Below are 144,179 nucleotides of genomic sequence, written 5' to 3'. Positions count from 1 at the left end.
GTCTAGTATTTGCTCTCATCAGACTCATACTTTCGCACCCTTCACATACTCGTTGACCAGATCCTGGGTTATTTTCTGGTTTGGATCACATAGTAATATGGTACCACACTGAAACAGACGATTAAACCAGGTTTCGGTCAATATTTTTGAAGATAACGCATGTTAGGTCTAGATTAGGCCTGGGATTTTCACTCATCAGACTCATACTTTCGCATTCTTCACATACTCGTTGAACAGATCCTGGGTTATTTTCTGGTTTGGATCACATAGTAATGTGGTACCACACTGAAACAGTCGATTATACCAGGTTTCGATCAATATTTTTGAGGATAACGCATGTTAGGTCTAGGTTAGGCCTGGGATTTTCACTCATCAGGCTCATACTTTCGCATTCTTCGCATACTTGTTGTACGGATCCTGGGTTTTTTCTGGTTTGGATCACGTAGTAATGTGGGACCACACTGAAACAGTCAATTAAACCAGGTTTCGATCAATATTTTTGAGAATAATACATGTTAGGTCTAGGTTAGGTCTGGGATTTGCTCTCATCAGGCTCATTCTTTCGCATATTTCTCATACTTGATGGCTAGATGCTGGGCTTTTTCTGGATTGCATCACGTAGTAATGAAGTACAACACAGAAACAGTCAATTAAACCTGGTTTCCATCAATATCTTAGAGGACAACGCAAGTTAGGTCTGGGATAGGTCTGGGATTTGCCCTCATCAGGCTCATACTTTCGCGTTTTTCACATACCTGTTGAACAGATCCTGGGTTTTTCCTGGTTTGGATCACGTAGTAGTGTGGTACCACACTGAAACAGTCCATTAAACCTAGTTTGGATCAATATCATAGAGGATAACGCATGTTAGGTCTAGGTTAGGTCGGGGATTTTCACTCATCAGACACATACTTTCGCATTCTTCACATACTTGTCGTACGGATCCCGGGTTTTTTCTGGTTTGGATCACGTAGTAATGTGGGACCACACTGAAACAGTCAATTAAACCTGGTTTCGATCAATATTTTTGAGAATTAGACATGTTAGGTATAGGTTAGGTCTTGGATTTGCTCTCATCAGGCTCATTCTTTCGCATATTTCTCATACTTGATGGCTAGATGCTGGGCTTTTTCTGGATTGCATCACGTAGTAATGAAGTACAACACAGAAACAGTCAATTAAACCTGATTTCCATCAATGTCTTAGAGGACAACGCAAGTAAGGTCTGGGATAGGTCTGGGATTTGCCCTCATCAGGCTCATACTTTCGCGTTTTTCACATACATGTTGAACAGATCCTGGGTTTTTTCTGGTTTGGATCACGTAGTAGTGTGGTACCACACTGAAACAGTCCATTAAACCTGGTTTGGATCAATATTTTAGAGGATAACGCATGTTAGGTCTAGGTTAGTTCGGGGATTTTCACTCATCAGACTCATACTTTCGCATTCTTCACATACTTGTTGAACGGATCCTGGGTTTTTTCTGGTTTGGATCACGTAGTAGTGTGGTACCACACTGAAACAGTCCATTAAACCTGGTTTGGATCAATATTTTAGAGGATAACGCATGTTAGGTCTAGGTTAGGTCTGGGATTTTCACTCATCAGACTCATACTTTCGCATTCTTCACATACTTGTTGTACGGATCCTGGGTTTTTTCTGGTTTGGATCACGTAGTAATGTGGTACCACACTGAAACAGTCGATTAAACCTGGTTTCGATCAATATTTTAGAGGATAACGCATGTTAGGTCTAGGTTAGTTCGGGGATTTTCACTCATCAGACTCATACTTTCGCATTCTTCACATACTTGTTGAACGGATCCTGGGTTTTTTCTGGTTTGGAACACGTAGTAATGTGGTACCACACTGAAACAGTCGATTAAACCTGGTTTCGATCAATATTTTAGAGGATAACGCATGTTAGGTCTAGGTTAGCCCTGGGATTTTCACTCATCAGACTCATACTTTTGCGTTTTTCACATACTTGTTGAACAGATCCTGGGTTTTTTCTGGTTTGGATCACGTAGTAGTGTGGTACCACACTGAAACAGTCCATTAAACCTGGTTTGGATCAATATTTTAGAGGATAACGCATGTTAGGTCTAGGTTAGGTCTGGGATTTTCACTCATCAGACTCATACTTTCGCATTCTTCACATACTTGTTGAACAGATACTGGGTTTTTTCTGGTTTGGATCACGTAGTAGTGTGGTACCACACGGAAACAGTCCATTAAACCTGGTTGCGATCAATATTTTAGAGGATAACGCATGTTAGGTCTGGGTTAGGTCTAGTATTTGCCCTCATCAGGCTCATTCTTTCGCATATTTCTCAAACTTGATGGCTAGATCCTGGGCTTTTTCTGGATTGCATCACGTAGTAATGTGGTACCACACTGAAACATTCAATTAAACCTGGTCTTGATAAATATTTTAGAAGATAACGCATGTTAGGTCTGGGTTAGGTCTAGGATTTGCCCTCATCAGGCTCATACTTTCGCATATTTCTCATACTTCATGGCTAGATCCTGGGCTATTTCTGGATTGGATCTCGTAGTAAAGTGGTACCACACTGAAACATTCAATGGAACCTGGTCTGGATAAATATTTTAGAGGATAACGCATGTTAGGTCTGGGTTAGGTCTAGGAATTGCCCTCATCAGGCTTATTCTTTCGCATATGTCTCATACATGATGGCTAGATCCTGGGCTTTTTCTTGATCGCATCACGTAGTAATGAAGTACAACACTGAAACAGTCACTTAAACCTGGTTTCCATCAATATCTTAGAGGACAACGCAAGTTAGGTCTGGGATAGGACTGAAATTTGCCCTCATCAGGCTCATACTTTCGCGTTTTTCACATACTTGTTGAACAGATCCTGGGTTTTTTCTGGTTTGGATCACGTAGTAGTGTGGTACCACACTGAAACAGTCCATTAAACCTGGTTGCGGTCAATATTTTAGAGGATAACGCATGTTAGGTCTGGGTTAGCTCTAGGACTTGCCCTCATCAGGCTCATTCTTTCGCATATTTCTCAAACTTCATGGCTAGATCCTGGGCTTTTTCTGGATTGCATCACGTAGTAATGTGGTACCACACTGAAACATTCAATTAAACCTGGTCTTGATAAATATTTTAGAGGATAACGCATGTTAGGTCTGGGTTAGGTCTAGTATTTGCTCTCATCAGACTCATACTTTCGCACCCTTCACATACTCGTTGACCAGATCCTGGGTTATTTTCTGGTTTGGATCACATAGTAATATGGTACCACACTGAAACAGTCGATTAAACCAGGTTTCGGTCAATATTTTTGAAGATAACGCATGTTAGGTCTAGATTAGGCCTGGGATTTTCACTCACCAAACTCATACTTTCGCATTCTTCACATACTCGTTGAACAGATCCTGGGTTATTTTCTGGTTTGGATCACATAGTAATGTGGTACCACACTGAAACAGTCGATTATACCAGGTTTCGATCAATATTTTTGAGGATAACGCATGTTAGGTCTAGGTTAGGCCTGGGATTTTCACTCATCAGGCTCATACTTTCGCATTCTTCGCATACTTGTTGTACGGATCCTGGGTTTATTCTGGTTTGGATCACGTAGTAATGTGGGACCACACTGAAACAGTCAATTAAACCAGGTTTCGATCAATATTTTTGAGAATAATACATGTTAGGTCTAGGTTAGGTCTGGGATTTGCTCTCATCAGGCTCATTCTTTCGCATATTTCTCATACTTGATGGCTAGATGCTGGGCTTTTTCTGGATTGCATCACGCAGTAATGAAGTACAACACAGAAACAGTCAATTAAACCTGGTTTCCATCAATATCTTAGAGGACAACGCAAGTTAGGTCTGGGATAGGTCTGGGATTTGCCCTCATCAGGCTCATACTTTCGCGTTTTTCACATACATGTTGAACAGATCCTGGGTTTTTTCTGGTTTGGATCACGTAGTAGTGTGGTACCACACTGAAACAGTCCATTAAACCTGGTTTGGATCAATATTTTAGAGGATAACGCATGTTAGGTCTAGGTTAGGTCTGGGATTTTCACTCATCAGACTCATACTTTCGCATTCTTCACATACTTGTTATACGGATCCTGGGTTTTTTCTGGTTTGGATCACGTAGTAATGTGGTACCACACTGAAACAGTCGATTAAACCTGGTTTCGATCAATATTTTAGAGGATAACGCATGTTAGGTCTAGGTTAGTTCGGGGATTTTCACTCATCAGACTCATACTTTCGCATTCTTCACATACTTGTTGAACGGATCCTGGGTTTTTTCTGGTTTGGATCACGTAGTAATGTGGTACCACACTGAAGCAGTCGATTAAACCTGGTTTCGATCAATATTTTAGAGGATAACGCATGTTAGGTCTAGGTTAGCCCTGGGATTTTCACTCATCAGACTCATACTTTTGCGTTTTTCACATACTTGTTGAACAGATCCTGGGTTTTTTCTGGTTTGGATCACGTAGTAGTGTGGTACCACACTGAAACAGTCCATTAAACCTGGTTTGGATCAATATTTTAGAGGATAACGCATGTTAGGCCTAGGTTAGGTCTGGGATTTTCACTCATCAGACTCATACTTTCGCATTCTTCACATACTTGTTGAACAGATCCTGGGTTTTTTCTGGTTTGGATCACGTAGTAGTGTGGTACCACACGGAAACAGTCCATTAAACCTGGTTGCGATCAATATTTTAGATGATAACGCATGTTAGGTCTGGGTTAGGTCTAGTATTTGCCCTCATCAGGCTCATTCTTTCGCATATTTCTCAAACTTGATGGCTAGATCCTGGGCTTTTTCTGGATTGCATCACGTAGTAATGTGGTACCACACTGAAACATTCAATTAAACCTGGTCTTGATAAATATTTTAGAAGATAACGCATGTTAGGTCTGGGTTAGGTCTAGGATTTGCACTCATCAGGCTCATACTTTCGCATATTTCTCATACTTCATGGCTAGATCCTGGGCTATTTCTGGATTGGATCTCGGAGTAAAGTGGTACCACACTGAAACATTCAATGGAACCTGGTCTGGATAAATATTTTAGAGGATAACGCATGTTAGGTCTGGGTTAGGTCTAGGAATTGCCCTCATCAGGCTTATTCTTTCGCATATGTCTCATACATGATGGCTAGATCCTGGGCTTTTTCTTGATCGCATCACGTAGTAATGAAGTACAACACTGAAACAGTCACTTAAACCTGGTTTCCATCAATATCTTAGAGGACAACGCAAGTTAGGTCTGGGATAGGACTGAAATTTGCCCTCATCAGGCTCATACTTTCGCGTTTTTCACATACTTGTTGAACAGATCCTGGGTTTTTTCTGGTTTGGATCACGTAATAGTGTGGTACCACACTGAAACAGTCCATTAAACCTGGTTGCGGTCAATATTTTAGAGGATAACGCATGTTAGGTCTGGGTTAGCTCTAGGACTTGCCCTCATCAGGCTCATTCTTTCGCATATTTCTCAAACTTCATGGCTAGATCCTGGGCTTTTTCTGGATTGCATCACGTAGTAATGTGGTACCACACTGAAACATTCAATTAAACCTGGTCTTGATAAATATTTTAGAGGATAACGCATGTTAGGTCTGGGTTAGGTCTAGTATTTGCTCTCATCAGACTCATACTTTCGCACCCTTCACATACTCGTTGACCAGATCCTGGGTTATTTTCTGGTTTGGATCACATAGTAATATGGTACCACACTGAAACAGTCGATTAAACCAGGTTTCGGTCAATATTTTTGAAGATAACGCATGATAGGTCTAGATTAGGCCTGGGATTTTCACTCACCAGACTCATACTTTCGCATTCTTCACATACTCGTTGAACAGATCCTGGGTTATTTTCTGGTTTGGATCACATAGTAATGTGGTACCACACTGAAACAGTCGATTATACCAGGTTTCGATCAATATTTTAGAGGATAACGCATGTTAGGTCTAGGTTAGGTCTGGGATTTTCACTCATCAGACACATACTTTCGCATTCTTCACATACTTGTTGAACGGATCCTGGGTTTTTTCTGGTTTGGATCACGTAGTAATGTGGTACCACACTGAAACAGTCGATTAAACCTGGTTTCGATCAATATTTTAGAGGATAACGCATGTTAGGTCTAGGTTTGCCCTGGGATTTTCACTCATCAGACTCATACTTTTGCGTTTTTCACATACTTGTTGAACAGATCCTGGGTTTTTTCTGGTTTGGATCACGTAGTAGTGTGGTACCACACTGAAACAGTCCATTAAACCTGGTTTGGATCAATATTTTAGAGGATAACGCATGTTAGGTCTAGGTTAGGTCTGGGATTTTCACTCATCAGACTCATACTTTCGCATTCTTCACATACTTGTTGCACGGATCCTGGGTTTTTTCTGGTTTGGATCACGTAGTAATGTGGGACCACACTGAAACAGTCAATTAAACCTGGTTTCGATCAATATTTTTGAGAATAATACATGTTAGGTCTAGGTTAGGTCTGGGATTTGCTCTCATCAGGCTCATTCTTTCGCATATTTCTCATACTTGATGGCTAGATGCTGGGCTTTTTCTGGATGGTATCACGTAGTAATGAAGTACAACACAGAAACAGTCAATTAAACCTGGTTTCCATCAATATCTTAGAGGACAACGCAAGTCAGGTCTGGGATAGGTCTGGGATTTGCCCTCATCAGGCTCCTACTTTCGCGTTTTTCACATACATGTTGAACAGATCCTGGGTTTTTTCTGGTGTGGATCACGTAGTAGTATGTTACCACACTGAAACAGTCCATTAAACCTGGTTTGGATCAATATTTTAGAGGATAACGCATGTTAGGTCTAGGTTAGGTCTGGGATTTGCTCTCATCAGGCTCATTCTTTCGCATATTTCTCATACTTGATGGCTAGATGCTGGGCTTTTTCTGGATGGTATCACGTAGTAATGAAGTACAACACAGAAACAGTCAATTAAACCTGGTTTCCATCAATATCTTAGAGGACAACGCACATCAGGTCTGGGATAGGTCTGGGATTTGCCCTCATCAGGCTCATACTTTCGCGTTTTTCACATACATGTTGAACAGATCCTGGGTTTTTTCTGATTTGGATCACGTAGTAGTATGGAACCACACTGAAACAGTCCATTAAACCTGGTTTGGATCAATATCTTAGAGGATAACGCATGTTAGGTCTGGGTTAGGTCTGGGATTTTCACTCATCAGACTCATACTTTCGCATTCTTCACATACTTGTTGAACGGATCCTGGGTTTTTTCTGGTTTGGATCACGTAGTAGTGTGGTACCGCACTGAAACAGTCCATTAAACCTGGTTTGGATCAATATTTTAGAGGATAACGCATGTTAGGTCTAGGTTAGTTCGGGGATTTTCACTCATCAGACTCATACTTTCGCATTCTTCACATACTTGTTGACCGGATCCTGGGTTTTTTCTGGTTTGGATCACGTAGTAATGTGGTACCACACTGAAGCAGTCGATTAAACCTGGTTTCGATCAATATTTTAGAGGATAACGCATGTTAGGTCTAGGTTAGCCCTGGGATTTTCACTCATCAGACTCATACTTTTGCGTTTTTCACATACTTGTTGAACAGATCCTGGGTTTTTTCTGGTTTTGATCACGTAGTAGTGTGGTACCACACTGAAACAGTCCATTAAACCTGGTTTGGATCAATATTTTAGAGGATAACGCATGTTAGGTCTAGGTTAGGTCTGGGATTTTCACTCATCAGACTCATACTTTCGCATTCTTCACATACTTGTTGTACGGATCCTGGGTTTTTTCTGGTTTGGATCACGTAGTAATGTGGGACCACACTGAAACAGTCCATTAAACCTGGTTTGGATCAATATTTTAGAGGATAACGCATGTTAGGTCTAGGTTAGGTCTGGGATTTTCACTCATCAGACTCATACTTTCGCATTCTTCACATACTTGTTGAACGGATCCTGGGTTTTTTCTGGTTTGGATCACGTAGTAGTGTGGTACCACACTGAAACAGTCCATTAAACCTGGTTTGGATCAATATTTTAGAGGATAACGCATGTTAGGTCTAGGTTAGTTCGGGGATTTTCACTCATCAGACTCATACTTTCGCATTCTTCACATACTTGTTGACCGGATCCTGGGTTTTTTCTGGTTTGGATCACGTAGTAATGTGGTACCACACTGAAGCAGTCGATTAAACCTGGTTTCGATCAATATTTTAGAGGATAACTCATGTTAGGTCTAGGTTAGCCCTGGGATTTTCACTCATCAGACTCATACTTTTGCGTTTTTCACATACTTGTTGAACAGATCCTGGGTTTTTTCTGGTTTGGTTCACGTAGTAGTGTGGTACCACACTGAAACAGTCCATTAAACCTGGTTTGGATCAATATTTTAGAGGATAACGCATGTTAGGTCTAGGTTAGGTCTGGGATTTTCACTCATCAGACTCATACTTTTGCATTCTTCACATACATGTTGAACAGATCCTGGGTTTTTTCTGGTTTGGATCACGTAGTAGTATGGTACCACACTGAAACAGTCCATTAAACCTGGTTGGATCAATATTTTAGAGGATAACGCATGTTAGGTCTAGGTTAGGTCTGGGATTTTCACTCATCAGACTCATACTTTCGCATTCTTCACATACTTGTTGAACGGATCCTGGGTTTTTTCTGGTTTGGATCACGTAGTAGTGTGGTACCACACTGAAACAGTCCATTAAACCTGGTTTGGATCAATATTTTAGAGGATAACGCATGTTAGGTCTAGGTTAGTTCGGGGATTTTCACTCATCAGACTCATACTTTCGCATTCTTCACATACTTGTTGACCGGATCCTGGGTTTTTTCTGGTTTGGATCACGTAGTAATGTGGTACCACACTGAAGCAGTCGATTAAACCTGGTTTCGATCAATATTTTAGAGGTTAACTCATGTTAGGTCTAGGTTAGCCCTGGGATTTTCACTCATCAGACTCATACTTTTGCGTTTTTCACATACTTGTTGAACAGATCCTGGGTTTTTTCTGGTTTGGATCACGTAGTAGTGTGGTACCACACTGAAACAGTCCATTAAACCTGGTTTGGATCAATATTTTAGAGGATAACGCATGTTAGGTCTAGGTTAGCCCTGGGATTTTCACTCATCAGACTCATACTTTTGCGTTTTTCACATACTTGTTGAACAGATCCTGGGTTTTTTCTGGTTTGGATCACGTAGTAGTGTGGTACCACACTGAAACAGTCCATTAAACCTGGTTTGGATCAATATTTTAGAGGATAACGCATGTTAGGTCTAGGTTAGGTCTGGGATTTTCACTCATCAGACTCATACTTTCGCATTCTTCACATACTTGTTGAACGGATCCTGGGTTTTTTCTGGTTTGGATCACGTAGTAATGTGGTACCACACTGAAACAGTCGATTAAACCTGGTTTCGATCAATATTTTAGAGGATAACGCATGTTAGGTCTAGGTAAGTTCGGGGATTTTCACTCATCAGACTCATACTTTCGCATTCTTCACATACTTGTTGAACGGATCCTGGGTTTTTTCTGGTTTGGATCACGTAGTAATGTGGTACCACACTGAAACAGTCGATTGAACCTGGTTTCGATCAATATTTTAGAGGATAACGCATGTTAGGTCTAGGTTTGCCCTGGGATTTTCACTCATCAGACTCATACTTTTGCGTTTTTCACATACTTGTTGAACAGATCCTGGGTTTTTTCTGGTTTGGATCACGTAGTAGTGTGGTACCACACTGAAACAGTCCATTAAACCTGGTTTGGATCAATATTTTAGAGGATAACGCATGTTAGGTCTAGGTTAGGTCTGGGATTTTCACTCATCAGACTCATACTTTCGCATTCTTCACATACTTGTTGTACGGATCCTGGGTTTTTTCTGGTTTGGATCACGTAGTAATGTGGGACCACACTGAAACAGTCAATTAAACCTGGTTTCGATCAATATTTTTGAGAATAATACATGTTAGGTCTAGGTTAGGTCTGGGATTTGCTCTCATCAGGCTCATTCTTTCGCATATTTCTCATACTTGATGGCTAGATGCTGGGCTTTTTCTGGATGGTATCACGTAGTAATGAAGTACAACACAGAAACAGTCAATTAAACCTGGTTTCCATCAATATCTTAGAGGACAACGCAAGTCAGGTCTGGGATAGGTCTGGGATTTGCCCTCATCAGGCTCCTACTTTCGCGTTTTTCACATACAAGTTGAACAGATCCCGGGTTTTTTCTGGTGTGGATCACGTAGTAGTATGTTACCACACTGAAACAGTCCATTAAACCTGGTTTGGATCAATATTTTAGAGGATAACGCATGTTAGGTCTAGGTTAGGTCTGGGATTTGCTCTCATCAGGCTCATTCTTTCGCATATTTCTCATACTTGATGGCTAGATGCTGGGCTTTTTCTGGATGGTATCACGTAGTAATGAAGTACAACACAGAAACAGTCAATTAAACCTGGTTTCCATCAATATCTTAGAGGACAACGCACATCAGGTCTGGGATAGGTCTGGGATTTGCCCTCATCAGGCTCATACTTTCGCGTTTTTCACATACATGTTGAACAGATCCTGGGTTTTTTCTGATTTGGATCACGTAGTAGTATGGTACCACACTGAAACAGTCCATTAAACCTGGTTTGGATCAATATTTTAGAGGATAACGCATGTTAGGTCTAGGTTAGGTCTGGGATTTTCACTCATCAGACTCATACTTTCGCATTCTTCACATACTTGTTGAACGGATCCTGGGTTTTTTCTGGTTTGGATCACGTAGTAGTGTGGTACCACACTGAAACAGTCCATTAAACCTGGTTTGGATCAATATTTTAGAGGATAACGCATGTTAGGTCTAGGTTAGGTCTGGGATTTTCACTCATCAGACTCATACTTTCGCATTCTTCACATACTTGTTGTACGGATCCTGGGTTTTTTCTGGTTTGGATCACGTAGTAATGTGGGACCACACTGAAACAGTCAATTAAACCTGGTTTCGATCAATATTTTTGAGAATAATACATGTTAGGTCTAGGTTAGGTCTGGGATTTGCTCTCATCAGGCTCATTCTTTCGCATATTTCTCATACTTGATGGCTAGATGCTGGGCTTTTTCTGGATGGTATCACGTAGTAATGAAGTACAACACAGAAACAGTCAATTAAACCTGGTTTCCATCAATATCTTAGAGGACAACGCAAGTCAGGTCTGGGATAGGTCTGGGATTTGCCCTCATCAGGCTCCTACTTTCGCGTTTTTCACATACATGTTGAACAGATCCTGGGTTTTTTCTGGTGTGGATCACGTAGTAGTATGGAACCACACTGAAACAGTCCATTAAACCTGGTTTGGATCAATATTTTAGAGGATAACGCATGTTAGGTCTAGGTTAGGTCTGGGATTTGCTCTCATCAGGCTCATTCTTTCGCATATTTCTCATACCTGATGGCTAGATGCTGGGCTTTTTCTGGATGGTATCACGTAGTAATGAAGTACAACACAGAAACAGTCAATTAAACCTGGTTTCCATCAATATCTTAGAGGACAACGCACATCAGGTCTGGGATAGGTCTGGGATTTGCCCTCATCAGGCTCATACTTTCGCGTTTTTCACATACATGTTGAACAGATCCTGGGTTTTTTCTGGTTTAGATCACGTAGTAGTATGGTACCACACTGAAACAGTCCATTAAACCTGGTTTGGATCAATATTTTAGAGGATAACGCATGTTAGGTCTAGGTTAGGTCTGGGATTTTCACTCATCAGACTCATACTTTCGCATTCTTCACATACTTGTTGAACGGATCATGTGCTTTTTCTGGTTTTGATCACGTAGTAATGTGGGACCACACTGAAACAATCAATTAAACCTGGTCTTGATAAATATTTTAGAGGATAATGCATGTTAGGTCTGGGATAGGTCGGGGATTTGCCCTCATCAGACTCATACTTTCGCACACTTCACATACTCGTTGATCAGATCCTGGGTTTTTTCTGGTTTAGATCACGTAGTAATGTGGAACTACACTGAAACAATCAATTAAACCTGGTCTTGATAAATATTTTAGAGGATAACGCATGTTAGGTCTGGGTTAGGTCTAGGATTTGCCCTTGTCAGGTTCATACTTCCGCATATTTCTCATTCTTCATGGCTAGATCCTGGGCTATTTCTGGATTAGATCACGTAGTAATGTGGTACCACACTGAAACAGTCAATTAAACCTGGTTTCCATCAAACTCTTAGAGGACAACGCAAGTTAGGTCTGGGATAGGTCTTGGATTTGCCCTCATCAGGCTCATACTTTCGCGTTTTTCACATACTTTTTGAACAGATCCTGGGTTATTTTCTGGTTTGGATCACGTAGTAGTGTGGTACCACACTGAAACAGTCCATTAAACCTGGTTTGGATCAATATTTTAGAGGATAACGCATGTTAGGTCTAGGTTAGGTCTGGGAATTTCACTCATCAGACTCATACTTTCGCACACTTCACATACTCGTTGAACAGATTCTAGGTTATTTTCTGGTTTGGATCACATAGTAATGTGGTACCACACTGAAACAGTCGATTATACCAGGTTTCGATCAATATTTTTGAGGATAACGCATGTTAGGTCTAGGTTAGGCCTGGGATTTTCACTCATCAGGCTCATACTTTCGCATTGTTCGCATACTTGTTGTACGGATCCTGGGTTTTTTCTGGTTTGGATCACGTAGTAATGTGGGACCACACTGAAACAGTCAATTAAACCAGGTTTCGATCAATATTTTTGAGAATAATACATGTTAGGTCTAGGTTAGGTCTGGGATTTGCTCTCATCAGGCTCATTCTTTCGCATATTTCTCATACTTGATGGCTAGATGCTGGGCTTTTTCTGGTTTGGATCACGTAGTAATGTGGTACCACGCTGAAACAGTCGATTAGACCCGGTTTCGATCAATATTTTAGAGGATAACGCTAGTTAAGTCTGGGATAGGTCTGGAATTTGACCTCATCAGACTCATACTTTCGCGTTTTTCACATACATGTTGAACAGATCCTGGGTTTTTTCTGGTTTGGTTCACGTAGTAGTATGGTACCACACTGAAACAGTCCATTAAACCTGGTTTGGATCAATATTTTAGAGGATAACGCATGTTAGGTCTAGGTTAGGTCTGGGATTTTCACTCATCAGACTCATACTTTCGCATTCTTCACATACTTGTTGAACGGATCCTGGGTTTTTTCTGGTTTGGATCACGTAGTAATGTGGTACCACACTGAAACAGTCGATTAAACCTGGTTTCGATCAATATTTTAGAGGATAACGCATGTTAGGTCTAGGTTAGTTCGGGGATTTTCACTCATCAGACTCATACTTTCGCATTCTTCACATACTTGTTGAACGGATCCTGGGTTTTTTCTGGTTTGGATCACGTAGTAATGTGGTACCACACTGAAACAGTCGATTAAACCTGGTTTCGATCAATATTTTAGAGGATAACGCATGTTAGGTCTAGGTTAGCCCTGGGATTTTCGCTCATCAGACTCATACTTTTGCGTTTTTCACATACTTGTTGAACAGATCCTGGGTTTTTTCTGGTTTGGATCACGTAGTAGTGTGGTACCACACTGAAACAGTCCATTAAACCTGGTTTGGATCAATATTTTAGAGGATAACGCATGTTAGGTCTAGGTTAGGTCTGGGATTTTCACTCATCAGACTCATACTTTCGCATTCTTCACATACTTGTTGTACGGATCCTGGGTTTTTTCTGGTTTGGATCACGTAGTAATGTGGGACCACATTGAAACAGTCAATTAAACCTGGTTTCGATCAATATTTTTGAGAATAATACATGTTAGGTCTAGGTTAGGTCTGGGATTTGCTCTCATCAGGCTCATTCTTTCGCATATTTCTCATACTTGATGGCTAGATGCTGGGCTTTTTCTGGATGGTATCACGTAGTAATGAAGTACAACACAGAAACAGTCAATTAAACCTGGTTTCCATCAATATCTTAGAGGACAACGCAAGTCAGGTCTGGGATAGGTCTGGGATTTGCCCTCATCAGGCTCCTACTTTCGCGTTTTTCACATACATGTTGAACAGATCCTGGGTTTTTTCTGGTGTGGATCACGTAGTAGTATGTTACCACACTGAAACAGTCCATTAAACCTGGTTTGGATCAATATTTTAGAGGATAACGCATGTTAGGTCTAGGTTAGGTCTGGGATTTGCTCTCATCAGGCTCATTCTTTCGCATATTTCTCATACTTGATGGCTAGATGCTGGGCTTTTTCTGGATGGTATCACGTAGTAATGAAGTACAACACAGAAACAGTCAATTAAACCTGGTTTCCATCAATATCTTAGAGGACAACGCACATCAGGTCTGGGATAGGTCTGGGATTTGCCCTCATCAGGCTCATACTTTCGCGTTTTTCACATACATGTTGAACAGATCCTGGGTTTTTTCTGATTTGGATCACGTAGTAGTATGGTACCACACTGAAACAGTCCATTAAACCTGGTTTGGATCAATATTTTAGAGGATAACGCATGTTAGGTCTAGGTTAGGTCTGGGATTTTCACTCATCAGACTCATACTTTCGCATTCTTCACATACTTGTTGAACGGATCCTGGGTTTTTTCTGGTTTGGATCACGTAGTAGTGTGGTACCACACTGAAACAGTCCATTAAACCTGGTTTGGATCAATATTTTAGAGGATAACGCATGTTAGGTCTAGGTTAGTTCGGGGATTTTCACTCATCAGACTCATACTTTCGCATTCTTCACATACTTGTTGACCGGATCCTGGGTTTTTTCTGGTTTGGATCACGTAGTAATGTGGTACCACACTGAAGCAGTCGATTAAACCTGGTTTCGATCAATATTTTAGAGGATAACTCATGTTAGGTCTAGGTTAGCCCTGGGATTTTCACTCATCAGACTCATACTTTTGCGTTTTTCACATACTTGTTGAACAGATCCTGGGTTTTTTCTGGTTTGGATCACGTAGTAGTGTGGTACCACACTGAAACAGTCCATTAAACCTGGTTTGGATCAATATTTTAGAGGATAACGCATGTTAGGTCTAGGTTAGGTCTGGGATTTTCACTCATCAGACTCATACTTTCGCATTCTTCACATACTTGTTGTACGGATCCTGGGTTTTTTCTGGTTTGGATCACGTAGTAATGTGGGACCACACTGAAACAGTCAATTAAACCTGGTTTCGATCAATATTTTTGAGAATAATACATGTTAGGTCTAGGTTAGGTCTGGGATTTGCTCTCATCAGGCTCATTCTTTCGCATATTTCTCATACTTGATGGCTAGATGCTGGGCTTTTTCTGGATGGTATCACGTAGTAATGAAGTACAACACAGAGACAGTCAATTAAACCTGGTTTCCATCAATATCTTAGAGGACAACGCATGTCAGGTCTGGGATAGGTCTGGGATTTGCCCTCATCAGGCTCCTACTTTTGCGTTTTTCACATACTTGTTGAACAGATCCTGGGTTTTTTCTGGTTTGGATCACGTAGTAGTGTGGTACCACACTGAAACAGTCCATTAAACCTGGTTTGGATCAATATTTTAGAGGATAACGCATGTTAGGTCTAGGTTAGGTCTGGGATTTTCACTCATCAGACTCATAATTTCGCACACTTCACATACTCCTTGTACAGATCCTGGGTTATTTTCTGGTTTGGATCACATAGTAATGTGGTACCACACTGAAACAGTCGATTAAACCAGGTTTCGATCAATATTTTACAGAATAATTCATGTTAGGTCTAGGTTAGGTCAAGGATTTGCTCCCATCAGGTTCATTCTTTCGCATATTTCTCATACTTGATGGCTAGATCCTGGACTTTTTCTGGATTGCATCACGTAGTAATGAAGTACAACACTGAAACAGTCAATTAAACCTGGTTTCGATCAATATTTTAGAGAATAATTCATGTTAGGTCTAAATTAGGTCTGGGATTTGCTCTCATCAGGCTCATTCTTTCGCATATTTCTCATACTTGATGGCTAGATCCGGGGCTTTTTCTGGATTGCATGACGTAGTAATGAAGTACAACTCTGAAACTGTCAATTAAACCTGGTTTCCATCAATATTTTAGAGAATAACGCATGTTAGGTCTGGATTGGGTCTAGGGTTTGCCCTCATCAGGCTCATATTTTCGCATATTTCTCATACTTCATGGCTAGATCCTGGGCTATTTCTGGATTGGATCACGTAGTAATGTGGTACCACACTGAAACAGTCAATGAAACCTACTTTTGATCAATATTTTAGAGAATAATTCATGTTAGGTCTAGGTTAGGTCAGGGATTTGCTCTCATCAGGCTCATTCTTTCGCATATTTCTCATACTTGATGGCTAGATCCTGGGCTTTTTCTGGATTGCATAATAATTCATGTTAGGTCTAGGTTAGGTCTGGGATTTGCTCTCATCAGGCTCATATTTTCGCATATTTCTCATACTTCATGGCTAGATCCTGGGCTATTTCTGGATTGGATCACGTAGTAATGAAGTACAACACTGAAACAGTCAATTAAACCTGGTTTCGATCAATATTTTAGAGAATAATTCATGTTAGGTCTAGGTTAGGTCTGGGATTTGCTCTCATCAGGCTCATTCTTTCGCATATTTCTCATACTTGATGGCTAGATCCTGGGCTTTTTCTGGATTGCATCACGTAGTAATAAAGTACAACACTGAAACAGTCAATTAAACCTGGTTTCGATCAATATTTTAGAGAATAATTCATGTTAGGTCTGGGTTAGGTCTAGGATTTGCCCTCATCAGGCTCATTCTTTCGCATATTTCTCATACTTGATGGCTAGATCCTGGGCTGTTTCTGGATTGCATCACTTAGTAATGAAGTGCAACACTGAAACAGTCAATTAAACCTGTTTTCGATCAATATTTTAGAGGATAACGGAAGTTAGGTCTGGGATAGGTCTAGGATTTGCCCTCATCAGGCTCTTACTTTCGCATATTTCTCATACTTCATGGCTAGCTCCTGTGCTATTTCTGGATTGGATCACGTAGTAAAGTGGTACCACACTGAAACATTCAATGAAACCTGGTCTGGATAAATATCTTAGAGGATAACGCATGTTAGGTCAAGGTTAGGTCTAAGATTTGCCCTCATCAGGCTCACAGTTTCGCGTTTTTCACATACTTGTTGAACAGATCCTGGGTTTTTTCTGGTTTGGATCACGAAGTAGTGTGGTACCACACTGAAACAGTCCATTAAACCTGGTTTCGCTCAATATTTTAGAGGATAACGCATGTTAGGTCTAGGTTAGGTCTGGGATTTGCTCTCATCAGGCTCATTCTTTCGCATATTTCCCATACTTGATGGCTAGATCCTGGGCTTTTTCTGGATTGCATCACGTAATAATGTAGTACCACACTGAAACAGTCAATGAAACCTGGTTTCCATCAATATTTTAGAGGACAACGCAAGTTAGGCCTAGGTAAGGCCTGAGATTTGCTCTCATCAGGGTCATACTTTCGCAGTTTTAACATACATGTTGACCTGATCGACGGTTTTTTCTGCTTTGGATCACGTAGTAAGGTGGTACCACACTGAAACAGTCCATTAAACCTGGTTTGGATCAATATTTTTGAGGATAACGCATGTTAGGTCTAGGTTAGGCCGGGGATTTTCACTCATCAGGCTCTTACTTTCGCATATTTCTCATACTTCATGGCTAGATCCTGGGCTGTTTCTGCATTCTATCACATAGTAATGTGGTACCACGCTGAAGCAGTCGATTAAACCTGGTTTCGATCAATATTTTAGAGGATAACGCAAGTTAAGTCTGGGATAGGTCTGGGATTTGATCTCATCAGACTCATACTTTCGCGTTTTTCACATACTTTTTGAACAGATCCGGGGTTTTTTCTGGTTTGGATCACGTAGTAGTGTGGTACCACACTGAAACAGTCAATTAAACCTGGTTTTGATCAATATTTTAGAGAATAATTCATGTTAGGTCTAGGTTAGGTCTGGGACTTGCTCTCATCAGGCTCATTATTTCGCATATTTCTCATACTTGATGGCTAGATGCTGGGCTTTTTCAGGATTGCATCACGTAGTAATGAAGTACAACACTGAAACAGTCAATTAAACCTGGTTTCCATCAATATCTTAGAGGACAACGCAAGTTAGGTCTGGGATAGGTCTGGGATTTGCCCTCATCAGGCTCAAACGTTCCGCGTTTTTCACATACTTGTTGAACAGATCCTGGGTTTTTTCTGGTTTGGATCACGTAGTAGTGTGGGACCACACTGAAACAATCAATTAAACCTGGTCTTGATAAATATTTTAGAGGATAACGCATGTTAGGTCTGGGATAGGTCTGGGATTTGCCCTCATCAGACTCATACTTTCGCACACTTCACATACTCGTTGAACAGATCCTGGGTTATTTTCTGGTTTGGATCACATAGTAATGTGGTACCACACTGAAACAGTCGATTAAACCAGGTTTCGATCAATATTTTTGAGGATAACGCTTGTTAGGTCTTGGTTAGGTCTGGGATTTTCACTCATCAGACTCATACTTTCGCATTCTTCACATACTTGTTGAACGGATCATGTGCTTTTTCTGGTTTGGATCACGTAGTAATGTGGGACCACACTGAAACAATCAATTAAACCTGGTCTTGATAAATGTTTTAGAGGATAATGCATGTTAGGTCTGGGATAGGTCGGGGATTTGCCCTCATCAGACTCATACTTTCGCACACTTCACATACTCGTTGATCAGATCCTGGGTTTTTTCTGGTTTGGATCACGTAGTAATGTGGAACTACACTGAAACAATCAATTAAACCTGGTCTTGATAAATATTTTAGAGGATAACGCATGTTAGGTCTGGGTTAGGTCTAGGATTTGCCCTTGTCAGGTTCATACTTCCGCATATTTCTCATACTTCATGGCTAGATCCTGGGCTATTTCTGGATTAGATCACGTAGTAATGTGGTACCACACTGAAACAGTCAATTAAACCTGGTTTCCATCAAACTCTTAGAGGACAACGCAAGTTAGGTCTGGGATAGGTCTTGGATTTGCCCTCATCAGACTCATACTTTCGCGTTTTTCACATACTTTTTGAACAGATCCTGGGTTATTTTCTGGTTTGGATCACGTAGTAGTGTGGTACCACACTGAAACAGTCCATTAAACCTGGTTTGGATCAATATTTTAGAGGATAACGCATGTTAGGTCTAGGTTAGGTCTGGGAATTTCACTCATCAGACTCATACTTTCGCACACTTCACATACTCGTTGAACAGATTCTAGGTTATTTTCTGGTTTGGATCACATAGTAATGTGGTACCACACTGAAACAGTCGATTATACCAGGTTTCGATCAATATTTTTGAGGATAACGCATGTTAGGTCTAGGTTAGGCCTGGGATTTTCACTCATCAGGCTCATACTTTCGCATTGTTCGCATACTTGTTGTACGGATCCTGGGTTTTTTCTGGTTTGGATCACGTAGTAATGTGGGACCACACTGAAACAGTCAATTAAACCAGGTTTCGATCAATATTTTTGAGAATAATACATGTTAGGTCTAGGTGTAGGTCTGGGATTTGCTCTCATCAGGCACATTCTTTCGCATATTTCTCATACTTGATGGCTAGATGCTGGGCTTTTTCTGGTTTGGATCACGTAGTAATGTGGTACCACGCTGAAACAGTCGATTAGACCCGGTTTCGATCAATATTTTAGAGGATAACGCAAGTTAAGTCTGGGATAGGTCTGGAATTTGACCTCATCAGACTCATACTTTCGCGTTTTTCACATACTTGTTGAACAGATCCTGGGTTTTTTCTGGTTTGGATCACGTAGTAGTGTGGTACCACACTGAAACAGTCCATTAAACCTGGTCTTGATAAATATTTTAGAGGATAACGCATGTTAGGTCTGGGTTAGGTCTAGGATTTGCTCTCATCAGACTCATACTTTCGCATTCTTCACATACTTGTTGAACGGAGCCTGGGTTTTTTCTGGTTTGCATCACGTAGTAATGTGGTACCACACTGAAACAGTTAATTAAATCTGGTTTCGATCAATATTTTAGAGGATAACCCATCTTAGGTCTGGGTTAGGTCTAGGATTTGCTCTCGTCAGGCTCATACTTTCGCATATTTCTGATACTTCATGGCTAGATCCTGGGCTATTTCTGGATTGGATCACGTAGTAATGTGGTACCACACTGAAACATTCAATTAAACCTGGTCTTGATAAATATTTTAGAGGATGACGCATGTTAGGTTTGGGTTAGGTCTAGGATTTGCCCTCATCAGGCTCATACTTTCGCATATTTCTCATACTTCATGGCTAGATCCTGGGCTGTTTCTGGTTTTGATCACATATTAATGTGGTACCACACTGAAACAGTCGATTAAACCAGGTTTCGATCAATATTTTTGAGGGTAACGCATGTTAGGTCTAGGTTAGGCCTGGGATTTTCACTCATCAGACTCATACTTTCGCATTCTTCACATGCTTGTTGAACGGATCCTGGGTTTTTTCTGGTTTGGATCACGTAGTAATGTGGGACCACACTGAGACAGTCAATTAAACCTGGTTTCGATCAGTATTTTAGAGACTAATTCATGTTAGGTCTAGGTTAGGTCTGGTATTTGCTCTTTTCAGGCTCATTGTTTCGCATATTTCTCATACTTGATGGCTAGATCCTGGGCTTTTTCTGGATTGCATAACGTAGTAATGAAGAACAACACTGAAACAGTCAATTAAACCTGGTTTCCATCAATATTTTAGAGGACAACGCATATTAGGTGTAGGTTAGGCCTGGGATTTGCCCTCATCAGGGTCATACTTTCGCAGTTTTAACATACATGTTGGCCTGATCAAGGGTTTTTCCAGCTTTGGATCACGTAGTAAAGTGGTGCCACTCTGAAACAGTCCATTAAACCTGGTTTCGATCAATATTTTAGAGGATAACGCAAGTTAGGTCTGGGATAGGTCTGGGATTTGACCTCGTCAGACTCATACTTTCGCACCCTTCACATACTCGTTGAACAGATCCCGGGTTATTTTCTGGTTTGGATCACATAGTAATGTGGTACCACACTGAAACATTCAATTAAACCTGGTCTTGATAAATATTTTAGAGGATAACGCATGTTAGGTTTGGGTTAGGTCTAGGATTTGCCCTCATCTGGCTCATACTTTTGCATATTTCTCATACTTCATGGCTGGATCCTGGGCTGTTCCTGGATTGTATCACGTAGTAATGTGGTACCACGCTGAAACAGTCGATTAAACCTGGTTTCGATCAATATTTTAGAGGATAACGCAAGTTAAGTCTGGGATAGGTCTGGGATTTGATCTCATCAGACTCATACTTTCGCGTTTTTCACATACTTGTTGAACAGATCCTGGGTTTTTTCTGGTTTGGATCACGTAGTAATGTGGGACCACACTGAAACAGTCAATTAAATCTGGTTTCGATCAATATTTTAGAGAATAATTCATGTTAGGTCTAGGTTAGGCCTAGGATTTTCACTCATCAGACTCATACTTTCGCATTCTTCACATACTTGTTGAACGGATCCTGGGTTTTTTCTGGTTTGGATCTCGTAGTAATGTGGGACCACACTGAAACATTCAATGAAACCTGGTCTGGATAAATATTTTAGAGGATAACGCATCTTAGGTCTGGGTTAGGTCTAAGATTTGCCCTCATCAGGCTCACAGTTTCGCGTTTTTCACATACTTGTTGAACAGATCCTGGGTTTTTTCTGGTTTGGGTCACGTAGTAATGTGGTACCACGCTGAAACAGTCAATTAAAACTGGTTTCGATCAATATTTTAGAGGATACCGCAAGTTAGGTCTGGGATAGGGCTGGGATTCGCCCTAATCAGGCTCATACTTTCGCGTCCTTCACATACTTGTTGAACTGATCCTGGATTTTTCCGGTTTGGATCACGTAGTAATGTGGTACCACACTGAAACAATCAATTAAACCTGGTCTTGATTAATATTTTAGAGGATAACGCATGTTATGTCTGGGTTAGGTCTAGGATTTGCCCTCATCAGGCTCATACTTTCGCATATTTCTCATACTTCATGGCTAGATCCTGGGCTGGTTCTGGATTGTATCACGTAGTAATGTGGTACCACGCTGAGACAGTCAACTAAACCTGGTTTCGATCAATATTTTGGAGGATAACGCAAGTTAGGTCTGGGGTAGGTCTAGGATTTGCCCTCATCAGGCTCTTACTTTCGCATATTTCTCATACTTCATGGCTAGATCCTGGGTTTTTTTCTGGTTTGGATCACGTAGTAATGTGCTACCACACTGAAACAGTCGATTAAACCTGGTTTCGTTCAATATTTTTGAGGATAACGCATGTTTGGTCTGGGATAGGTCTGGGATTTGCCCTCACCAGGCTCATACTTTCCCAGTTTTAACATGCATGTTGACCTGATCGAGGGTTTTTTCTGCTTTGGATCACGTAGTAAAGTGGTACCACATTATAACAGTCAACTAAACCTGGTTTCGATCAATATTTTAGAGGATATCGCAAGTTAGGTCTGGGATAGGTCTGAAATTTGCCCTCATCAGACTCATACTTTCGCACACTTGACATAATCGTTGATCAGATCCTGGGTTTTTTGCTGGTTTGGATCACGTAGTAATGTGGTACCACACCGAAACAGTCGATTAAACCAGGTTTCGATCAATATTATAGAGAATAATTCATGTTAGGTCAAGGTTAGGTCTAGGATTTGCTCTCGTCAGGCTCATACTTTCGCATGTTTCTCATACTTCAAGGCTAGATCCTGGGCTATTTCTGGATTGGACCACGTAGTAATGTGGTACCACACTGAAACAGTCAATGAAACCTGGTTTCGATCAATATTTTAGAGGATAACGCAAGTTAGGTCTGGGATAGGTCTGGGATTTGACCTCATCGGACTCATACTTTCGCACCCTTCACATACTCGTTGAACAGATCCTGGGTTATTTTCTGGTTTGGATCACATAGTAATGTGGTACCACACTGAAACAGTCGATTAAACCAGGTGTCGATCAATATTTTTGAGGATAACGCATGTTAGGTCTAGGTTAGGCCTGGGATTTTCACTCATCAGACTGATACTTTCGCGTTTTTCACATACTTTTTGAACAGATCCTGGGTTATTTTCTGGTTTGGATCACGTAGTAGTGTGGTACCACACTGAAACTGTCCATTAAACCTGGTTTGGATCAATATTTTAGAGGATAACGCATGTTAGGTCTAGGTAAGGTCTGGGATTTTCACTCATCAGACTCATACTTTCGCATTCTTCACATACTTGTTGAACGGATCCTGGGTTTTTTCTGGTTTGGATCACTTAGTAATGTGGTACCACACTGAAACAGCCGATTACACCAGGTTTCGATCAATATTTTTGAGGATAACGCATGTTAGGTCTAGGTTAGGCCTGGGATTTTCACTCATCAGACTCATACTTTCGCAGACTTCACATACTTGTTGAATGGTTTTGGGGGTTTTTTCTGGTTTGGATCACGTAGTAATGTGGGACCACACTGAAACAATCAATTAAACCTGGTCTTGATAAATATTTTAGAGGATAACGCATGTTAGGTCTGGGTTAGGTCTAGGATTTGCCCTCGTCAGGCTCATACTTTCGCATATTTCTCATACTTCATGGCTAGATCCTGAGCTATTTCTGGATTGGATCACGTAGTAATGAAGTACAACACTGAAACAGTCAATTAAACCTGGTTTCGACCAGTATTTTAGAGGATAACGCATGTTAGGTCTAGGTTAGCCCTGGGATTTTCACTCATCAGACGCATACTTTCGCATTCTTCTCATACTTGTTGAACTAAACCTGGGTTTTTTAAGGTTTGGATCACGTAGTAATGTGGTACCACACTGAAACAGTCCATTAAACCTTGTTTCGATCAATATTTTAGAGGATAACGCAAGTTAAGTCTGGTATTGGTCTGGGATTTGACCTCATCAGACTCATACTTTCGCACACTTCACATACTCGTTGAACAGATCTTGGGTTATTTTCTGGTTTGGATCACATAGTACTGTGGTACCACACTGAAACAGTCGATTAACCCAGGTTTCGATCAATATTTTTGAGGATAACGCATGTTAGGTCTAGGTTAGGCCTGGGATTTTCACTCATCAGACTCATACTATCGCATTCTTCACATACTTGTTGAACGGATCCTGGGTTTTTTCTGATTTGGATCACGTAGTAGAGTGGTACCACAATAAAACAGTCAATTAAACCTGGTTTCGATCAATATTTTAGAGGATATCGCAAGTTAGGTCTGGGATAGATCTGGGATTTGCCCTCATCAGGTTCATACTTTCGCGTTTTTCACATACTTGTTGAACAGATCCTGGGTTTTTTCTGGTTTGGATCACGTAGTAGTGTGGTACCACACTGAAACAGTCAATTAAACCTGGTTTTGATCAATATTTTAGAGAATAACGCATGTTAGGTCTGGGATAGGTCTGGGATTTGCCCTCATCAGACTCATACTTTCGCACACTTCACATACTCGTTGAACAGATCCTGGGTTATTTTCTGGTTTGGATCACATAGTAATGTGGTACCACACTGAAACAGTCGATTAAACCAGGTTTCGATCAATATTTTTGAGGATAACGCATGTTAGGTCTTGGTTAGGTCTGGGATTTTCACTCATCAGACTCATACTTTCGCATTCTTCACATACTTGTTGAACGGATCATGTGCTTTTTCTGGTTTGGATCACGTAGTAATGTGGGACCACACTGAAACAATCAATTAAACCTGGTCTTGATAAATATTTTAGAGGATAATGCATGTTAGGTCTGGGATAGGTCGGGGATTTGCCCTCATCAGACTCATACTTTCGCACACTTCACATACTCGTTGATCAGATCCTGGGTTTTTTCTGGTTTGGATCACGTAGTAATGTGGAACTACACTGAAACAATCAATTAAACCTGGTCTTGATAAATATTTTAGAGGATAACGCATGTTAGGTCTGGGTTAGGTCTAGGATTTGCCCTTGTCAGGTTCATACTTCCGCATATTTCTCATACTTCATGGCTAGATCCTGGGCTATTTCTGGATTAGATCACGTAGTAATGTGGTACCACACTGAAACAGTCAATTAAACCTGGTTTCCATCAAACTCTTAGAGGACAACGCAAGTTAGGTCTGGGATAGGTCTTGGATTTGCCCTCATCAGGCTCATACTTTCGCGTTTTTCACATACTTTTTGAACAGATCCTGGGTTATTTTCTGGTTTGGATCACGTAGTAGTGTGGTACCACACTGAAACAGTCCATTAAACCTGGTTTGGATCAATATTTTAGAGGATAACGCATGTTAGGTCTAGGTTAGGTCTGGGAATTTCACTCATCAGACTCATACTTTCGCACACTTCACATACTCGTTGAACAGATCCTAGGTTATTTTCTGGTTTGGATCACATAGTAATGTGGTACCACACTGAAACAGTCGATTATACCAGGTTTCGATCAATATTTTTGAGGATAACGCATGTTAGGTCTAGGTTAGGCCTGGGATTTTCACTCATCAGGCTCATACTTTCGCATTGTTCGCATACTTGTTGTACGGATCCTGGGTTTTTTCTGGTTTGGATCACGTAGTAATGTGGGACCACACTGAAACAGTCAATTAAACCAGGTTTCGATCAATATTTTTGAGAATAATACATGTTAGGTCTAGGTTAGGTCTGGGATTTGCTCTCATCAGGCTCATTCTTTCGCATATTTCTCATACTTGATGGCTAGATGCTGGGCTTTTTCTGGTTTGGATCACGTAGTAATGTGGTACCACGCTGAAACAGTCGATTAGACCCGGTTTCGATCAATATTTTAGAGGATAACGCAAGTTAAGTCTGGGATAGGTCTGGAATTTGACCTCATCAGACTCATACTTTCGCGTTTTTCACATACTTGTTGAACAGATCCTGGGTTTTTTCTGGTTTGGATCACGTAGTAGTGTGGTACCACACTGAAACAGTCCATTAAACCTGGTTGCGATCAATATTTTTGAGGATAACGCATGTTAGGTCTGGGTTAGCTCTAGGATTTGCCCTCATCAGGCTCATTCTTTCGCATATTTCTCAAACTTCATGGCTAGATCCTGGGCTTTTTCTGGATTACATCACGTAGTAATGCGGTACCACACTGAAACATTCAATTAAACCTGGTCTTGATAAATATTTTAGAGGATAACGCATGTTAGGTCTGGGTTAGGTCTAGGATTTGCTCTCATCAGACTCATACTTTCGCATTCTTCACATACTTGTTGAACGGAGCCTGGGTTTTTTCTGGTTTGCATCACGTAGTAATGTGGTACCACACTGAAGCAGTCAATTAAATCTGGTTTCGATCAATATTTTAGAGGATAACCCATCTTAGGTCTGGGTTAGGTCTAGGATTTGCTCTCGTCAGGCTCATACTTTCGCATATTTCTGATACTTCATGGCTAGATCCTGGGCTATTTCTGGATTGGATCACGTAGCAATGTGGTACCACACTGAAACATTCAATTAAACCTGGTCTTGATAAATATTTTAGAGGATAACGCATGTTAGGTTTGAGTTAGGTCTAGGATTTGCCCTCATCAGGCTCATACTTTCGCATATTTCTCATACTTCATGGCTAGATCCTGGGCTGTTTCTGGTTTTGATCACATAGTAATGTGGTACCACACTGAAACAGTCGATTAAACCAGGTTTCGATCAATATTTTAGAGGATAACGCAAGTTAGGTCTGGGATAGGTCTGGGATTTGACCTCGTCAGACTCATACTTTCGCACCCTTCACATACTCGTTGACAGATCCTGGGTTTTTTCTGGTTTGGATCACGTAGTAATGTGGGACCACACTGAGACAGTCAATTAAACCTGGTTTCGATCAGTATTTTAGAGACTAATTCATGTTAGGTCTAGGTTAGGTCTGGTATTTGCTCTTTTCAGGCTCATACTTTCGCATATTTCTCATACTTCATGGCTAGATCCTGGGCTGTTCCTGGATTGTATCACGTAGTAATGTGGTACCACGCTGAAACAGTCGATTAAACCTGGTTTCGATCAATATTTTAGAGGATAACGCAAGTTAAGTCTGGGATAGGTCTGGGATTTGATCTCATCAGACTCATACTTTCGCGTTTTTCACATACTTGTTGAACAGATCCTGGGTTTTTTCTGGTTTGGATCACGTAGTAGTGTGGTACCACACTGAAACAGTCCATTAAACCTGGTTGCGATCAATATTTTAGGGTTAGGTCTAGGATTTGCCCCCTTCAAGCTTATTCTTTTGCATATTTCTCAAACTTGATGGCTAGATCCTGGGCTTTTTCTGGATTGCATCACGTAGTAATGTGGTACCACACTGAAACATTCAATTAAACCTGGTCTTGATAAATATTTTAGAGGATAACGCATGTTAGGTCTAGGTTAGGTCTGGGATTTTCACTCATCAGACTCATACTTTCGCATTCTTCACATACTTGTTGAACGGACCCTGGGTTTTTTCTGGTTTGGATCACGTAGTAATGTGGTACCACACTGAAACAGTCAATGAAACCTGGTTTCGATCAATATTTTAGAGGATAACGCATGTTAGGTCTAGGTAAGGTCTGGGATTTTCACTCATCAGACTCATACTTTCGCATTCTTCTCATACTTGTTGAACTAAACCTGGGTTTTTTCAGGTTTGGATCACGTAGTAATGTGGTACCACACTGAAACAGTCCATTAAACTTTGTTTCGATCAATATTTTAGAGGATAACGCAAGTTAAGTCTGGTATTGGTCTGGGATTTGACCTCATCAGACTCATACTTTCGCACACTTCACATACTCGTTGAACAGATCTTGGGTTATTTTCTGGTTTGGATCACATAGTAATGTGGTACCACACTGAAACAGTCGATTAACCCAGGTTTCGATCAATATTTTTGAGGATAACGCATGTTAGGTCTAGGTTAGGCCTGGGATTTTCACTCATCAGACTCATACTATCGCATTCTTCACATACTTGTTGAACGGATCCTGGGTTTTTTCTGATTTGGATCACGTAGTAGAGTGGAACCACAATAAAACAGTCAATTAAACCTGGTTTCGATCAATATTTTAGAGGATATCGCAAGTTAGGTCTGGGATAGATATGGGATTTGCCCTCATCAGGTTCATACTTTCGCGTTTTTCACATACTTGTTGAACAGATCCTGGGTTTTTTCTGGTTTGGATCCCGTAGTGGTGTGGTACCACGCTGAAACAGTCCATTAAACCTGGTTTCGCTCAATATTTTAGAGGATAACGCATGTTAGGTCTAGGTCAGGCCTGGGATTTTCACTCATCAGACTCATACTTTCGCATTCTTCACATACTTGTTGAACAGATCCTGGGTTTTTTCTGGTTTGGATCACGTAGTAATGTGGGTCCACACTGAGACAATCAATTAAACCTGGTTTCGATCAATATTTTAGAGAATAATTCATGTTAGGTCTAGGTTAGGTCTGGGATTTGCTCTCATCAGGCTCATTCTTTCGCATACTTCTCAGATTTGATGGCTAGATCCTGGGCTTTTTCTGGATTGCATCACGTAGTAATGAAGTACGACACTGAAACATTCAATTAAACCTGGTTTCCATCAATATCTTAGAGGACAACGCAAGTTAGGTCTGGCATAGGTCTGGGATTCGCCCTCATCAGGCTCATACTTTGGCGTTTTTCACATAGTTGTTGAACAGATCCTGGGTTTTTTCTGGTTTGTATCACGTAGTAGTGTGGTACCACACTGAAACAGTCAATTAAACCTGGTTTCCATCAATATTTTAGAGGATAACGCAAGTTAGGTCTGGCATTGGCCTGGGATTCGCCCTCATCAGGCTCATACTTTCGCGTTTTTCACATACTTGTTGAACAGATCCCTGGTTGTTTCTGGTTTGTATCACGTAGTAGTGCGGTACCACACTGAAACAGTCCATTAAACCTGCTTTGGATCAATATTTTAGAGGATAACGCATGTTAGGTCTAGGTTAGCCCTGGGATTTTCACTCATCTGACTCATACTTTCGCATTCTTCTCATACTTGTTGAACTTGTCCTGGGTTTTTTCTGGTTTGGATCACGTAGTAATGTGGTACCACACTGAAACAATCGACTAAACCTGGTTTCGATCAATATCTTAGAGGATAACGCAAGTTAAGTCTGGGATTGGTCTGGGATTTGACCTCATCATACTCATACTTTCGCACACTTCACATACTCGTTGAACAGATCCTGGGTTATTTTCAGGTTCGGATCACATAGTAATGTGGTACTACACTGAAACAGTCGATTAAACCAGGTTTCGATCAATATTTTTGAGGATAACGCATGTTAGGTTTGGGTTAGGTCTAGGATTTGCCCTCAGCAGGCTCATACTTTCGCATATTTCTCATACTTCAGGGCTAGATCCTGGGCTGTTTCTGGTTTGTATCACGTAGTAATGTGGTACCACACTGAAACAGTCAATTAAACCTGGTTTGCATCAATAGTTTAGAGGATAACGCAAGTTAGGTCTGGGATAGGTCTGGGATTTGCCCTCATCAGGCTCATACTTTCGCGTTTTTCACATACTTCTTGAACAGATCCTGGGTTTTTTCTGGTTTGGATCACGTAGTAGTGTGGTACCACACTGAAACAGTCCATTAAACCTGGTATGGATCAATATTTTGGAGGATAACGCATGTTAGGTCTAGGTTAGGTCTGGGATTTTCACTAATCAGACTCATACTTTCGCATTCTTCACATACTTGTTGAACGGATCCTGGGTTTTGTCTGGTTTGGATCACTTAGTAATGTGGTACCACACTGAAACAGTCGATTAAACCAGGTTTCGATCAATATTTTTGAGGATAACGCAAGTTAGGTCTGGGATAGGTCTGGGATTTGCCCTCATCAGGCTCATACTTTCGCGTTTTTCACATACTTGTTGAACAGATCCTGGGATTTTTCTGGTTTGGGTCACGTAGTAGTGTGGTACCACACTGAAACAGTCGATTAAACCTGGTTTCGATCAATATTTTTGAGGATAACGCATGTTAGGTCTAGGTTAGGTCTAGGATTTGCCCTCATCAGGCTCATTCTTTCGCATACTTGACATACTTGTTGATCAGATCCTGGGTTTTTTTCTGGTTTGGATCACGTAGTAATGTGGTACCACACTGAAACAGTCGATTAAACCTGGTTTCGATCAATATTTTAGAGGATAACGCATGTTAGGTCTGGGATAGGTCTGGGATTAGCCCTCATCAGACTCATACTTTCGCACACTTCACATACTCGTTGATCAGATCCTGGGTTTTTTTCTGCTTTGGATCACGTAGTAATGTGGTACCACACTGAAACAGTCGATTAAACCTGGTTTCGATCAATATTATTCAGGATAACGCATGTTTAGGTCTAGGTTAGGCCTGGGATTTTCACTCATCAGACTCATACTATCGCATTCTTCACATACTTGTTGAACGGATCCTGGGTTTTTTCTCGTTTAGATCACGTAGTAATGTGGGACCACACTGAAACAGTCAATTACACCTGGTTTCGATCAATATTATAGAGAATAATTCATGTGAGGTCTAGGTTAGGTCTGGGATTTACTCTCATCAGGCTCATTCTTTCGCATATTACTCATACTTGACGGCTAGATCCTGGGATTTTTCTGGATTGGATCACGTAGTAATGTGGGACCACACTGAAACAATCAATTAAACCTGGTCTTGATAAATATTTTAGAGGATAACGCATGTTAGGTCTGGGTTAGGTCTAGGTTTGCCCTCGTCAGGCTCATACTTTCGCATATTTCCCATACTTCATGGCTAGATCCTGAGCTATTTCTGGATTGGATCACGTAGTAATGAAGTACAACACTGAAACAGTCAATTAAACCTTGTTTCGATCAATATTTTAGAGGATAACGCAAGTTAAGTCTGGTATTGGTCTGGGATTTGACCTCATCAGACTCATACTTTCGCACACTTCACATACTCGTTGAACAGATCCTGGGTTTTTTCTGGTTTGTATCACGTAGTAGTGTGGTACCACACTGAAACAGTCGATTAAACCTGGTTTCGATCAATATTTTTGAGGATAACGCATGTTAGGTCCGGGTTAGGTCTAGGATTTGCCCTCATCAGGCTCATTCTTTCGCATACTTGACATACTTGTTGATCAGATCCTGGGTTTTTTTCTGGTTTGGATCACGTAGTAATGTGGTACCACACTGAAACAGTCGATTAAACCTGGTTTCGATCAATATTTTAGAGGATAACGCATGTTAGGTCTGGGATAGGTCTGGGATTAGCCCACATCAGACTCATACTTTCGCATTCTTCACATACTTGTTGAATGGTTTTGGGGGTTTTTTCTGGTTTGGATCACGTAGTAATGTGGGACCACACTGAAACAATCAATTAAACCTGGTCTTGATAAATATTTTAGAGGATAACGCATGTTAGGTCTGGGTTAGGTCTAGGATTTGCCCTCGTCAGGCTCATACTTTCGCATATTTCTCATACTTCATGGCTAGATCCTGAGCTATTTCTGGATTGGATCACGTAGTAATGAAGTACAACACTGAAACAGTCAATTAAACCTGGTTTCGACCAGTATTTTAGAGGATAACGCATGTTAGGTCTAGGTTAGCCCTGGGATTTTCACTCATCAGACTCATACTTTCGCATTCTTCTCATACTTGTTGAACTAAACCTGGGTTTTTTCAGGTTTGGATCACGTAGTAAAGTGGTACCACACTGAAACAGTCCATTAAACCTTGTTTCGATCAATATTTTAGAGGATAACGCAAGTTAAGTCTGGTATTGGTCTGGGATTTGACCTCATCAAACACATACTTTCGCACACTTCACATACTCGTTGAACAGATCTTGGGTTATTTCCTGGTTTGGATCACATAGTAATGTGGTACCACACTGAAACAGTCGATTAAACCAGGTTTCGATCAATATTTTTGGGGATAACGCATGTTAGGTCTAGGTTAGGCCTGGGATTTTCACTCATCAGGCTCATACTTTCGCATTCTTCACATACTTGTTGAACGGATCCTGGGTTTTTTCTGGTTTGGATCACGTAGTAATGTGGGACCACACTCAAACAGTCAATTAAACCTGGTTTCTACCAATATTTTAGAGAATAATTCATGTTAGGTCTAGGTTAGGTCTGGGATTTGCTCTCATCAGGCTCATTCTTTCGCATATTTCTCATACTTGATGGCTAGATCCTGGGCTTTTTTTGGAGTGCATCACGTAGTAATGAAGTACAACACTGAAACAGTCAATTAAACCTGGTTTCCATCAATATTTTAGAGGACAACGCAAGTTAGGTCTGGGATAGGTCTGGGTTATTCCCTCATCAGGTTCATACTTTCGCGTTTTTCACATACTTGTTGAACAGATCCTGGGTTTTTTCTGGTTTGGATCCCGTAGTAGTGTGGTACCACACTGAAACAGTCCATTAAACCTGGTTTCGCTCAATATTTTAGAGGATAACGCATGTTAGGTCTAGGTCAGGCCTGGGATTTCCACTCATCAGACTCATACTTTCGCATTCTTCACATACTTGTTGAACGGATCCTGGGTTTTTTCTGGTTTGGATCACGTAGTAATGTGGGTCCACACTGAGACAATCAATTAAACCTGGTTTCGATCAATATTTTAGAGAATAATTCATGTTAGGTCTAGGTTAGGTCTGGGATTTGCTCTCATCAGGCTCTTTCTTTCGCATATTTCTCATATTTGATGGCTAGATCCTGGGCTTTTTCTGGATTGCATCACGTAGTAATGAAGTACGACACTGATGCAGTCAATTAAACCTGGTTTCCATCAATATCTTAGAGGACAACGCAAGTTAGGTCTGGCATAGGTCTGGGATTCGCCCTCATCAGGCTCCTGCTTTGGCGTTTTTCACATACTTGTTGAACAGATCCTGGGTTTTTTCTGGTTTGTATCACGTAGTAGTGTGGTACCACACTGAAACAGTCAATTAAACCTGGTTTCCATCAATATTTTAGAGGATAACGCAAGTTAGGTCTGGCATTGGTCTGGGATTCGCCCTCATCAGGCTCATACTTTCGCGTTTTTCAGATACTTGTTGAACAGATCCTTGGTTTTTTCTGGTTTGTATCACGTAGTAGTGTGGTACCACACTGAAACAGTCCATTAAACCTGGTTTGGATCAATATTTTAGAGGATAACGCATGTTAGGTCTAGGTTAGCCCTGGGATTTTCACTCATCGGACTCATACTTTCTCATTCTTCTCATACTTGTTGAAGTGGACCTGGGTTTTTTCTGGTTTGGATCACGTAGTAATGTGGTACCACACTGAAACAATCGACTAAACCTGGTGTCGATCAATATCTTAGAGGATAACGCAAGTTAAGTCTGGGATTGGTCTGGGATTTGACCTCATCATACTCATACTTTCGCACACTTCACATACTCGTTGAACAGATCCTGGGTTATTTTCAGGTTTGGATCACATAGTAATGTGGAACCACACTGAAACAGTCGATTAAACCAGGTTTCGATCAATATTTTTGAGGATAACGCATGTTAGGTATGGGTTAGGTCTAGGATTTGCCCTCAGCAGGCTCATACTTTCGCATATTTCTCATACTTCAGGGCTAGATCCTGGGCCGTTTCTGGTTTGTATCACGTAGTAATGTGGTACCACACTGAAACAGTCAATTAAACCTGGTTTGGATCAATAGTTTAGAGGATAACGCAAGTTAGGTCTGGGATAGGTCTGGGATTTGCCCTCATCAGGCTCATACTTTCGCGTTTTTCACATACTTGTTGAACAGATCCTGGGTTTTTTCTGGTTTGGATCACGTAGTAGTGTGGTACCACACTGAAACAGTCCATTAAACCTGGTTTGGATCAATATTTTGGAGGATAACGCATGTTAGGTCTAGGTTAGGTCTGGAATTTTCACTCATCAGACTCATACTTTCGCATTCTTCACATACTTGTTAAACGGATCCTGGGTTTTTTCTGGTTTGGATCACGTAGTAATGTGGGTCCACACTGAGACAATCAATTAAACCTGGTTTCGATCAATATTTTAGAGAATAATTCATGTTAGGTCTAGGTTAGGTCTGGGATTTGCTCTCATCAGGCTCATTCTTTCGCATATTTCTCATATTTGATGGCTAGATCATGGGCTTTTTCTGGATTGCATCACGTAGTAATGAAGTACGACACTGAAACAGTCAATTAAACCTGGTTTCCATCAATATCTTAGAGGACAACGCAAGTTAGGTCTGGCATAGGTCTGGGATTCGCCCTCATCAGGCTCATACTTTGGCGTTTTTCACATACTTGTTGAACAGATCCTGGGTTTTTTCTGGTTTGTATCACGTAGTAGTGTGGTACCACACTGAAACAGTCAATTAAACCTGGTTTCCATCAATATTTTAGAGGATAACGCAAGTTAGGTCTGGCATTGGCCTGGGATTCGCCCTCATCAGGCTCATACTTTCGCGTTTTTCACATACTTGTTGAACAGATCCCTGGTTGTTTCTGGTTTGTATCACGTAGTAGTGCGGTACCACACTGAAACAGTCCATTAAACCTGCTTTGGATCAATATTTTAGAGGATAACGCATGTTAGGTCTAGGTTAGCCCTGGGATTTTCACTCATCTGACTCATACTTTCGCATTCTTCTCATACTTGTTGAACTTGTCCTGGGTTTTTTCTGGTTTGGATCACGTAGTAATGTGGTACCACACTGAAACAATCGACTAAACCTGGTTTCGATCAATATCTTAGAGGATAACGCAAGTTAAGTCTGGGATTGGTCTGGGATTTGACCTCATCATACTCATACTTTCGCACACTTCACATACTCGTTGAACAGATCCTGGGTTATTTTCAGGTTCGGATCACATAGTAATGTGGTACTACACTGAAACAGTCGATTAAACCAGGTTTCGATCAATATTTTTGAGGATAACGCATGTTAGGTTTGGGTTAGGTCTAGGATTTGCCCTCAGCAGGCTCATACTTTCGCATATTTCTCATACTTCAGGGCTAGATCCTGGGCTGTTTCTGGTTTGTATCACGTAGTAATGTGGTACCACACTGAAACAGTCAATTAAACCTGGTTTGCATCAATAGTTTAGAGGATAACGCAAGTTAGGTCTGGGATAGGTCTGGGATTTGCCCTCATCAGGCTCATACTTTCGCGTTTTTCACATACTTCTTGAACAGATCCTGGGTTTTTTCTGGTTTGGATCACGTAGTAGTGTGGTACCACACTGAAACAGTCCATTAAACCTGGTATGGATCAATATTTTGGAGGATAACGCATGTTAGGTCTAGGTTAGGTCTGGGATTTTCACTAATCAGACTCATACTTTCGCATTCTTCACATACTTGTTGAACGGATCCTGGGTTTTGTCTGGTTTGGATCACTTAGTAATGTGGTACCACACTGAAACAGTCGATTAAACCAGGTTTCGATCAATATTTTTGAGGATAACGCAAGTTAGGTCTGGGATAGGTCTGGGATTTGCCCTCATCAGGCTCATACTTTCGCGTTTTTCACATACTTGTTGAACAGATCCTGGGATTTTTCTGGTTTGGGTCACGTAGTAGTGTGGTACCACACTGAAACAGTCGATTAAACCTGGTTTCGATCAATATTTTTGAGGATAACGCATGTTAGGTCTAGGTTAGGTCTAGGATTTGCCCTCATCAGGCTCATTCTTTCGCATACTTGACATACTTGTTGATCAGATCCTGGGTTTTTTTCTGGTTTGGATCACGTAGTAATGTGGTACCACACTGAAACAGTCGATTAAACCTGGTTTCGATCAATATTTTAGAGGATAACGCATGTTAGGTCTGGGATAGGTCTGGGATTAGCCCTCATCAGACTCATACTTTCGCACACTTCACATACTCGTTGATCAGATCCTGGGTTTTTTTCTGCTTTGGATCACGTAGTAATGTGGTACCACACTGAAACAGTCGATTAAACCTGGTTTCGATCAATATTATTCAGGATAACGCATGTTTAGGTCTAGGTTAGGCCTGGGATTTTCACTCATCAGACTCATACTATCGCATTCTTCACATACTTGTTGAACGGATCCTGGGTTTTTTCTCGTTTAGATCACGTAGTAATGTGGGACCACACTGAAACAGTCAATTACACCTGGTTTCGATCAATATTATAGAGAATAATTCATGTGAGGTCTAGGTTAGGTCTGGGATTTACTCTCATCAGGCTCATTCTTTCGCATATTACTCATACTTGACGGCTAGATCCTGGGATTTTTCTGGATTGGATCACGTAGTAATGTGGGACCACACTGAAACAATCAATTAAACCTGGTCTTGATAAATATTTTAGAGGATAACGCATGTTAGGTCTGGGTTAGGTCTAGGTTTGCCCTCGTCAGGCTCATACTTTCGCATATTTCCCATACTTCATGGCTAGATCCTGAGCTATTTCTGGATTGGATCACGTAGTAATGAAGTACAACACTGAAACAGTCAATTAAACCTTGTTTCGATCAATATTTTAGAGGATAACGCAAGTTAAGTCTGGTATTGGTCTGGGATTTGACCTCATCAGACTCATACTTTCGCACACTTCACATACTCGTTGAACAGATCCTGGGTTTTTTCTGGTTTGTATCACGTAGTAGTGTGGTACCACACTGAAACAGTCGATTAAACCTGGTTTCGATCAATATTTTTGAGGATAACGCATGTTAGGTCCGGGTTAGGTCTAGGATTTGCCCTCATCAGGCTCATTCTTTCGCATACTTGACATACTTGTTGATCAGATCCTGGGTTTTTTTCTGGTTTGGATCACGTAGTAATGTGGTACCACACTGAAACAGTCGATTAAACCTGGTTTCGATCAATATTTTAGAGGATAACGCATGTTAGGTCTGGGATAGGTCTGGGATTAGCCCACATCAGACTCATACTTTCGCATTCTTCACATACTTGTTGAATGGTTTTGGGGGTTTTTTCTGGTTTGGATCACGTAGTAATGTGGGACCACACTGAAACAATCAATTAAACCTGGTCTTGATAAATATTTTAGAGGATAACGCATGTTAGGTCTGGGTTAGGTCTAGGATTTGCCCTCGTCAGGCTCATACTTTCGCATATTTCTCATACTTCATGGCTAGATCCTGAGCTATTTCTGGATTGGATCACGTAGTAATGAAGTACAACACTGAAACAGTCAATTAAACCTGGTTTCGACCAGTATTTTAGAGGATAACGCATGTTAGGTCTAGGTTAGCCCTGGGATTTTCACTCATCAGACTCATACTTTCGCATTCTTCTCATACTTGTTGAACTAAACCTGGGTTTTTTCAGGTTTGGATCACGTAGTAAAGTGGTACCACACTGAAACAGTCCATTAAACCTTGTTTCGATCAATATTTTAGAGGATAACGCAAGTTAAGTCTGGTATTGGTCTGGGATTTGACCTCATCAAACACATACTTTCGCACACTTCACATACTCGTTGAACAGATCTTGGGTTATTTCCTGGTTTGGATCACATAGTAATGTGGTACCACACTGAAACAGTCGATTAAACCAGGTTTCGATCAATATTTTTGGGGATAACGCATGTTAGGTCTAGGTTAGGCCTGGGATTTTCACTCATCAGGCTCATACTTTCGCATTCTTCACATACTTGTTGAACGGATCCTGGGTTTTTTCTGGTTTGGATCACGTAGTAATGTGGGACCACACTCAAACAGTCAATTAAACCTGGTTTCTACCAATATTTTAGAGAATAATTCATGTTAGGTCTAGGTTAGGTCTGGGATTTGCTCTCATCAGGCTCATTCTTTCGCATATTTCTCATACTTGATGGCTAGATCCTGGGCTTTTTTTGGAGTGCATCACGTAGTAATGAAGTACAACACTGAAACAGTCAATTAAACCTGGTTTCCATCAATATTTTAGAGGACAACGCAAGTTAGGTCTGGGATAGGTCTGGGTTATTCCCTCATCAGGTTCATACTTTCGCGTTTTTCACATACTTGTTGAACAGATCCTGGGTTTTTTCTGGTTTGGATCCCGTAGTAGTGTGGTACCACACTGAAACAGTCCATTAAACCTGGTTTCGCTCAATATTTTAGAGGATAACGCATGTTAGGTCTAGGTCAGGCCTGGGATTTCCACTCATCAGACTCATACTTTCGCATTCTTCACATACTTGTTGAACGGATCCTGGGTTTTTTCTGGTTTGGATCACGTAGTAATGTGGGTCCACACTGAGACAATCAATTAAACCTGGTTTCGATCAATATTTTAGAGAATAATTCATGTTAGGTCTAGGTTAGGTCTGGGATTTGCTCTCATCAGGCTCTTTCTTTCGCATATTTCTCATATTTGATGGCTAGATCCTGGGCTTTTTCTGGATTGCATCACGTAGTAATGAAGTACGACACTGATGCAGTCAATTAAACCTGGTTTCCATCAATATCTTAGAGGACAACGCAAGTTAGGTCTGGCATAGGTCTGGGATTCGCCCTCATCAGGCTCCTGCTTTGGCGTTTTTCACATACTTGTTGAACAGATCCTGGGTTTTTTCTGGTTTGTATCACGTAGTAGTGTGGTACCACACTGAAACAGTCAATTAAACCTGGTTTCCATCAATATTTTAGAGGATAACGCAAGTTAGGTCTGGCATTGGTCTGGGATTCGCCCTCATCAGGCTCATACTTTCGCGTTTTTCAGATACTTGTTGAACAGATCCTTGGTTTTTTCTGGTTTGTATCACGTAGTAGTGTGGTACCACACTGAAACAGTCCATTAAACCTGGTTTGGATCAATATTTTAGAGGATAACGCATGTTAGGTCTAGGTTAGCCCTGGGATTTTCACTCATCGGACTCATACTTTCTCATTCTTCTCATACTTGTTGAAGTGGACCTGGGTTTTTTCTGGTTTGGATCACGTAGTAATGTGGTACCACACTGAAACAATCGACTAAACCTGGTGTCGATCAATATCTTAGAGGATAACGCAAGTTAAGTCTGGGATTGGTCTGGGATTTGACCTCATCATACTCATACTTTCGCACACTTCACATACTCGTTGAACAGATCCTGGGTTATTTTCAGGTTTGGATCACATAGTAATGTGGAACCACACTGAAACAGTCGATTAAACCAGGTTTCGATCAATATTTTTGAGGATAACGCATGTTAGGTATGGGTTAGGTCTAGGATTTGCCCTCAGCAGGCTCATACTTTCGCATATTTCTCATACTTCAGGGCTAGATCCTGGGCCGTTTCTGGTTTGTATCACGTAGTAATGTGGTACCACACTGAAACAGTCAATTAAACCTGGTTTGGATCAATAGTTTAGAGGATAACGCAAGTTAGGTCTGGGATAGGTCTGGGATTTGCCCTCATCAGGCTCATACTTTCGCGTTTTTCACATACTTGTTGAACAGATCCTGGGTTTTTTCTGGTTTGGATCACGTAGTAGTGTGGTACCACACTGAAACAGTCCATTAAACCTGGTTTGGATCAATATTTTGGAGGATAACGCATGTTAGGTCTAGGTTAGGTCTGGAATTTTCACTCATCAGACTCATACTTTCGCATTCTTCACATACTTGTTAAACGGATCCTGGGTTTTTTCTGGTTTGGATCACGTAGTAATGTGGGTCCACACTGAGACAATCAATTAAACCTGGTTTCGATCAATATTTTAGAGAATAATTCATGTTAGGTCTAGGTTAGGTCTGGGATTTGCTCTCATCAGGCTCATTCTTTCGCATATTTCTCATATTTGATGGCTAGATCATGGGCTTTTTCTGGATTGCATCACGTAGTAATGAAGTACGACACTGAAACAGTCAATTAAACCTGGTTTCCATCAATATCTTAGAGGACAACGCAAGTTAGGTCTGGCATAGGTCTGGGATTCGCCCTCATCAGGCTCATACTTTGGCGTTTTTCACATACTTGTTGAACAGATCCTGGGTTTTTTCTGGTTTGTATCACGTAGTAGTGTGGTACCACACTGAAACAGTCAATTAAACCTGGTTTCCATCAATATTTTAGAGGATAACGCAAGTTAGGTCTGGCATTGGTCTGGGATTCGCCCTCATCAGGCTCATACTTTCGCACACTTCACATACTCGTTGAACAGATCCTGGGTTATTTTCAGGTTTGGATCACATAGTAATGTGGTACCACACTGAAACAGTCGATTAAACCAGGTTTCGATCAATATTTTTGAGGATAACGCATGTTAGGTTTGGGTTAGGTCTAGGATTTGCCCTCAGCAGGCTCATACTTTCGCATATTTCTCATACTTCAGGGCTAGATTCTGGGCTGTTTCTGTTTTGTATCACGTAGTAATGTGGTACCACACTGAAACAATCGACTAAACCTGGTGTCGATCAATATCTTAGAGGATAACGCAAGTTAAGTCTGGGATTGGTCTGGGATTTGACCTCATCATACTCATACTTTCGCACACTTCACATACTCGTTGAACAGATCCTGGGTTATTTTCAGGTTTGGATCACATAGTAATGTGGAACCACACTGAAACAGTCGATTAAACCAGGTTTCGATCAATATTTTTGAGGATAACGCATGTTAGGTATGGGTTAGGTCTAGGATTTGCCCTCAGCAGGCTCATACTTTCGCATATTTCTCATACTTCAGGGCTAGATCCTGGGCCGTTTCTGGTTTGTATCACGTAGTAATGTGGTACCACACTGAAACAGTCAATTAAACCTGGTTTGGATCAATAGTTTAGAGGATAACGCAAGTTAGGTCTGGGATAGGTCTGGGATTTGCCCTCATCAGGCTCATACTTTCGCGTTTTTCACATACTTGTTGAACAGATCCTGGGTTTTTTCTGGTTTGGATCACGTAGTAGTGTGGTACCACACTGAAACAGTCCATTAAACCTGGTTTGGATCAATATTTTGGAGGATAACGCATGTTAGGTCTAGGTTAGGTCTGGAATTTTCACTCATCAGACTCATACTTTCGCATTCTTCACATACTTGTTAAACGGATCCTGGGTTTTTTCTGGTTTGGATCACGTAGTAATGTGGGTCCACACTGAGACAATCAATTAAACCTGGTTTCGATCAATATTTTAGAGAATAATTCATGTTAGGTCTAGGTTAGGTCTGGGATTTGCTCTCATCAGGCTCATTCTTTCGCATATTTCTCATATTTGATGGCTAGATCATGGGCTTTTTCTGGATTGCATCACGTAGTAATGAAGTACGACACTGAAACAGTCAATTAAACCTGGTTTCCATCAATATCTTAGAGGACAACGCAAGTTAGGTCTGGCATAGGTCTGGGATTCGCCCTCATCAGGCTCATACTTTGGCGTTTTTCACATACTAGTTGAACAGATCCTGGGTTTTTTCTGGTTTGTATCACGTAGTAGTGTGGTACCACACTGAAACAGTCAATTAAACCTGGTTTCCATCAATATTTTAGAGGATAACGCAAGTTAGGTCTGGCATTGGTCTGGGATTCGCCCTCATCAGGCTCATACTTTCGCACACTTCACATACTCGTTGAACAGATCCTGGGTTATTTTCAGGTTTGGATCACATAGTAATGTGGTACCACACTGAAACAGTCGATTAAACCAGGTTTCGATCAATATTTTTGAGGATAACGCATGTTAGGTTTGGGTTAGGTCTAGGATTTGCCCTCAGCAGGCTCATACTTTCGCATATTTCTCATACTTCAGGGCTAGATTCTGGGCTGTTTCTGTTTTGTATCACGTAGTAATGTGGTACCACACTGAAACAGTCAATTAAACCTGGTTTGGATCAGTAGTTTAGAGGATAACGCAAGTTAGGTCTGGGATAGGTCTGGGATTTGCCCTCATCAGGCTCATACTTTCGCGTTTTTCACATACTTGTTGAACAGATCCTGGGTTTTTTCTGGTTTGGATCACGTAGTAGTGTGGTACCACACTGAAACAGTCCATTAAACCTGGTTTGCATCAATATTTTAGAGGATAACGCAAGTTAGGTTTGGGATAGGTCTGGGATTTGACCTCATCAGACTCATACTTTCGCACACTTCACATAGTCATTGAACAGATCCTGGGTTATTTTCTGGATTGGATCACATAGTAATGTAGTACCACACTGATACAGTCGATTAACCCTGGTTTCGATCAATATTTTAGAGGATAACGCATGTTAGGTCTAGGTTAGGCCTGTGATATGCCCTCATCAGACACATACCTTCGCATTCTACACGTACTTGTTGAACAGCTCCTGGGTTTTTTTCTGGTTTGGATCACGTAGTAGTGCGGTACCGCACCGAAACAGTCAATTAAACCAGGTTTCGATCAATATTTTAGAGGATAACGCAAGTTAGGTCTGGGACAGGTCTGGGATTTGCCCTCATCAGACTCATACTTTCGCACACTTCACATACTCGTTGACAAGATCCTGGGTTTTTTCCTGGTTTGGATCACGTAGTAATGTGGTACCACACTCAAACAGTCGATGAAACCTGGTTTCGATCAATATTTTAGATGATAACGCAAGTTAGGTCTGGGATAAGTCTGGGATTCGCCCTCATCAGGCTCATACTTTCGCGTTTTTCACATACTTGTTGAACAGATCCTCGGCTTTTTCTGGTTTGGATCACGTAGTAATGTGGTACCACACTGAAACAGTCCATTAAACCTGGTTTCGATGAATATTTTAGAGGATAACGCATGTTAGGTCTGGGATAGGTCTAGGATTTGCCCTCATCAGGCTCATACTTTCGCATATTTTTCATACTTCATGGCTAGATCCTGGGCTTTTTCTGGTTTGGATCACGTAGTAATGTGGTACCACACGGAAACAGTCCACTAAACCTGGTTTCGATCGATATTTTAGAAGATAACGCATGTTAGGTCTAGGATAGGTCTAGGATTTGCCCTCATCAGGCTCATACTTTCGCATATTTCTCATAATTCATGGCTAGATCCTGGGCTATTTCTGGATTGCATCACGTAGTAATGTAGTACCACACTGAAACAGTCAATTAAACCTGGTTTCCATCAATATTTTAGAGGACAACGCAAGTTAGGTTTGCGATAGGTCTGGGATTTTCACTCATCAGACTCATACTTTCGCATTTTTCACATACTTGCTGAACAGATCCTGGGTTTTTTCTGGTTTGGATCACGCAGTAGTGTGGTACCACACTGAAACAGTCCACTCAACCTGGTTTCGATCAATATTTTAGAGGATAACGCATGTTATGTCTAGGTGAGACCTGGGATTAGCCCTCATCAGACTCATACTTTCGCATACTTCACATACTTGTTGAACAGATACTGGGTTTTTTTCTCGTTTGGATCACGTAGTAATGTGGCACCACACTGAAACAGTCGGTTAAACCTGGCTTCGATCGATATCTTTGAGGATAACGCATGTTAGGTCTAGGTTAGGCCTGGGATTTTCACTCACCAGACTCATACTTTTTTTTTTTTTTTTTTTTTTGTCGTGGGGAAAATCTTCGAAAGACTCCCTCCCACCTCCTTGGGGAGAGGTGGGAGGGGTGTGTGGGATTCCCCGCGCCCGTACAACGACAGGCGCGGGACCTACCCACTAAAAACCCCACGGTGACCCTTCGGCACGCTTTGGGAGGATACCGGGAATCGCTCGAAGCATTCCTCCGGTATCCTCCCCGTGCCCGCGCTTTCGCGCCCATCCCCCGGGGGGACAATCGGTCCCCCCAGTAGACACACTGCCTCATAGCGGCGGGACGGGGCCACTCCATCCCGCCGCTATCCGTCCCGGGGCCGCGTTTAGTGGCGGCTGCGAGCCACAACTCGCAACCGCCCGCGACCCCGTTTCCACCCCTCGGCGGCCGGGCGTTCATGACCGCACCAGACCGCCGAGGGTGCCTCCCCTTGCGTCGGACCGGTAGGGGGAGGCACTCCTACCCCCAACCGGTCCGACCCGGCGCCGCCTGGCGGGAGGAGGGTCCCCTCAGGACCCCCCTCCCAGCCTAGGTCATCCGCCACGCCGAGGCGGCCGCCCGCGACGCCTCGCGACCGGGCGACGACCTCGGGCCACCGCACGAGCGCGCGCTTCAGCACGCCGCTGAAGCTCGCGCTCCCTCCCCGCGGCCTCCTTCTGCAACATTACGTTCTCGCAGAAGGAGGCCACGGCCCTCCACTTCTCCTCGCTGCCGAGCATGGCGCGCACCACGCCCGGCAGCGAGACATCCCGCCCGACGACGCCGACCAGGACACGGCGCTCCCCCTCCCACGCGGGGCATACCTCCAGGGTATGATCCGCCGTGTCCTGCTCAGCGTCGCAGTGGCAGCAACGCGCCGTCGGCTCCTTCCCTATCCGGCACAGGTATCTTCCGAAGCTGCCATGCCCGGAAAATACCTGTGCCATCCGGTAGGTGAGGCTGCCATGGCCTCTGTCCAGCCACTCCTTCAGGAGTGGCCGAACCGCCCCGACAGTCCGGTGCCCCGCGGTTGGCAGAGCCAGCCGCTCCTGCCACGCGAGCAACACGGACTGCCGGGCCTGGCGCTTCAAATCGCCCCAAGCAGGTTCCTGCCCGCCCGGGACCGCCCCCACCCCCGCGCGACGGTCGACGCGGTGCCGGTACATCACCGCGTGCGACCGCGCGAGCAGGTCCATGGGCGGCATCCCCGCTAGAACCGCCGCCGCCTCATGTGACATGGTCCGATACCCGCGGACGACCCTGAGCGCCATGCGCCTCTGCACCCGACGCAGCATAGTCATGCTGCGCCGGGAGGCAGCCAGGTCGTCCGCCCAGACGGGGGCCCCGTATAGGGCCACCGACTGGACCATTGCCACATAGAGGCGACGAACTCGGCCCGCCGGGCCCCCCAGGTTGGGCAGGATCCGGCCCAGAGCCGCAACCATCCTTTCCAACCGGGGGACCAGGCAGCGGAAATGCTTCTCGAAACGCCAGTGGCTATCGAGGATCAGCCCTAGATACCTGATCTGGGGCTTCACCTCGATGTCAGCCCCACCCACCCGAATCAGAGGGGGTGGCGGATCCTGCCGAGGTGAATGAAACGCAATCACCTCGGTCTTATGGACCGCCACCGTCATCCCCATCCCCCTGATCCGGTCGACGACGCGTTGCGACCCCTCCTCCGCGCGACGCATGGCCCTCCCCCAGTGCGCCCCGACGGCCAGCACCAGTGTGTCATCCGCATAACACACCGTGCTGACGCCGTCGGGGAGGCCGGCCCGCAACACCGAGTCGTACGCGATGTTCCACAGGAGTGGCCCGAGGACCGACCCCTGCGGAACACCGCAGTACACCTCCCTCCGCATATCACCATCCCGGCCCGGATACTCGATCCACCTGCCGCGGTGATAATCCCCGACGACCGCCCTGAGACAAGGGGGGACTCGATGATATTCGAGTCCCCTCCTTATCTCTTCCCAGGGGAGGGTGTTAAAGGCATTGGCAATATCCAAGGATATTGCCAATGCCACCCCTCCCCGGGCGACGGCCGCCTCCGAGAGGGCCCTCACACGACCTATCGCGTCGATAGTCGATCGGCCCCCCCGGAAACCGAACTGGCAGTCGGCCAGACCGGGATCACCCCGCGACAGGTGCTCGACGAGGCGGGCAGCAATCACACGCTCGAAGAGCTTGCCCACCTCGTCGAGGAGACAAATGGGCCGGTATGCGGAGGGAGACTCCGCGGGCCGACCCTCCTTCCGGAGGAGGACCATCCTCGCCACCTTCCAACTGGGGGGGAATCGCCCGTCCCTCAGGCAGCGGTCGAACAACCGCCTGAGGTCGGCCCCAAGGACGCCCTGGGTCAAGACCCAAACCCGGCCGGGCACACCATCCGGACCCGGGGCCGTGTTACGAACCCCGAGCCGTCTGATGGCCGCTGCCAGCTCCTCCTGCGTGACCCCCAGCTCGGCCGTCCATTCCACTGGGGCAGCCGCCGCCGCCGGAGGACGCGGTCCCCTCTCCCCAATTGGGAAGAGTGTATTGACCACGTCCTCCAGCAGCCGGGGGTCAAGACCCTCGGTGACGGGGGGCGCCCACGGGCGGAGCTTATTCAGCACCACCTTATATGGGCGCCCCCATGGATCGTCATCAAGGGTCTGGAGGAGCTCCTTCCATGCCCGGGTTTTGGCCCGTTTGATGGCGTCCTGCAGAGCAACCCGCGCCACGCGGTATGCTCCTTACAGGTCATCAGCTGCCCTCGCTCGCGCCACGCCGTCGCCTGTACGTTGACGACGGCGCGCGCGGGTGTACTGGCGTCGGGCGCGGACAGTCGCGACTCGCAACTCCGCGATCGCGTCCGACCACCAGTACACCGCCCGGCGAGGAGAAGCCCGCCCGACCCGAGGCATCGCCGCGTCGCAAATACCCGCGACCAATGCTCCGAGCCGGGCGACCTCCCCCTCTATGCTCGGCAACTCGGCCGCTCCCTGCGGCCAAGTTGCAGCGAGGGCAGCTGCCATCAGGGCGTCCTTGTCCAGGCGCCGAAGCGCCCAGCGGCGTGGTGGGGTGCCACGCAGGCGGCCGTGTCGGGATGCACTCGCGGCGGCAGAGACCTCCATCCGGATGTACCGGTGATCGGAGAGTGTCTCTGCCCCCGCGACCACGTGCCAACCCGACACCATGCGCACGGCGTTGGGGGTCGCGAATCCAACATCCACGATGGACCCCCCATATCGCCGCACGCATGTGTGCTCCGACCCCCGGTTCAATACCCGGAGGTCGAGCCCCGCCGCCCAATCGCCCAGGATCCCGCCGCGAACGGAGGTCCTGGGGGATCCCCAAGCCACCGACTTGGCATTAAAATCCCCCAGGACCAGCACCGGCCGGGTCGCGTAGCGCTGCACGCATGCCGCGACCTCGGCCAAGTACAGCTCGAACGCAGCGTGACCGCTACGGGGCGAAATGTAGCACCCCACCACAGCGACTCCCCCCCAGTCCACGGCGACGAATCCCCGACCGCGCTCCAACAAGGAGAACGGTGGGGACCCGTCGCCCCCTCCCCATACCGTCGCCACCAAGCCGTCCGCGTCGCCCACCCAATGAGGGTGATCAGGGACGCGGTACGGCTCGGCGGCGACCGCCAGGCCAACCCCCCACTCCGCGAGGACTTGGGACATCAAGTCCTGTGCCGCGCGGCAGTGGTTGAGGTTGGCCTGGAGGAGGAGGCGGGGCGGCATTAATTAATGGCCGCGCCAGCCTCCTCCCGGCCGTCCGTCCCCGTAGCACCGTCCACCTCCATGGAGGACGATGCCACCGCCCTCGGCACCGGAGCCGGTGCAGCCCGCCTCTTCCTCTCCTTCCGGGAGGGGGGGGGAGCACTTCTTGCTCCCCACCCTGTGATCGGCTGGCCTCCCCATGTCCGCACACAGCGGGCAGTGGGGCGCCGCCGAGCACTGGCTCGCACGGTGCTCTTTGGCACCGCAGCGGTAACACTGACCGCTGCGGTCCACCGGCGAGGTGCACCACTGCCTCACGTGCCCCAATTCGAGGCAGCGGTGACACTGGAGCGGGCGCGGCGCGAGGATTTCCACCCGCGCCGAAACCCACCCCACCAACACCCTCCCGGATTCCGCCACCTTACGGGCGGCGGAGAGGGGGCACCGGGCCCACACCGACCCGAGGCCGGAGGGCGACCTGCGGATCTCTCCGATCCGCAGGTCCTCCACAGGACAGTCCCCCGCCCTCGCAAGGGCACGGGACACATCCTGTGCGCTGACCGAGTCGTCCAGCCCACAAACGCGCATCTCCGTGCGCTTCGTGGGCCGGGCGACCCGGACACCTCGCTCGCCCAGCTGCTCCCGGAGCCTCTGGGCGAGACGATCCGCCTTCGCGCCGCCTTCTGCACCGGGGATCTCCAGCAAGAGACCCCCGGTCACGGCCCTCTTCGCCCTCACGGAGGCGATGCCCAGCTCTTCCAGGGAGATATTCTCCCTGGCGAGCCGCATCGCCTCCGCGAGGGTCAGGTCGCCCCCCTGCGCAACGGTCAGCGTCACCGCTGCCGTTTTTGGGGGACGACCTGGTCGTGCCTTCCCGACCTTCGCGGCCTTTACCTTGGCCGCCGGCGGCGGAGGCGGAGGCTGCGGTTGCGAGGCCTTCCTCGCCGCCCGCTTCGCCTTCCGCCCCACCACCTCACTCCACGCCACCCCCCCTTGGGAGGGTGCTGTGGAGGACGCGACCACCGCGACCACGGGTACACCACCCCCCTTGGGGGTCGCGACCCGGGGCCCTGGTGCCGCAACGCTGGGCGGAGCCTTCACTCCGCCCTTCTTTGCCTTCCCCGACTGTACCGGAACAGGTCGGGGAGGCACCGCCTTCCTGCTGACCGCTCTTCCGGCGAGGAGCTCCTCCCGGAAGGCGGCCAGCTTGCCATCAATCATGTCCCCAATCCTCCTCAGAAGATCGTCTTCTGAGGAGGACGGGGACTTCTTCACGGGCGGAGTGCGGGTGGAGGGGCCCGCGGTGCCCCGCACCACTGCCGCCGCACCCCGTTTATTTAACTCCGCCGAGGGACGCGGCGGTGGAGGAGGAGGGAGGATGGGAGGGAGGGCCGCGCTGTTCCACAGCGCCTCTGCCCTCCTCCTCCCCTGTCGCTCCTCCTCCAACAGGAGCTGCAGACGGGCGTTCCGCCCTCTGAGCTCCCGGGCCGCCTCCCTCATTTCCTCCGCCGCGGCCTTCAGGGCCTCCGCGCCACCGCTTTTCTGCCCCTTAAAGGCGCAGGCAGCGGCGACTTTCTCCACCCGCCTCAGGGACGAGGAGATCCTCTCCGATATCTCCTCGGTCACCTCGTCCCTGAGGCAACTCAGCCTCACCGACGGGCTCATCGCCCCGCCCACCTCGACGACGGCCTGCCCCGTCCTCTTCCTCTTAGAGCCTATGTGGCTCGTGCTGGAGGAGAAGGACGAGACCGACGCCGTCTCGTCGTCCTCCTCCACCCTCCACGAAGCCGGACCTGGCGCTGAGTGGGGCGCGAGCGCCGCCACCCTAACCCCAACCCCGTCTTCGTCCTCCCCAACCGACAAAACCCGCCCCATCCCCATTTTATTTTCTGTGTCCATAATAGTCCCACGAGATGGTCGGAAATAAAGGTCCACCCGGGCAGAGCCGCCTTACCCGGGTAAGCCTAATACTCCGGGGGTTCGGCAGGTTCCCCGGAGGTGGTCGCTTGGGATTGGGCCTTCTCCCCCAACCATGCATCCCATCGCCGCGCACCATAGCTTAGGATTGGAGGGCGATTTTATAGAGTCGCCATACTCGTGGCCCAGGCGGTTAAGCCAAGACCCCCGTTCCTCCTGCCGTCACGTACCATTCACAAAACCAATAGGGAATTGTGAATGGGTCGTTGTGACGACCAACAGGAGGCTTACGGTGTGTGTATGACTCGGGTACCCCAGGTTCGTTAAGCCCGTACTGCAGCTGAAAGGCTGGCAGCCCCTGAGGGAATCAGGCTCATACTTTCGCATTTTTCACATACTGGTTGAACAGATCCTGGGTTTTTTTCTGGTTTGGATCACGTAGTAGTGTGGTACCACACTGAAACTGTCCATTAAACCTGGTTTCGATCAATATTTTTGAGGATAACGCATGTTAGGTCTAGGTTAAGCCGAGGATTTTCACTCATCAGACTCATACTTTCGCATTCTTCACATACTTGTTGAACGGATCCTGGGGTTTTACTGGTTTGGATCACGTAGTAATGTGGTACCACACTGAAACAGTCAATTAAACCTGGTTTCGATCAATATTTTAGAGAATAATCCATGTTAGGTCTAGGTTAGGTCTGGGATTTGCTCTCATCAGGCTCATTCTTTCGCATATTTCTCATACTTGATGGCTAGATCCTGGGCTTTTTCTGGATTGCATCACGTAGTAATGAAGTACAACACTGAAACAGTCAATTAAACCAAGTTTCCATCAATATTTTGGAGGAGAACGCATGTTAGGTCTGGGATCGGTCTGGGATTTGCCCTCATCAGGGCCATACTTTCGCAGTTTTAACATACATGTTGACCTGATCGAGGGTTTTTTCTGCTATGGATCACGTAGTAAAGAAGTACCACACTGAAGCTGTCCATTAAACCTTGTTTGGATCAATATTTTAGAGGATAACGCATGTTAGGTTTGGGTTAGGTCTAGGATTTGCCCTCGTCAGGCTCATACTTTGGCATATTTCTCATACTTCATGGCTAGATCCTGGGCTGTTTCAGGATTGTATCACGTAGTAACGTGGTACCACGCTGAAACAGTCAATTAAACCTGGTTTCGATCAACATTTTAGAGGATAACGCAAGTTAGGTCTGGGATCGGTCTGGGATTTGCCCTCATCAGGCTCATACTTTCGCGTTTTTCACATACTAGTTGAACAGATCCTGGGTTTTTTTCTGGTTTGGATCACGTAGTAGTGTGGTACCACACTGAAACTGTCCATTAAACCTGGTTTCGATCAATATTTTTGAGGATAACGCATGTTAGGTCTAGGTTAGGCCGAGGATTTTCACTCATCAGACTCATACTTTCGCATTCTTCACATACTTGTTGAACGGATCCTGGGGTTTTACTGGTTTGGATCACGTAGTAATGTGGTACCACACTGAAACAGTCAATTAAACCTGGTTTCGATCAATATTTTAGAGGACAACCCAAGTTAGGTCTGGGATAGGTCTGGGATTTGCCCTCATCAGGATCATACTTTCGCATTTTTCACATACTTGTTGAACAGATCCTGGGCTATTTCTGGATTGTATCACATAGTAATGTGGTACCACGCTGAAACAGTCAATTAAACCTGGTTTCGATCAATATTTTAGAGGATAACGCAAGTTAGGTCTGAGACAGGTCTGGGATTCGCCCTTATCAGGCTCATACTGGTTTCGATCAATATTTTAGAGGACAACACAAGTTAGGTCTGGGATAGGTCTGGGATTTGCCCTCTTCAGGGTCATACTTTCGCATATTTCTCATACTTGATGGCTAGATCCTGGGCTATTTCTGGATTGTATCACGTAGTAATGTGGTACCACGCTGAAACAGTCAATTAAACCTGGTTTCGATCAATATTTTAGAGGATAACGCAAGTTAGGTCTGAGATAGGTCTGGGATTCGCCCTCATCAGGCTCATACTTTCGCGTTTTTCACATACTTGTTGAACTGATCCTGGGTTCTTTCTGGTTTGGATCACGTAGTAATGTGGTACCACACTGAAACAGTCCATTAAACCTGGTTTCGATCAATGTTTTAGAGGATAACGCATGTTAGGTCTGGGTTAGGCCTGGGATTTGCACTCATCAGACTCATACTTTCGCATACTTCACATACTTGTTGAACGGATCCTGGGTTTTTTCCGGTTTGGTTCACGTAGTAATGTGGTACCACACTGAAACATTCAATTAAACCTTGTCTTGATAAATTTTTTAGAGGATAACGTATGTTAGGTCTGGGTTACGTCTAGGGTGCCCTCATCAGGCTCATACTTTCGCATATTTCTCATACTTCATGGCTAGATCCTGGGCTATTTCTGGATTGTATCACGTAGTAATGTGGTACCACACTGAAACAGTCAATTAAACCTGGTTTCGATCAATATTTTTGAGGATAACGCGTGTTAGGTCTGGGTTAGGCCTGGGATTTTCACTCATCAGACTCATACCTTCGCATTCTCCACATACTTGTTGAACGGATCCTGGGTTTTTTCTGGTTTGGATCACGTAGTAATGTGGGACCACACTGAAACAATCAATTAAACCTGGTCTTGATAAATATTTTAGAGGATAACGCATGTTAGGTCTAGGATAGGTCTGGGATTTGCCCTCATCAGACCCATACTTTCGCACACTCCACATACTCGTAGAACAGATCCTGGGTTATTTTCTGGTTTGGATCACATAGTCATGTGGTACCACACTGAAACAGTCGATTAAACCAGGTTTCGATCAATATTTTTGAGGATAACGCGTGTTAGGTCTAGGTTAGGCCTGGGATTTTCACTCATCAGACTCATACCTTCGCATTCTTCACATACTCGTTGAACGGATCCTGGGTTTTTTCTGGTTTGCATCACGTAGTAATGTGGGACCACACTGAAACAATCAATTAAACCTGGTCTTGATAAATATTTTAGAGGACAACGTTTGTTAGTTCTGGGTTAGGTCTAGGATTTGCCCTCATCAGGCTCATACTTTCGCATATTTCTCATACTTGTTGAACGGCTCCTGTGTTTTTTCTGGTTTGGTTCACGTAGTAATGTGGTACCACACTGAAACATTCAATTAAACCTGGTCTTGATAAATATTTTAGAGGATAACGCATGTTAGGTTTGGGTTAGGTCTAGGATTTGCCCTCATCACGCTCATACTTTCGCATATTTCTCACACTTCATGGCTAGATCCTGGGCTTTTTCTGGATTGCATCACGTAGTAATGAAGTACAACACTGAAACAGTCAATTTAACCTGGTTTCCATCAATATCTGAGAGGACAACGCAAGTTAGGTCTGAGATAGGTCTGGGATTCGCCCTCATCACGCTCATACTGGTTTCGATCAATATTTTAGAGGACAACGCATGTTAGGTCTGGGATAGGTCTGGGATTTGCCCCCATCAGGGTCATACTTTCGCATATTTCTCATACTTCATGGCTAGATCCTGTGTTTTTTCTGGTTTGGATCACGAAGTAGTGTGGTACTACACAGAAACAGTCCATTAAACCTGGTTTCGTTCAATATTTTAGAAGATAACGCATGTTAGGCCTGGGATTTGCCCTCATCAGGGTCATACATTCGCAGTTTTAACATGCATGTTGACCTGATCGTGGGTTTTTTCTGCTTTGGATCACGTAGTAAAGTGGTACCACAAATAAAACAGTCAATTAAACCTGGTTTCTATCAATATTTTAGAGGATAACGCAAGCTAGGTCTGGGATAGGTCAGAGATTTGCCCTCATCAGACTCATACTTTCGCACACTTCACATACTCGTTGAACAGATCCTGGATTTTTTTCTGGTTTGGATCACGTAGTATTGTGGTACCACACTGAAACTGTCGATTAAACCTGGTTTCGATCAATATTATTGAGGATAACGCATGTTAGGTCTAGGTTAGGCCTGGGATTTTCTCTGATCAGACTCATACTTTCGCATTCTTCACATACTTGTTGAACGGATCCTGGGTTTTTTCCGGTTTGGTTCGCGTAATAATGTGGTACCACACTGAAACATTCAATTAAACCTGGTCTTGATAAACATTTTAGAGGATAACGTATGTTAGGCCTGGGTTACGTCTAGGATTTGCCCTCATCAGGCTCATACTTTCGCATATTTCTCATACTTCATGGCTAGATCCTGGATTTTCTTCTGGTTTGGATCACGTAGTATTGTGGTACCACACTGAAACTGTCGATTAAACCTGGTTTCGATCAATATTATTGAGGATAACGCAAGTTAGGTCTGCGATAGGTCTGGGATTTGCCCTCATCAGGCTCATACTCGCTTCGATCAATATTTTAGAGCACAACGCAAGTTAGGTCTGGGATAGGTCTGGGATTTGCCCTCATCAGGGTCATACTTTCGCATATTCCTCATACTTCATGGCTAGATTCTGGGCTATTTCTGGATTGGATCACGTAGTAATGTGGTACCACACTGAAACAGTCAATTAAACCTGGTTTCGATCAATATTTTAGAGGATAACGGAAGTTAGGTCTGGGATAGGTCTGGGATTTGCCCCCATCAGGCTCATACTTTCGTGTTTTTCACATACCTGTTGAACAGATCCTGGGTTTTTTCTGGTTTGGATCACGTAGTAGTGTGGTACCACACTGAAACAGTCCATTAAACCTGGTTTCGATCAATATTTTAGAGAATAATTCATGTTAGGTCTAGGTTAGGTCTGGCATTTGCTCCCATCAGGCTCATTCTTTCGCATATTTCTCATACTTGATGGCTAGATCCTGGTCTTTTTCTGGATTGCATCACGTAGTAATGTGGTACCACACTGGAACAGTCCATTAAACCTGGTTTCGATCAATATTTTAGAGGACAACCCAAGTTAGGTCTGGGATAGGTCTGGGATTTGCCCTCATCAGGATCATACTTTCGCATTTTTCACATACTTGTTGAACAGATCCTGGGCTATTTCTGGATTGTATCACGTAGTAATGTGGTACCACGCTGAAACAGTCAATTAAACCAGGTTTCGATCAATATTTTAGAGGATAACGCAAGTTAGGTCTGAGATAGGTCTGGGATTCGCTCTCATCAGGCTCATACTGGTTTCGATCAATATTTTAGAGGATATAGCATGTTAGGTCTGGGTTAGGTCTAGGATTTGCCCTCATCAGGCTCATACCTTCGCGTTTCTCACATACTTGTTGAACAGATCCTGGGTTTTTTCTGATTTGGATCACGTAGTAATGTGGTACCACACTGAAACAGTCCATTAAACCTGGTTTCGATCAATATTTTTGAGGATAACGCATGTTAGGTCTAGGTTAGGCCGAGGATTTTCACTCATCAGACTCATACTTTCGCATTCTTCACATACTTGTTGTACGGATCCTGGGGTTTTACTGGTTTGGATCACGTAGTGATGTGGTACCACACTGAAACAGTCAATTAAACCTGGTTTCGATCAATATTTTAGAGAATAATCCATGTTAGGTCTAGGTTAGGTCTGGGATTTGCTCTCATCAGGCTCATTCTTTCGCATATTTCTCATACTTGATGGCTAGATCCTGGGCTGTTTCAGGATTGTATCACGTAGTAACGTGGTACCACGCTGAAACAGTCAATTAAACCTGGTTTCGATCAATATTTTAGAGGATATCGCATGTTAGGACTGGGTTAGGTCTAGGATTTGCCCTCATCAGGATCATACTTTCGCATTTTTCACATACTTGTTGAACAGATCCTGGGCTATTTCTGGATTGTATCACGTAGTAATGTGGTACCACGCTGAAACAGTCAATTAAACCTGGTTTCGATCAATATTTTAGAGGATAACGCAAGTTAGGTCTGAGATAGGTCTGGGATTCGCCCTCATCACGCTCATACTGGTTTCGATCAATATTTTAGAGGACAACGCATGTTAGGTCTGGGATAGGTCTGGGATTTGCCCCCATCAGGGTCATACTTTCGCATATTTCTCATACTTCATGGCTAGATCCTGTGTTTTTTCTGGTTTGGATCACGTAGTATTGTGGTACCACACTGAAACTGTCGATTAAACCTGGTTTCGATCAATATTATTGAGGATAACGCAAGTTAGGTCTGGGATAGGCCTGGGATTTGCCCTCATCAGGCTCATACTCGCTTCGATCAATATTTTAGAGCACAACGCAAGTTAGGTCTGGGATAGGTCTGGGATTTGCCCTCATCAGGGTCATACTTTCGCATGTTTCTCATACTTCATGGCTAGATTCTGGGCAATTTCTGGATTGGATCACGTAGTAATGTGGTGCCACACTGAAACAGTCAATTAAACCTGGTTTCGATCAATATTTTAGAGGATAACGCAAGTTAGGTCTGGGATCGGTCTGGGATTTGCCCTCATCAGGCTCATACTTTCGCGTTTTTCACATACTGGTTGAACAGATCCTGGGTTTTTTTCTGGTTTGGATCACGTAGTAGTGTGGTACCACACTGAAACTGTCCATTAAACCTGGTTTCGATCAATATTTTTGAGGATAACGCATGTTAGGTCTAGGTTAGCCCGAGGATTTTCACTCATCAGACTCATACTTTCGCATTCTTCACATACTTGTTGTACGGATCCTGGGGTTTTACTGGTTTGGATCACGTAGTAATGTGGTACCACACTGAAACAGTCAATTAAACCTGGTTTCGATCAATATTTTAGAGAATAATCCATGTTAGGTCTAGGTTAGGTCTGGGATTTGCTCTCATCAGGCTCATTCTTTCGCATATTTCTCATACTTGATGGCTAGATCCTGGGCTTTTTCTGGATTGCATCACGTAGTAATGAAGTACAACACTGAAACAGTCAATTAAACCAAGTTTCCATCAATATTTTGGAGGAGAACGCATGTTAGGTCTGGGATCGGTCTGGGATTTGCCTTCATCAGGGTCATACTTTCGCAGTTTTAACATACATGTTGACCTGATCGAGGGTTTTTTCTGCTATGGATCACGTAGTAAAGAAGTACCACACTGAAGCTGTCCATTAAACCTTGTTTGGATCAATATTTTAGAGGATAACGCATGTTAGGTTTGGGTTAGGTCTAGGATTTGCCCTCGTCAGGCTCATACTTTGGCATCTTTCTCATACTTCATAGCTAGATCCTGGGCTGTTTCAGGATTGTATCACGTAGTAACGTGGTACCACGCTGAAACAGTCAACTAAACCTGGTTTCGATCAATATTTTAGAGGATAACGCAAGTTAGGTCTGGGATCGGTCTGGGATTTGCCCTCATCAGGCTCATACTTTCGCGTTTTTCACATACTAGTTGAACAGATCCTGGGTTTTTTTCTGGTTTGGATCACGTAGTAGTGTGGTACCACACTGAAACTGTCCATTAATCCTGGTTTCGATCAATATTTTTGAGGATAACGCATGTTAGGTCTAGGTTAGGCCGAGGATTTTCACTCATCAGACTCATACTTTCGCATTCTTCACATACTTGTTGAACGGATCCTGGGGTTTTACTGGTTTGGATCACGTAGTAATGTGGTACCACACTGAAACAGTCAATTAAACCTGGTTTCGATCAATATCTTAGAGAATAATCCATGTTAGGTCTAGGTTAGGTCTGGGATTTGCTCTCACCAGGCTCATTCTTTCGCATATTTCTCATACTTGATGGCTAGATCATGGGCTTTTTCTGGATTGCATCACGTAGTAATGAAGTACAACACTGAAACAGTCAATTAAACCAAGTTTCCATCAATATTTTAGAGGACAACGCATGCTAGGTCTAGGTTAGGCCTGGGATTTGCCCTCATCAGGGTCATACTTGCGCAGTTTTAACATACATGTTGACCTGATCGAGGGTTTTTTCTGCTTTGGATCACGTAGTAAAGTGGTATCACACTGATGCTGTCCATTAAACGTGGTTTGGATCAATATTTTAGAGGATAACGCATGTTAAGTTTGGGTTAGGTCTAGGATTTGCCCTCGTCAGGCTCATACTTTCCCATATTTCTCATACTTCATGGCTAGATCCTGCGCTGTTTCAGGATTGTATCACGTAGTAACGTGGTACCACGCTGAAACAGTCAATTAAACCTGGTGTCGATCAATATTTTAGAGGATAACGCAAGTTAGGTCTGGGATAGGTCTGGGATTCGCCTTTATCAGGCTCATACTTTCGCGTTTTTCACATACTTGTTGAACTGATCCTGGGTTTTTTCTGGTTTGGTTCACGTAGTAATGTGGTACCACACTGAAACAGTCCATTAAACCTGGTTTCGCTCAATATTTTAGAAGATAACGCATGTTAGGTATAGGTTTGGCCTGGGATTTGCCCTCATCAGGGTCATACTTTCGCAGTTTTAACATGCATGTTGACCTGATCGAGGGTTTTTTCTGCTTTGGATCACGTAGTAATGTGGTACCACACTGAAACAGTCAATTAAACCTGGTTTCGATCAATATTTTAGAGAATAATCCATGTTAGGTCTAGGTTAGGTCTGGGATTTGCTCCCATCAGGCTCATTCTTTTGCATATTTCTCATACTTGATGGCTAGATCCTGGTCTTTTTCTGGATTGCATCACGTAGTAATGTGGTACCACACTGAAACAGTCCATTAAACCTGGTTTCGATCAATATTTTAGAGGACAACCCAAGTTAGGTCTGGGATAGGTCTGGGATTTGCCCTCATCAGGATCATACTTTCGCATTTTTCACATACTTGTTGAACAGATCCTGGGCTATTTCTGGATTGTATCACGTAGAAATGTGGTACCACGCTGAAACAGTCAATTAAACCTGGTTTCGATCAATATTTTAGAGGATAACGCAAGTTAGGTCTGAGATAGGTCTGGGATTCGCCCTTATCAGGCTCATACTGGTTTCGATCAATATTTTAGAGGACAACACAAGTTAGGTCTGGGATAGGTCTGGGATTTGCCCTCTTCAGGGTCATACTTTCGCATATTTCTCATACTTGATGGCTAGATCCTGGGCTATTTCTGGATTGTATCACGTAGTAATGTGGTACCACGCTGAAACAGTCAATTAAACCTGGTTTCGATCAATATTTTAGAGGATAACGCAAGTTAGGTCTGAGATAGGTCTGGGATTCGCCCTCATCAGGCTCATACTTTCGCGTTTTTCACATACTTGTTGAACTGATCCTGGGTTTTTTCTTGTTTGGATCACGTAGTAATGTGGTACCACACTGAAACAGTCCATTAAACCTGGTTTCGATCAATATTTTAGAGGATAACGCATGTTAGGTCTGGGATAGGTCTGGGATTTGCCGTTATCAGGCTCATACTTTCGCGTTTTTCACATACTTGTTGAACTGATCCTGGGTTCTTTCTGGTTTGGATCACGTAGTAATGTGGTACCACACTGAAACAGTCCATTAAACCTGGTTTCGATCAATGTTTTAGAGGATATTACGTGTTAGGTCTGGGTTAGGCCTGGGATTTGCACTCATCAGTCTCATACTTTCGCATACTTCACATACTTGTTGAACGGATCCTGGGTTTTTTCCGGTTTGGTTCACGTAGTAATGTGGTACCACACTGAAACATTCAATTAAACCTTGTCTTGATAAATTTTTTAGAGGATAACGTATGTTAGGTCTGGGTTACGTGTAGGGTGCCCTCATCAGGCTCATACTTTCGCATATTTCTCATACTTCATGGCTAGATCCTGGGCTATTTCTGGATTGTATCACGTAGTAATGTGGTACCACGCTGAAACAGTCAATTAAACCTGGTTTCGATCAATATTTTAGAGGATAGCGCATGTTAGGTCCAGGTTAGGCCGTGGATTTTCACACATCAGACTCATACTTTCGTATTCTTCACATACTTGTTGAACGGCTCCTGTGTTTTTTCTGGTTTGGTTCACGTAGTAATGTGGTACCACACTGAAACATTCAATTAAACCTGGTCTTGATAAATATTTTAGAGGATAACGCATGTTAGGTTTGGGTTAGGTCTAGGATTTGCCCTCATCAGGCTCATACTTTCGCATATTTCTCATACTTCATGGCTAGATCCTGGGCTATTTCTGGATTGGACACGTAGTAATGTGGTACCACACTGAAACAGTCAATTAAACCTGGTTTCGATCAATATTTTTGAGGATAATGCGTGTTAGGTCTGGGTTAGGCCTGGGATTTTCACTCATCAGACTCATACCTTCGCATTCTTCACATACTTGTTGAACGGATCCTGGGTTTTTTCTGGTTTGGATCACGTAGTAATGTGGGACCACACTGAAACAATCAATTAAACCTGGTCTTGATAAATATCTTAGAGGATAACGCATGTTAGGTCTAGGATAGGTCTGGGATTTGCCCTCATCAGACCCATACTTTCGCACACTCCACATACTCGTAGAACAGATCCTGGGTTATTTTCTGGTTTGGATCACATAGTCATGTGGTACCACACTGAAACAGTCGATTAAACCAGGTTTCGATCAATATTTTTGAGGATAACGCGTGTTAGGTCTAGGTTAGGCCTGGGATTTTCACTCATCAGACTCATACCTTCGCATTCTTCACATACTTGTTGAACGGATCCTGGGTTTTTTCTGGTTTGCATCACGTAGTAATGTGGGACCACACTGAAACAATCAATTAAACCTGGTCTTGATAAATATTTTAGAGGACAACGCTTGTTAGTTCTGGGTTAGGTCTAGGATTTGCCCTCATCAGGCTCATACTTTCGCATATTTCTCATACTTGTTGAACGGCTCCTGTGTTTTTTCTGGTTTGGTTCACGTAGTAATGTGGTACCACACTGAAACATTCAATTAAACCTGGTCTTGATAAATATTTTAGAGGATAACGCATGTTAGGTTTGGGTTAGGTCTAGGATTTGCCCTCATCACGCTCATACTTTCGCATATTTCTCACACTTCATGGCTAGATCCTGGGCTTTTTCTGGATTGCATCACGTAGTAATGAAGTACAACACTGAAACAGTCAATTTAACCTGGTTTCCATCAATATCTGAGAGGACAACGCAAGTTAGGTCTGAGATAGGTCTGGGATTCGCCCTCATCACGCTCATACTGGTTTCGATCAATATTTTAGAGGACAACGCATGTTAGGTCTGGGATAGGTCTGGGATTTGCCCCCATCAGGGTCATACTTTCGCATATTTCTCATACTTCATGGCTAGATCCTGTGTTTTTTCTGGTTTGGATCACGAAGTAGTGTGGTACTACACTGAAACAGTCCATTAAACCTGGTTTCGTTCAATATTTTAGAAGATAACGCATGTTAGGCCTGGGATTTGCCCTCATCAGGGTCATTCTTTCGCAGTTTTAACATGCATGTTGACCTGATCGAGGGTTTTTTCTGCTTTGGATCACGTAGTAAAGTGATACCACAAATAAAACAGTCAATTAAACCTGGTTTCTATCAATATTTTAGAGGATAACGCAAGCTAGGTCTGGGATAGGTCAGAGATTTGCCCTCATCAGACTCATACTTTCGCACACTTCACATACTCGTTGAACAGATCCTGGATTTTTTTCTGGTTTGGATCACGTAGTATTGTGGTACCACACTGAAACTGTCGATTAAACCTGGTTTCGATCAATATTATTGAGGATAACGCATGCTAGGTCTAGGTTAGGCCTGGGATTTTCTCTGATCAGACTCATACTTTCGCATTCTTCACATACTTGTTGAACGGATCCTGGGTTTTTTCCGGTTTGGTTCGCGTAATAATGTGGTACCACACTGAAACATTCAATTAAACCTGGTCTTGATAAACATTTTAGAGGATAACGTATGTTAGGTCTGGGTTACGTCTAGGATTTGCCCTCATCAGGCTCATACTTTCGCATATTTCTCATACTTCATGGCTAGATCCTGGATTTTCTTCTGGTTTGGATCACGTAGTATTGTGGTACCACACTGAAACTGTCGATTAAACCTGGTTTCGATCAATATTTTAGAGGATAACGGAAGTTAGGTCTGGGATAGGTCTGGGATTTGCCCTCATCAGGCTCATACTTTCGCGTTTTTCACATACCTGTTGATCAGATCCTGGGTTTTTTCTGGTTTGGATCACGTAGTAGTGTGGTACCACACTGAAACAGTTCATTAAACCTGGTTTCGATCAATATTTTAGAGGATATCGCATGTTAGGTCTGGGTTAGGTCTAGGATTTGCCCTCATCAGGCTCATACCTTCGCGTTTCTCACATACTTGTTGAACAGATCCTGGGTTTTTTCTGATTTGGATCACGTAGTAATGTGGTACCACACTGAAACAGTCCATTAAACCTGGTTTCGATCAATATTTTAGAGAATAATTCATGTTAGGTCTGGGATAGGTCTGGGATTTGCCCTCATCAGGATCATACTTTCGCATTTTTCACATACTTGTTGAACAGATCCTGGGCTATTTCTGGATTGTATCACGTAGTAATGTGGTACCACGCTGAAACAGTCAATTAAACCTGGTTTCGATCAATATTTTAGAGGATAACGCAAGTTAGGTCTGAGATAGGTCTGGGATTCGCCCTTATCAGGCTCATACTGGTTTCGATCAATATTTTAGAGGACAACACAAGTTAGGTCTGTGATAGGTCTGGGATTTGCCCTCTTCAGGGTCATACTTTCCATATTTCTCATACTTGATGGCTAGATCCTGGGCTATTTCTGGATTGTATCACGTAGTAATGTGGTACCACGCTGAAACAGTCAATTAAACCTGGTTTCGATCAATATTTTAGAGGACAACACAAGTTAGGTCTGGGATAGGTCTGGGATTTGCCCTAATCAGGGTCATACTTTCGCAGTTTTAACATACATGTTGACCTGATCGAGGGTTTTTTCTACATTGGATCACGTAGTAGTGTGGTACCACACTGAAACAGTCCATTAAACCTGGTTTCGATCAATATTTTAGAGAATAATTCATGGTAGGTCTAGGTTAGGCCTGAGATTTTCACTCATCAGACTCACAGCTTCGCATTCTTCACATACTTGTTGAACGGATCCTCGGTTTTTTCTGGTTTGGTTCACGTAGTAATGTGGTACCACACTGAAACATTCAATTAAACCTGGTCTTGATAAATATTTTAGAGGATAACGTATGTTAGGTCTGGGTTACGTCTAGGATTTGCCCTCATCAGGCTCATACTTTCGCATATTTCTCATACTTCATGGCTAGATCCTGGGCTATTCCTGGATTGTATCACGTAGTAATGTGGTACCACGCTGAAACAGTCCATTTAACCTGGTTTCGATCAATATTTTAGAGGATAACGCAAGTTAGGTCTGAGATAGGTCTGGGATTCGCCCTCATCAGGCTCATACTTTCGCGTTTTTCACATACTTGTTGAACTGATCCTGGGTTATTTCTGGTTTGGATCACGTAGTAATGTGGTACCACACTGAAACAGTCGATTAAACCTGGTTTCGATCAATATTTTTGAGGATAACGCAAGTTAGGTCTGGGATAGGTCTGGGATTTGCCCTCATCAGACACATACTTTCGCACACTTCACATACTCGTTGAACAGATCCTGGGTTATTTTCTGGTTTGGATCACATAGTAATGTGGTACCACACTGAAACAGTCCATTAAACCTGGTTTCGATCAATATTTTAGAGGATAACGCATGTTAGGTCTAGGTTAGGCCTGGGATTTTCACTGATCAGACTCATACCTTCGCATTCTTCACATACTTGTTGAACGGATCCTGGGTTTTTTCTGGTTTGGATCACGTAGTAATGTGGGACCACACTGAAACAATCAATTAAACCTGGTCTTGATAAATATTTTAGAGGATAACGCATGTTAGGTCTAGGATAGGTCTGGGATTTGCCCTCATCAGACCCATACTTTCGCACACTCCACATACTCGTAGAACAGATCCTGGGTTATTTTCTGGTTTGGATCACATAGTCATGTGGTACCACACTGAAACAGTCGATTAAACCAGGTTTCGATCAATATTTTTGAGGATAACGCGTGTTAGGTCTAGGTTAGGCCTGGGATTTTCACTAATCAGACTCATACCTTCGCATTCTTCACATACTTGTTGAACGGATCCTGGGTTTTTTCTGGTTTGCATCACGTAGTAATGTGGGACCACACTGAAACAATCAATTAAACCTGGTCTTGATAAATATTTTAGAGGACAACGCTTGTTAGTTCTGGGTTAGGTCTAGGATTTGCCCTCATCAGGCTCATACTTTCGCATATTTCTCATACTTGTTGAACGGCTCCTGTGTTTTTTCTGGTTTGGTTCACGTAGTAATGTGGTACCACACTGAAACATTCAATTAAACCTGGTCTTGATAAATATTTTAGAGGATAACGCATGTTAGGTTTGGGTTAGGTCTAGGATTTGCCCTCATCACGCTCATACTTTCGCATATTTCTCACACTTCATGGCTAGATCCTGGGCTTTTTCTGGATTGTATCACGTAGTAATGTGGTACCACGCTGAAACAGTCCATTTAACCTGGTTTCGATCAATATTTTAGAGGATAACGCAAGTTAGGTCTGAGATAGGTCTGGGATTCGCCCTCATCAGGCTCATACTTTCGCGTTTCTCACATACTTGTTGAACAGATCCTGGGTTTTTTCTGATTTGGATCACGTAGTAATGTGGTACCACACTGAAACAGTCCATTAAACCTGGTTTCGATCAATATTTTTGAGGATAACGCATGTTAGGTCTAGGTTAGGCCGAGGATTTTCACTCATCAGACTCATACTTTCGCATTCTTCACATACTTGTTGTACGGATCCTGGGGTTTTACTGGTTTGGATCACGTAGTGATGTGGTACCACACTGAAACAGTCAATTAAACCTGGTTTCGATCAATATTTTAGAGAATAATCCATGTTAGGTCTAGGTTAGGTCTGGGATTTGCTCTCATCAGGCTCATTCTTTCGCATATTTCTCATACTTGATGGCTAGATCCTGGGCTGTTTCAGGATTGTATCACGTAGTAACGTGGTACCACGCTGAAACAGTCAATTAAACCTGGTTTCGATCAATATTTTAGAGGATATCGCATGTTAGGACTGGGTTAGGTCTAGGATTTGCCCTCATCAGGATCATACTTTCGCATTTTTCACATACTTGTTGAACAGATCCTGGGCTATTTCTGGATTGTATCACGTAGTAATGTGGTACCACGCTGAAACAGTCAATTAAACCTGGTTTCGATCAATATTTTAGAGGATAACGCAAGTTAGGTCTGAGATAGGTCTGGGATTCGCCCTCATCACGCTCATACTGGTTTCGATCAATATTTTAGAGGACAACGCATGTTAGGTCTGGGATAGGTCTGGGATTTGCCCCCATCAGGGTCATACTTTCGCATATTTCTCATACTTCATGGCTAGATCCTGTGTTTTTTCTGGTTTGGATCACGTAGTATTGTGGTACCACACTGAAACTGTCGATTAAACCTGGTTTCGATCAATATTATTGAGGATAACGCAAGTTAGGTCTGGGATAGGCCTGGGATTTGCCCTCATCAGGCTCATACTCGCTTCGATCAATATTTTAGAGCACAACGCAAGTTAGGTCTGGGATAGGTCTGGGATTTGCCCTCATCAGGGTCATACTTTCGCATGTTTCTCATACTTCATGGCTAGATTCTGGGCAATTTCTGGATTGGATCACGTAGTAATGTGGTGCCACACTGAAACAGTCAATTAAACCTGGTTTCGATCAATATTTTAGAGGATAACGCAAGTTAGGTCTGGGATCGGTCTGGGATTTGCCCTCATCAGGCTCATACTTTCGCGTTTTTCACATACTGGTTGAACAGATCCTGGGTTTTTTTCTGGTTTGGATCACGTAGTAGTGTGGTACCACACTGAAACTGTCCATTAAACCTGGTTTCGATCAATATTTTTGAGGATAACGCATGTTAGGTCTAGGTTAGCCCGAGGATTTTCACTCATCAGACTCATACTTTCGCATTCTTCACATACTTGTTGTACGGATCCTGGGGTTTTACTGGTTTGGATCACGTAGTAATGTGGTACCACACTGAAACAGTCAATTAAACCTGGTTTCGATCAATATTTTAGAGAATAATCCATGTTAGGTCTAGGTTAGGTCTGGGATTTGCTCTCATCAGGCTCATTCTTTCGCATATTTCTCATACTTGATGGCTAGATCCTGGGCTTTTTCTGGATTGCATCACGTAGTAATGAAGTACAACACTGAAACAGTCAATTAAACCAAGTTTCCATCAATATTTTGGAGGAGAACGCATGTTAGGTCTGGGATCGGTCTGGGATTTGCCTTCATCAGGGTCATACTTTCGCAGTTTTAACATACATGTTGACCTGATCGAGGGTTTTTTCTGCTATGGATCACGTAGTAAAGAAGTACCACACTGAAGCTGTCCATTAAACCTTGTTTGGATCAATATTTTAGAGGATAACGCATGTTAGGTTTGGGTTAGGTCTAGGATTTGCCCTCGTCAGGCTCATACTTTGGCATCTTTCTCATACTTCATGGCTTGATCCTGGGCTGTTTCAGGATTGTATCACGTAGTAACGTGGTACCACGCTGAAACAGTCAACTAAACCTGGTTTCGATCAATATTTTAGAGGATAACGCAAGTTAGGTCTGGGATCGGTCTGGGATTTGCCCTCATCAGGCTCATACTTTCGCGTTTTTCACATACTAGTTGAACAGATCCTGGGTTTTTTTCTGGTTTGGATCACGTAGTAGTGTGGTACCACACTGAAACTGTCCATTAATCCTGGTTTCGATCAATATTTTTGAGGATAACGCATGTTAGGTCTAGGTTAGGCCGAGGATTTTCACTCATCAGACTCATACTTTCGCATTCTTCACATACTTGTTGAACGGATCCTGGGGTTTTACTGGTTTGGATCACGTAGTAATGTGGTACCACACTGAAACAGTCAATTAAACCTGGTTTCGATCAATATCTTAGAGAATAATCCATGTTAGGTCTAGGTTAGGTCTGGGATTTGCTCTCACCAGGCTCATTCTTTCGCATATTTCTCATACTTGATGGCTAGATCATGGGCTTTTTCTGGATTGCATCACGTAGTAATGAAGTACAACACTGAAACAGTCAATTAAACCAAGTTTCCATCAATATTTTAGAGGACAACGCATGCTAGGTCTAGATTAGGCCTGGGATTTGCCCTCATCAGGGTCATACTTGCGCAGTTTTAACATACATGTTGACCTGATCGAGGGTTTTTTCTGCTTTGGATCACGTAGTAAAGTGGTATCACACTGATGCTGTCCATTAAACGTGGTTTGGATCAATATTTTAGAGGATAACGCATGTTAAGTTTGGGTTAGGTCTAGGATTTGCCCTCGTCAGGCTCATACTTTCCCATATTTCTCATACTTCATGGCTAGATCCTGCGCTGTTTCAGGATTGTATCACGTAGTAACGTGGTACCACGCTGAAACAGTCAATTAAACCTGGTGTCGATCAATATTTTAGAGGATAACGCAAGTTAGGTCTGGGATAGGTCTGGGATTCGCCTTTATCAGGCTCATACTTTCGCGTTTTTCACATACTTGTTGAACTGATCCTGGGTTTTTTCTGGTTTGGTTCACGTAGTAATGTGGTACCACACTGAAACAGTCCATTAAACCTGGTTTCGCTCAATATTTTAGAAGATAACGCATGTTAGGTATAGGTTTGGCCTGGGATTTGCCCTCATCAGGGTCATACTTTCGCAGTTTTAACATGCATGTTGACCTGATCGAGGGTTTTTTCTGCTTTGGATCACGTAGTAATGTGGTACCACACTGAAACAGTCAATTAAACCTGGTTTCGATCAATATTTTAGAGAATAATCCATGTTAGGTCTAGGTTAGGTCTGGGATTTGCTCCCATCAGGCTCATTCTTTCGCATATTTCTCATACTTGATGGCTAGATCCTGGTCTTTTTCTGGATTGCATCACGTAGTAATGTGGTACCACACTGAAACAGTCCATTAAACCTGGTTTCGATCAATATTTTAGAGGACAACCCAAGTTAGGTCTGGGATAGGTCTGGGATTTGCCCTCATCAGGATCATACTTTCGCATTTTTCACATACTTGTTGAACAGATCCTGGGCTATTTCTGGATTGTATCACGTAGTAATGTGGTACCACGCTGAAACAGTCAATTAAACCTGGTTTCGATCAATATTTTAGAGGATAACGCAAGTTAGGTCTGAGATAGGTCTGGGATTCGCCCTTATCAGGCTCATACTGGTTTCGATCAATATTTTAGAGGACAACACAAGTTAGGTCTGGGATAGGTCTGGGATTTGCCCTCTTCAGGGTCATACTTTCGCATATTTCTCATACTTGATGGCTAGATCCTGGGCTATTTCTGGATTGTATCACGTAGTAATGTGGTACCACGCTGAAACAGTCAATTAAACCTGGTTTCGATCAATATTTTAGAGGATAACGCAAGTTAGGTCTGAGATAGGTCTGGGATTCGCCCTCATCAGGCTCATACTTTCGCGTTTTTCACATACTTGTTGAACTGATCCTGGGTTTTTTCTTGTTTGGATCACGTAGTAATGTGGTACCACACTGAAACAGTCCATTAAACCTGGTTTCGATCAATATTTTAGAGGATAACGCATGTTAGGTCTGGGATAGGTCTGGGATTTGCCGTTATCAGGCTCATACTTTCGCGTTTTTCACATACTTGTTGAACTGATCCTGGGTTCTTTCTGGTTTGGATCACGTAGTAATGTGGTACCACACTGAAACAGTCCATTAAACCTGGTTTCGATCAATGTTTTAGAGGATATTACGTGTTAGGTCTGGGTTAGGCCTGGGATTTGCACTCATCAGTCTCATACTTTCGCATACTTCACATACTTGTTGAACGGATCCTGGGTTTTTTCCGGTTTGGTTCACGTAGTAATGTGGTACCACACTGAAACATTCAATTAAACCTTGTCTTGATAAATTTTTTAGAGGATAACGTATGTTAGGTCTGGGTTACGTGTAGGGTGCCCTCATCAGGCTCATACTTTCGCATATTTCTCATACTTCATGGCTAGATCCTGGGCTATTTCTGGATTGTATCACGTAGTAATGTGGTACCACGCTGAAACAGTCAATTAAACCTGGTTTCGATCAATATTTTAGAGGATAGCGCATGTTAGGTCCAGGTTAGGCCGTGGATTTTCACACATCAGACTCATACTTTCGTATTCTTCACATACTTGTTGAACGGCTCCTGTGTTTTTTCTGGTTTGGTTCACGTAGTAATGTGGTACCACACTGAAACATTCAATTAAACCTGGTCTTGATAAATATTTTAGAGGATAACGCATGTTAGGTTTGGGTTAGGTCTAGGATTTGCCCTCATCAGGCTCATACTTTCGCATATTTCTCATACTTCATGGCTAGATCCTGGGCTATTTCTGGATTGGACACGTAGTAATGTGGTACCACACTGAAACAGTCAATTAAACCTGGTTTCGATCAATATTTTTGAGGATAATGCGTGTTAGGTCTGGGTTAGGCCTGGGATTTTCACTCATCAGACTCATACCTTCGCATTCTTCACATACTTGTTGAACGGATCCTGGGTTTTTTCTGGTTTGGATCACGTAGTAATGTGGGACCACACTGAAACAATCAATTAAACCTGGTCTTGATAAATATTTTAGAGGATAACGCATGTTAGGTCTAGGATAGGTCTGGGATTTGCCCTCATCAGACCCATACTTTCGCACACTCCACATACTCGTAGAACAGATCCTGGGTTATTTTCTGGTTTGGATCACATAGTCATGTGGTACCACACTGAAACAGTCGATTAAACCAGGTTTCGATCAATATTTTTGAGGATAACGCGTGTTAGGTCTAGGTTAGGCCTGGGATTTTCACTCATCAGACTCATACCTTCGCATTCTTCACATACTTGTTGAACGGATCCTGGGTTTTTTCTGGTTTGCATCACGTAGTAATGTGGGACCACACTGAAACAATCAATTAAACCTGGTCTTGATAAATATTTTAGAGGACAACGCTTGTTAGTTCTGGGTTAGGTCTAGGATTTGCCCTCATCAGGCTCATACTTTCGCATATTTCTCATACTTGTTGAACGGCTCCTGTGTTTTTTCTGGTTTGGTTCACGTAGTAATGTGGTACCACACTGAAACATTCAATTAAACCTGGTCTTGATAAATATTTTAGAGGATAACGCATGTTAGGTTTGGGTTAGGTCTAGGATTTGCCCTCATCACGCTCATACTTTCGCATATTTCTCACACTTCATGGCTAGATCCTGGGCTTTTTCTGGATTGCATCACGTAGTAATGAAGTACAACACTGAAACAGTCAATTTAACCTGGTTTCCATCAATATCTGAGAGGACAACGCAAGTTAGGTCTGAGATAGGTCTGGGATTCGCCCTCATCACGCTCATACTGGTTTCGATCAATATTTTAGAGGACAACGCATGTTAGGTCTGGGATAGGTCTGGGATTTGCCCCCATCAGGGTCATACTTTCGCATATTTCTCATACTTCATGGCTAGATCCTGTGTTTTTTCTGGTTTGGATCACGAAGTAGTGTGGTACTACACTGAAACAGTCCATTAAACCTGGTTTCGTTCAATATTTTAGAAGATAACGCATGTTAGGCCTGGGATTTGCCCTCATCAGGGTCATTCTTTCGCAGTTTTAACATGCATGTTGACCTGATCGAGGGTTTTTTCTGCTTTGGATCACGTAGTAAAGTGATACCACAAATAAAACAGTCAATTAAACCTGGTTTCTATCAATATTTTAGAGGATAACGCAAGCTAGGTCTGGAATAGGTCAGAGATTTGCCCTCATCAGACTCATACTTTCGCACACTTCACATACTCGTTGAACAGATCCTGGATTTTTTTCTGGTTTGGATCACGTAGTATTGTGGTACCACACTGAAACTGTCGATTAAACCTGGTTTCGATCAATATTATTGAGGATAACGCATGCTAGGTCTAGGTTAGGCCTGGGATTTTCTCTGATCAGACTCATACTTTCGCATTCTTCACATACTTGTTGAACGGATCCTGGGTTTTTTCCGGTTTGGTTCGCGTAATAATGTGGTACCACACTGAAACATTCAATTAAACCTGGTCTTGATAAACATTTTAGAGGATAACGTATGTTAGGTCTGGGTTACGTCTAGGATTTGCCCTCATCAGGCTCATACTTTCGCATATTTCTCATACTTCATGGCTAGATCCTGGATTTTCTTCTGGTTTGGATCACGTAGTATTGTGGTACCACACTGAAACTGTCGATTAAACCTGGTTTCGATCAATATTTTAGAGGATAACGGAAGTTAGGTCTGGGATAGGTCTGGGATTTGCCCTCATCAGGCTCATACTTTCGCGTTTTTCACATACCTGTTGATCAGATCCTGGGTTTTTTCTGGTTTGGATCACGTAGTAGTGTGGTACCACACTGAAACAGTTCATTAAACCTGGTTTCGATCAATATTTTAGAGGATATCGCATGTTAGGTCTGGGTTAGGTCTAGGATTTGCCCTCATCAGGCTCATACCTTCGCGTTTCTCACATACTTGTTGAACAGATCCTCGGTTTTTTCTGATTTGGATCACGTAGTAATGTGGTACCACACTGAAACAGTCCATTAAACCTGGTTTCGATCAATATTTTAGAGAATAATTCATGTTAGGTCTGGGATAGGTCTGGGATTTGCCCTCATCAGGATCATATTTTCGCATTTTTCACATACTTGTTGAACAGATCCTGGGCTATTTCTGGATTGTATCACGTAGTAATGTGGTACCACGCTGAAACAGTCAATTAAACCTGGTTTCGATCAATATTTTAGAGGATAACGCAAGTTAGGTCTGAGATAGGTCTGGGATTCGCCCTTATCAGGCTCATACTGGTTTCGATCAATATTTTAGAGGACAACACAAGTTAGGTCTGTGATAGGTCTGGGATTTGCCCTCTTCAGGGTCATACTTTCGCATATTTCTCATACTTGATGGCTAGATCCTGGGCTATTTCTGGATTGTATCACGTAGTAATGTGGTACCACGCTGAAACAGTCAATTAAACCTGGTTTCGATCAATATTTTAGAGGACAACACAAGTTAGGTCTGGGATAGGTCTGGGATTTGCCCTAATCAGGGTCATACTTTCGCAGTTTTAACATACATGTTGACCTGATCGAGGGTTTTTTCTACATTGGATCACGTAGTAGTGTGGTACCACACTGAAACAGTCCATTAAACCTGGTTTCGATCAATATTTTAGAGAATAATTCATGGTAGGTCTAGGTTAGGCCTGAGATTTTCACTCATCAGACTCACAGCTTCGCATTCTTCACATACTTGTTGAACGGATCCTGGGTTTTTTCTGGTTTGGTTCACGTAGTAATGTGGTACCACACTGAAACATTCAATTAAACCTGGTCTTGATAAATATTTTAGAGGATAACGTATGTTAGGTCTGGGTTACGTCTAGGATTTGCCCTCATCAGGCTCATACTTTCGCATATTTCTCATACTTCATGGCTAGATCCTGGGCTATTTCTGGATTGTATCACGTAGTAATGTGGTACCACGCTGAAACAGTCCATTTAACCTGGTTTCGATCAATATTTTAGAGGATAACGCAAGTTAGGTCTGAGATAGGTCTGGGATTCGCCCTCATCAGGCTCATACTTTCGCGTTTTTCACATACTTGTTGAACTGATCCTGGGTTATTTCTGGTTTGGATCACGTAGTAATGTGGTACCACACTGAAACAGTCGATTAAACCTGGTTTCGATCAATATTTTTGAGGATAACGCAAGTTAGGTCTGGGATAGGTCTGGGATTTGCCCTCATCAGACACATACTTTCGCACACTTCACATACTCGTTGAACAGATCCTGGGTTATTTTCTGGTTTGGATCACATAGTAATGTGGTACCACACTGAAACAGTCCATTAAACCTGGTTTCGATCAATATTTTAGAGGATAACGCATGTTAGGTCTAGGTTAGGCCTGGGATTTTCACTGATCAGACTCATACCTTCGCATTCTTCACATACTTGTTGAACGGATCCTGGGTTTTTTCTGGTTTGGATCACGTAGTAATGTGGGACCACACTGAAACAATCAATTAAACCTGGTCTTGATAAATATTTTAGAGGATAACGCATGTTAGGTCTAGGATAGGTCTGGGATTTGCCCTCATCAGACCCATACTTTCGCACACTCCACATACTCGTAGAACAGATCCTGGGTTATTTTCTGGTTTGGATCACATAGTCATGTGGTACCACACTGAAACAGTCGATTAAACCAGGTTTCGATCAATATTTTTGAGGATAACGCGTGTTAGGTCTAGGTTAGGCCTGGGATTTTCACTCATCAGACTCATACCTTCGCATTCTTCACATACTTGTTGAACGGATCCTGGGTTTTTTCTGGTTTGCATCACGTATTAATGTGGGACCACACTGAAACAATCAATTAAACCTGGTCTTGATAAATATTTTAGAGGACAACGCTTGTTAGTTCTGGGTTAGGTCTAGGATTTGCCCTCATCAGGCTCATACTTTCGCATATTTCTCATACTTGTTGAACGGCTCCTGTGTTTTTTCTGGTTTGGTTCACGTAGTAATGTGGTACCACACTGAAACATTCAATTAAACCTGGTCTTGATAAATATTTTAGAGGATAACGCATGTTAGGTTTGGGTTAGGTCTAGGATTTGCCCTCATCACGCTCATACTTTCGCATATTTCTCACACTTCATGGCTAGATCCTGGGCTTTTTCTGGATTGCATCACGTAGTAATGAAGTACAACACTGAAACAGTCAATTTAACCTGGTATCCATCAATTTCTGAGAGGACAACGCAAGTTAGGTCTGAGATAGGTCTGGGATTCGCCCTCATCACGCTCATACTGGTTTCGATCATTATTTTAGAGGACAACGCATGTTAGGTCTGGGATAGGTCTGGGATTTGCCCCCATCAGGGTCATACTTTCGCATATTTCTCATACTTCATGGCTAGATCCTGTGTTTTTTCTGGTTTGGATCACGAAGTAGTGTGGTACTACACTGAAACAGTCCATTAAACCTGGTTTCGTTCAATATTTTAGAAGATAACGCATGTTAGGCCTGGGATTTGCCCTCATCAGGGTCATTCTTTCGCAGTTTTAACATGCATGTTGACCTGATCGAGGGTTTTTTCTGCTTTGGATCACGTAGTAAAGTGGTACCACAAATAAAACAGTCAATTAAACCTGGTTTCTATCAATATTTTAGAGGATAACGCAAGCTAGGTCTGGGATAGGTCAGAGATTTGCCCTCATCAGACTCATACTTTCGCACACTTCACATACTCGTTGAACAGATCCTGGATTTTTTTCTGGTTTGGATCACGTAGTATTGTGGTACCACACTGAAACTGTCGATTAAACCTGGTTTCGATCAATATTATTGAGGATAACGCATGCTAGGTCTAGGTTAGGCCTGGGATTTTCTCTGATCAGACTCATACTTTCGCATTCTTCACATACTTGTTGAACGGATCCTGGGTTTTTTCCGGTTTGGTTCGCGTAATAATGTGGTACCACACTGAAACATTCAATTAAACCTGGTCTTGATAAACATTTTAGAGGATAACGTATGTTAGGTCTGGGTTACGTCTAGGATTTGCCCTCATCAGGCTCATACTTTCGCATATTTCTCATACTTCATGGCTAGATCCTGGATTTTCTTCTGGTTTGGATCACGTAGTATTGTGGTACCACACTGAAACTGTCGATTAAACCTGGTTTCGATCAATATTTTAGAGGATAACGGAAGTTAGGTCTGGGATAGGTCTGGGATTTGCCCTCATCAGGCTCACACTTTCGCGTTTCTCACATACTTGTTGAACAGATCCTGGGTTTTTTCTGATTTGGATCACGTAGTAATGTGGTACAACACTGAAACAGTCCATTAAACCTGGTTTCGATCAATATTTTAGAGAATAATTCATGTTAGGTCTGGGATAGGTCTGGGATTTGCCCTCATCAGGATCATACTTTCGCATTTTTCACATACTTGTTGAACAGATCCTGGGCTATTTCTGGATTGTATCACGTAGTAATGTGGTACCACGCTGAAACAGTCAATTAAACCTGGTTTCGATCAATATTTTAGAGGATAACGCAAGTTAGGTCTGAGATAGGTCTGGGATTCGCCCTTATCAGGCTCATACTGGTTTCGATCAATATTTTAGAGGACAACACAAGTTAGGTCTGTGATAGGTCTGGGATTTGCCCTCTTCAGGGTCATACTTTCGCATATTTCTCATACTTGATGGCTAGATCCTGGGCTATTTCTGGATTGTATCACGTAGTAATGTGGTACCACGCTGAAACAGTCAATTAAACCTGGTTTCGATCAATATTTTAGAGGACAACACAAGTTAGATCTGGGATAGGTCTGGGATTTGCCCTCATCAGACACATACTTTCGCACACTTCACATACTCGTTGAACAGATCCTGGGTTATTTTCTGGTTTGGATCACATAGTAATGTGGTACCACACTGAAACAGTCCATTAAACCTGGTTTCGATCAATATTTTAGAGGATAACGCATGTTAGGTCTAGGTTAGGCCTGGGATTTTCACTGATCAGACTCATACCTTCGCATTCTTCACATACTTGTTGAACGGATCCTGGGTTTTTTCCGGTTTGGTTCACGTAGTAATGTGGTACCACACTGAAACATTCAATTAAACCTTGTCTTGATAAATTTTTTAGAGGATAACGTATGTTAGGTCTGGGTTACGTCTAGGGTGCCCTCATCAGGCTCATACTTTCGCATATTTCTCATACTTCAATGCTAGATCCTGGGCTATTTCTGGATTGTATCACGTAGTAATGTGGTACCACGCTGAAACAGTCAATTAAACCTGGTTTCGATCAATATTTTAGAGGATAACGCATGTTAGGTCTAGGTTAGGCCGCGGATTTTCACTCATCTGACTCATACATTCACATTCTTCACATACTTGTTGAGCGGCTCCTGTGTTTTTTCTGGTTTGGTTCACGTAGTAATGTGGTACCACACTGAAACATTCAATTAAACCTGGTCTCGATAAATATTTTAGAGGATAACGCATGTTAGGTTTGGGTTAGGTCTAGGATTTGCCCTCATCAGGCTCATACTTTCGCATATTTCTCACACTTCATGGCTAGATCCTGGGCTTTTTCTGGATTGCATCACGTAGTAAGGAAGTACAACACTGAAACAGTCAATTTAACCTGGTTTCCATCAATATCTGAGAGGACAACGCAAGTTAGGTCTGGGATAGGTCTGGGATTTGCCCTCATCAGGCTCATACTTTCGCGTTTTTCAAATACTTGTTGAACAGATCCTGGGTTTTTTCAGGTTTGGGTCACGTAGTAGTGTGGTACCACACTGAAACAGTCGATTAAACCTGGTTTCGATCAATATTTTTGAGGACAACGCATGTTAGGTCTAGGTTAGGCCGGGGATTTTCACTCATCAGACTCATACTTTCGCATTCTTCACATGCTTGTTGAACGGATCCTGGGTTTTTACTGGTTTGGATCACGTAGTAATGTGGTACAACACTGAAACATTCAATTAAACCTGGTCTTGATAAATATTTTAGAGGATAACGCATGTTAGGTCTGGGTTAGGTCTAGGATTTGCCCCCATCAGGCTCATACTTTCGCATATTTCTCATACTTCATGGCTGGATCCTGGGCTATTTCTGGATTGGATCACCTAGTAATGTGGTACCACACAGAAACAGTCAATTAAACCTGGTTTTGATCAATATTTTAGAGAATAATTCATGTTAGGTCTAGGTTAGGTCTAGGATTTGCCCTCATCAGGCTCATACTTTCGCATATTTCTCATACTTCATGGCTAGATCCTGGGCAGTTTCTGGATTGTATCACGTAGTAATGCGGTACCACGCTGAAACAGTCAATTAAACCTGGTTTCGATCAATATTTTAGAGGATAACGCAAGTTAGGTCTGGGATAGGTCTGGGATTCGCCCTCATCAGGCTCATACTTTCGCGTTTTTCACGTACTTGTTGAACTGATCCTGTGTTTTTTCTGGTTTGCATCACGTAGTAAAGTGGTACCACACTGAAGCAGTCCATTAAACCTGGTTTGGATCAATATTTTAGAGGATAACGCATGTTAGGTTTGGTTAGGTCTAGGATTTTCCCTCATCAGGCTCATACTTTCGCGTTTTTCACATACTTGTTGAACAGATCCTGGGTTTTTTCTGGTTTGGGTCACGTAGTAATGTGGTACCACACTGAAACAGTCGATTAAACCAGGTTTCGATTAATAATTTTGAGGATAACGCATGTTAGGTCTAGGTTAGGCCTGGGATTTTCACTCATCAGACTCATACTTTCGCGTTCTTCACATACTTGTTGAACGGATCCTGGGTTTTTTCTGGTTTGGGTCATGTAGTAATGTGGTACCACACTGAAACAGTCGATTAAACCAGGTTTCGATCAATATTTTTGAGGATAACGCATGTTAGGTCTAGGTTAGGTCTGGGATTTTCACTCATCAGACTCATACTTTCGCATTCTTCACAAACTTGTTGAACGGATCCTGGGTTTTTTCTGGTTTGGATCACTTAGTAATGTAGGACCACACTGAAACAATCAATTAAACCTGGTCTTGATAAATATTTTAGAGGATAACGCAAGTTTGGTCTGGGATAGGTCTGGCATTTGCCCTCATCAGGCTCATACATTCGCAGTTTTAAAATACATGTTGGCCTGATCGAGGGTTTTTTCTGCTTTGGATCACGTAGTAAAGTGGTACCACACTGAAGCAGTCCATTAAACCTGGTTTGGATCAATATTTTAGAGGATAACGGATGTTAGGTTTGGGTTAGGTCTAGGATTTGCCCCCATCAGGCTCGTACTTTCGCATAGTTCTCATACTTCATGGCTAGATCCTGGGCTGTTTTTGGATTGTATCACGTAGTAATGTGGTACCATGCTGAAACAGTCAATTAAACCTGGTTTCGATCAATATTTTAGAGGATAACGCAAGTTAGGTCTGGGATAGGTCTGGGATTCGCCCTCATCAGGCTCATACTTTCGCGTTTTTCACATACTTGTTGAACTGATCCTGGGTTTTTTCTGGTTTGGATCACGTAGCAATGTGGTACCTCACTGAAACAGTCGATTAAACCTGGTTTCGATCAATATTTCAGAGGATAACGCAAGTTTGGTCTGGGATAGGTCTGGGATTTTCACTCATCAGACTCATACTTTCGCATTCTTCACATACTTGTTGAACAGATCCTGGGTTTTTTCTGGTTTGGGTCAGGTAGTAATGTGGTACCACACTGAAACAGTCGATTAAACCAGGTTTCGATCAATATTTTTGAGGATAACGCATGTTAGGTCTAGGTTAGGCCTGGGATTTTCACTCATCAGACTCATACTTTCGCATTCTTCACATACTTGTTGAACGGATCCTGGGTTTTTTCTGGTTTGGATCACGTAGTAATGTGGGACCACACTGAAACAATCAATTAAACCTGGTCTTGATAAATATTTTAGAGGATAACGCAAGTTTGGTTTGGGATAGGTCTGGGATTTGCCCTCATCAGACTCATACTTTCGCACACTTCACATACTCGTTGAACAGATCCTGGGTTATTTTCTGGTTTGGATCACATAGTAATGTGGTACCACACTGAAACAGTCGATTAAACCAGGTTTCGATCAATATTTTTGAGGATATCGCATGTTAGGTCTAGGTTAGGTCTGGGATTTGCTCTCATCAGGCTCATACTTTTGTGATTTTCACATACTTGTTGAACAGATCCTGGGTTTTTTCTGGTTTGGATCACGTAGTAGTGTGGTACCACACTGAAACGGTCCATTAAACCTGGTTTGGATCAATATTTTAGAGGATAACGCATGTTAGGTCTAGGTTAGGTCTGTGATTTTCACTCATCAGACTCATACTTTCGCATTCTTCACATACTTGTTGAACGGATCCTGGGTTTTTTCTGGTTTGGATCACGTAGTAATGTGGTACCACACTGAAACAGTCGATTAAACCTGGTTTCGATCAATATTTTTGAGGATAACGCAAGTTAGGTCTGGGATAGGTCTGGGATTTGCCCTCATCAGACACATACTTTCGCACACTTCACATACTCGTTGAACTGATCCTGGGTTATTTTCTGATTTGGATCACATAGTAATGTGGTACCACACTGAAACAGACGATTAAACCAGGTTTCGATAAATATTTTTGAGGATAACGCATGTTAGGTCTAGGTTAGGCCGGGGTTTTTCACTCATCACACTCATACTTTCGCATTCTGCACATACTTGTTGAACGGATCCTGGGTTTTTACTGGTTTGGATCACGTAGTAATGAAATGCAACACTGAAACAGTCAATTAAACCTGGTTTCCATCAATATTTTTGAGGATAACGCAAGTTAGGTCTGGGATAGGTCTGGGATTCGCCCTAATCAGGCTCATACTTTCGCATATTTCTCATACTTGATGGCTAGATCCTGGGTTTTTTCCGGTTTGGGTCACGTAGTAGTGTGGTACCACACTGAAGCAGTCGATTAAACCTGGTTTCGAACAATATTTTTTAGGATAACGCACGTTAGGTCTAGGTTAGGCCGGGGATTTTCACTCATCAGTCTCTTACTTTCGCATTCTTCACATACTTGTTGAACGGATCCTGGGTTTTTACTGGATTGTACCACGTAGTAATGAAGTACGACACTGAAACAGTCAATTAAACCTGGTTTCCATCAATGTTTTATAGGATAAGGCATGTTAGGTCTGGGTTTGGCCTGGGATTTTCACTCATCAGACTCATACTTTCGCATACTTCACATACTTGTTGAACGGATCCTGGGTTTTTTCTGGTTTGGATCACGTAGTAATATGGGACCACACTGAAACAATCAATTAAACCTGGTCTTGATAAATATTTTAGAGGATAACGCATGTTAGGTCAGGGTTAGGTCTAGGATTTGCACTCGTCAAGCTCAAACTTTCGCATATTTCTCATACTTCATGGCTGGATCCTGGGCTATTGCTGGATTGGATCACGTAGTAATGTGGTACCCCACTGAAACAGTCAATTAAACCTGGTTTCGATGAATAGTTTAGAGAATAATTCATGTTAGGTCTGGGTTAGGTCTGGGATATGCTCTCATCAGGCTCATTCTTTCGCATATCTCTTATACTTGATGGCCAGATCCTGGGCTTTTTCTGGATTGCACCACGTAGTAATGAAGTACAACACTGAAACAGTCAATTAAATCAGGTTTCGATCAATATTTTAGAGAATAATTCATGTTGGGTCTAGGTTAGGCCTGGGATTTGCCCTCATCAGGCTCATACTTTCGCATATTTCTCATACTTCATGGCTAGATCCTGGGCTGTTTCTGGATTGTATCACATAGTAATGTGGCACCACGCTGAAACAGTCGATTAAACCTGGTTTCCATCAATATTTTAGAGGACAACGCATGTTAGGTCTAGGTTAGGCCTGGTATTTGCCCTCATCAGGGTCATACTTTCGCAGTTTTAGCATACATGTTGACCTGATCGAGGGTTTTTTCTGCTTTGGATCACGTAGTAAAGTGGTACCACACTGAAACAGTCCATTAAACCTGGTTTGGATCAATATTTTAGAGGATAACGCATGTTAGGTCTAGGTTAGCCCTGGGATTTTCACTCATCAGACTCATACTTTCGCATTCTTCACATACTTGTTGAACGGATCCTGGGTTTTTTCTGGTTTGGTTCACGTAGTAATGTGGTACCACACTGAAACAGTCAATTAATCCTGGTTTCGATCAATATTTTAGAGAATAATTCATGTTAGGTCTAGGTTAGGTCTGGGATTTGCTCTCATCAGGCTCATACTTTCGCACACTTCACATACTCGTTTGACAGATCCTGTGTTATTTTCTGGTTTGGATCGCATAGTAATGTGGTACCACACTGAAACAGTCGATTAAACCAGGTTTCGATCATTATATTAGAGAATAATTCATGTTAGGTCTAGGTTAGGTCTGGGATTTGCTCTCATCAGGCTCATACTTTCGCATGTTTCTCATACTTCATGGCTAGATCCTGGGCTGTTTCTGGATTGTATCACGTAGTAATGTGGTACCACGCTGAAACAGTCAATTAAACCTGGTTTCGATCAATATTTTAGAGGATAACGCAAGTTAGGTCTGGCATCGGTCTGGGATTCGCCCTCATCAGGCTCATACTTTCGCGTTTTTCACATACTTGTTGAACTGATCCTGGGCTTTTTCTGGTTTGGATCACGTAGTAATGTGGTACCACACTGAAACAGTCAATTAATCCTGGTTTCGATCAATATTTTAGAGAATAATTCATGTTAGGTCTAGGTTAGGTCTGGGATTTGCTCTCATCAGGCTCATACTTTCGCACACTTCACATACTCGTTTGACAGATCCTGTGTTATTTTCTGGTTTGGATCGCATAGTAATGTGGTACCACACTGAAACAGTCGATTAAACCAGGTTTCGATCATTATATTAGAGAATAATTCATGTTAGGTCTAGGTTAGGTCTGGGATTTGCTCTCATCAGGCTCATACTTTCGCATGTTTCTCATACTTCATGGCTAGATCCTGGGCTATTTCTGGATTGTATCACGTAGTAATGTGGTACCACACAGAAACAGTCAATTAAACCTGGTTTCGATCAATATTTTAGAGGATAACGCATGTTAGGTCTGGGATAGGTCTGGGATTTGCCCTCATCAGACTCATACTTTCGCACACTTCACATACTCGTTGAACAGATCCTGGGTTATTTTCTGGTTTGGATCGCATAGTAATGTGGTACCACACTGAAACAGTCGATTAAACCAGGTTTCGATCAATATTTTTGAGGATAACGCATGTTAGGTCTAGGTTAGGCCTGGGATTTTCACTCATCAGACTCATACTTTCGCATTCTTCACATACTTGTTGAACGGATCCTGGGTTTTTTCTGGTTTGGATCACGTAATAATGTGGGACCACACTGAAACAATCAATTAAACCTGGTCTTGATAAATATTTTAGAGGATAACGCATGTTAGGTCTGGGATAGGTCTGGGATTTGCCCTCATCAGACTCATACTTTCGCACACTTCACATACTTGTTGAACAGATACAGGGTTTTTTCTGGTTTGGTTCACGTAGTAATGTGGTACCACACTGAAACATTCAATTAAACCTGGTCTTGATAAATATTTTAGAGGATAACTCATGTTAGGTTTGGGTTAGGTCTTGGATTCGCCCTCATCAGGCTCATACTTTCGCATTCTTCACATACTTGTTGAACGGATCCTGGATTGTTTCTGGTTTGGATCACGTAGTAATGTGGGACCACACTGAAACAGTCGATTAAACCTGGTTTCGATCAATATTTTTGAGGATAACGCAAGTTAGGTCTGGGATAGGTCTGGGATTTTCCCTCATCAGGCTCATACTTTCGCACACTTCACATACTCGTTGAACAGATCCTGGGTTATTTTCTGGTTTGGATCGCATAGTAATGTGGTACCACACTGATATAGTCGATTAAACCATGTTTCGATCAATATTTTTGAGGATAACGCATGTTAGGTCTAGGTTAGGCCTGGGATTTTCACTCATCAGACTCATACTTTCGCATTCTTCTCATACTTGTTGAACGGATCCTGGGTTTTTTCTGGTTTGGATCACGTAGTAATGTGGTACCACACTGAAACAGTCAATTAAACCTGGTTTTGATCAATATTTTAGAGAATAATTCATGTTAGGTCTAGGTTAGGTCTGGGATTTGCTCTCATCAGGCTCATTCTTTCGCATATTTCTCATACTTGATGGCTAGATCCTGGCCTTTTTCTGGATTGCATCACGTAGTAATGAAGTACAACACTGAAACAGTCAATTAAACCTGGATTCCATCAATATCTTAGAGGACAACGCAAGTTAGGTCTGGGATAGGTCTGGGATTTGCCCACATCAGGCTCATACTTTCGCGTTTTTCACATACTCGTTGAACAGCTCCTGGGTTATCTTCTGGTTTGGATCGCATAGTAATGTGGTACCACACTGAAACAGTCGATTAAACCAGGTTTCGATCAATATTTTTGAGGATAACGCATGTTAGGTCTAGGTTAGGCCTGGGATTTTCACTCATCAGACTCATACTTTCGCATTCTTCTCATACTTGTTGAACGGATCCTGGGTTTTTTCTGGATTGGGTCACGTAGTAGTGCGGTACCAAACTGAAACAGTCGATTAAACCTGGTTTCGATCAATATTTTTGAGGATAACGCAAGTTAGCTCTGGGATAGGTCTGGGATTTTCCCTCATCAGGCTCATACTTTTGCGTTCTTCTCATACTTGTTGAACAGACCCTGGGTTTTTTCTGGATTGGGTCACGTAGTAGTGTGGTACCACACTGAAACAGTCGATTAAACCTGGTTTCGATCAATATTTTTGAGGATAACGCATGTTAGGTCTAGGTTAGGCCGGGGATTTTCACTCATCAGACTCATACTTTCGCATTCTTCACACACTTGTTGAACGGATCCTGGGTTTTTTCTGGTTTGGATCACGCAGTAATGTGGGGCCACACTGAAACGGTCAACTAAACCTGGTTTCGATCAATATATTAGAGAATAATTCATGTTAGGTCTAGGTTAGGTCTGGGATTTGCTCTCATCAGGCTCATTCTTTCGCATATTTCCCATACTTGATGGCTAGATCCTGGGCGTTTTCTGGATTGCATCACGTAGTAATGAAGTACAACACTGAAACAGTCAATTAAACCTGGTTTCCATCAATATCTTAGAGGACAACGCAAGTTAGGTCTGGGATAGGTCTGGGATTTGCCCACATCAGGCTCATACCTTCGCGTTTTTCACATACTTGTTGAACAGATCCAGGGTTTTTTCTGGTTTGGATCACGTAGTAGTGTGGTACCACACTGAAACAGTCCATTAAACCTGGTTTGGATCAACATTTTAGAGGATAACGCATGTTAGGTCAAGGTTAGGTCAGGGATTTTCACTCATCAGACTCATACTTTCGCATTCTTCACATACTTGTTGAACGGATCCTGGGTTTTTTCTGGTTTGGATCACGTAATAATGTGGGACCACACTGAAACAATCAATTAAACCTGGTCTTGATAAATATTTTAGAGGATAATTCATGTTGGGTCTAGGTTAGGCCTGGGATTTGCCCTCATCAGGCTCATACTTTCGCATATTTCTCATACTTCATGGCTAGATCCTGGGCTGTTTCTGGATTGTATCACATAGTAATGTGGCACCACGCTGAAACAGTCGATTAAACCTGGTTTCCATCAATATTTTAGAGGACAACGCATGTTAGGTCTAGGTTAGGCCTGGTATTTGCCCTCATCAGGGTCATACTTTCGCAGTTTTAGCATACATGTTGACCTGATCGAGGGTTTTTTCTGCTTTGGATCACGTAGTAAAGTGGTACCACACTGAAACAGTCCATTAAACCTGGTTTGGATCAATATTTTAGAGGATAACGCATGTTAGGTCTAGGTTAGCCCTGGGATTTTCACTCATCAGACTCATACTTTCGCATTCTTCACATACTTGTTGAACGGATCCTGGGTTTTTTCTGGTTTGGTTCACGTAGTAATGTGGTACCACACTGAAACAGTCAATTAATCCTGGTTTCGATCAATATTTTAGAGAATAATTCATGTTAGGTCTAGGTTAGGTCTGGGATTTGCTCTCATCAGGCTCATACTTTCGCACACTTCACATACTCGTTTGACAGATCCTGTGTTATTTTCTGGTTTGGATCGCATAGTAATGTGGTACCACACTGAAACAGTCGATTAAACCAGGTTTCGATCATTATATTAGAGAATAATTCATGTTAGGTCTAGGTTAGGTCTGGGATTTGCTCTCATCAGGCTCATACTTTCGCATGTTTCTCATACTTCATGGCTAGATCCTGGGCTGTTTCTGGATTGTATCACGTAGTAATGTGGTACCACGCTGAAACAGTCAATTAAACCTGGTTTCGATCAATATTTTAGAGGATAACGCAAGTTAGGTCTGGCATCGGTCTGGGATTCGCCCTCATCAGGCTCATACTTTCGCGTTTTTCACATACTTGTTGAACTGATCCTGGGCTTTTTCTGGTTTGGATCACGTAGTAATGTGGTACCACACTGAAACAGTCAATTAATCCTGGTTTCGATCAATATTTTAGAGAATAATTCATGTTAGGTCTAGGTTAGGTCTGGGATTTGCTCTCATCAGGCTCATACTTTCGCACACTTCACATACTCGTTTGACAGATCCTGTGTTATTTTCTGGTTTGGATCGCATAGTAATGTGGTACCACACTGAAACAGTCGATTAAACCAGGTTTCGATCATTATATTAGAGAATAATTCATGTTAGGTCTAGGTTAGGTCTGGGATTTGCTCTCATCAGGCTCATACTTTCGCATGTTTCTCATACTTCATGGCTAGATCCTGGGCTATTTCTGGATTGTATCACGTAGTAATGTGGTACCACACAGAAACAGTCAATTAAACCTGGTTTCGATCAATATTTTAGAGGATAACGCATGTTAGGTCTGGGATAGGTCTGGGATTTGCCCTCATCAGACTCATACTTTCGCACACTTCACATACTCGTTGAACAGATCCTGGGTTATTTTCTGGTTTGGATCGCATAGTAATGTGGTACCACACTGAAACAGTCGATTAAACCAGGTTTCGATCAATATTTTTGAGGATAACGCATGTTAGGTCTAGGTTAGGCCTGGGATTTTCACTCATCAGACTCATACTTTCGCATTCTTCACATACTTGTTGAACGGATCCTGGGTTTTTTCTGGTTTGGATCACGTAATAATGTGGGACCACACTGAAACAATCAATTAAACCTGGTCTTGATAAATATTTTAGAGGATAACGCATGTTAGGTCTGGGATAGGTCTGGGATTTGCCCTCATCAGACTCATACTTTCGCACACTTCACATACTTGTTGAACAGATACAGGGTTTTTTCTGGTTTGGTTCACGTAGTAATGTGGTACCACACTGAAACATTCAATTAAACCTGGTCTTGATAAATATTTTAGAGGATAACTCATGTTAGGTTTGGGTTAGGTCTTGGATTCGCCCTCATCAGGCTCATACTTTCGCATTCTTCACATACTTGTTGAACGGATCCTGGATTGTTTCTGGTTTGGATCACGTAGTAATGTGGGACCACACTGAAACAGTCGATTAAACCTGGTTTCGATCAATATTTTTGAGGATAACGCAAGTTAGGTCTGGGATAGGTCTGGGATTTTCCCTCATCAGGCTCATACTTTCGCACACTTCACATACTCGTTGAACAGATCCTGGGTTATTTTCTGGTTTGGATCGCATAGTAATGTGGTACCACACTGATATAGTCGATTAAACCATGTTTCGATCAATATTTTTGAGGATAACGCATGTTAGGTCTAGGTTAGGCCTGGGATTTTCACTCATCAGACTCATACTTTCGCATTCTTCTCATACTTGTTGAACGGATCCTGGGTTTTTTCTGGTTTGGATCACGTAGTAATGTGGTACCACACTGAAACAGTCAATTAAACCTGGTTTTGATCAATATTTTAGAGAATAATTCATGTTAGGTCTAGGTTAGGTCTGGGATTTGCTCTCATCAGGCTCATTCTTTCGCATATTTCTCATACTTGATGGCTAGATCCTGGCCTTTTTCTGGATTGCATCACGTAGTAATGAAGTACAACACTGAAACAGTCAATTAAACCTGGATTCCATCAATATCTTAGAGGACAACGCAAGTTAGGTCTGGGATAGGTCTGGGATTTGCCCACATCAGGCTCATACTTTCGCGTTTTTCACATACTCGTTGAACAGCTCCTGGGTTATCTTCTGGTTTGGATCGCATAGTAATGTGGTACCACACTGAAACAGTCGATTAAACCAGGTTTCGATCAATATTTTTGAGGATAACGCATGTTAGGTCTAGGTTAGGCCTGGGATTTTCACTCATCAGACTCATACTTTCGCATTCTTCTCATACTTGTTGAACGGATCCTGGGTTTTTTCTGGATTGGGTCACGTAGTAGTGCGGTACCAAACTGAAACAGTCGATTAAACCTGGTTTCGATCAATATTTTTGAGGATAACGCAAGTTAGCTCTGGGATAGGTCTGGGATTTTCCCTCATCAGGCTCATACTTTTGCGTTCTTCTCATACTTGTTGAACAGACCCTGGGTTTTTTCTGGATTGGGTCACGTAGTAGTGTGGTACCACACTGAAACAGTCGATTAAACCTGGTTTCGATCAATATTTTTGAGGATAACGCATGTTAGGTCTAGGTTAGGCCGGGGATTTTCACTCATCAGACTCATACTTTCGCATTCTTCACACACTTGTTGAACGGATCCTGGGTTTTTTCTGGTTTGGATCACGCAGTAATGTGGGGCCACACTGAAACGGTCAACTAAACCTGGTTTCGATCAATATATTAGAGAATAATTCATGTTAGGTCTAGGTTAGGTCTGGGATTTGCTCTCATCAGGCTCATTCTTTCGCATATTTCCCATACTTGATGGCTAGATCCTGGGCGTTTTCTGGATTGCATCACGTAGTAATGAAGTACAACACTGAAACAGTCAATTAAACCTGGTTTCCATCAATATCTTAGAGGACAACGCAAGTTAGGTCTGGGATAGGTCTGGGATTTGCCCACATCAGGCTCATACCTTCGCGTTTTTCACATACTTGTTGAACAGATCCAGGGTTTTTTCTGGTTTGGATCACGTAGTAGTGTGGTACCACACTGAAACAGTCCATTAAACCTGGTTTGGATCAACATTTTAGAGGATAACGCATGTTAGGTCAAGGTTAGGTCAGGGATTTTCACTCATCAGACTCATACTTTCGCATTCTTCACATACTTGTTGAACGGATCCTGGGTTTTTTCTGGTTGGATCACGTAATAATGTGGGACCACACTGAAACAATCAATTAAACCTGGTCTTGATAAATATTTTAGAGGATAACGCATGTTAGGTCTGGGATAGGTCTGGGATTTGCCCTCATCAGACTCATACTTTCGCACACTTCACATACTTGTTGAACAGATACAGGGTTTTTTCTGGTTTGGTTCACGTAGTAATGTGGTACCACACTGAAACATTCAATTAAACCTGGTCTTGATAAATATTTTAGAGGATAACTCATGTTAGGTTTGGGTTAGGTCTTGGATTTGCCATCATCAGGCTCATACTTTCGCATATTTCTCAGACTTCATGGCTAGATTCTGGGCTGTTTCTGGATTGTATCAAGTAGTAATGTGGTACCACGCTGAAACAGTCAATTAAACCTGGTTTCGATCAATATTTTAGAGGATAACGCAAGTTAGGTCTAGGTAAGGCCTGAGATTTGCTCTCATCAGGGTCATACTTTCGCAGTTTTAACATACATGTTGACCTGATCGAGGGTTTTTTCTGCTTTGGATCACGTAGTAAGGTGGTACCACACTGAAACAGTCCATTAAACCTGGTTTGGATCAATATTTTTGAGGATAACGCATGTTAGGTCTGGGATAGGTCTAGGATTTGCCCTCATCAGGCTCTTACTTTCGCATATTTCTCATACTTCATGGCTAGATCCTGGGCTATTTCTGGATTGGATCACGTGGTAAAGTGGTACCACACTGAAACATTCAATGAAACCTGGTCTGGATAAATATTTTAGAGGATAACGCATCTTAGGTCTGGGTTAGGTCTAAGATTTGCCCTCATCACGCTCACAGTTTAGCGTTTTTCGCATACTTGTTGAACGGATCCTGGGTTTTTTCCGGTTTCGATCACGTAGTAATGTGGTACCACACTGAAACATTCAATTAAACCTGGTCTTGATAAATATTTTAGAGGATAACGCATGTTAGGTTTGGGTTAGGTCTAGGACTTGCCCTCATTAGGCTCATACTTTCGCATATTTCTCATACTTCATGGCTAGATCCTGGGCTTTTTCTGGATTGCATCACGTAGTAATGTAGTACCACACTGAAACATTCAATTAAACTTGGTCTTGATAAATATTTCAGAGGATAACGCATGTTAGGTCTGGGTTAGGTCTAGGATTTGTACTCATAAGGCTCATACTTTCGCGTTTTTCACATACTTGTTGAACAGATCCTGGGTTTTTTCGGGTTTGGATCACGTAGTAGTGTGGTACCACACTGAAACAGTCCATTAAACCTGGTTTTGATCAATATTTTAGAGAATAATTCATGTTAGGTCTAGGTTAGGTCTGGGATTTGCTCTCATCAGGCTCATTCTTTCGCATATTTCTCATACTTGATGGCTAGATCCTGGCCTTTTTCTGGATTGCATCACATAGTAATGAAGTACAACACTGAAACAGTCAATTAAACCTGGATTCCATCAATATCTTAGAGGACAACGCAAGTTAGGTCTGGGATAGGTCTGGGATTTGCCCACATCAGGCTCATACTTTCGCGTTTTTCACATACTCGTTGAACAGCTCCTGGGTTATCTTCTGGTTTGGATCGCATAGTAATGTGGTACCACACTGAAACAGTCGATTAAACCAGGTTTCGATCAATATTTTTGAGGATAACGCATGTTAGGTCTAGGTTAGGCCTGGGATTTTCACTCATCAGACTCATACTTTCGCATTCTTCTCATACTTGTTGAACGGATCCTGGGTTTTTTCTGGATTGGGTCACGTAGTAGTGCGGTACCACACTGAAACAGTCGATTAAACCTGGTTTCGATCAATATTTTTGAGGATAACGCAAGTTAGCTCTGGGATAGGTCTGGGATTTTCCCTCATCAGGCTCATACTTTTGCGTTCTTCTCATACTTGTTGAACAGATCCTGGGTTTTTTCTGGATTGGGTCACGTAGTAGTGTGGTACCACACTGAAACAGTCGATTAAACCTGGTTTCGATCAATATTTTTGAGGATAACGCATGTTAGGTCTAGGTTAGGCCGGGGATTTTCACTCATCAGACTCATACTTTCGCATTCTTCACACACTTGTTGAACGGATCCTGGGTTTTTTCTGGTTTGGATCACGCAGTAATGTGGGGCCACACTGAAACGGTCAACTAAACCTGGTTTCGATCAATATATTAGAGAATAATTCATGTTAGGTCTAGGTTAGGTCTGGGATTTGCTCTCATCAGGCTCATTCTTTCGCATATTTCTCATACTTCATGGCTAGCTCCAGGGCTATTTCTGGATTGGATCACGTAGTAAAGTGGTACCACACTGAAACATTCAATGAAACCTGGTCTGGATAAATATCTTAGAGGATAACGCATGTTAGGTCAAGGTTAGGTCTAAGATTTGCCCTCATCAGGCTCACAGTTTCGCGTTTTTCACATACTTGTTGAACAGATCCAGGGTTTTTTCTGGTTTGGATCACGTAGTAGTGTGGTACCACACTGAAACAGTCCATTAAACCTGGTTGCGATTTTTTTTTTTGAGGATAACGCATGTTAGGTCTGGGTTAGCTCTAGGATTTGCCCTCATCAGGCTCATTCTTTCGCATATTTCTCAAACTTCATGGCTAGATCCTGGGCTTTTTCTGGATTACATCACGTAGTAATGCGGTACCACACTGAAACATTCAATTAAACCTGGGCTTGATAAATATTTTAGAGGATAACCCATCTTAGGTCTGGGTTAGGTCTAGGATTTGCTCTCGTCAGGCTCATACTTTCGCATATTTCTCATACTTCATGGCTAGATCCTGGGCTATTTCTGGATTGGATCACGTAGTAATGTGGTACCACACTGAAACATTCAATTAAACCTGGTCTTGATAAATATTTTAGAGGATAACGCATGTTAGGTTTGGGTTAGGTCTAGGATTTGCCCTCATCAGGCTCATACTTTCGCATATTTCTCATACTTCATGGCTAGATCCTGGGCTGTTTCTGGTTTTGATCACATAGTAATGTGGTACCACACTGAAACAGTCGATTAAACCAGGTTTCGATCAATATTTTTGAGGGTAACGCATGTTAGGTCTAGGTTAGGCCAGGGATTTTCACTCATCAGACTCATACTTTCGCATTCTTCACATGCTTGTTGAACGGATCCTGGGTTTTTTCTGGTTTGGATCACGTAGTAATGTGGGACCACACTGAGACAGTCAATTAAACCTGGTTTCGATCAGTATTTTAGAGACTAATTCATGTTAGGTCTAGGTTAGGTCTGGTATTTGCTCTTTTCAGGCTCATTGTTTCGCATATTTCTCATACTTGATGGCTAGATCGTGGGCTTTTTCTGGATTGCATAACGTAGTAATGAAGAACAACACTGAAACAGTCAATTAAACCTGGTTTCCATCAATATTTTAGAGGACAACGCATATTAGGTGTAGGTTAGGCCTGGGATTTGCCCTCATCAGGGTCATACTTTCGCAGTTTTAACATACATGTTGGCCTGATCGAGGGTTTTTCCAGCTTTGGATCACGTAGTAAAGTGGTGCCACTCTGAAACAGTCCATTAAACCTGGTTTCGATCAATATTTTAGAGGATAACGCAAGTTAGGTCTGGGATAGGTCTGGGATTTGACCTCGTCAGACTCATACTTTCGCACCCTTCACATACTCGTTGAACAGATCCTGGGTTATTTTCTGGTTTGGATCACATAGTAATGTGGTACCACACTGAAACATTCAATTAAACCTGGTCTTGATAAATATTTTAGAGGATAACGCATGTTAGGTCTGGGTTAGGTCTAGGATTTGCCCTTGTCAGGTTCATACTTCCGCATATTTCTCATGCTTCATGGCTAGATCCTGGGCTATTTCTGGATTAGATCACGTAGTAATGTGGTACCACACTGAAACAGTCAATTAAACCTGGTTTCCATCAAACTCTTAGAGGACAACGCAAGTTAGGTCTGGGATAGGTCTTGGATTTGCCCTCATCAGGCTCATACTTTCGCGTTTTTCACATACTTTTTGAACAGATCCTGGGTTTTTTCTGGTTTGGATCACGTAGTAGTGTGGTACCACACTGAAACAGTCCATTAAACCTGGTTTGGATCAATATTTTAGAGGATAACGCATGTTAGGTCTAGGTTAGGTCTGGGAATTTCACTCATCAGACTCATACTTTCGCACACTTCACATACTCGTTGAACAGATCCTAGGTTATTTTCTGGTTTGGATCACATAGTAATGTGGTACCACACTGAAACAGTCGATTATACCAGGTTTCGATCAATATTTTTGAGGATAACGCATGTTAGGTCTAGGTTAGGCCTGGGATTTTCACTCATCAGGCTCATACTTTCGCATTCTTCGCATACTTGTTGTACGGATCCTGGGTTTTTTCTGGTTTGGATCACGTAGTAATGTGGGACCACACTGAAACAGTCAATTAAACCAGGTTTCGATCAATATTTTTGAGAATAATACATGTTAGGTCTAGGTTAGGTCTGGGATTTGCTCTCATCAGGCTCATTCTTTCGCATATTTCTCATACTTGATGGCTAGATGCTGGGCTTTTTCTGGTTTGGATCACGTAGTAATGTGGTACCACGCTGAAACAGTCGATTAGACCCGGTTTCGATCAATATTTTAGAGGATAACACAAGTTAAGTCTGGGATAGGTCTGGAATTTGACCTCATCAGACTCATACTTTCGCGTTTTTCACATACTTGTTGAACAGATCCTGGGTTTTTTCTGGTTTGGATCACGTAGTAGTGTGGTACCACACTGAAACAGTCCATTAAACCTGGTTGCGATTTTTTTTTTTGAGGATAACGCATGTTAGGTCTGGGTTAGCTCTAGGATTTGCCCTCATCAGGCTCATTCTTTCGCATATTTCTCAAACTTCATGGCTAGATCCTGGGCTTTTTCTGGATTACATCACGTAGTAATGCGGTACCACACTGAAACATTCAATTAAACCTGGGCTTGATAAATATTTTAGAGGATAACCCATCTTAGGTCTGGGTTAGGTCTAGGATTTGCTCTCGTCAGGCTCATACTTTCGCATATTTCTCATACTTCATGGCTAGATCCTGGGCTATTTCTGGATTGGATCACGTAGTAATGTGGTACCACACTGAAACATTCAATTAAACCTGGTCTTGATAAATATTTTAGAGGATAACGCATGTTAGGTTTGGGTTAGGTCTAGGATTTGCCCTCATCAGGCTCATACTTTCGCATATTTCTCATACTTCATGGCTAGATCCTGGGCTGTTTCTGGTTTTGATCACATAGTAATGTGGTACCACACTGAAACAGTCGATTAAACCAGGTTTCGATCAATATTTTTGAGGGTAACGCATGTTAGGTCTAGGTTAGGCCAGGGATTTTCACACATCAGACTCATACTTTCGCATTCTTCACATGCTTGTTGAACGGATCCTGGGTTTTTTCTGGTTTGGATCACGTAGTAATGTGGGACCACACTGAGACAGTCAATTAAACCTGGTTTCGATCAGTATTTTAGAGACTAATTCATGTTAGGTCTAGGTTAGGTCTGGTATTTGCTCTTTTCAGGCTCATTGTTTCGCATATTTCTCATACTTGATGGCTAGATCGTGGGCTTTTTCTGGATTGCATAACGTAGTAATGAAGAACAACACTGAAACAGTCAATTAAACCTGGTTTCCATCAATATTTTAGAGGACAACGCATATTAGGTGTAGGTTAGGCCTGGGATTTGCCCTCATCAGGGTCATACTTTCGCAGTTTTAACATACATGTTGGCCTGATCGAGGGTTTTTCCAGCTTTGGATCACGTAGTAAAGTGGTGCCACTCTGAGACAGTCCATTAAACCTGGTTTCGATCAATATTTTAGAGGATATCGCAAGTTAGGTCTGGGATAGGTCTGGGATTTGCCCTCGTCAGACTCATACTTTCGCACACTTGACATAATCGTTGATCAGATCCTGGGTTTTTTTCTGGTTTGGATCACGTAGTAATGTGGTACCACACTGAAACAGTCGATTAAACCAGGTTTCGATCAATATTATAGAGAATAATTCATGTTAGGTCTAGGTTAGGTCTTGGATTTGCTCTCGTCAGGCTCATACTTTCGCATATTTCTCATACTTCATGGCTAGATCCTGGGCCCTTTCTGGATTGGATCACGTAGTAATGTGGGACCACACTGAAACAGTGAATTAAACCTGGTTTCCATCAATATCTTAGTGGACAACGCAAGTTAGGTCTGGGATAGGTCTGGGATTTGCCCTCATCAGGCTCATACTTTCGCGTTTTTCACATACTTGTTGAACAGATCCTGGGTTTTTTCTGGTTTGGATCACGTAGTAGTATGGTACCACACTGAAACAGTCCATTCAACCTGGTTTGGATCAATATTTTAGAGGATAACGCATGTTAGGTCTAGGTTAGGTCTGGGATTTGCTCTCATCAGGCTCATTCTTTCGCATATTTCTCATACTTGATGGCTAGATGCTGGGCTTTTTCTGGATGGTATCACGTAGTAATGAAGTACAACACAGAAACAGTCAATTAAACCGGGTTTCCATCAATATCTTAGAGGACAACGCACATCAGGTCTGGGATAGGTCTGGGATTTGCCCTCATCAGGCTCATACTTTCGCGTTTTTCACATACATGTTGAACAGATCCTGGGTTTTTTCTGGTTTGGATCACGTAGTAGTATGGTACCACACTGAAACAGTCCATTCAACCTGGTTTGGATCAATATTTTAGAGGATAACGCATGTTAGGTCTAGGTTAGGTCTGGGATTTTCACTCATCAGACTCATACTTTCGCATTCTTCACATACTTGTTGAACGGATCCTGGGTTTTTTATGGTTTGGATCACGTAGTAATGTGGTACCACACTGAAACAGTCGATTAAACCTGGTTTCGATCAATATTTTAGAGGAGAAGGCATGTTAGGTCTAGGTTAGCCCTGGGATTTTCACTCATCAGACTCATACTTTTGCGTTTTTCACATACTTGTTGAACAGATCCTGGGTTTTTTCTGATTTCGATCACGTAGTAGTGTGGTACCACACTGAAACAGTCCATTAAACCTGGTTTGGATCAATATTTTAGAGGATAACGCATGTTAGGTCTAGGTTAGGTCTGGGATTTTCACTCATCAGACTCATACTTTCGCGTTTTTCACATACTTGTTGAACAGATCCTGGGTTTTTTCTGGTTTGGATCACATAGTAATGTGGTACCACACTGAAACATTCAATTAAACCTGGTCTTGATAAATATTTTAGAGGATAACGCATGTTAGGTCTGGGTTAGGTCTAGGATTTGCCCTTGTCAGGTTCATACTTCCGCATATTTCTCATGCTTCATGGCTAGATCCTGGGCTATTTCTGGATTAGATCACGTAGTAATGTGGTACCACACTGAAACAGTCAATTAAACCTGGTTTCCATCAAACTCTTAGAGGACAACGCAAGTTAGGTCTGGGATAGGTCTTGGATTTGCCCTCATCAGGCTCATACTTTCGCGTTTTTCACATACTTTTTGAACAGATCCTGGGTTTTTTCTGGTTTGGATCACGTAGTAGTGTGGTACCACACTGAAACAGTCCATTAAACCTGGTTTGGATCAATATTTTAGAGGATAACGCATGTTAGGTCTAGGTTAGGTCTGGGAATTTCACTCATCAGACTCATACTTTCGCACACTTCACATACTCGTTGAACAGATCCTAGGTTATTTTCTGGTTTGGATCACATAGTAATGTGGTACCACACTGAAACAGTCGATTATACCAGGTTTCGATCAATATTTTTGAGGATAACGCATGTTAGGTCTAGGTTAGGCCTGGGATTTTCACTCATCAGGCTCATACTTTCGCATTCTTCGCATACTTGTTGTACGGATCCTGGGTTTTTTCTGGTTTGGATCACGTAGTAATGTGGGACCACACTGAAACAGTCAATTAAACCAGGTTTCGATCAATATTTTTGAGAATAATACATGTTAGGTCTAGGTTAGGTCTGGGATTTGCTCTCATCAGGCTCATTCTTTCGCATATTTCTCATACTTGATGGCTAGATGCTGGGCTTTTTCTGGTTTGGATCACGTAGTAATGTGGTACCACGCTGAAACAGTCGATTAGACCCGGTTTCGATCAATATTTTAGAGGATAACACAAGTTAAGTCTGGGATAGGTCTGGAATTTGACCTCATCAGACTCATACTTTCGCGTTTTTCACATACTTGTTGAACAGATCCTGGGTTTTTTCTGGTTTGGATCACGTAGTAGTGTGGTACCACACTGAAACAGTCCATTAAACCTGGTTGCGATTTTTTTTTTTGAGGATAACGCATGTTAGGTCTGGGTTAGCTCTAGGATTTGCCCTCATCAGGCTCATTCTTTCGCATATTTCTCAAACTTCATGGCTAGATCCTGGGCTTTTTCTGGATTACATCACGTAGTAATGCGGTACCACACTGAAACATTCAATTAAACCTGGGCTTGATAAATATTTTAGAGGATAACCCATCTTAGGTCTGGGTTAGGTCTAGGATTTGCTCTCGTCAGGCTCATACTTTCGCATATTTCTCATACTTCATGGCTAGATCCTGGGCTATTTCTGGATTGGATCACGTAGTAATGTGGTACCACACTGAAACATTCAATTAAACCTGGTCTTGATAAATATTTTAGAGGATAACGCATGTTAGGTTTGGGTTAGGTCTAGGATTTGCCCTCATCAGGCTCATACTTTCGCATATTTCTCATACTTCATGGCTAGATCCTGGGCTGTTTCTGGTTTTGATCACATAGTAATGTGGTACCACACTGAAACAGTCGATTAAACCAGGTTTCGATCAATATTTTTGAGGGTAACGCATGTTAGGTCTAGGTTAGGCCAGGGATTTTCACACATCAGACTCATACTTTCGCATTCTTCACATGCTTGTTGAACGGATCCTGGGTTTTTTCTGGTTTGGATCACGTAGTAATGTGGGACCACACTGAGACAGTCAATTAAACCTGGTTTCGATCAGTATTTTAGAGACTAATTCATGTTAGGTCTAGGTTAGGTCTGGTATTTGCTCTTTTCAGGCTCATTGTTTCGCATATTTCTCATACTTGATGGCTAGATCGTGGGCTTTTTCTGGATTGCATAACGTAGTAATGAAGAACAACACTGAAACAGTCAATTAAACCTGGTTTCCATCAATATTTTAGAGGACAACGCATATTAGGTGTAGGTTAGGCCTGGGATTTGCCCTCATCAGGGTCATACTTTCGCAGTTTTAACATACATGTTGGCCTGATCGAGGGTTTTTCCAGCTTTGGATCACGTAGTAAAGTGGTGCCACTCTGAGACAGTCCATTAAACCTGGTTTCGATCAATATTTTAGAGGATATCGCAAGTTAGGTCTGGGATAGGTCTGGGATTTGCCCTCGTCAGACTCATACTTTCGCACACTTGACATAATCGTTGATCAGATCCTGGGTTTTTTTCTGGTTTGGATCACGTAGTAATGTGGTACCACACTGAAACAGTCGATTAAACCAGGTTTCGATCAATATTATAGAGAATAATTCATGTTAGGTCTAGGTTAGGTCTTGGATTTGCTCTCGTCAGGCTCATACTTTCGCATATTTCTCATACTTCATGGCTAGATCCTGGGCCCTTTCTGGATTGGATCACGTAGTAATGTGGGACCACACTGAAACAGTGAATTAAACCTGGTTTCCATCAATATCTTAGTGGACAACGCAAGTTAGGTCTGGGATAGGTCTGGGATTTGCCCTCATCAGGCTCATACTTTCGCGTTTTTCACATACTTGTTGAACAGATCCTGGGTTTTTTCTGGTTTGGATCACGTAGTAGTATGGTACCACACTGAAACAGTCCATTCAACCTGGTTTGGATCAATATTTTAGAGGATAACGCATGTTAGGTCTAGGTTAGGTCTGGGATTTGCTCTCATCAGGCTCATTCTTTCGCATATTTCTCATACTTGATGGCTAGATGCTGGGCTTTTTCTGGATGGTATCACGTAGTAATGAAGTACAACACAGAAACAGTCAATTAAACCGGGTTTCCATCAATATCTTAGAGGACAACGCACATCAGGTCTGGGATAGGTCTGGGATTTGCCCTCATCAGGCTCATACTTTCGCGTTTTTCACATACATGTTGAACAGATCCTGGGTTTTTTCTGGTTTGGATCACGTAGTAGTATGGTACCACACTGAAACAGTCCATTCAACCTGGTTTGGATCAATATTTTAGAGGATAACGCATGTTAGGTCTAGGTTAGGTCTGGGATTTTCACTCATCAGACTCATACTTTCGCATTCTTCACATACTTGTTGAACGGATCCTGGGTTTTTTATGGTTTGGATCACGTAGTAATGTGGTACCACACTGAAACAGTCGATTAAACCTGGTTTCGATCAATATTTTAGAGGAGAAGGCATGTTAGGTCTAGGTTAGCCCTGGGATTTTCACTCATCAGACTCATACTTTTGCGTTTTTCACATACTTGTTGAACAGATCCTGGGTTTTTTCTGATTTCGATCACGTAGTAGTGTGGTACCACACTGAAACAGTCCATTAAACCTGGTTTGGATCAATATTTTAGAGGATAACGCATGTTAGGTCTAGGTTAGGTCTGGGATTTTCACTCATCAGACTCATACTTTCGCATTCTTCACATACTTGTTGAACGGATCCTGGGTTTTTTCTGGTTTGGATCACGTAGTAATGTGGGCCCACACTGAAACAATCATTTAAACCTGGTCTTGACAAATATTTTAGAGGATAACGCAAGTTAGGTCTGGGATAGGTCAGGGATTTGACCTCATCAGACTCATAATTTCGCACACTTCACATACTCCTTGTACAGATCCTGGGTTATTTTCTGGTTTGGATCACATAGTAATGTGGTACCACACTGAAACAGTCGATTAAACCAGGTTTCGATCAATATTTTAGAGAATAATTCATGTTAGGTCTAGGTTAGGTCAAGGATTTGCTCTCATCAGGTTCATTCTTTCGCATATTTCTCATACGTGATGGCTAGATCCTGGACTTTTTCTGGATTGCATCACGTAGTAATGAAGTACAACACTGAAACAGTCAATTAAACCTGGTTTCGATCAATAGTTTAGAGAATAATTCATGTTAGGTCTAGGTTAGGTCTGGGATTTGCTCTCATCAGGCTCATTCTTTCGCATATTTCTCATACTTGATGGCTAGATCCTGGGCTTTTTCTGGATTGCATGACGTAGTAATGAAGTACAACACTGAAACAGTCAATTAAACCTGGTTTCCATCAATATTTTAGAGAATAACGCATGTTAGGTCTGGATTAGGTCTAGGATTTGCCCTCATCAGGCTCATATTTTCGCATATTTCTCATACTTCATGGCTAGATCCTGGGCTATTTCTGGATTGGATCACGTAGTAATGTGGTACCACACTGAAACAGTCAATTAAACCTACTTTTGATCAATATTTTAGAGAATAATTCATGTTAGGTCTAGGTTAGGTCAGGGATTTGCTCTCATCAGGCTCATTCTTTCGCATATTTCTCATACTTGATGGCTAGATCCTGGGCTTTTTCTGGATTACATAATAATTCATGTTAGGTCTAGGTTAGGTCTGGGATTTGCTCTCATCAGGCTCATATTTTCGCATATTTCTCATACTTCATGGCTAGATCCTGGGCTATTTCTGGATTGGATCACATAGTAATGTGGTACCACACTGAAACAGTCGATTAAACCAGGTTTCGATCAATATTTTAGAGAATAATTCATGTTAGGTCTAGGTTAGGTCAAGGATTTGCTCTCATCAGGTTCATTCTTTCGCATATTTCTCATACTTGATGGCTAGATCCTGGACTTTTTCTGGATTGCATCACGTAGTAATGAAGTACAACACTGAAACAGTCAATTAAACCTGGTTTCGATCAATATTTTAGAGAATAATTCATGTTAGGTCTAGGTTAGGTCTGGGATTTGCTCTCATCAGGCTCATTCTTTCGCATATTTCTCATACTTGATGGCTAGATCCTGGGCTTTTTCTGGATTGCATCACGTAGTAATAAAGTACAACACTGAAACAGTCAATTAAACCTGGTTTCGATCAATATTTTAGAGAATAATTCATGTTAGGTCTGGGTTAGGTCTAGGATTTGCCCTCATCAGGCTCATTCTTTCGCATATTTCTCATACTTGATGGCTAGATCCTGGGCTGTTTCTGGATTGCATCACTTAGTAATGAAGTGCAACACTGAAACAGTCAATTAAACCTGTTTTCGATCAATATTTTAGAGGATAACGGAAGTTAGGTCTGGGGTAGGTCTAGGATTTGCCCTCATCAGGCTCTTACTTTCGCATATTTCTCATACTTCATGGCTAGATCCTGGGCTGTTTCTGGATTGTATCACGTAGTAATGTGGTACCACGCTGAAACAGTCAATTAAACCTGGTTTCGATCAATATTTTAGAGGATAACGGAAGTTAGGTCTGGGATAGGTCTAGGATTTGCCCTCATCAGGCTCTTACTTTCGCATATTTCTCATACTTCATGGCTAGCTCCAGGGCTATTTCTGGATTGGATCACGTAGTAAAGTGGTACCACACTGAAACATTCAATGAAACCTGGTCTGGATAAATATCTTAGAGGATAACGCATGTTAGGTCAAGGTTAGGTCTAAGATTTGCCCTCATCAGGCTCACAGTTTCGCGTTTTTCACATACTTGTTGAACAGATCCAGGGTTTTTTCTGGTTTGGATCACGTAGTAGTGTGGTACCACACTGAAACAGTCCATTAAACCTGGTTGCGATTTTTTTTTTTGAGGATAACGCATGTTAGGTCTGGGTTAGCTCTAGGATTTGCCCTCATCAGGCTCATTCTTTCGCATATTTCTCAAACTTCATGGCTAGATCCTGGGCTTTTTCTGGATTACATCACGTAGTAATGCGGTACCACACTGAAACATTCAATTAAACCTGGGCTTGATAAATATTTTAGAGGATAACCCATCTTAGGTCTGGGTTAGGTCTAGGATTTGCTCTCGTCAGGCTCATACTTTCGCATATTTCTCATACTTCATGGCTAGATCCTGGGCTGTTTCTGGTTTTGATCACATAGTAATGTGGTACCACACTGAAACAGTCGATTAAACCAGGTTTCGATCAATATTTTTGAGGGTAACGCATGTTAGGTCTAGGTTAGGCCAGGGATTTTCACTCATCAGACTCATACTTTCGCATTCTTCACATGCTTGTTGAACGGATCCTGGGTTTTTTCTGGTTTGGATCACGTAGTAATGTGGGACCACACTGAGACAGTCAATTAAACCTGGTTTCGATCAGTATTTTAGAGACTAATTCATGTTAGGTCTAGGTTAGGTCTGGTATTTGCTCTTTTCAGGCTCATTGTTTCGCATATTTCTCATACTTGATGGCTAGATCGTGGGCTTTTTCTGGATTGCATAACGTAGTAATGAAGAACAACACTGAAACAGTCAATTAAACCTGGTTTCCATGAATATTTTAGAGGACAACGCATATTAGGTGTAGGTTAGGCCTGGGATTTGCCCTCATCAGGGTCATACTTTCGCAGTTTTAACATACATGTTGGCCTGATCGAGGGTTTTTCCAGCTTTGGATCACGTAGTAAAGTGGTGCCACTCTGAAACAGTCCATTAAACCTGGTTTCGATCAATATTTTAGAGGATAACGCAAGTTAGGTCTGGGATAGGTCTGGGATTTGACCTCGTCAGACTCATACTTTCGCACCCTTCACATACTCGTTGAACAGATCCTGGGTTATTTTCTGGTTTGGATCACATAGTAATGTGGTACCACACTGAAACATTCAATTAAACCTGGTCTTGATAAATATTTTAGAGGATAACGCATGTTAGGTCTGGGTTAGGTCTAGGATTTGCCCTTGTCAGGTTCATACTTCCGCATATTTCTCATGCTTCATGGCTAGATCCTGGGCTATTTCTGGATTAGATCACGTAGTAATGTGGTACCACACTGAAACAGTCAATTAAACCTGGTTTCCATCAAACTCTTAGAGGACAACGCAAGTTAGGTCTGGGATAGGTCTTGGATTTGCCCTCATCAGGCTCATACTTTCGCGTTTTTCACATACTTTTTGAACAGATCCTGGGTTTTTTCTGGTTTGGATCACGTAGTAGTGTGGTACCACACTGAAACAGTCCATTAAACCTGGTTTGGATCAATATTTTAGAGGATAACGCATGTTAGGTCTAGGTTAGGTCTGGGAATTTCACTCATCAGACTCATACTTTCGCACACTTCACATACTCGTTGAACAGATCCTAGGTTATTTTCTGGTTTGGATCACATAGTAATGTGGTACCACACTGAAACAGTCGATTATACCAGGTTTCGATCAATATTTTTGAGGATAACGCATGTTAGGTCTAGGTTAGGCCTGGGATTTTCACTCATCAGGCTCATACTTTCGCATTCTTCGCATACTTGTTGTACGGATCCTGGGTTTTTTCTGGTTTGGATCACGTAGTAATGTGGGACCACACTGAAACAGTCAATTAAACCAGGTTTCGATCAATATTTTTGAGAATAATACATGTTAGGTCTAGGTTAGGTCTGGGATTTGCTCTCATCAGGCTCATTCTTTCGCATATTTCTCATACTTGATGGCTAGATGCTGGGTTATTTTCTGGTTTGGATCACATAGTAATGTGGTACCACACTGAAACATTCAATTAAACCTGGTCTTGATAAATATTTTAGAGGATAACGCATGTTAGGTCTGGGTTAGGTCTAGGATTTGCCCTTGTCAGGTTCATACTTCCGCATATTTCTCATGCTTCATGGCTAGATCCTGGGCTATTTCTGGATTAGATCACGTAGTAATGTGGTACCACACTGAAACAGTCAATTAAACCTGGTTTCCATCAAACTCTTAGAGGACAACGCAAGTTAGGTCTGGGATAGGTCTGGGATTTGCCCTCATCAGGCTCATACTTTCGCGTTTTTCACATACATGTTGAACAGATCCTGGGTTTTTTCTGGTTTGGATCACGTAGTAGTATGGTACCACACTGAAACAGTCCATTCAACCTGGTTTGGATCAATATTTTAGAGGATAACGCATGTTAGGTCTAGGTTAGGTCTGGGATTTTCACTCATCAGACTCATACTTTCGCATTCTTCACATACTTGTTGAACGGATCCTGGGTTTTTTATGGTTTGGATCACGTAGTAATGTGGTACCACACTGAAACAGTCGATTAAACCTGGTTTCGATCAATATTTTAGAGGAGAAGGCATGTTAGGTCTAGGTTAGCCCTGGGATTTTCACTCATCAGACTCATACTTTTGCGTTTTTCACATACTTGTTGAACAGATCCTGGGTTTTTTCTGATTTCGATCACGTAGTAGTGTGGTACCACACTGAAACAGTCCATTAAACCTGGTTTGGATCAATATTTTAGAGGATAACGCATGTTAGGTCTAGGTTAGGTCTGGGATTTTCACTCATCAGACTCATACTTTCGCATTCTTCACATACTTGTTGAACGGATCCTGGGTTTTTTCTGGTTTGGATCACGTAGTAATGTGGGCCCACACTGAAACAATCATTTAAACCTGGTCTTGACAAATATTTTAGAGGATAACGCAAGTTAGGTCTGGGATAGGTCAGGGATTTGACCTCATCAGACTCATAATTTCGCACACTTCACATACTCCTTGTACAGATCCTGGGTTATTTTCTGGTTTGGATCACATAGTAATGTGGTACCACACTGAAACAGTCGATTAAACCAGGTTTCGATCAATATTTTAGAGAATAATTCATGTTAGGTCTAGGTTAGGTCAAGGATTTGCTCTCATCAGGTTCATTCTTTCGCATATTTCTCATACGTGATGGCTAGATCCTGGACTTTTTCTGGATTGCATCACGTAGTAATGAAGTACAACACTGAAACAGTCAATTAAACCTGGTTTCGATCAATAGTTTAGAGAATAATTCATGTTAGGTCTAGGTTAGGTCTGGGATTTGCTCTCATCAGGCTCATTCTTTCGCATATTTCTCATACTTGATGGCTAGATCCTGGGCTTTTTCTGGATTGCATGACGTAGTAATGAAGTACAACACTAAAACAGTCAATTAAACCTGGTTTCCATCAATATTTTAGAGAATAACGCATGTTAGGTCTGGATTAGGTCTAGGATTTGCCCTCATCAGGCTCATATTTTCGCATATTTCTCATACTTCATGGCTAGATCCTGGGCTATTTCTGGATTGGATCACGTAGTAATGTGGTACCACACTGAAACAGTCAATTAAACCTACTTTTGATCAATATTTTAGAGAATAATTCATGTTAGGTCTAGGTTAGGTCAGGGATTTGCTCTCATCAGGCTCATTCTTTCGCATATTTCTCATACTTGATGGCTAGATCCTGGGCTTTTTCTGGATTACATAATAATTCATGTTAGGTCTAGGTTAGGTCTGGGATTTGCTCTCATCAGGCTCATATTTTCGCATATTTCTCATACTTCATGGCTAGATCCTGGGCTATTTCTGGATTGGATCACATAGTAATGTGGTACCACACTGAAACAGTCGATTAAACCAGGTTTCGATCAATATTTTAGAGAATAATTCATGTTAGGTCTAGGTTAGGTCAAGGATTTGCTCTCATCAGGTTCATTCTTTCGCATATTTCTCATACTTGATGGCTAGATCCTGGACTTTTTCTGGATTGCATCACGTAGTAATGAAGTACAACACTGAAACAGTCAATTAAACCTGGTTTCGATCAATATTTTAGAGAATAATTCATGTTAGGTCTAGGTTAGGTCTGGGATTTGCTCTCATCAGGCTCATTCTTTCGCATATTTCTCATACTTGATGGCTAGATCCTGGGCTTTTTCTGGATTGCATCACGTAGTAATAAAGTACAACACTGAAACAGTCAATTAAACCTGGTTTCGATCAATATTTTAGAGAATAATTCATGTTAGGTCTGGGTTAGGTCTAGGATTTGCCCTCATCAGGCTCATTCTTTCGCATATTTCTCATACTTGATGGCTAGATCCTGGGCTGTTTCTGGATTGCATCACTTAGTAATGAAGTGCAACACTGAAACAGTCAATTAAACCTGTTTTCGATCAATATTTTAGAGGATAACGGAAGTTAGGTCTGGGGTAGGTCTAGGATTTGCCCTCATCAGGCTCTTACTTTCGCATATTTCTCATACTTCATGGCTAGATCCTGGGCTGTTTCTGGATTGTATCACGTAGTAATGTGGTACCACGCTGAAACAGTCAATTAAACCTGGTTTCGATCAATATTTTAGAGGATAACGGAAGTTAGGTCTGGGATAGGTCTAGGATTTGCCCTCATCAGGCTCTTACTTTCGCATATTTCTCATACTTCATGGCTAGCTCCAGGGCTATTTCTGGATTGGATCACGTAGTAAAGTGGTACCACACTGAAACATTCAATGAAACCTGGTCTGGATAAATATCTTAGAGGATAACGCATGTTAGGTCAAGGTTAGGTCTAAGATTTGCCCTCATCAGGCTCACAGTTTCGCGTTTTTCACATACTTGTTGAACAGATCCAGGGTTTTTTCTGGTTTGGATCACGTAGTAGTGTGGTACCACACTGAAACAGTCCATTAAACCTGGTTGCGATTTTTTTTTTTGAGGATAACGCATGTTAGGTCTGGGTTAGCTCTAGGATTTGCCCTCATCAGGCTCATTCTTTCGCATATTTCTCAAACTTCATGGCTAGATCCTGGGCTTTTTCTGGATTACATCACGTAGTAATGCGGTACCACACTGAAACATTCAATTAAACCTGGGCTTGATAAATATTTTAGAGGATAACCCATCTTAGGTCTGGGTTAGGTCTAGGATTTGCTCTCGTCAGGCTCATACTTTCGCATATTTCTCATACTTCATGGCTAGATCCTGGGCTATTTCTGGATTGGATCACGTAGTAATGTGGTACCACACTGAAACATTCAATTAAACCTGGTCTTGATAAATATTTTAGAGGATAACGCATGTTAGGTTTGGGTTAGGTCTAGGATTTGCCCTCATCAGGCTCATACTTTCGCATATTTCTCATACTTCATGGCTAGATCCTGGGCTGTTTCTGGTTTTGATCACATAGTAATGTGGTACCACACTGAAACAGTCGATTAAACCAGGTTTCGATCAATATTTTTGAGGGTAACGCATGTTAGGTCTAGGTTAGGCCAGGGATTTTCACTCATCAGACTCATACTTTCGCATTCTTCACATGCTTGTTGAACGGATCCTGGGTTTTTTCTGGTTTGGATCACGTAGTAATGTGGGACCACACTGAGACAGTCAATTAAACCTGGTTTCGATCAGTATTTTAGAGACTAATTCATGTTAGGTCTAGGTTAGGTCTGGTATTTGCTCTTTTCAGGCTCATTGTTTCGCATATTTCTCATACTTGATGGCTAGATCGTGGGCTTTTTCTGGATTGCATAACGTAGTAATGAAGAACAACACTGAAACAGTCAATTAAACCTGGTTTCCATCAATATTTTAGAGGACAACGCATATTAGGTGTAGGTTAGGCCTGGGATTTGCCCTCATCAGGGTCATACTTTCGCAGTTTTAACATACATGTTGGCCTGATCGAGGGTTTTTCCAGCTTTGGATCACGTAGTAAAGTGGTGCCACTCTGAAACAGTCCATTAAACCTGGTTTCGATCAATATTTTAGAGGATAACGCAAGTTAGGTCTGGGATAGGTCTGGGATTTGACCTCGTCAGACTCATACTTTCGCACCCTTCACATACTCGTTGAACAGATCCTGGGTTATTTTCTGGTTTGGATCACATAGTAATGTGGTACCACACTGAAACATTCAATTAAACCTGGTCTTGATAAATATTTTAGAGGATAACGCATGTTAGGTCTGGGTTAGGTCTAGGATTTGCCCTTGTCAGGTTCATACTTCCGCATATTTCTCATGCTTCATGGCTAGATCCTGGGCTATTTCTGGATTAGATCACGTAGTAATGTGGTACCACACTGAAACAGTCTATTAAACCTGGTTTCCATCAAACTCTTAGAGGACAACGCAAGTTAGGTCTGGGATAGGTCTTGGATTTGCCCTCATCAGGCTCATACTTTCGCGTTTTTCACATACTTTTTGAACAGATCCTGGGTTTTTTCTGGTTTGGATCACGTAGTAGTGTGGTACCACACTGAAACAGTCCATTAAACCTGGTTTGGATCAATATTTTAGAGGATAACGCATGTTAGGTCTAGGTTAGGTCTGGGAATTTCACTCATCAGACTCATACTTTCGCACACTTCACATACTCGTTGAACAGATCCTAGGTTATTTTCTGGTTTGGATCACATAGTAATGTGGTACCACACTGAAACAGTCGATTATACCAGGTTTCGATCAATATTTTTGAGGATAACGCATGTTAGGTCTAGGTTAGGCCTGGGATTTTCACTCATCAGGCTCATACTTTCGCATTCTTCGCATACTTGTTGTACGGATCCTGGGTTTTTTCTGGTTTGGATCACGTAGTAATGTGGGACCACACTGAAACAGTCAATTAAACCAGGTTTCGATCAATATTTTTGAGAATAATACATGTTAGGTCTAGGTTAGGTCTGGGATTTGCTCTCATCAGGCTCATTCTTTCGCATATTTCTCATACTTGATGGCTAGATGCTGGGTTATTTTCTGGTTTGGATCACATAGTAATGTGGTACCACACTGAAACATTCAATTAAACCTGGTCTTGATAAATATTTTAGAGGATAACGCATGTTAGGTCTGGGTTAGGTCTAGGATTTGCCCTTGTCAGGTTCATACTTCCGCATATTTCTCATGCTTCATGGCTAGATCCTGGGCTATTTCTGGATTAGATCACGTAGTAATGTGGTACCACACTGAAACAGTCAATTAAACCTGGTTTCCATCAAACTCTTAGAGGACAACGCAAGTTAGGTCTGGGATAGGTCTTGGATTTGCCCTCATCAGGCTCATACTTTCGCGTTTTTCACATACTTTTTGAACAGATCCTGGGTTTTTTCTGGTTTGGATCACGTAGTAGTGTGGTACCACACTGAAACAGTCCATTAAACCTGGTTTGGATCAATATTTTAGAGGATAACGCATGTTAGGTCTAGGTTAGGTCTGGGAATTTCACTCATCAGACTCATACTTTCGCACACTTCACATACTCGTTGAACAGATCCTAGGTTATTTTCTGGTTTGGATCACATAGTAATGTGGTACCACACTGAAACAGTCGATTATACCAGGTTTCGATCAATATTTTTGAGGATAACGCATGTTAGGTCTAGGTTAGGCCTGGGATTTTCACTCATCAGGCTCATACTTTCGCATTCTTCGCATACTTGTTGTACGGATCCTGGGTTTTTTCTGGTTTGGATCACGTAGTAATGTGGGACCACACTGAAACAGTCAATTAAACCAGGTTTCGATCAATATTTTTGAGAATAATACATGTTAGGTCTAGGTTAGGTCTGGGATTTGCTCTCATCAGGCTCATTCTTTCGCATATTTCTCATACTTGATGGCTAGATGCTGGGCTTTTTCTGGTTTGGATCACGTAGTAATGTGGTACCACGCTGAAACAGTCGATTAGACCCGGTTTCGATCAATATTTTAGAGGATAACACAAGTTAAGTCTGGGATAGGTCTGGAATTTGACCTCATCAGACTCATACTTTCGCGTTTTTCACATACTTGTTGAACAGATCCTGGGTTTTTTCTGGTTTGGATCACGTAGTAGTGTGGTACCACACTGAAACAGTCCATTAAACCTGGTTGCGATTTTTTTTTTTGAGGATAACGCATGTTAGGTCTGGGTTAGCTCTAGGATTTGCCCTCATCAGGCTCATTCTTTCGCATATTTCTCAAACTTCATGGCTAGATCCTGGGCTTTTTCTGGATTACATCACGTAGTAATGCGGTACCACACTGAAACATTCAATTAAACCTGGGCTTGATAAATATTTTAGAGGATAACCCATCTTAGGTCTGGGTTAGGTCTAGGATTTGCTCTCGTCAGGCTCATACTTTCGCATATTTCTCATACTTCATGGCTAGATCCTGGGCTATTTCTGGATTGGATCACGTAGTAATGTGGTACCACACTGAAACATTCAATTAAACCTGGTCTTGATAAATAGTTTAGAGGATAACGCATGTTAGGTTTGGGTTAGGTCTAGGATTTGCCCTCATCAGGCTCATACTTTCGCATATTTCTCATACTTCATGGCTAGATCCTGGGCTGTTTCTGGTTTTGATCACATAGTAATGTGGTACCACACTGAAACAGTCGATTAAACCAGGTTTCGATCAATATTTTTGAGGGTAACGCATGTTAGGTCTAGGTTAGGCCAGGGATTTTCACTCATCAGACTCATACTTTCGCATTCTTCACATGCTTGTTGAACGGATCCTGGGTTTTTTCTGGTTTGGATCACGTAGTAATGTGGGACCACACTGAGACAGTCAATTAAACCTGGTTTCGATCAGTATTTTAGAGACTAATTCATGTTAGGTCTAGGTTAGGTCTGGTATTTGCTCTTTTCAGGCTCATTGTTTCGCATATTTCTCATACTTGATGGCTAGATCGTGGGCTTTTTCTGGATTGCATAACGTAGTAATGAAGAACAACACTGAAACAGTCAATTAAACCTGGTTTCCATCAATATTTTAGAGGACAACGCATATTAGGTGTAGGTTAGGCCTGGGATTTGCCCTCATCAGGGTCATACTTTCGCAGTTTTAACATACATGTTGGCCTGATCGAGGGTTTTTCCAGCTTTGGATCACGTAGTAAAGTGGTGCCACTCTGAGACAGTCCATTAAACCTGGTTTCGATCAATATTTTAGAGGATATCGCAAGATAGGTCTGGGATAGGTCTGGGATTTGCCCTCGTCAGACTCATACTTTCGCACACTTGACATAATCGTTGATCAGATCCTGGGTTTTTTTCTGGTTTGGATCACGTAGTAATGTGGTACCACACTGAAACAGTCGATTAAACCAGGTTTCGATCAATATTATAGAGAATAATTCATGTTAGGTCTAGGTTAGGTCTTGGATTTGCTCTCGTCAGGCTCATACTTTCGCATATTTCTCATACTTCATGGCTAGATCCTGGGCCCTTTCTGGATTGGATCACGTAGTAATGTGGGACCACACTGAAACAGTGAATTAAACCTGGTTTCCATCAATATCTTAGTGGACAACGCAAGTTAGGTCTGGGATAGGTCTGGGATTTGCCCTCATCAGGCTCATACTTTCGCGTTTTTCACATACTTGTTGAACAGATCCTGGGTTTTTTCTGGTTTGGATCACGTAGTAGTGTGGTACCACACTGAAACAGTCCATTAAACCTGGTTTGGATCAATATTTTAGAGGATAACGCATGTTAGGTCTAGGTTAGGTCTGGGATTTTCACTAATCAGACTCATACTTTCGCATTCTTCACATACTTGTTGAACGGATCCTGGGTTTTTTCTGGTTTGGATCACTTAGTAATGTGGTGCCACACTGAAACAGTCGATTACACCAGGGTTCGATCAATATTTTTGAGGATAACGCAAGATAGGTCTGGGATAGGTCTGGGATTTGCCCTCATCAGGCTCATACTTTCGCGTTTTTCACATACTTGCTGAACAGATCCTGGGATTTTTCTGGTTTGGGTCACGTAGTAGTGAGGTACCACACTGAAACAGTCGATTAAACCTGGTTTCGATCAATATTTTTGAGGATAACGCATGTTAGGTCTGGGTTAGGTCTAGGACTTGCCCTCATCAGGCTCATACTTTCGCATATTTCTCATCCTTCATGGCTAGATCCTGGTCTATTTCTGGATTGGATCACGTAGTAATGAAGTACAACACTGAAACATTCAGTTAAACCTGGTTTCGATCAGTATTTTAGAGAACAATTCATGTTAGGTCTAGGTTAGGTCTGGGATTTACTCTCATCAGGCTCATTCTTTCGCATATTACTCATACTTGATGGCTAGATCCTGGGCCCTTTCTGGATTGGATCACGAAGTAATGTGGGACCACACTGAAACAGTGAATTAAACCTGGTTTCCATCAATATCTTAGAGGACAACGCAAGTTAGGTCTGGGATAGGTCTGTGATATGCCCTCATCAGGCTCATACTTTCGCGTTTTTCACATACTTGTAGAACAGATCCTGGGTTTTTTCTGGTTTGGATCACGTAGTAGTGTGGTACCACACTGAAACAGTCCATTAAACCTGGTTTGGATCAATATTTTTGAGGATAACGCATGTTAGGTCTGGGTTAGGTCTGGGATTTGCTCTCATCAGACTCATTCTTTCGCATACTTGACATACTCGTTGATCAGATCCTGGGTTTTTTTCTGGTTTGGATCACGTAGTAATGTGGTACCACACTGAAACAGTCGATTAAACCTGGTTTCGATCAATATTTTAGAGGATAACGCATGTTAGGTCTGGGATAGGTCTGGGATTAGCCCTCATCAGACTCATACTTTCGCACACTTCACATACTCGTTGACAAGATCCTGGGTTTTTTTCTGGTTTGGATCACGTAGTAATGTGGTACCACACTGAAACAGCCGATTAAACCTGGTTTCGATCAATATTTTTGAGGATAACGCATGTTAGGTCTGGGATAGGTCTGGGATTTGCCCTCATCAGGCTCATACTTTCCCAGTTTTAACATGCATGTTGACCTGATCGAGGGTTTTTTCTGCTTTGGATCACGTAGTAATGTGGTACCACACTGAAACAGTCGATTAAACCTGGTTTCAATCAATATTTTAGAGGATAACGCATGTTAGGTCTGGGATAGGTCTGGGATTAGCCCTCATCAGACTCATACTTTCGCACACTTCACATACTCGTTGACAAGATCCTGGGTTTTTTTCTGGTTTGGATCACGTAGTAATGTGGTACCACACTGAAACAGCCGATTAAACCTGGTTTCGATCAATATTTTTGAGGATAACGCATGTTAGGTCTGGGATAGGTCTGGGATTTGCCCTCATCAGGCTCATACTTTCCCAGTTTTAACATGCATGTTGACCTGATCGAGGGTTTTTTCTGCTTTGGATCACGTAGTAAAGTGGTACCACAATAAAACATTCAATTAAACCTGGTTTCGATCAATATTTTAGAGGACATCGCAAGTGAGGTCTGGGATAGGTATGGGATTTGCCCTTTTCAGACTCATACTTTCGCACACTTGACATACTCGTTGATCAGATCCTGGGTTTTTTTCTGGTTTGGATCACGTAGTAATGTGGTACCACACTGAAACAGTCCATTAAACCTGGTTTGGATCAATATTTTAGAGGGTAACGCATGTTAGGTCTAGGTTAGGTCTGGGATTTTCACTCATCAGACTCATACTTTCGCATTCTTCACATACTTGTTGTACGGATCCTGGGTTTTTTCTGGTTTGGATCACGTAGTAATGTGGGACCACACTGAAACAGTCAATTAAACCTGGTTTCGATCAATATTTTTGAGAATAATACATGTTAGGTCTAGGTTAGGTCTGGGATTTGCTCTCATCAGGCTCATTCTTTCGCATATTTCTCATACTTGATGGCTAGATGCTGGGCTTTTTCTGGATGGTATCACGTAGTAATGAAGTACAACACAGAAACAGTCAATTAAACCTGGTTTCCATCAATATCTTAGAGGACAACGCAAGTCAGGTCTGGGATAGTTCTGGGATTTGCCCTCATCAGGCTCCTACTTTCGCGTTTTTCACATACATGTTGAACAGATCCTGGGTTTTTTCTGGTGTGGATCACGTAGTAGTATGGTACCACACTGAAACAGTCCATTAAACCTGGTTTGGATCAATATTTTAGAGGATAACGCATGTTAGGTCTAGGTTAGGTCTGGGATTTGCTCTCATCAGGCTCATTCTTTCGCATATTTCTCATACTTGATGGCTAGATGCTGGGCTTTTTCTGGATGGTATCACGTAGTAATGAAGTACAACACAGAAACAGTCAATTAAACCTGGTTTCCATCAATATCTTAGAGGACAACGCACATCAGGTCTGGGATAGGTCTGGGATTTGCCCTCATCAGGCTCATACTTTCGCGGTTTTCACATACATGTTGAACAGATCCTGGGTTTTTTCTGGTTTGGATCACGTAGTAGTATGGTACCACACTGAAACAGTCCATTAAACCTGGTTTGGATCAATATTTTAGAGGATAACGCATGTTAGGTCTAGGTTAGGTCTGGGATTTTCACTCATCAGACTCATACTTTCGCATTCTTCACATACTTGTTGAACGGATCCTGGGTTTTTTCTGGTTTGGATCACGTAGTAATGTGGTACCACACTGAAACAGTCGATTAAACCTGGTTTCGATCAATATTTTAGAGGAGAACGCATGTTAGGTCTAGGTTAGCCCTGGGATTTTCACTCATCAGACTCATACTTTTGCGTTTTTCACATACTTGTTGAACAGATCCTGGGTTTTTTCTGATTTCGATCACGTAGTAGTGTGGTACCACACTGAAACAGTCCATTAAACCTGGTTTGGATCAATATTTTAGAGGATAACGCATGTTAGGTCTAGGTTAGGTCTGGGATTTTCACTCATCAGACTCATACTTTCGCATTCTTCACATACTTGTTGAACGGATCCTGGGTTTTTTCTGGTTTGGATCACGTAGTAATGTGGGCCCACACTGAAACAATCATTTAAACCTGGTCTTGATAAATATTTTAGAGGATAACGCAAGTTAGGTCTGGGATAGGTCAGGGATTTGACCCCATCAGACTCATAATTTCGCACACTTCACATACTCCTTGTACAGATCCTGGGTTATTTTCTGGTTTGGATCACATAGTAATGTGGTACCACACTGAAACAGTCGATTAAACCAGGTTTCGATCAATATTTTAGAGAATAATTCATGTTAGGTCTAGGTTAGGTCAAGGATTTGCTCTCATCAGGTTCATTCTTTCGCATATTTCTCATACGTGATGGCTAGATCCTGGACTTTTTCTGGATTGCATCACGTAGTAATGAAGTACAGCACTGAAACAGTCAATTAAACCTGGTTTCGATCAATATTTTAGAGAATAATTCATGTTAGGTCTAGGTTAGGTCTGGGATTTGCTCTCATCAGGCCCATTCTTTCGCATATTTCTCATACTTGATGGCTAGATCCTGGGCTTTTTCTGGATTGCATGACGTAGTAATGAAGTACAACACTGAAACAGTCAATTAAACCTGGTTTCCATCAATATTTTAGAGAATAACGCATGTTAGGTCTGGATTAGGTCTAGGATTTGCCCTCATCAGGCTCATATTTTCGCATATTTCTCATACTTCATGGCTAGATCCTGGGCTATTTCTGGATTGGATCACGTAGTAATGTGGTACCACACTGAAACAGTCAATTAAACCTACTTTTGATCAATATTTTAGAGAATAATTCATGTTAGGTCTAGGTTAGGTCAGGGATTTGCTCTCATCAGGCTCATTCTTTCGCATATTTCTCATACTTGATGGCTAGATCCTGGGCTTTTTCTGGATTACATAATAATTCATGTTAGGTCTAGGTTAGGTCTGGGATTTGCTCTCATCAGGCTCATATTTTCGCATATTTCTCATACTTCATGGCTAGATCCTGGGCTATTTCTGGATTGGATCACATAGTAATGTGGTACCACACTGAAACAGTCGATTAAACCAGGTTTCGATCAATATTTTAGAGAATAATTCATGTTAGGTCTAGGTTAGGTCAAGGATTTGCTCTCATCAGGTTCATTCTTTCGCATATTTCTCATACTTGATGGCTAGATCCTGGACTTTTTCTGGATTGCATCACGTAGTAATGAAGTACAACACTGAAACAGTCAATTAAACCTGGTTTCGATCAATATTTTAGAGAATAATTCATGTTAGGTCTAGGTTAGGTCTGGGATTTGCTCTCATCAGGCTCATTCTTTCGCATATTTCTCATACTTGATGGCTAGATCCTGGGCTTTTTCTGGATTGCATCACGTAGTAATGAAGTACAACACTGAAACAGTCAATTAAACCTGGTTTCGATCAATATTTTAGAGAATAATTCATGTTAGGTCTGGGTTAGGTCTAGGATTTGCCCTCATCAGGCTCATTCTTTCGCATATTTCTCATACTTGATGGCTAGATCCTGGGCTGTTTCTGGATTGCATCACTTAGTAATGAAGTGCAACACTGAAACAGTCAATTAAACCTGTTTTCGATCATATTTTAGAGGATAACGGAAGTTAGGTCTGGGATAGGTCTAGGATTTGCCCTCATCAGGCTCTTACTTTCGCATATTTCTCATACTTCATGGCTAGATCCTGGGCTGTTTCTGGATTGTATCACGTAGTAATGTGGTACCACGCTGAAACAGTCAATTAAACCTGGTTTCGATCAATATTTTAGAGGATAACGGAAGTTAGGTCTGGGATAGGTCTAGGATTTGCCCTCATCAGGCTCTTACTTTCGCATATTTCTCATACTTCATGGCTAGCTCCTGGGCTATTTCTGGATTGGATCACGTAGTAAAGTGGTACCACACTGAAACATTCAATGAAACCTGGTCTGGATAAATATCTTAGAGGATAACGCATGTTAGGTCAAGGTTAGGTCTAAGATTTGCCCTCATCAGGCTCACAGTTTCGCGTTTTTCACATACTTGTTGAACAGATCCTGGGCTATTTCGGGATTGGATCACGTAGTAAAGTGGTACCACACTGAAACAGTCCATTAAACCTGGTTTCGATCAATATTTTAGAGGATAACACATGTTAGGTCCAGGTTAGGCCTGGGATTTGCCCTTATCAGGCTCAGACTTTCGCGTTTTTCACATACTTGTTGAACAGATCCTGGGTTTTTTCTGGTTCGGATCACGTAGTAATGTGGTACCACACTGAAACATTCAATTAAACCTGGTCTTGATAAATATTTTAGAGGATAACGTATGTTAGGTCTTGGTTAGGTCTAGGATTTGCCCTCATCAGGGTCATACTTTCGCATTCTTCACATACTTGTTGAACAGATCCTCGGTTTTTTCTGGTTTGGATCACGTAGTAATGTGGTACCACACTGAAACATTCAATTACACCTGGTCTTGATAAATATTTTAGAGGATAACGCAAGTTATGTCTGGGTAAGTTCTCGGATTTGACCTCATCAGGGTCATACTTTCGCATTCTTCACATACTTGTTGAACAGATCCTGGGTTTTTTCTGGTTCGGATCACGTAGTAATGTGGTACCACACTGAAACATTCAACTAAACCTTGTCTTGATAAATATTTTAGAGGATAACGTATGTTAGGTCTGGGTTAGATCTAGGATTTGCCCTCATCAGGGTCATACTTTCGCATTCTTCACATACTTGTTGAACAGATCCTGGGTTTTTTCTGGTTTGGATAACGTAGTAATGTTGTACCACACTGAAAGAGTCGATTATGTCTGGTTTCGGTCAATATTTTAGAGGATAACGCATGTTAGGTCTGGGTTAGGTCGGGGATTTGCCCTCGTCAGGCTCATACTTTCGCATATTTCTCATACTTTATGGCTAGATCCTGGGCTTTTTCTGGATTGGATCACGTAGTAATGTGGTACCACACTGAAACTGTCAATTAAACCTGGTTTCGATCAATATTTTTGAGGATAACGCATGTTAGGTCTAGGTTAGGTCTGGGATTTGCTCTCGCCAGGCTCATACTTTCGCATTCTTCACATACTTGTTGAACAGATCCCGGGTTTTTTCTGGTTCGGATCACGTAGTAATGTGGTACCACACTGAAACATTCAATTAAACCTGGTCTTGATAAATATTTTAGAGGATAACGTATGTTAGGTCTTGGTTAGGTCTAGGATTTGCCCTCATCAGGGTCATACTTTCGCATTCTTCACATACTTGTTGAACAGATCCTGGGTTTTTTCTGGTTTGGATAACGTAGTAAGGTGTACCACACTGAAAGAGTCGATTATGCCTGGTTTCGATCAATATTTTTGAGGATAACGCATGTTAGGTCCAGGTTAGGTCTGGGATTTACTCTCGTCAGGCTCATACTTTCGCATATTTCCCATTCTTGTTGGCCAGATCCTGGGCTTCCACTGGTCTGGATCACGTAGTAATGTGATGCCACACTGAAACAGTCAATTAATCCTGGTCTTGATAAATATTTTAGAGGATAACGCATGTTAGGTTTGGGTTAGGTCTAGGATTTGCCCTCATCAGGCTCATACATTCGCATATTTCTCATACTTCATGGCTAGATCCTGGACTTTTTCTGGTTTGGATAACGTAGTAATGTGGTACCACACTGAAACAGTCGATTAAACCTGGTTTCGATCAATATTTTTTAGGATAACGCATGTTAGGTCTAGGTTAGGTCTGGGATTTACTCTCGTCAGGCTCATACTTTCGCATATTTCTCATTCTTGTTGGCCAGATCCTGGGCTTCCACTGGATTGGATCACGTAGTAATGTGGTGCCACACTGAAACAGTCAATTAATCCTGGTCTTGATAAATATTTTAGAGGATAACGCATGTTAGGTCTGGGTTAGGTCTAGGATTTGCCCTCATCAGGCTCATACTTTCGCATTTCTCACATACATGTTGAACAGATCCCTGGCTTTTTCTGGTTTCGATAACGTTGTAAAATGTTACCACACTGCCACAGTCGATTAAACCTGGTTTCGATCAATATTTTAGAGGATAACGCATGTTATGTCTAGGTTAGGCCTGGGATTTGCCCCTCATCAGACTCATCCTTTCGCATACTTCACATACTTGTTGAACTGATCCTGGGTTTTTTTCTGGTTTGGATCACGTAGTAATGTGCTACCACACTGAAACAGTGGATTAAACCTGGTTTCGATTATTATTTTAGAGGATAACACATGTTGGGTCTAGGTTAGGTCTGGGATTTGCTCTCATCAGGCTCGTACTTTCGCATATTTCTCATACTTGGTGGCCGGATTCTGGGCTTTTTTCTGATTTGGATAACGTAGTAATGTGGTACCACACTGAAACAGTCGATGAAACCTGGTTTCGATCAATATTTTTGAGCATAACGCATGTTAGGCCTAGGATAGGTCTGGGATTTGCTCTCGTCGGGCTCATATTTTCGCATTTTTCTCATTCTTGTTGGCCAGATCCTGGGCTTCCGCTGGTTTGGATCACGTAGTAATGAGATGCCACACTGAAACAGTCAATTAATCCTGGTCTTGATAAATATTTTAGAGGATAACGCAAGTTATGTCTGGGATACGTCTGCGATTTGCCCTCATCAGGCTCATACTTTCGCATTTTTCACATACTTATTGAACAGATCCTGGGTTTTTTCTGGTTTCGATCACGTAGTAATGTGGTACCACACTGAAGCAGACCATTAAACCTGTTTTCGATTATTATTTTAGAGGATCACACATGTTAGGTCTAGGTTATGTCTGGGATTTGCCCATCATCAGGGTCATACTTTCGCAGTTTTAACATACATGTTGACCTGATCGATGGTTTTTTCTGCTTTGGATCACGTAGCAAAGTGGTACCACACTGAAACAGTAAATTAAACCTGGTTTCGATCAGTATGTTAGAGGACAAGGCAAGTTAGGTCTGGGATAGGTCTGGGATTTGCCCTCATCAGGGTCATACTTTCGCGTTTTTCATATACTTGTTGAACAGATCCTGGACTTCCAATGGTTTGGATCACGTAGTAATGTGATGCCACACTGAAACAGTCAATTAATCCTGGTCTTGATAAATATTTTAGAGGACAGCGCACGTTAGGTCTGGGATAGGTCTGGGATTTGCGCTCATCAGGCTCGTACTTTTGTATATTTCTCATACTTGATGGCCAGATTCTGGGCTTTTTCTGGTTTGGATAACGTAGTAATGTGGTACCACACTGAAACAGTCGATGAAACCTGGTTTCGATCAATATTTTTGAGCATAACGCATGTTAGGCCTAGGATAGGTCTGGGATTTGCTCTCGTCGGGCTCATATTTTCGCATTTTTCTCATTCTTGTTGGCCAGGTCCTGGGCTTCCGCTGGTTTGGATCACGTAGTAATGAGATGCCACACTGAAACAGTCAATTAATCCTGGTCTTGATAAATATTTTAGAGGATAACGCATGTTAGGTCTGGGCTAGGTCTAGGATTTGCTCTCATCAGGCTCATTCTTTCGCGTTTTTCACATACTTGTTGAACAGATCCAGGGTTTTTTCTGGTTCCGATCATGTAGTAATGTGCTACCACACTGAAATAGTCGATTAAACCTGGGTTCGATCAATATTTTTCAGGATAACGCATGTTAGGTCTAGGTTAGGCCTGGGATTTTCACTCACCAGACTCATACTTTCGCATTCTTCACAGATTTGTTGAACGGATCCTGGGTTTCTTCTGGTTTGGATCACGTAGTAATGTGGTACCACACTGAAACATCCAATTAAACCTGGTCTTGACAAATATTTTGGAGGATAACGCATGTTAGGTCTGGGTTTGGTCTAGGATTTGCCCTCATCAGGCGCATACTTTCGCATATATCTCATTCTTGTTGGCCAGATCCTGGGCTTCCACTGGTTTGGATCACGTAGTAATGTGATGCCACACTGAAACAGTCATTAATCCTGGTCTTGATAAATCTTTTAGAGGATAACGCAAGTTATGTCTGGGATACGTCTGGGATTTGCCCTCATCAGGCTCATACTTTCGCATTTTTCACATACTTGTTGAACAGATCCTGGGCTTTTTCTGGATTGGATCACGTAGTAATGTGGTACCACACTGAAACTGTCAATTAAACCTGGTTTCGATCAATATTTTTGAGGATAACGCATGTTAGGTCTAGGTTAGGTCTGGGATTTGCTCTCGCCAGGCTCATACTTTCGCATTCTTCACATACTTGTTGAACAGATCCCGGGTTTTTTCTGGTTCGGATCACGTAGTAATGTGGTACCACACTGAAACATTCAATTAAACCTGGTCTTGATAAATATTTTAGAGGATAACGTATGTTAGGTCTTGGTTAGGTCTAGGATTTGCCCTCATCAGGGTCATACTTTCGCATATTTCCCATTCTTGTTGGCCAGATCCTGGGCTTCCACTGGTCTGGATCACGTAGTAATGTGATGCCACACTGAAACAGTCAATTAATCCTGGTCTTGATAAATATTTTAGAGGATAACGCATGTTAGGTTTGGGTTAGGTCTAGGATTTGCCCTCATCAGGCTCATACATTCGCATATTTCTCATACTTCATGGCTAGATCCTGGACTTTTTCTGGTTTGGATAACGTAGTAATGTGGTACCACACTGAAACAGTCGATTAAACCTGGTTTCGATCAATATTTTTTAGGATAACGCATGTTAGGTCTAGGTTAGGTCTGGGATTTACTCTCGTCAGGCTCATACTTTCGCATATTTCTCATTCTTGTTGGCCAGATCCTGGGCTTCCACTGGATTGGATCACGTAGTAATGTGGTGCCACACTGAAACAGTCAATTAATCCTGGTCTTGATAAATATTTTAGAGGATAACGCATGTTAGGTCTGGGTTAGGTCTAGGATTTGCCCTCATCAGGCTCATACTTTCGCATTTCTCACATACATGTTGAACAGATCCCTGGCTTTTTCTGGTTTCGATAACGTTGTAAAATGTTACCACACTGCCACAGTCGATTAAACCTGGTTTCGATCAATATTTTAGAGGATAACGCATGTTATGTCTAGGTTAGGCCTGGGATTTGCCCCTCATCAGACTCATCCTTTCGCATACTTCACATACTTGTTGAACTGATCCTGGGTTTTTTTCTGGTTTGGATAACGTAGTAATGTGGTACCACACTGAAACAGTCGATTAAACCTGGTTTCGATCAATATTTTTTAGGATAACGCATGTTAGGTCTAGGTTAGGTCTGGGATTTACTCTCGTCAGGCTCATACTTTCGCATATTTCCCATTCTTGTTGGCCAGATCCTGGGCTTCCACTGGTCTGGATCACGTAGTAATGTGATGCCACACTGAAACAGTCATTAATCCTGGTCTTGATAAATCTTTTAGAGGATAACGCAAGTTATGTCTGGGATACGTCTGGGATTTGCCCTCATCAGGCTCATACTTTCGCATTTTTCACATACTTGTTGAACAGATCCTGGGTTTTTTCTGGTTTGGATCACGTAGTAATGTGGTACCACACTGAAACAGTCGAACACACCTGGTTTCGATCAATATTTTTGAGGATAACGCATGTTATGTCTAGGTTAGGTCTAGGATTTGCCCCCATCAGACTCTTACTTTCGCATTCTTCACATACTTCTTGAACAGATCCTGGGTTTTTTCTGGTTTCGATCACGTAGTAATGTGGTACTACACTGAAGCAGACCATTAAACCTGGTTTCGATTATTATTTTAGAGGATCACACATGTTAGGTCTAGGTTATGTCTGGGATTTGCCCATCATCAGGGTCATACTTTCGCAGTTTTAACTGGTTCAATGTGGTACCACACTGAAACAGTCGAATAAGCCCGGTTTCGATCAATATTTTTGAGGATAACGCATGTTAGGTCTAGGTTAGGTCTGGGATTTACTCTCGTCAGGCTCATACTTTCGCATATTTCCCATTCTTGTTGGCCAGATCCTGGGCTTCCACTGGTCTGGATCACGTAGTAATGTGATGCCACACTGAAACAGTCAATTAATCCTGGTCTTGATAAATATTTTAGAGGATAACGCATGTTAGGTTTGGGTTAGGTCTAGGATTTGCCCTCATCAGGCTCATACATTCGCATATTTCTCATACTTCATGGCTAGATCCTGGACTTTTTCTGGTTTGGATAACGTAGTAATGTGGTACCACACTGAAACAGTCGATTAAACCTGGTTTCGATCAATATTTTTTAGGATAACGCATGTTAGGTCTAGGTTAGGTCTGGGATTTACTCTCGTCAGGCTCATACTTTCGCATATTTCTCATTCTTGTTGGCCAGATCCTGGGCTTCCACTGGATTGGATCACGTAGTAATGTGGTGCCACACTGAAACAGTCAATTAATCCTGGTCTTGATAAATATTTTAGAGGATAACGCATGTTAGGTCTGGGTTAGGTCTAGGATTTGCCCTCATCAGGCTCATACTTTCGCATTTCTCACATACATGTTGAACAGATCCCTGGCTTTTTCTGGTTTCGATAACGTTGTAAAATGTTACCACACTGCCACAGTCGATTAAACCTGGTTTCGATCAATATTTTAGAGGATAACGCATGTTATGTCTAGGTTAGGCCTGGGATTTGCCCCTCATCAGACTCATCCTTTCGCATACTTCACATACTTGTTGAACTGATCCTGGGTTTTTTTCTGGTTTGGATCACGTAGTAATGTGCTACCACACTGAAACAGTGGATTAAACCTGGTTTCGATTATTATTTTAGAGGATAACACATGTTGGGTCTAGGTTAGGTCTGGGATTTGCTCTCATCAGGCTCGTACTTTCGCATATTTCTCATACTTGGTGGCCGGATTCTGGGCTTTTTTCTGATTTGGATAACGTAGTAATGTGGTACCACACTGAAACAGTCGATGAAACCTGGTTTCGATCAATATTTTTGAGCATAACGCATGTTAGGCCTAGGATAGGTCTGGGATTTGCTCTCGTCGGGCTCATATTTTCGCATTTTTCTCATTCTTGTTGGCCAGATCCTGGGCTTCCGCTGGTTTGGATCACGTAGTAATGAGATGCCACACTGAAACAGTCAATTAATCCTGGTCTTGATAAATATTTTAGAGGATAACGCAAGTTATGTCTGGGATACGTCTGCGATTTGCCCTCATCAGGCTCATACTTTCGCATTTTTCACATACTTATTGAACAGATCCTGGGTTTTTTCTGGTTTCGATCACGTAGTAATGTGGTACCACACTGAAGCAGACCATTAAACCTGTTTTCGATTATTATTTTAGAGGATCACACATGTTAGGTCTAGGTTATGTCTGGGATTTGCCCATCATCAGGGTCATACTTTCGCAGTTTTAACATACATGTTGACCTGATCGATGGTTTTTTCTGCTTTGGATCACGTAGCAAAGTGGTACCACACTGAAACAGTAAATTAAACCTGGTTTCGATCAGTATGTTAGAGGACAAGGCAAGTTAGGTCTGGGATAGGTCTGGGATTTGCCCTCATCAGGGTCATACTTTCGCGTTTTTCATATACTTGTTGAACAGATCCTGGACTTCCAATGGTTTGGATCACGTAGTAATGTGATGCCACACTGAAACAGTCAATTAATCCTGGTCTTGATAAATATTTTAGAGGACAGCGCAAGTTAGGTCTGGGATAGGTCTGGGATTTGCGCTCATCAGGCTCGTACTTTCGCATATTTCTCATACTTGATGGCCAGATTCTGGGCTTTTTCTGGTTTGGATAACGTAGTAATGTGGTACCACACTGAAACAGTCGATGAAACCTGGTTTCGATCAATATTTTTGAGCATAACGCATGTTAGGCCTAGGATAGGTCTGGGATTTGCTCTCGTCGGGCTCATATTTTCGCATTTTTCTCATTCTTGTTGGCCAGATCCTGGGCTTCCGCTGGTTTGGATCACCTAGTAATGAGATGCCACACTGAAACAGTCAACTAATCCTGGTCTTGATAAATATTTTAGAGGATAACGCATGTTAGGTCTGGGTTAGGTCTAGGATTTGCTCTCATCAGGCTCACTCTTTCGCGTTTTTCACATACTTGTTGAACAGATCCAGGGTTTTTTCTGGTTCGGATCATGTAGTAATGTGCTACCACACTGAAATAGTCGATTAAACCTGGGTTCGATCAATATTTTTGAGGATAACGCATGTTAGGTCTAGGTTAGGCCTGGGATTTTCACTCACCAGACTCATAATTTCGCATTCTTCACAGATTTGTTGAACGGATCCTGGGTTTCTTCTGGTTTGGATCACGTAGTAATGTGGTACCACACTGGAACATTCAATTAAACCTGGTCTTGACAAATATTTGGAGGATAACGCATGTTAGGTCTGGGTTTGGTCTAGGATTTGCCCTCATCAGGCGCATACTTTCGCATATATCTCATTCTTGTTGGCCAGATCCTGGGCTTCCACTGGTTTGGATCACGTAGTAACGTGATGCCACACTGAAACAGTCATTAATCCTGGTCTTGATAAATCTTTTAGAGGATAACGCAAGTTATGTCTGGGATACGTCTGGGATTTGCCCTCATCAGGCTCATACTTTCGCAGTTTTAACTGGTTTAATGTGGTACCACACTGAAACAGTCAATTAAACCTGGTTTCGATCAATATTTTTGAGGATAACGCATGTTAGGTCTAGGTTAGGTCTGGGATTTACTCACGTCAGGCTCATACTTTCGCATATTTCCCATTCTTGTTGGCCAGATCCTGGGCTTCCACTGGTTTGGATCACGTAGTAATGTGATGCCACACTGAAACAGTCAATTAATCCTGGTCTTGATAAATATTTTAGAGGATAACGCATGTTAGGTCTGGGTTAGGTCTAGGATTTGCCCCCATCAGGCTCATACTTTCGCATATTTCTCATTCTTGTTGGCCAGATCCTGGGCGTCCACTGGTATGGATCACGTAGGAATGTGGTACCACACTGAAACAGTCAATTAAACCTGGTTTCGATCAATATTTTAGAGGATTAACAGAAGTTAGGTCTGGGATAGGTCTTGGATTTGCCCTCATCAGGCTCGTACTTTCGCGTTTTTCACATACCTGTAGAACAGATCCTGGGTTTTTTCTGGATTGGATCACGCAGTAATGTGGTACCACACCGAAACATTCAATTAAACCTGGCCTGGATAAATATTTTAGAGGATAACGCATGTTAGGTCTAGGTTAGGCCTGGGATTTTCACTCATCAGGGTCATACTTTCGCATATTTCTCATTCTTGTTGGCCAGATCCTGGCCTACCACTGGTCTGGATCACGTAGTAATGTGATGCCACACTGAAACAGTCAATTAATCCTGGTCTTGATAAATATTTTAGAGGATAACGCAAGTTATGTCTGGGATAGGTCTAGGATTTGCCCCCATCAGACTCTTACTTTCGCATTCTTCACATACTTCTTGAACAGATCCTTGGTTTTTTCTGGTTTCGATCACGTAGTAATGTGGTACCACACTGAAGCAGACCATTAAACCTGGTTTCGATTATTATTTTAGAGGATCACACATGTTAGGTCTAGGTTATGTCTGGGAATTGCCCATCATCAGGGTCATACTTTCGCAGTTTTAACATACATGTTGACCTGATCGATGGTTTTTTCTGCTTTGGATCACGTAGCAAAGTGGTACCACACTGAAACAGTAAATCAAACCTGGTTTCGATCAGTATCTTAGAGGACAAGGCAAGTTAGGTCTGGGATAGGTCTGGGATTTGCCCTCATCAGGGTCATACTTTCTCGTTTTTCATATACTTGTTGAACAGATCCTGGACTTCCAATGGTTTGGATCACGTAGTAATGTGATGCCACACTGAAACAGTCAATTAATCCTGGTCTTGATAAATATTTTAGAGGATAACGCATGTTATGTCTAGGTTAGGCTTGGGATTTGCCCTCATCAGACACATACCTTCGTATATTTCTCATACTTCATAGCTAGATCCTGGGCTTTTTCTGGATTGGATCACGTAGTAATGTGGTACCACACTGAAACAGTCAATTAAACCTGGTTTCGATCAATATTTTTGAGGATAACGCATGTTAGGTCTAGGTTAGGTCTGGGATTTACTCACGTCAGGCTCATACTTTCGCATATTTCCCATTCTTGTTGGCCAGATCCTGGGCTTCCACTGGTTTGGATCACGTAGTAATGTGATGCCACACTGAAACAGCCAATTAATCCTGGTCTTGATAAATATTTTAGAGGATAACGCATGTTAGGTCTGGGTTAGGTCTAGGATTTGCCCCCATCAGGCTCATTCTTTCGCATATTTCTCATACTTGATGGCTAGATCCTGGACTTTTTCTGGTTTGGATAACGTAGTAATGTGGTACCACACTGAAACAGTCGATTAAACCTGGTTTCGATCAATATTTTTTAGGATAACGCATGTTAGGTCTAGGTTAGGTCTGGGATTTGCTCTCGTCAGGCTCATACTTTCGCATATTTCTCATTCTTGTTGGCCAGATCCTGGGCTTCCACTGGATTGGATCACGTAGCAATGTGATGCCACACTGAAACAGTCAATTAATCCTGGTCTTGATAAATATTTTAGAGGACAGCGCAAGTTAGGTCTGGGATAGGTCTGGGATTTGCGCTCATCAGGCTCGTACTTTTGCATATTTCTCATACTTGATGGCAAGATTCTGGGCTTTTTCTGGTTTGGATAACGTAGTAATGTGGTACCACACTGAAACAGTCGAATAAGCCTGGTTTCGTTCAATATTTTTGAGGATAACGCATGTTAGGTCTAGGTTAGGTCTGGGATTTGCTCTCTTTAGGCTCATACTTTCGCATATTTCTCATTCTTGTTGGCCAGATCCTGGCCTACCACTGGTCTGGATCACGTAGTAATGTGATGCCACACTGAAACAGTCAATTAATCCTGGTCTTGATAAATATTTTAGAGGATAACGCAAGTTATGTCTGGGATAGGTCTGGGATTTGCCCTCATCAGGCTCGTACTTTCGCGTTTTTCACATACTTGTTGAACAGATCCTGGGGTTTTTCTGGTTTGGATCACGTAGTAATGTGGTACCACACTGAAACATTCAATTAAACCTGGTCTTGATAAATATTTTAGAGGATAACGCATGTTAGGTCTGGGTTAGGTCTCGGATTTGCCTTCATCAGGCTCATACTTTCGCATATTTCTCATTCTTGTTGGCCAGATCCTGGGCGTCCACTGGTATGGATCACGTAGGAATGTGGTACCACACTGAAACAGTCAATTAAACCTGGTTTCGATCAATATTTTAGAGGATTAACAGAAGTTAGGTCTGGGATAGGTCTTGGATTTGCCCTCATCAGGCTCGTACTTTCGCGTTTTTCACATACCTGTAGAACAGATCCTGGGTTTTTTCTGGATTGGATCACGCAGTAATGTGGTACCACACCGAAACATTCAATTAAACCTGGCCTGGATAAGTATTTTAGAGGATATCGCATGTTACGTCTAGGTTAGGCCTGGGATTTGCCCTCATCAGGGTCATACTTTCGCAGTTTTAACATGCATGTTGACATAATCGAGAGTTTTTTCTGCTTTGGATCACGTAGTAAATTGGTACCACACTGTAACAGTCCATTAAATCTGGTTTCGATCAATATTTTTGAGGATAACGCATGTCAGGTCTAGGTTAGGCCAAAGATTTTCACTGATCAGAGTCATACTTTCGCATTCTTCACATACTTGTTGAACGGATCCTGGGTTTTTTCTGGTTTGTTTCACGTAGTAATGTGGTACCGCACTGAAACATTCAATTAAACCTGGCCTTGAAAAATATTTTAGAGGATAACGCATGTTAGGTCTGGTTTAGGTCTAGGATTTGCCCTCATCAGGCTCATACTTACGCATATTTCTCATACTTCATGGCTAGATCCTGAACTATTACTGGATTGGATCACGTAGTAATGTGGTACCACACTGAAACAGTCAATTAAACCTGGTTTCGATCAATATTTTACTGGATAACGCAAGTTAGGTCTCGGATAGTTCCGGGATTCGCCCTCATCAGGCTCATACATTCGCGTTTTTCACATACTTGTTGAACAGATCCTGGGTTTTTTCTGGTTTGGATCACGTAGTAGAGCGGTACCACACTGAAACAGTCCATTCAACCTGGTTTCGATCAATATTTCAGAGGATAACGCATGTTAGGTCTAGGTTAGGCCTGGGATTTTCACTCACCAGACTCATACTTCCGCATTCTTCACATACTTGTTGAACGGATCCTGGGTTTTTTCTGGTTTGGATCTCGTTGTAATGTGGCACCACACTGAAACATTAAATTAAACCTGGGCTTGATAAATATTTTAGAGGATAACGCATGTTAGGTCTGGTTTAGGTCTAGGATTTGCCCTCATCAGGCTCATACTTACGCATATTTCTCATACTTCATGGCTAGATCCTGAACTATTACTGGATTGGATCACGTAGTAATGTGGTACCACACTGAAACAGTCAATTAAACCTGGTTTCGATCAATATTTTACTGGATAACGCAAGTTAGGTCTCGGATAGTTCTGGGATTTGCCCTCATCAGGCTCATACTTTCGCATTCTTCACATACTTGTTGAACGGATCCTGGGTTTTTTCTGGTTTGGTTCACGTAGTAATGTGGTACCACACTGAAACATTCAATTAAACCTGGTCCTGAAAAATATTTTAGAGGATAACGCATGTTAGGTCTGGGTTAGGTCTAGGATTTGCCCTCATCAGGCTCATACTTTCGCATATTTCTCATACTTCATGGCTAGATCCTGAGCTATTACTGGATTGGATCACGTAGTAATGTGGTACCACACTGAAACAGTCAATTAAACCTGGTTTCGATCAATATTTTACTGGATAACGCAAGTTAGGTCTCGGATAGTTCTGGGATTTGCCCTCATCAGGCTCATACTTTCTCGTTTTTCACATACTTGTTGAACAGATCCTGGGTTTTTTCTGGTTTGGATCACGTAGTAGTGCGGTACCACACTGAAACAGTCCATTCAACCTGGTTTCGATCAATATTTCAGAGGATAACGCATGTTAGGTCTAGGTTAGGCGTGGGATTTTCACTCACCAGACTCATACTTCCGCATTCTTCACATACTTGTTGAACGGATCCTGGGTTTTTTCTGGTTTGGATCTCGTAGTAATGTGGCACCACACTGAAACATTAAATTAAACCTGGGCTTGATAAATATTTTTGAGGATAACGAATGTTTGGTCTGGGTTAGGTCTAGGATTTGCCCTCATCAGGCTCATTCTTTCGCATATTTCTCATACTTCATGGATAGATCCTGGGCTATTCCTGGATTGGATCACGTAGTAATGTGGTACCACACTGAAACAGTCAATTCAACCTGGTTTCGATCAATATTTTAGAGGATAACGCAAGTTAGGTCTGGGATAGGTGTGGGATTTGCCCTCATCAGGCTCATACTTTCGCGTTTTTCACATACTTGTTGAACAGATCGTTGGTTTTTTCTGGATTGGATCACGTAGTAGTGTGGTATCACACTGAAACAGTCCATTAAACCTGGTTTCGACCACTATTTTAGAGGATAACGCATGTTAGGTCTGGGTTAGGCCTGGGATTTTCCCTCATCAGACTCATACTTTCACATACTTCACATACTTGTTGAACAGATCCTGGGTTTTTTCTGGTTTGGATCACGTAGTAATGTGGTACCACACTGAAACAGTCAATTAAACCTGGTTTCCATCAATATTTTAGAGGACTAACGGAAGTTAGGTCTGGGATAGGTCTGGGATTCGCCCTCATCAGGCTCATACTTTCGCGTTTTTCACATACTTGTTGAACTGATCCTGTGTTATTTTCTGGTTTGGATCACATAGTAATGTGGTACCACACTGGAACAGTCGATTAAACCAGGTTTCGATCAATATTTTTGAGGATAACGCATGTTAGGTCTAGGTTAGGCCTGGGATTTTCATTCATCACACTCATACTTTCGCATTCTTCACATACTTGTTGAACGGATCCTGGGTTTTTTCTGGTTTGGATCACGTAGTAATGTGGGACCACACTGAAAAAATCAATTAAACCTGGTCTTGATAAATATTTTAGAGGATAACGCATGTTAGGTCTGGTTTAGGTCTAGGATTTGCCCTCATCAGGCTCATACTTACGCATATTTCTCATACTTCATGGCTAGATCCTGAACTATTACTGGATTGGATCACGTAGTAATGTGGTACCACACTGAAACAGTCAATTCAACCTGGTTTCGATCAATATTTTAGAGGATAACGCAAGGTACGTCTGGGATAGGTGTGGGATTTGCCCTCATCAGGCTCATACTTTCGCATTCTTCACATACTTGTTGAACGGATCCTGGGTTTTTTCTGGTTTGGTTCACGTAGTAATGTTGGACCACACTGAAAAAATCAATTGAACCTGGTCTTGATAAATATTTTTGAGGATAAAGCATGTTAGGTCTGGGTTAGGTCTAGGATTTGCCCTCATCAGGCTCATACTTTCACGTATTTCTCATACTTCATGGATAGATCCTGGGCTATTTCTCGATTGGATCACGTAGTAATGTGGTACCACACTGAAACAGTCAATTAAACCTGGTTTCGATCAATATTTTAGAGGATAACGCAAGTTATGTCTGGTATAGGTCTGGGATTTGCCCTCTTCAGGCTCATACTTTCGCGTTTTTCACATACTTGTTGAACAGATCCTGGGTTTTTTCTGGTTTGGATCACGTAGTAATGTGGTACCGCACTGAAGCAGTCCATTAACCCTGGTTTCGATCAATATTTTAGAGAATAATCCATGTTAGTTCTAGGTTAGGTCTGGGATTTGCTCTCATCAGGCTCATTCTTTCGCATATTTCTCTTACTTGATGGCTAGATCCTGGGTTTTTTCTTGTTTGGATCACGTAGTAATGTGGTACCACACTGAAACAGTCCATAAAACCTGGTTTCGAACAATATTTTAGAGAATAATTCATGTTAGGTCTAGGTTAGGTCTGGGATTTGCTCTCATCAGGCTCAATCTTTCGCATATTTCTCATACTTGATGACTAGATCCTGGGCTTTTTCTGGATTGCATCACGTAGTAATGAAGTACAACACTGAAACAGTCGCTTAAACCAGGTCTTGATAAATATTTTAGAGGATAACGTATGTTAGGTCTGGGTTAGGTCCAGGATTTGACCTCGTCAGGCTCATACTTTCGCATATCTCTCATACTTCATGGCTTGATCCTGGGCTATTTCTGGATTGGATCACGTAGTAATGTGGTACCACACTGAAACGGTCAATTAAACCTGGTTTCGATCAATATTTTTGAGGATAACGCATGTTAGGTCTAGGTTTGGCCGGGGATTTTCACTCATCAGACTCATACTTTCGCAGTTTTAACATACATGTTGGCCTGATCGAGGGTTCTTTCTGCTTTGGATCACGTAGTGAAGTGGTACCACACTGAAGCAGTCCATTAAACCTGGTTTCGATCAATATTTTAGAGGATAACGCATTTTAGGTTTGGGTTAGGTCTAGGATTTGCCCTCATCAGGCTCATACTTTCGCATATTTCTCATACTTCATGGCTAGATCCTGGGCTGTTTTTGGATTGTATCACGTAGTAATGTGGTACCACGCTGAAACAGTCAATTCATCCTGGTTTCGATCAATATTTTAGAGGATAACGCAAGTTTGGTCTGGGATAGGTCTGGGATTTGCCCTCATCAGGCTCATACTTTCGCGTTTTTCACATACTTGTTGAACAGATCCTGAACTATTACTGGATTGGATCACGTAGTAATGTGGTACCACACTGAAACAGTCAATTAAACCTGGTTTTGATCAATATTTTACTGGATAACGCAAGTTAGGTCTCGGATAGTTCTGGGATATACCCTCATCAGGCTCATACTTTCGCATTCTTCACATACTTGTCGAACGGATCCTGGGTTTTTTCTGGTTTGGTTCACGTAGTAATGTGGTACCACACTGAAACATTCAATTAAACCTGGTCCTGAAAAATATTTTAGAGGATAACGCATGTTAGGACTGGGTTAGGTCTAGGATTTGCCCTCATCAGGCTCATACTTTCGCATATTTCTCATACTTCATGACTTGATCCTGGGCTATTTCTGGATTGTATCACGTAGTAATGTGGTACCACGCTGAAACAGTCAATTAAACCTGGTTTCAATCACTATTTTAGAGGAAAACGCATGTTAGGTCTGGGATAGGTGTGGGATTCGCCCTCATCAGGCTCATACTTTCGCGTTTTTCACATACTTGTTGAACTGATCCTGGGTTATTTTCTGGTTTGGATCACATAGTAATGTGGTACCACACTGAAACAGTCGATTAAACCAGGTTTCGATCAATATTTTTGAGGATAACGCATGTTAGGTCTAGGTTAGGCCTGGGATTTTCATTCATCAGACTCATACTTTCGCATTCTTCACACACTTGTTGAACGGATCCTGGGTTTTCTCTGGTTTGGATCACGTAGTAATGTGGGACCACACTGAAAAAATCTATTAAACCTGGTCTTGATAAATATTTTAGAGGATAACGCATTTTAGGTCTGGTTTAGGTCTGGGATTAGCTCTCATCAGGCTCATTCTTTCGCATATTTCTCATACTTGATGGCTAGATCCTGGCCTTTTTCTGGATTGCATCACGTAGTAATGTGGTACCACGCTGAAACAGTCAATTAAACCTGGTTTCGATCACTATTTTAGAGGATAACGCATGTTAGGTCTCGGATAGTTCTGGGATTTGCCCTCATCAGGCTCATACTTTCGCACACTTCACATACCCGTTGAACAGATCCTGGGTTATTTTCTGGTTTGGATCACATAGTAATGTGGTACCACACTGAAACAGTCGATTAAACCAGGTCTTGATAAATATTCTAGAGGATAACGTATGTTAGGTCTGGGTTAGGTCCAGGATTTGCCCTCGTCAGGCTCATACTTTCGCATTCTTCACATACTTGTTGAACGGATCCTGGGTTTTTTCTGGTTTGGATCACGTAGTAATGTGGGACCACACTGAAAAAATCAATTAAACCTGGTCTTGATAAATATTTTAGAGGATAACGCATGTTAGGTCTGGTTTAGGTCTAGCATTTGCCCTCATCAGGCTCATACTTTCGCATATTTCTCACACTTCATGGCTAGATCCTGAACTATTACTGGATTGGATCACGTAGTAATGTGGTACCACACTGAAACAGTCAATTAAACCTGGTTTCGATCAATATTTTACTGGATAACGCAAGTTAGGTCTCGGATAGTTCTGGGATTTGCCCTCATCAGGCTCATACTTTCGCATTCTTCACATACTTGTTGAACGGATCCTGGGTTTTTTCTGGTTTGGTTCACGTAGTAATGTTGGACCACACTTTTTTTTTTTTTTTTTTTTTTTTTTTTTTTTTTTTGTCGTGGGGAAAATCTTCGAAAGACTCCCTCCCACCTCCTTGGGGAGAGGTGGGAGGGGTGTGTGGGATTCCCCGCGCCTGTACAACTACAGGCGCGGGACCTACCCACTAAAAACCCCACGGTAACCCTTCGGCACGCTTTGGGAGGATACCGGGAATCGCTCGAAGCATTCTTCCGGTATCCTCCCCGTGCCCGCGCTTTCGCGCCCATCCCCCGGGGGGACAATCGGTCCCCCCAGTAGACACACTGCCTCATAGCGGCGGGGCGGGGCCACTCCATCCCGCCGCTATCCGTCCCGGGGCCGCGTTTAGTGGCGGCTGCGAGCCCCAACTCGCAACCGCCCGCGACCCCGTTTCCACCCCTCGGCGGCCGGGCGTTCATGGCCGCACCAGACCGCCGAGGGTGCCACCCCTTGCGTCGGACCGGTAGGGGGAGGCACTTCTACCCCCAACCGGTCCGACCCGGCGCCGCCTGGCGGGAGGAGGGTCCCCTCAGGACCCCCCTCCCAGCCTAGGTCATCCGCCACGCCGAGGCGGCCGCCCGCGACGCCTCGCGACCGCGCGACGACCTCGGGCCACCGCACCCTCCCCGCGGCCTCCTTCTGCAACATTACGTTCTCGCAGAAGGAGGCCACGGCCCTCCACTTCTCCTCGCTGCCGAGCATGGCGCGCACCACGCCCGGCAGCGAGACATCCAACCCGACGACGCCGACCAGGACACGGCGCTCCCCCTCCCACGCGGGGCATACCTCCAGGGTATGATCCGCCGTGTCCTGCTCAGCGTCGCAGTGGCAGCAACGCGCCGTCGGCTCCTTCCCTATCCGGCACAGGTGTCTTCCGAAGCTGCCATGCCTGGAAAATACCTGTGCCATCCGGTAGGTGAGGCTGCCATGGCCTCTGTCCAGCCACTCCTTCAGGAGTGGCCGAACCGCCCCGACAGTCCGGTGCCCCGCGGTTGGCAGAGCCAGCCGCTCCTGCCACGCGAGCAACACGGACTGCCGGGCCTGGCGCTTCAAATCGCCCCAAGCAGGTTCCTGCCCGCCCGGGACCGCCCCCACCCCCGCGCGACGGTCGACGCGGTGCCGGTACATCACCGCGTGCGACCGCGCGAGCAGGTCCATGGGCGGCATCCCCGCTAGAACCGTCGCCGCCTCATGTGACATGGTCCGATACCCGCGGACGACCCTGAGCGCCATGCGCCTCTGCACCCGACGCAGCATAGTCATGCTGCGCCGGGAGGCAGCCAGGTCGTCCGCCCAGACGGGGGCCCCGTATAGGGCCACCGACTGGACCATTGCCACATAGAGGCGACGAACTCGGCCCGCCGGGCCCCCCAGGTTGGGCAGGATCCGGCCCAGAGCCGCAACCATCCTTTCCAACCGGGGGACCAGGCAGCGGAAATGCTTCTCGAAACGCCAGTGGCTATCGAGGATCAGCCCCAGATACCTGATCTGGGGCTTCACCTCGATGTCAGCCCCACCCACCCGAATCAGAGGGGGTGGCGGATCCTGCCGAGGTGAATGAAACGCAATCACCTCGGTCTTATGGACCGCCACCGTCATCCCCATCCCCCTGATCCGGTCGACGACGCGTTGCGACCCCTCCTCCGCGCGACGCATGGCCCTCCCCCAGTGCGCCCCGACGGCCAGCACCAGTGTGTCATCCGCATAACACACCGTGCTGACGCCGTCGGGGAGGCCGGCCCGCAACACCGAGTCGTACGCGATGTTCTACAGGAGTGGCCCGAGGACCGACCCCTGCGGAACACCGCAGTACACCTCCCTCCGCATATCACCATCCCGGCCCGGATACTCGATCCACCTGCCGCGGAGATAATCCCCGACGACCGCCCTGAGACAAGGGGGGACTCGATGATATTTGAGCCCCCTCCTTATCTCTTCCCAGGGGAGGGTGTTAAAGGCATTGGCAATATCCAAGGATATTGCCAATGCCACCCCTCCCCGGGAGACGGCCGCCTCCGAGAGGGCCCTCACACGACCTATCGCGTCGATAGTCGATCGGCCCCCCCGGAAACTGAACTGGCAGTCGGCCAGACCGGGATCACCCCGCGACAGGTGCTCGACGAGGCGGGCAGCAATCACACGCTCGAAGAGCTTGCCCACCTCGTCGAGGAGACAAATGGGCCGGTATGCGGAGGGAGACTCCGCGGGCCGACCCTCCTTCCGGAGGAGGACCATCCTCGCCACCTTCCAACTGGGGGGGAATCGCCCGTCCCTCAGGCAGCGGTCGAACAACCGCCTGAGGTCGGCCCCAAGGACGCCCTGGGTCAAGACCCAAACCCGGCCGGGCACACCATCCGGACCCGGGGCCGTGTTACGAACCCCGAGCCGTCTGATGGCCGCTGCCAGCTCCTCCTGCGTGACCCCCAGCTCGGCCGTCCACTCCACTGGGACAGCCGCCGCCGCCGGAGGACGCGGTCCCCTCTCCCCAATTGGGAAGAGTGTATTGACCACGTCCTCCAGCAGCCGGGGGTCAAGACCCTCGGTGACGGGGGGCGCCCACGGGCGGAGCTTATTCAGCACCACCTTATATGGGCGCCCCCATGGATCGTCATCAAGGGTCTGGAGGAGCTCCTTCCATGCCTGGGTCTTGGCCCGTTTGATGGCGACCTGCAGAGCAACCCGCGCCACGCGGTATGCTCCATACAGGTCATCAGCTGCCCTCGCTCTCGCCACGCCGTCGCCTGTACGTTGACGACGGCGCGCGCGGGTGTACTGGCGTCGGGCGCGGACAGTCGCAACTCGCAACTCCGCGATCGCGTCCGACCACCAGTACACCGCCCGGCGAGGAGAAGCCCGCCCGACCCGAGGCATCGCCGCGTCGCAAATACCCGCGACCAATGCTCCGAGCCGGGCGACCTCCTCCTCTATGCTCGGCAACTCGGCCGCTCCCTGCGGCCAAGTTGCAGCGAGGGCAGCTGCCATCAGGGCGTCCTTGTCCAGGCGCCGAAGCGCCCAGCGGCGTGGTGGGGTGCCACGCAGGCGGCCGTGTCGGGATGCACTCGCGGCGGCAGAGACCTCCATCCGGATGTACCGGTGATCGGAGAGTGTCTCTGCCCCCGCGACCACGTGCCAACCCGACACCATGCGCACGGCGTTGGGGGTCGCGAATCCAACATCCACGATGGACCCCCCATATCGCCGCACGCATGTGTGCTCCGACCCCCGGTTCAATACCCGGAGGTCGAGCCCCGCCGCCCAATCGCCCAGGATCCCGCCGCGAACGGAGGTCCTGGGGGATCCCCAAGCCACCGACTTGGCATTAAAATCCCCCAGGACCAGCACCGGCCGGGCCGCGTAGCGCTGCACGCATGCCGCGACCTCGGCCAAGTACAGCTCGAACGCAGCGTGACCGCTACGGGGCGAAATGTAGCACCCCACCACAGCGACTCCCCCCCAGTCCACGGCGACGAATCCCCGACCGCGCTCCAACAAGGAGAACGGTGGGGACCCGTCGCCCCCTCCCCATACCGTCGCCACCAAGCCGTCCGCGTCGCCCACCCAATGAGGGTGATCAGGGACGCGGTACGGCTCGGCGGCGACCGCCAGGCCAACCCCCCACTCCGCGAGGACTTGGGACATCAAGTCCTGTGCCGCGCGGCAGTGGTTGAGGTTGGCCTGGAGGAGGAGGCGGGGCGGCATTAATTAATGGCCGCACCAGCCTCCTCCCGGCCGTCCGTCCCCGTAGCACCGTCCACCTCCATGGAGGACGATGCCACCGCCCTCGGCACCGGAGCCGGTGCAGCCCGCCTCTTCCTCTCCTTCCGGGAGGGGGGGGAGCACTTCTTGCTCCCCACCCTGTGATCGGCTGGCCTCCCCATGTCCGCACACAGCGGGCAGTGGGGGGCCGCCGAGCACTGGCTCGCACGGTGCTCTTTGGCACCGCAGCGGTAACACTGACCGCTGCGGTCCACCGGCGAGGTGCACCACTGCCTCACGTGCCCCAATTCGAGGCAGCGGTGACACTGGAGCGGGCGCGGCGCGAGGATTTCCACTCGCGCCGAAACCCACCCCACCAGCACCCTCCCGGATTCCGCCACCTTACGGGCGGCGGAGAGGGGGCACCGGGCCCACACCGACCCGAGGCCGGAGGGCGACCTGCGGATCTCTCCGATCCGCAGGTCCTCCACAGGACAGTCCCCCACCCTCGCAAGGGCACGGGACACATCCTGTGCGCTGACCGAGTCGTCCAGCCCACAAACGCGCATCTCCGTGCGCTTCGTGGGCCGGGCGACCCGGACACCTCGCTCGCCCAGCTGCTCCCGGAGCCTCTGGGCGAGACGATCCGCCTTCGCGCCGCCTTCTGCACCGGGGATCTCCAGCAAGAGACCCCCGGTCACGGCCCTCTTCGCCCTCACGGAGGCAATGCCCAGCTCTTCCAGGGAGATATTCTCCCTGGCGAGCCGCATCGCCTCCGCGAGGGTCAGGTCGCCCCCCTGCGCAACGGTCAGCGTCACCGCTGCCGTTTTTGGGGGACGACCTGGTCGTGCCTTCCCGACCTTCGCGGCCTTTACCTTGGCCGCCGGCGGCGGAGGCGGAGGCCGCGATTGCGAGGCCTTCCTCGCCGCCCGCTACGCCTTCCGCCCCACCACCTCACTCCATGCCACCCCCCCTTGGGAGGGTGCTGTGGAGGACGCGACCACCGCGACCACGGGTACACCACCCCCCTTGGGGGTCGCGACCCGGGGCCCTGGTGCCGCAACGCTGGGCGGAGCCTACACTCCGCCCTTCTTTGCCTTCCCCGACTGTACCGGAACAGGTCGGGGAGGCACCGCCTTCCTGCTGACCGCTCTTCCGGCGAGGAGCTCCTCCCGGAAGGCGGCCAGCTTGCCATCAATCATGTCCCCAATCCTCCTCAGAAGATCGTCTTCTGAGGAGGACGGGGACTTCTTCACGGGCGGAGTGCGGGTGGAGGGGCCCGCGGTGCCCCGCACCACTGCCGCCGCACTCCGCTTATTTACCTCCGCCGAGGGACGCGGCGGTGGAGGAGGAGGGAGGATGGGAGGGAGGGCCGCGCTGTTCCACAGCGCCTCTGCCCTCCTCCTCCCCTGTCGCTCCTCCTCCAACAGGAGCTGCAGACGGGCGTTCCGCCCTCTGAGCTCCCGCGCCGCTTCCCTCATTTCCTCCGCCGCGGCCTTCAGGGCCTCCGCGCCACCGCTTTTCTGCCCCTTAAAGGCGCAGGCAGCGGCGACTTTCTCCACCCGCCTCAGGGACGAGGAGATCCTCTCCGATATCTCCTCGGTCACCTCGTCCCTGAGGCAACTCAGCCTCACCGACGGGCTCATCGCCCCGCCCACCTCGACGACGGCCTGCCCCGTCCTCTTCCTCTTAGAGCCTATGTGGCTCGTGCTGGAGGAGAAGGACGAGACCGACGCCGTCTCGTCGTCCTCCTCCACCCTCCACGAAGCCGGACCTGGCGCTGAGTGGGGCGCGAGCGCCGCCACCCTAACCCCAACCCCGTCTCCGTCCTCCCCAGCCGACAAAACCCGCCCCATCCCCATTTTATTTTCTGTGTCCATAAAAATCCCACGAGATGGTCGGAAATAAAGGTCCACCCGGGCAGAGCCGCCTTACCCGGGTAAGCCTAATACTCCGGGGGTTCGGCAGGGTCCCCGGAGGTGGTCGCTTGGGATTGGGCCTTCTCCCCCAACCATGCATCCCATCGCCGCGCACCATAGCTTAGGATTGGAGGGCGATTTTATAGAGTCGCCATACTCGTGGCCCAGGCGGTTAAGCCAAGACCCCCGTTCCTCCTGCCGTCACGTACCATTCACAAAACCAATAGGGAATTGTGAATGGGTCGTTGTGACGACCAACAGGAGGCTTACGGTGTGTGTATGACTCGGGTACCCCGGGTTCGTTAAGCCCGTACTGCAGCTGAAAGGCTGGCAGCCCCTGAGGGAATGTTGGACCACACTGAAAAAATCAATTGAACCTGGTCTTGATAAATATTTTAGAGGATAACGCATGTTAGGTCTGGGTTAGATCTAGGATTTGCCCTCATCAGGCTCATACTTTCGCATATTTCTCATACTTCATGGCTAGATCCTGAGCTATTACTGGATTGGATCTCGTAGTAATGTGGTACCACACTGAAACAGTCAATTAAACCTGGTTTCGATCAATACTTTACTGGATAACGCAAGTTACGTCTCGGATAGTTCTGGGATTTGCCCTCATCAGGCTCATACTTTCGCGTTTTTCACATACTTGTTGAACAGATCCTGGGTTTTTTCTGGTTTGGATCACGTAGTAGTGCGGTACCCCACTGAAACAGTCCATTCAACCTGGTTTCGATCAATATTTCAGAGGATAACGCATGTTAGGTCTAGGTTAGGCCTGGGATTTTCACTCACCACACTCATACTTTCGCATTCTTCACACACTTGTTGAACGGATCCTGGGTTTTCTCTGGTTTGGATCACGTAGTAATGTGGGACCCCACTGAAAAAATCAATTAAAGCTGGTCTTGATAAATATTTTAGAGGATAACGCATGTTAGGTCTGGTTTAGGTGTGGGATTAGCTCTCATCAGGCTCATTCTTTCGCATATTTCTCATACTTGATGGCTAGATCCTGGGCTTTTCCTGGATTGCATCACGTAGTAACGTGGTACCACGCTGAAACAGTCAATTAAACCTGGTTTCGATCACTATTTTAGAGGATAACGCATGTTAGGTCTGGGATAGGTGTGGGATTCGCCCTCATCAGGCTCATACTTTCGCGTTTTTCACATACTTGTTGAACTGATCCTGGGTAATTTTCTGGTTTGGATCACGTAGTAATGTGGTACCACACTGAAACAGTCGATTAAACCTGGTTTCGATCAATATTTTAGAGGATAACGCAAGTTAGGTCTGGGATAGGTCTGGGATTTGCCCTCATCAGACTCATACTTTCGCACACTTCACATACCAGTTGAACAGATCCTGGGTTATTTTCTGGTTTGGATCACATAGTAATGTGGTACCACACTGAAACAGTCGATGAAACCAGGTCTTGATAAATATTCTAGAGGATAACGTATGTTAGGTCTGGGTTAGGTCCAGGATTTGCCCTCGTCAGGCTCATACTTTCGCATGTTTCTCATACTTCATGGCTAGATCCTGGGCTATTTCTGGATTGGATCACGTAGTAATGTGGTACCACACCGAAACGGTAAATTAAACCTGGTTTCGATCAATATTTTAGAGGATAACGCAAGTTAGGTCTGGGATAGGTCTGGGCTTTGCCCTCATCAGGCTCATACTTTCGCGTTTTTCACATACTTGTTGAACAGATCCTGGGTTTTTTCCGGTTTGCGTCACGTAGTAATGTGGTACCACGCTGAAACAGTCAATTAATCCTGGTTACGATCAATATTTTAGAGGATAACGAACTTTAGGACTAGGTTAGGCCAGGAATTTTCCTTCATCAGACTCGTACTTTCGCATTCTTCACATACTTGTTGAACAGATCCTGGGTTTTTTCTGGTTTGGATCACGTAGTAATGTGGCACCACACTGAAACATTAAATTAAACCTGGTTTCGATCAATATTTTAGAGAATAATCCATGTTAGTTCTAGGTTAGGTCTGGGATTTGCTCTCATCAGGCTCATTCTTTCGCATATTTCTCATACTTGATGGCTAGATCTTGGGCTTTTTCTGGATTGCATCACGTAGTAATGTAGTACCACACTGAGACAGTCAATGGAATCTGGTTTCCATCAATATTTTAGAGAACAACGCAATTTATGTCTGGGATAGGTCTGGGATTTGCCCTCATCAGGGTCATACTTTTTTTTTTTTTTTTTTTTTTTTTTTTTTTTTTTTTTTTTTTTTTTTTTGTCGTGGGGAAAATCTTCGAAAGACTCCCTCCCACCTCCTTGGGGAGAGGTGGGAGGGGTGTGTGGGATTCCCCGCGCCCGTACAACGACAGGAGCGGGACCTACCCACTAAAAACCCCACGGTGACCCTTCGGCACGCTTTGGGAGGATACCGGGAATCGCTCGAAGCATTCTTCCGGTATCCTCCCCGTGCCCGCGCTTTCGCGCCCATCCCCCGGGGGGACAATCGGTCCCCCCAGTAGACACACAGCCTCATAGCGGCGGGACGGGGCCACTCCATCCCGCCGCTATCCGTCCCGGGGCCGCGTTTAGTGGCGGCTGCGAGCCCCAACTCGCAACCGCCCGCGACCCCGTTTCCACCCCTCGGCGGCCGGGCGTTCATGGCCGCACCAGACCGCCGAGGGTGCCTCCCCTTGCGTTGGACCGGTAGGGGGAGGCACTCCTATCCCCAACCGGTCCGACCCGGCGCCGCCTGGCGGGAGGAGGGTCCCCTCAGGACCCCCCTCCCAGCCTAGGTCATCCGCCACGCCGAGGCGGCCGCCCGCGACGCCTCGCGACCGGGCGACGACCTCGGGCCACCGCACGAGCGCGAGCTTCAGCACGCCGCTGAAGCTCGCGCTCCCTCCCCGCTGCCTCCTTCTGCAACATTACGTTCTCGCAGAAGGAGGCCACGGCCCTCCACTTCTCCTCGCTGCCGAGCATGGCGCGCACCACGCCCGGCAGCGAGACATCCCGCCCGACAACGCCGACCAGGACACGGCGCTCCCCCTCCCACGCGGGGCATACCTCCAGGGTATGATCCGCCGTGTCCTGCTCAGCGTCGCAGTGGCAGCAACGCGCCGTCGGCTCCTTCCCTATCCGGCACAGGTATCTTCCGAAGCTGCCATGCCCGGAAAATACCTGTGCCAGCCGGTAGGTGAGGCTGCCATGGCCTCTGTCCAGCCACTCCTTCAGGAGCGGCCGAACAGCCCCGACAGTCCGGTGCCCCGCGGTTGGCAGAGCCAGCCGCTCCTGCCACGCGAGCAACACGGACTGCCGGGCCTGGCGCTTCAAATCGCCCCAAGCAGGTTCCTGCCCGCCCGGGACCGCCCCCACCCCCGCGCGACGGTCGACGCGGTGCCGGTACATCACCGCGTGCGACCGCGCGAGCAGGTCCATGGGCGGCATCCCCGCTAGAACCGTCGCCGCCTCATGTGACATGGTCCGATACCCGCGGACGACCCTGAGCGCCATGCGCCTCTGCACCCGACGCAGCATAGTCATGCTGCGCCGGGAGGCAGCCAGGTCGTCCGCCCAGACGGGGGCCCCATATAGGGCCACCGACTGGACCATTGCCACATAGATCAGGGTCATACTTTCGCATTTTTCACATACTTGTTGAACAGATCCTGGGTTTTTTCTTGTTTGGATCACGTAGTAATGTGGTACCACACTGAAACAGTCCATAAAACCTGGTTTCGAACAATATTTTAGAGAATAATTCATGTTTGGTCTAGGTTAGGTCTGGGATTTGCTCTCATCAGGCTCATTCTTTCGCATATTTCTCATACTTGATGGCTAGATCCTGGGCTTTTTCTGGATTGCATCACGTAGTAATGAAGTACAACACTGAAACAGACAATTAAACCTGTTTTCCATCAATATTTTAGAGGACAACGCAAGTTAGGTCTGGGATAGGTCTGGGATTCGCCCTCATCAGGCTCATACTTTCGCGTTTTTCACATACTTGTTGAACTGATCCTGGGTTTTTTCTGTTTTGGATCACGTAGTAATGTGGTACCACACTGAAACAGTCGATTAAACCTGGTTTCGATCAATATTTTAGAGGATAACGCAAGTGAGGTCCGGGATAGGTCTGGGATTTGCCCTCATCAGACTCATACTTTCGCACACTTCACATACTCGTTGAACAGATCCTGGGTTATTTTCTGGTTTGGATCACATAGTAATGTGGTACCACACTGAAACAGTCGATTAAACCAGGTCTTGATAAATATTTTAGAGGATAACGTATGTTAGGTCTGGGTTTGGCCGGGGATTTTCACTCATCAAACTCATACTTTCGCGTTTTTCACATACTTGTTGAACAGATCCTGGGTTTTTTCCGGTTTGGGTCACGTAGTAGTGTGGTACCACACTGAAACAGTCGATTAAACCTGGTTTCGATCACTATTTTAGAGGATAACGCATGTTAGGTCTGGGATAGGTGTGGGATTCGCCCTCATCAGGCTCATACTTTCGCGTTTTTCACATACTTGTTGAACTGATCCTGGGTAATTTTCTGGTTTGGATCACGTAGTAATGTGGTACCACACTGAAACAGTCGATTAAACCTGGTTTCGATCAATATTTTAGAGGATAACGCAAGTTAGGTCTGGGATAGGTCTGGGATTTGCCCTCATCAGACTCATACTTTCGCACACTTCACATACCAGTTGAACAGATCCTGGGTTATTTTCTGGTTTGGATCACATAGTAATGTGGTACCACACTGAAACAGTCGATGAAACCAGGTCTTGATAAATATTCTAGAGGATAACGTATGTTAGGTCTGGGTTAGGTCCAGGATTTGCCCTCGTCAGGCTCATACTTTCGCATGTTTCTCATACTTCATGGCTAGATCCTGGGCTATTTCTGGATTGGATCACGTAGTAATGTGGTACCACACCGAAACGGTAAATTAAACCTGGTTTCGATCAATATTTTAGAGGATAACGCAAGTTAGGTCTGGGATAGGTCTGGGCTTTGCCCTCATCAGGCTCATACTTTCGCGTTTTTCACATACTTGTTGAACAGATCCTGGGTTTTTTCCGGTTTGCGTCACGTAGTAATGTGGTACCACGCTGAAACAGTCAATTAATCCTGGTTACGATCAATATTTTAGAGGATAACGAACTTTAGGACTAGGTTAGGCCAGGAATTTTCCTTCATCAGACTCGTACTTTCGCATTCTTCACATACTTGTTGAACAGATCCTGGGTTTTTTCTGGTTTGGATCACGTAGTAATGTGGCACCACACTGAAACATTAAATTAAACCTGGTTTCGATCAATATTTTAGAGAATAATCCATGTTAGTTCTAGGTTAGGTCTGGGATTTGCTCTCATCAGGCTCATTCTTTCGCATATTTCTCATACTTGATGGCTAGATCTTGGGCTTTTTCTGGATTGCATCACGTAGTAATGTAGTACCACACTGAGACAGTCAATGGAATCTGGTTTCCATCAATATTTTAGAGAACAACGCAATTTATGTCTGGGATAGGTCTGGGATTTGCCCTCATCAGGGTCATACTTTCGCATTTTTCACATACTTGTTGAACAGATCCTGGGTTTTTTCTTGTTTGGATCACGTAGTAATGTGGTACCACACTGAAACAGTCCATAAAACCTGGTTTCGAACAATATTTTAGAGAATAATTCATGTTTGGTCTAGGTTAGGTCTGGGATTTGCTCTCATCAGGCTCATTCTTTCGCATATTTCTCATACTTGATGGCTAGATCCTGGGCTTTTTCTGGATTGCATCACGTAGTAATGAAGTACAACACTGAAACAGACAATTAAACCTGTTTTCCATCAATATTTTAGAGGACAACGCAAGTTAGGTCTGGGATAGGTCTGGGATTCGCCCTCATCAGGCTCATACTTTCGCGTTTTTCACATACTTGTTGAACTGATCCTGGGTTTTTTCTGTTTTGGATCACGTAGTAATGTGGTACCACACTGAAACAGTCGATTAAACCTGGTTT

The sequence above is a fragment of the Colletes latitarsis genome, unplaced genomic scaffold (assembly GCF_051014445.1).
Source record: "Colletes latitarsis isolate SP2378_abdomen unplaced genomic scaffold, iyColLati1 scaffold0006, whole genome shotgun sequence".
Classification (NCBI taxonomy): domain Eukaryota; kingdom Metazoa; phylum Arthropoda; class Insecta; order Hymenoptera; family Colletidae; genus Colletes; species Colletes latitarsis.
Note: the sequence above shows the minus strand (reverse complement) of the source record.